This window comes from Lagopus muta, chromosome 2, assembly GCF_023343835.1.
Source record: "Lagopus muta isolate bLagMut1 chromosome 2, bLagMut1 primary, whole genome shotgun sequence".
Taxonomy (NCBI): Eukaryota; Metazoa; Chordata; class Aves; order Galliformes; family Phasianidae; genus Lagopus; species Lagopus muta.
The window spans coordinates 52,643,380-52,758,667 of record NC_064434.1 but is presented as its reverse complement, the minus strand read 5'-3'; the positions used below and the strand labels follow the sequence as shown (position 1 = coordinate 52,758,667).

Genomic DNA, 115,288 nt, shown 5'->3' with positions numbered 1-115,288 from the left:
CTGTTTTATTTTTACTATTCAACTTAATCATATCAACTCACCTGGTTTAACATGCCAACAAAACTCCTTGGGACAAAAACCTGTGACCGAAACAGTCATTAGGAGTTAACTGTAGAAAGCAAAACAAAAAAATGTGCATCGTGAAATGTGTTAAAACCCAATTATTCATCATCGTCTTCATATGATAAATAAAGTGGAGGAGGAGTGCTGTCAGCAGCTAGTAATCACATAATTCAGCAATCCTCGGTGATGCTAAAATAGCAAGTCAAAGATACAGGAGGCGATATGCACAGCTCAGTGCTGCAACCCCACTCTCAGCTCCTAAAATAAGTTGGCAAAACAGGGGCAAAGATGATTTGCGGGAGATCTCCAGACCGCACACTGCTCAGGCAGCTTTGTATTTCACATGTCCCTTGCTGCCCATCCATGCAGAATGAGGAGCACAGTCATGCCCAAGCTCTTCAAAGCTTCCAGGCCCAAGGTCAGGGTGCTGCAAGCCTGTCCACACCCAACCATCCTCAGCAGGCTCTACAGGTTGTTTCCTGATGCCCTGCCCTCTTTGTTTGGGACAGACAAAAGCCCCAAGATTTTACCTTGTGTGTTGCACCCAACACACGAACAAAAATGAGAGATGCACCAGACTTACTCAGACCTGTTTTCCTGTGTCTTAAACACAGACTCTTTCAAAGAGCCGACAAGCTTTGAGCATTCTGTCAATTCATAAAGTGCAGCAATCTTTAGGTTTCCCAGTTATGTAATGGTTACCTGAAAGGGACCTTTGGGCAAGATGTCACTGACCGTATACTGACTGCGCACAGCCATCTGTCTTTACCAGTGACTGCAATTCACTCATTTTCAAGGAGTTCTCATTTGTCTTTACTGTAACTTTCACCCCTTCTCTGTCTTCTGATTCATGCAGCTGATCAAAAACATCAGGAGAGCTCAAAAACTTCACTGAGGTTCATGTCACTCACAACTTGGGATGATGGCCTAATTTTATAAATCGATATTTCATTAAAACAGACACTTCAATTGCTATAATGCATTTTTTACCTATACAACTTCTAAGTGAATCTAAGGATACACCACTTATTTTCACCCATCTGTTGTGGGAGTTAGAGGGACTGATCCATCTGAAAGCCATCCATATAAGAATACACATATATTTTCAGCCTGAACTTCCGATTGCATGAGCCTGTGAACAACTGCAAAGAAGAGACAGGATTATGACAGCTGTCAATTAGATTTCTTTGGAATTCTGTTGCAAGGTATATATGTCAGAAGTCTCTGCGCTGCTCAGGGATAGATGGTGAAGTCCTTTGCGAAGACAAGCAGTGACACCATCGAAAGTACTGGTGGTCCTGGGGAGAAATTCATACTTCTACTCTGAGGAAAAAGAAGTCAGTGTGATTTCTTTTACAAGAATAAATGACTTTTTTCTTTATCTTTTCAAAGCAGTTCCTGTATTGTTCTGAGTACCTTCAGTCCAATCACATTTTCTGTGATATATGAGATTTCATTTTTGAGGTTTATGAATTTTTAACAATTACTTGATCTTTTCTTGTTCTCAATATGCAGTAACCTTGTATTTTAATTTGGTAAGGTTTTTTTTTTTTTTAAGTTGAAAAAGATGGATCTTATGTTACAGTGCCTTTATTTGCAGAAGTTGCATGCATAAAAAATAAAATATTTTTGTTTTATGGCTTGTGCAGTGCTGCCAGCAATAGATTGGACAGAGTCTCGTCTGTAGAGTATTAAATCACCTTAAAACAAGTCGAGTTAACTTTCTTTTATTGCTTTCAAATTGCCAAATAACTTGCACAGGTCTAACAGAGAGAACTTGGTACTTGAGTTGAAGTGTGACATTTTTCCAGTAACACCATAGATAGCATAGATAAAATTACTTTTAAAGATCATCTAGTGCAAATGTGGATAGCAGAAGCTTCATATTTAATCAGAAGCAAGTACGATAAGGAGAGAGTTGGTTTTTAAATATTTTTTTCAGAACTAATTCCTACAGCAGAGGATTTTGTCAGCTCAGTTGACAGACAAGTCCAGTAATCTTTGTGTTCTTTTTAGCTCTGATCAGGGTTTAGAAGTGTTGTCTGGCTTTTACCCCTTCATCTGCATCTGCATTATGGTTGTGCAAATTTTCTTCCAAGAACTTCTCAAACAGGTGTATTGTGAATTGATGCAGATTTTCTGTTGTGTCTGCTCTTAAGTTTGTGTTGCAGCTACCTATCCTACAGTAGAGCATGGGAAAGAGAACAGAAGTGTGCACTTTGAGATTTATTCCTGCACTGATACTTGAATTTTCTTTCCCTTCTCTCACATCGCTTCATTTAATTGTTTCTGTAAGAATTCAGATGGATGCTTTGTGCTAGCATGTACCTGATAACCATCAGCAATAAACTGTTGCTATTTTCCTAGTTGTTGGGAGAGTTGCAGAGGTGCTCCTCATAGAGTATTTCCCTTTATACTATTAAAAGGGTCAGTGGATAACTGATGTCCTGCTAACTTACCACATTTCCATGTACTGTATCCAAGATTAGACATTCTGCTTTCCATATTGTAGCTTGGATTTAATTATATTAAATGGCTGTAGTAGTTTGAGAATAAGTGGAAGGAAAACAATACATCTCTGTAATGCATACAAAGATAAAAATGACTTGAGATAGAATTCAAAAATACACACAGGGAACACTTTAGTTTTATTCATGATATGCATCAACTCCTAAACTTTACACTTGCAATGCTGAGATCTGACTGTGCAAAATTTGTCACATATTTGTGACATATAGGAGTGCACACATCACATTCCTCACTCTTGTCCTAAAATGCACTAAAACTTTCATTGTGACCTCATTGACAGTCATGTAGAGGTCTGTTAAGGATTAATGTATCTGTAGTCTGCAGTGCCATAGATTCTTTCTCACAAGCAAATGCTGATGGAAGACTAGAGTGCTATTTTCCCAGCTCCTGTGCCTGGAATATTTGCTAGGAATTGAGCAAGCACTTTTGAAACACATTTTGAAGTTTGTGTGTATTGACCCTTAATATTAAGTTCTTTAAATAAACTTCTAAACTGTCAGCACTTTATTCCCCCTAAAGTGCACAACCTACAATACATTTCCATGTGCAAATGGACATTGTGCTGTAGAGTTGGTCACATAGTGATAAAAGTATATGTGGCTTTGCATGGCTGTTGTTTGCTTGACACTTTTTGGAATGTTAACATCTCCATGTCTGCTTTAGCAAGAAATGTTCCAGGATGCAAACCTTCTTCTAGAGTGGAGCAATGACCTTTCCACCATTTTAATGTATCTCTTTACTTTTTTTACTGGTTAGTAAGGCAAGTACAATTCTGCTTTGCATTAGGTTTTATATTTCAAGATTTGTTTGGGTTTTTTTGTTGTTGTTGTGTTTTTTTTTTTTTTTTGAGACTTTTTGAGTCCTATTCTTTGCAATGAAGTAAAAAGTGTGACAAGAAGGTGTGATTTTTAATTTACACCTGAGTTCTCAGCAAATAATGACTTTTCACACCCTGTTACACCAGGCTGCTTAGCCTGGGGGAGGAGTTGTATGGCTACTGTTGTCATATCAAATTAAATCCACTTGTGTAATTCAGCAAGACATTCCCCTTAAACTTAACCCTATAAAGTCGCTGAAGTGTACCAGCATAATCTGAATGTGTCTGTCTTGGGGATCTCTGCTGTTGAAGGGAAATGATGCTGTGCTACTAATTTTTTTCTTGGTAGTTCAATGGAGTAGGTCCCGCTGAGGTTTGCAAGGGTTTACAAATGTTGCTCTGACAGCAGGTCCAGGGTGTGCGCAGACATAGAATCATAGAATCCTTCGAGTTTGAAGAGACCTCTGAGAGCCACCTAATCCAACTCCTCTGCAATGCACAGAGGCACCACAGCTAGATCAGATCCCCCAGGGCCTGATCCAGCCTCACCTTGAAAGTCTCCGGGATGGGGCACCAACCACAACACTAGGTAACCTAGGAGCTGGTAAACCAGGTTGTGTTTTGAGCATGAACACGTTTTGAGCAAGGAAGTACTTGGCTGACAATTTCAGACAGGCATGTTCACATCTGAAAAATCTTGCCTGTATGATTTGCTGTTGCCTGAGGAATGAGACCAGAGGCTGCCAGTAGGAGCTGTTCCCTCCCCGCTCCGTCAACTTTAGTTCTTCTAATTGTCGTTAATTGGCCGTTAAGTGTTTGCCTGGCTACCTATTGGTTGTGCAGAGGGGCTTAATGTGCCTGATGTTCTATAAGCGCACAAGCGACAGACTTTTATCCGATGTTTTTGGTTGTCTTTGTGTCTGTGTGTGTCTTTCTTTAAGATGTCAACCGTTTCCCGATGAGCGTGATGGTGGTGAATTTCACACCTTTTTTTTTTCCTCTCTGTATGGAAACCTGGGTGTTAATGGTGCTGGAGCGGGTCGTGTTTTATAAGGAATGAGGCTGTCTCTGGGAGCAGAGGGAAAGCAGCGAAAGGAGAGGAGGTGAAGAGAGATTCAAGGAAGCTGCCATTCGCGACAGGCATTAGTTGGATTATCCTCACTTTTTTTTTTTTTCTTTTTTTTCTTTCTTTTTTTTTTTTTCAGAGCATGTAAACATAAATGCATTTGCAAAGTACTTTTTTTTTTTTCTTTTTTTTTTTCTAGTTCAGCATGAAAATTGTTTTCTCTTTTCGCTTCCCAGTGAAACTTGACTGTGCAGCACCTAAAGATGGAAAGTTGGTCTGTGGAGCAAGTCTGCAACTGGCTGACACAGAGCAATTTAGGAGAACTAGTTCCTAAGTTTCGCGGTAGGCATTCTTGCTGTTCCTGTGTCTTTTATCTTTTTAGATGTTTTCAATTGTCTGCTTAGCTTGTTTTGGGGCTGGCATCCGTGTAATACATCTAAAATAACTGCAAGTTCGTTATGAGGTCTGCGAGGAGCGCAGGGGGAAAAGTCTAAGGCTGTTTGTAAAGAGTAGCACTTTCTCTCGAGAAACAGCTGGCAGTGCAACAAGCTTTACAGGACCTATTTTATACTGCTACAGTTGCGTTATTTCAGAGGGTGCATGCTCTAAAAGTGTTTGTGTGCATAAACCCTATAATAGCACAGGGGAAACTGTTAGAAAACATTTTGTGTGCTGTGTGCTCCTTGCACTTCTTCATTATGAAAATGGAAAAAACAAACAAACAAACAATCTGCTACCGTCAAAATAAGGTCTGATTTTAAGCAGTGTAATACTAATTGCATTTCAGACATAGCATTCTCTTACTGGAAGGTAAGAGAACACTGGACGCTGACTTGAGCTTCCGGCATTGGAAAGGACAGTACCTAAAAGACATCATTTCTTTAAAGCAGTTGAAGAAACACACCGTTATTAGAAAGTATCTTTGACTCTGACCTAAAACACCATCAAGTTCTTAGGCATGTGGGATGTCTCTGTAGCTCCAAAATTACCTCACAGTGATTGTAATCCCCTTCAATCTGCAGAAGAAGAAGTAAGTGGAGCAGCTCTCTTGGCTCTGAATGATCGTATGGTGCAGCAGCTGGTGAAGAAGATCGGGCACCAAGCAGTACTAATGGACCTGATTAATAAATACAAGCAACAAAAACATGGGCTACAATCCTTTGCATATGCCTGCAAAGCAGATTTGCCAACTCTTCCAGAGATCAGTGTGTGAGTACATGCAGAAAACATCGGTCTGATTGAAATTATTCTTTCTGTGGTATTTTAGATCTGATATTTACTAGCTCTACAGCTGTAACTTAAAAAAAGAAATCAGTATTATCAATGTAGACTCTGAATGATCTCTAACAGCATGTCAAATGTGAACAGTTATTACCACATGAGCATCAACATTGCTGAACACTACCATTAGTTTAACCAGTTCTGGCCCTAGAACCCAGTTTTAACTTGCACAAAGTGTTATTGAACTCCTGAACTTTGACTTTAGCTGAAACTTTCTGTATTTTCTGTATTAAGTTTTTGAGGCAGTTATTTCCAAACATTCTTTGAACAAAGTCCAGTAAGAATGGCCTCATTTAAGGACTTCTGACTGGAACACTATGTAGGAAATGTTTTGTTGTAATTTCTTTACTATAAGAGTGGTGAGGTGCTGGAACAGGCTGCTCAGAGAGGTTGTAGATGCTCTATCCCTGGAGATGTTCAAGGCCAAGCTGGGTGGGGCCCTGGGCAGCCGGGTCTAGTATTAAATGTGGAGGTTGGTGGCCCTGCATGTGGGAGGGGGGTTGGAGATTTATGATCCTTGAGGTCCCTTCCAACCCGGGCCATTCTGTGATTCTGTGATAACATAATAATTTCACTCTCTCTGCACAAGAAACAGAAATTCATAGACCCACAGCATTCATTAGATTGCATTTTGTGTTGCTTCGTGATGTAAGGCTGAATTTCAATTTTTACTGGATGAGCACTGTTGCCACATGAATGTTTCCTGCTAGTATCACCTATGGTGTCTATGAGTCTGCAGTCCCACAGTGACAGTGGGGCCTGAGTCCACATGAAAATAAACTACCTTGTCCGTCCTGCTGCTGATCTTTCCAAGAGCTGTCAGCTGTATTTCCCTGACATTTTTTTCGTAAATACTATCCTAGTGCGTGAGGGTGCACTACCGCTTGCCCACTTCTTCATCCTGTCCTCAGTGCATCTTCCATCTGTGTATGAATTGAGTTTAGTTCAATTCCTTTCCTAGGAACAAAATCAAAGCTGTTAACAGGACATAGTTCCAAGTGCAGTTAGTGAATGCTTTCTGTATAGTAGTAATGGTCTTGTAAAGAATTACTGAGCCTGGTTTGCATTTCCAGCAGTTTGGATTAGGACAATTAGGAGATCAGGATCTTGTGTCCATCACTGGAAAGGTGAGAAACTTCTGAGTCAAACAGAAGCTGTTTATGTATGTATGAGAAGCTCATACAGAGACATTACCAAGTAATTGTAAAAAAATGCCTTCGACCTCCAAGTGTGACTGAAAGTAGAAGCCACTGAAGGATTGTATTGGATTTCTCTGATTTTTAACTGGATGACTGGAAACATGCATGACTTAGAGATGCATTGATTCATGAAAAAGGGAAACTCCAACAGCAATGTCTCTTACAGCAACAGCATTTCATGTGAGTGTAGTTGAGTCTGGAACAGTTTACAGAGCATTCTTGTAGCTCAGAGTTTCTGAAGAGTCATAGAAAGACTTCTTCCCAAAAGAAAAGTGTCATAATTTGTGGAAGATCCAGTGTATCAGTAGAGTTTTACTCTTTCCCTAAGACAAGTTCTAGTGATTCTCAGAGAGGCTTTAGCAGCAGCGCTTAAAGTAGTGAAACTGGTAATAATGTTGCATTGGTGGCTTCATCCAGAAAATTTTGTATGTGATTCAGTTAATGACTGGAGAATAACTCGTGAATTTCATAGTAGAGTGAATCTGTTGATGGACATCTTGTTGTACATAATGCACAGTTGATGAAGAACATCTGTTACCCTGTCTCCTGCTTCTACGTAGCTTCAACTTTGATGAGGCAAATTATGGTGAAAATAAAAAATCCAGGGAAGTGGGGTGCCTATAGGTAGCATCTACCTAACAAAGTCACCAACTTCTTCTGGTCTATAACTCAAAAAAAACAAAACAAAACAAAAAAAAAAAAACAGCTCTAAGTTGTCATTATGCTGACAGCATTACAACAGCCCCTGTATTAGAGGATAAAACTGTCAAATGTTGCTTCCTATCAGCACAACAAGAAGAAATAACAGCAAAGTGAGGAGGGGAGAGAGGACGATGCAAAGGTGGAATTGAAGATAAATGGTTCGGAGTAGGGATTTCCAGCATGTAGTGAAGCAGGTATCAGAAGTTTTTGGAGCAAGTGACTAGCTGAAGTTGGGGCGAACAACCAGGAACAGACAGATGTGAGACTGGGTAGTGTTCACAGAGGTGTTAGGATGGTTGGAGTAATATAAAACTGATTCAAAGGTTCAAGATGGGCTTAGCCTTCAAGAAAAGAGAAAAAAGAGGTTCCAAAGTTCTAGCTGAATACAAATTGCTACTGAATACTCTGTAATTCCCTTTCTCTTCCCTCTCCCCGTGTACAGTATTTGCCAGTTTTGCTTAGTGACTGGAAAATGCCAGGCAACGAAGGTGGCAGTTATCCTGCAAGCCAGAGGTTTATTTTCTTGGATTTTGTTACTGTATAGTAATTAGAATATTGTTAGGCAGTATTATTGTTTAGTTTTCCTTTCATCTTTTCAGAGTTGGGTAATTGAGCTGAGTTTGATTGAGGGATGGTATCAGCATCATGTATATTCAGAAAAGAGCAGAAGCTGAACTGCAGTAGAATTGATGAGTGAAAAGGTCAGATTAGTCTTTTTCTGTCTTCTATCCTCTGTGCTTGCTCACTAATTTACAGTTACCTTGTGCCAGCAGCACAGTGTGGGTTTGTTTTTATTGATTAGTTTTAGAAATTCTCTTTTCTCCATATCTTTCAGTAATAATCTTGCAAACTCAAATTCATTACTGAGTGGAATATGGTTATAAGAAAATTCCATGTATTCAAGGTGCTTTAAATACAGTGCTTGGGAAGATAGTCATGCCCATTTCATTTGCAGCCTTATTTTGCTTGTATCAAAATGAGCCTCTTTATAAAATCCGGAAGCAAAGATCAGGATTTGTTTTTCTCCTGTGAGATGCTCAGCTACTACGGGAGAAAAATCCGGTTTCTCTTTCATAGCAACTGGTTTCTTGTCTGGGAGGCTCTGGCTGCTCACCCCCTTTTGCCCCCCAGCTATCATTTCTCACCCATCTGTCATTCTCCCCCATACACACTGCTGATAGCTTCACCATTCCAATACAAGTGGTCCTTCCACAGAAGTGTCTATTTTGTCACTTAAAATAATAAAAAAGAAGTAAGGATAAAACTGTCTGGGAACAGAGAAGGGGGCATAGTGAATCACACAGTCAATGCTTTTAAAATAAAATCTTACTATGACCTTCAAGAGAATAAAACTTCAACAAAAAATCCAATCACAAAGATCCTGCCAATGCAGTTATTAGAGAAACAAGTCCAAATCATTTAAATCCATGGAACAACAAACAAAACACCAATATTTCTTGCAGTGATGATTTTTGTCCTCTGCTTCTAAAGGATGCTTATTTTTAATTAATGATGAGTAATTTGCCTTGTGTTGTTCAAAGAGTTTACAGTGCGCTGTCTGAATCAGCCTCACCCAGAATAGGCTGGCTCTGGGAAATGTTCTCAGAGCTGTATTTTCAAATATTCTCAGTACAAAGATTTCAAATGCCCATAATGCTCCCTTAAGAGAAAGGGACCGCAAAAGAGCAATGCAAATTCACCTTGAGGCAAAGAAGCACAAGAGAAGGACAGAAAAGCAGCTGTAAATGGAAGTGCCCCTCCTGGTGAAGTGACAGAAAATCAGTGGAGCTATGATGATTTATAATCTTGAAGACCCAGGCAAATCGTATGAGGGTTTCTCTTAAAGGTCAGATGAGTAGCTGGCAAATGTCTTCCTCCTAAACAGCTGTTTTAATGAAGTGATTAGGTCTGCAGATGGAATTGAACATCCCTGGCATCTAATAACTGCTGCACTAGCTTATCCCCAGTTAAATGCTATTTTTGGAGGTGAATGCTGCTGTTTAGGTATGCCTATAACTTGACCACTGATTAATGTGCTATTTTAGAGTTCTTTTCCCACTCCCAGTACTCCTTCATTGCATGTTCAACTACTGATGGAAAATTTCATGTTTTATATTCTTGAGGAAGTAATGCTGGTTATGAACGGGTTGTGAAGAGTTGAACAAGGTGTTTGCTTTAGAAATTTGATTAAGGGAACAGAAAAGGTTGGTTTGACCATAAGGATGAGTTCTCAGTCTAAGGTATAAATGTAATTCCTGCTTTATTCAGCTAATATATATACTCTGGAAACTGATTTTCCATGCATTCTCTCTTACACCCAGTCTATGGGTTTACATGCCACGGTAATAGCAGTTTTCTTCATCAGAATAATTAAACCTATTTTTTGCATTTTGGTATATAATATTAATCTGGTATTTGTTAGATTAACTAGTGGGTTTTCCTTTCTTTTTTTTTCTCCTTCTCCCCCTCCTCCCATATTGTTTTAAATTTGATATTTTAAAGTCTGTGCATTGCTTGTTTGTCTGGTTTTCCCAATCCACCCCTATCCTCTTCTCTCATCTTAACTAATGGGGAGAGGGAAACTGTGGTGACTGTACTAATGACTCTGTATTGTCTTCTTCCGAAAAGGAAGGGGGATATATACTCATTTCTCACCAGTCTGGCTAGATTTTGAAGAGCAGCTAGGAGCAATTAAAACTTCCACTCCTCTTTCATGGGCTCTCCCACTTCCACCATTAATCTGGTGGCAGAGCAGTTCATATGAGCAACCCTTCAGTCAGTTCTGGCAGGGGTTAAGTTAGTTCAGCAATGGTGGTTTAAAAATTCAGTTTGATTGACTTGTAGCTTCTGTCTCCTTTCTCCAACCTGAATGTTGTTCTTGTTCTTTTTTTTTTTTTTTTTTTTTTTTTTTAAGAAAAAAAAAAAAAGAACTGTGAAGTTATAGCTTCAGTGTGGTTTGCTTTAAATGAAATATGTCCTTTTATGTATTATTAATGCTGGTGAGTTGGCTTAAAATTTACCTGTATCTTACCTCCGTAGGTAGTTCTAACAACTGTTAAATTATCTTCTGCGTTACTAAGTAGGAGAGCAGAGAAGACTGTTTAAATACAAAACCACAGCAAGTGGCTGCAGCAATTGTATGGCTTTATCTTTCTTGCAGAATAGCTTTTTGTTAACACACACAGAAATACAACAGGCAGTCTTTTTGTTGAGCTCCAGAGAGGAGAACTTCTTGTTCCCTTGTCGTTGTCTGTTAAGACTACAATATAGCATGCAGAGGGCAACTCAACAAATACATTTCCTCAATACCTGCTCTTCTCTATCAGAGCGCTAGCAGTCTCATGGCTCCTGGCAGCCTCATGTTTATCTTGTTGCTAAGACAGAGGCTGTCATTGCTTGTAAATGCCTGACACTGCTGTGAAAACCAGCATTTATTGGTTGGTTTCTGTCCTCTCTGCCTTTTCTCAGGGTACTTGTTTATCAGAGGATACACATAACACATCACTTCTTTTTGCTGTTTCCAGTGTGATGGTCCAGATGTTTGCTTTAAGTGATGCCCTAGTACAGCTTTATTTGTACATTTGTTCTTCCTATAAAAATGTGCTCTGTGGCTTTCAAATGCAGTACAACAGCTTCACAGTCTGAATGCCTTCAAGTCATTTATGCAGAGCAGGTTTGAGAGCACAAACAAGATAACAGACCCATCTAGCCTTGTCTGCCTTTGGACTTCTCATTTGCTGCAGATTTGGAAGACATGATTATTATCCAACAGCTTGGGCCTACAAGGTGTTAATACATGAACAAATCGGAATATTTATTTTAAATTCAGCTTCATTTACTTTTAATAATTTATATTTTTAATAACTTTTAAAGAATTTATTTAAAATTGTCACTGTGGGCCTACAGAATTGCAAGATGACATTATCCCTACATCAGCATTGCTGGTCTGTATTTAGTGTTTTAAGCATGCACATACGAAACAATAGTTCTTAAGAGATGTCTGACATTGGAAAGTTCCCACGTTTATGTACCTTAATAGTTTCTTTGTTTCAATGCAGAAACTGTATTGTTGAGATAGTGAGAACTATTTCCAGTGGATATGATATTTTTTTCCAGCTGGTTCATATGAGCATGAAGAACAACCTTTTAAAAAACAAGCAGATGTGCAAAGTCTCTGAAAAAGGTCAGAAGCAGAAGGAAAGAAGTACCTCATAATTTGTTTGGAAGTGCAGATATCAACTGCTTCCTCTGATTACACCTTTCAAAAAACTGATGCTTAGAGATTCCAGAAACATAAGTTGCATTTGGCCCATTATTTAGAACATTGATTAAGTCTTTCTTACTTGCATTTATTCTAATACTTCTGAATCCACAATTTTTTTTTTTTAAATAGTAGATTCTACATATCATGCTATAATTCATTTTATTTGGTTGATTTTAACAGTTCATCATAAATTCAGTTGTTATTTGATTTTCATAGAAACTTGGGTTGTGCTGTGTTTGGTTTGTACGGGATTTAGGAACAAACGTCTAAATTTGGGATTTGGATTTGAGGTTGCAAGAATTTCTGCTGCTTCACTTTTTTCTCAGTCTTCTTTATGTGAGAATTCAATTTCCCTGTCATTGCAGACAGAGGCTTAAGAATACGAACTTAAACTAAAACACACAAACAAAAATATCTCAATATTTCCCATTTGCTGCCTTAATATTTGCCTTAATATGAAGTCATGACAACTGATCTCATAGTTTTTGAACACTTGAGGTCAGCAGTTCTGGATATACACATATGATGATGTGAGTTTTACACACACACACACACACACGAGTGGAAAAAAAAGGAAGAAGATTTTGTTAATTGTCTTCCATACTAGAAATAAGCCCAGACTTGAAGGCAATAGTAACTACTAGCTGCACTGCATTGTAAAGATCTAGCAAAGTCACAGAAACAAATACAAAATTATTTGGATATTGTAAAAAACAGGTGAGTGAAGACAAATAAACACATTTTTATCTTTAAAAAATCCTGATTTAGATGGCAGTTCTGCCTGTCAGATTCCCCAAGGAGCATTTCTTCTTCCCTTGTCTGTAACCTGCAACTGTTGTAGTAGCAGGAAACCAAAGCTCAGAGTTTTCACTTCTGTAATAGAACTCTTAAGAATGTAAGCCATTAAAAAATCTTGGTTCTCTAGAAGAAGCCTGTGTTTGTATTCTGTAAACTTTCTTTAAGCTGATTAATTTTGTCTGTAACTTCATGCTCGTGCTGACTCTGATGAATTTTGTAGGAAGGATTTGCAGGAAAAGCTGGAATATGGAAAATAGATAGCTGTCTTGTGTTGTTTTTCAGCTCCTGCTAGTTTGCTGAAGCATAATGTTGCTACAAGTAACTTGTTCAGTCTACCTGCCCCCATGTTTATCTGTGTTAGCTGTGATGTCCTCTAAGATGCTAGGACCCAAGATGATGGAACAGGCAGCAATGAATACCATAGATTTGTGGACTTGAACCGTCTGGAAACTTATCTGAATGGTTGGAGTCCATCACTGTGGATGTAAGAACTTTTGTCTCTTTTGCAATGAAGGAAGATACCCTCAGGGTTTTGGAGTCCCAGAGGTTACATAATACATGTAGATCTGGGTTCTGTTTATTTATTTAATTTTATTTTTTCTGTTCTGTTCTATGGCTTCTTGAAATAACTTGATGCAAAGCAACAGGATTCCCTGTACTAGTAAGGAAAAGGACCTGTGACAGCAAGGGGATAACGGAGACTGCAACAGTTATTGGGCTGACTTAATTGCAATGTCAAATATCTCACAAATTGAGAGGAAAGACAGCAGTGTACCTTTTGGGATCTTAATTTTATCTTTGTGTCTCAAGTTGGAAGCAGGCCACATTTTTGTACTTAAATCTAACTGTAATTCTGTTCTTTGCTAACAAGTTCTCAGCTATATGCATAAATCAACGTGCATGTGCTGTTCATGGTAACTGAACTGTTCAAGGTAAACAAATTTGCCAGTGATTGTTTCTGGGAACAACATTTAGAGTGGAGTTGTCATTTTCCAAACAAGCTTGCATTTCATTTAAAAATATTACTGTACACACGTAACATGACTGCCCTACCGCAATGATTTTTTTGGAAAAGCTAATAAAATGTCAAATATTTTGCACCATGGAGATTAAAGAAATTTTCTGATCTTGTTTAGAGAGTTTGGAGATTCTCTATTGGGTAAGAGCAAAGAGAAATTTGGAGCATGAGATGGAGTTTGGAGAACTTTTTTGTACTGACAGATGCAGAGGTCCTGGTGGAGGAGAGCATTGCCATGGAATCAAGGCACCTTAACAACATTATATTTTTTTGTGACTATAATTATTTGGAAAACTGACTTGTAGCTGAGGTGGTAGAGGAAAACTGGAATGTCCTGTGTCATCTAAATTCCAGGAAGAAAACTCTTTAACTTCAATGTGGTATTAGAAAGTGGCATTCCTTTATTCCTCAGATACATACGACGTGACTTGACAAATCAAGCATGCTTCCTCAGAGTTAGTAATCTAAGGTTTATTATATATAGAAGTCCAAGTCTCATCCAATCTACTCTTAGCATACTTGCTCAGTTTTCTATCAGGAGCTTAGGATGAACATCGGGCTCAAGTTTGCCCTAGTAATTGCTGTTTTACATAGTGGTACTGAGTTTGAGTGTCCTTGGACTCAAGTAAGTCACCCCCTGCATTTCTGAGTGGAGTTTGTCAATGTAAATTATTCAGTCATTAATTCTGGGTAACCTTGCCTGCAGCAGGGGAGTTGGAACTACATGATCGTTGAAGTCACTTTCAACCCATGCCATTTTATTATTTACATGACAGTTTGTTGAAAATAATATTTAGTTACTGGCAGCCTGTCTGCCTGTCCTCAGTGGAGCTGGTGAAAGCGCAGGATTCAAACCTGTAGGCTCTAAGTTTCCTATCTGATGCTACACTGAACATATGAACTCTGTTTGCATAGTGAGGATTTCCAAGTAATTTCAAAATTGCTTTTTCATTTTTGTAATTATTTGTAACCAAAAAAGAACATTAGAATGTCTGCAGGGATGTGTCTGTAATTTTTTTTTTCTGTGTGGTGTGACGGCAAAGTGCTTATGCAAGTTTGCTACAGTTTTCATCTACTGTTAACTATCTGTGTCCCACAAAAGCTGCTGAACTTGGAGATGCTGCATCCCTGACCATTTTGTACCAATTCTGGATTGGTAACCAATAATGCTGTGAATACTACTAGCTACTGTGATCAATATTATGAGGATCAGGTGACAGTATCTAAATTTTTCTTTTTAAGTTTTGCATCAGTTTTCAGTAGTGCTGAAAGTGGTACAGTTGTATAATGTCTGTAGAGCTTTCATAAGCCTTATTATAAATTAAAACTTATATTAAAAGACACCAAGATGTGGTAGTACAGAAAGGTTACCAAGGTAGGGAGTTACTGACTAATTTAATCAGTAAGATAGTGAGGCCATAAGTATGGCTGTATTGGCCCAAAATGAGCTGCCTCCCAGAAGAATAGTATTTCAAAGTGCTATAAATTAAGCTACCACAGATGCTTGTCCATTGGTATGGCAGTTAACACCCTGAAGATGTTGGCTGCCGTGGGTTTTTCTTTACTTTCTTCCTTGAAAGAAACTAGACAGGAAAACCTCCCAGTGAAGACTGCAGACGTTGTTTAGAAGCTACCAATGAGAGTTTTAGGGGTTAAATACTGTCTTGACTGAAGTATAGCAGTGTGTTCTTCTGTGCCATGGTTTTGTCTGGGATACAGTTAATTTTCTTTGCAGGGTCTCGTAGGATGGGAGCTTTCTCTTACGAAGTGGTGGTTGACTAACTTCAGGTGTATAAAGCGTAGATTTCAATAACTGTGATGACTGTTTTAATTTCCTTAAAAATGACTGGAGAGAAATAGATGAGAATATCTGGTCTGATTTTAGACGTCTTTCAGTTATTCCATCATTTATCAATGTTTCCTCCCTGAATATAAAGGGAGTCCAGATCATTAGATCAGATGTAGATATTTGTACATTAATGTTGTGTGAGCAGATACTTTTATCATCTGTAATGATAGCATTTTTAAAGATTATTATTAATTATTATCACAGAATGGTTGAGGTGGGAAGGAACATCTGCAGGCCATCTACTCCAAGAGTAGGTTGCTCAAGAGAATGTTTGAATGCCAGAAACTGTTGTTTCTATAAGCTTGTTAGTTGCTTCCAAATCACTCTCTGCAATTTAAATTAAAGCAAACATAGATTGCAGAGCTATAGGCATAACAGTAGTTTTAGCTATTTTTGGTGCCTCCCATTTTGAAATTCCTTTATTGGCTCTGGGCTGCCAGTACTGGGAAGCTGTCTGAGGATGCCAGGACCATCTTTTAGATGCTTCAAGCTCAATTATCCTCTATTTTTTCATGTTCTTCCAGCGTCAGTTTGCCACTTGTGTAGAGAGCACTCCTTATAGCTAGAGGGGATTTCCTGTCACAGGCTTTCACCAGCTAAGGTGTGGTATTTGCACATAGTGCTGATGGCTCTTCTTAGAGTTGTAGGTGTGGCTGACACACAGGCTACTTGTGCTCTGTTTCTAGTCTTTACACTGATTAACTGTCCTCATCCTGTTCTTTGCTCTCTCCTTTGGGAGGACAATCTCGGCTAATATATTGCATAATAATTTATTATATTAATCTGTTCATTTTACAATCACTAGTTAATTAGAAGGACTGTAGGAAGTGCACTATAAAAGAAGGTAGGTGATGGTTATCTTGCAGTGGTAGTCCCCAGTGATTACTTCCGCTGTGCCTTCTGCTTTCATTTAGTGAACACTTAGTGGCAATTTGTGTAATGTGGATTCAAACATTTCATGTTTGACGTCCTACTTTAGCACCACGTGTTTTAATTGCAGCTTTTGTGAGTGCTACATAAAATGTAGAAATGAAGACAGTAAGCCTTGAATATGTATAGTGATAACTTTGTGTTGAATTTTTGATTATTTTTCCTTCATACTTGTTTGCCTTATCAAAGAAGTGCTCATGATTATATAATCTTTTTCAGTGGAGATCTGAAATTATGTTCTGCAAGATGTAGGACATGTTCTTATACTTTACCAAATTTTCCTTACGATGTCAAGATGGTACTAGGAGAAAAAAAATACCCTGACCACAGTATGAGAATAAGGATGGTTGACTGTTTGCAAGCAGACATGACAAAGTACCTAGCAGGATCGCTGTAAGTAAACATTGTTAGGTTTATTTTGGGTCATTACTAACTGGGTGCAGAATTAAATGTTCAGATGAATGTAAAGATATTCTTAATGTGCTTTCTTACATGGAGGAAGCTTAAGTCTGGAAACCTGTTGAAGCTGATAGTAAGACTTGCGTGAAATCTTCAAGATGTTCTCTTTGTTATTTAGAGGGGAACTGATAGTCTTAGAAATACTTCGGGAACATTTTGTCAGTTTAATACGCATCAGTATGGCCTTCAGACAGTGTCAAATACCATTTAGAGCACCAATTCCTTCTTTGACCTTGTTTCTGCAGGTATCCAAACAGCCAGCAGTACAACATTGTTGTCGGGGCTTTGATGCAGGCATACCCTTTCCTGAATGAAGATGGGAGTGGCTTTGTAAGTATTGTAAACAGTAATCTATCGTTAAAATATTGAAATAACTCTTCCTTTTTTTTTTTTTCTTTTCTTCCTAGCATAATCGATCACAAGAAAATAACACTTCAGAGCAAATCAATATCAATTCCTTGTATACTGGATTAATTCAGAGCTGTAAGCTTCATTTTGACATGCCTGCCAAATCACATTCTTATTTCATTACGTTAATCAAAGGTTAATCCAACTATGTGCCACTTCTCAAAGCTACCCTGAGATAATTTCAGGGACACAAAAAACAGTCCCTGGATCCCTCATTGCAAACTGTGTACAGTTTTTTTTTTTCTGATTTGAATTCCCCCAAAGGGTACATTTGAGTAGTGGTGATTTTGTTTTTCTTTTTTAAAATTAAAAAGAAGCCAAGTCTTTAAAAATGAAATAAAATTTTAAAAATCCAATAAAACAGAAACAAACCTTTCTGTATGCTGACAGATGATTTACCCTCTTGCAATGTGTTATAATCGTATGAATGTTAGATATGCACTGACATAATGTTTGAGTTTTAGGTTTGTCAGGAATCTAGGCACAGATTAAAAAAAATAAAAATAGAAAGCTTTTAAACACTGCTTGGGATTTCTGATCTATAACTGAAAGCAATGGAAGAAGAAAACTCAAATTTGAACCACATTTTTTCCCATTCCCTTGTGACTTTAAAATATGTCTATGGTCTCCAAGTACAGCATTCACCTTCTGACTTCTCATCATTGCTTTGCATTGTGATACTTTTATAACTTCTTTTAAAATCTTGTGAGACTCAGAGGAGATTGTTAACTTTCAACATGCATACATACAATATGCATAGTTACTGCAGAAAGCAAATAATTTTGAGGATTTAAAAAGCAAATGATTTTCAAAATTAAAAAAAAAAAAAAAAGTGATGGTTAGATGGTGGATATTCAAGGTCTGGATTCAGCCTCATCTGTAAAATGAGAGGGATGAAAGAAAAAAAACAGCTCATGGAAGGGAGAAATGCAACAGAAGAATGAGCCTCAGATCAGTGTGGCTTCATCCAGAAGATCTCTCTGCATGTCTCAGTGGGAGACCACTGCCCAGTTCTGGGCAATGTCATGGCTCCATTGGGCTGCATGGAGTGCACATCTGGGCTCTTCCAAAGAATTTTTTATAGCCTTAAAAATCTTAAAATAGAAATTCTTAGGATGGGCTCTCAGAGGACTTTCATTACAGGAAAAGAATAGAACATGAAAACTTTTTTGGATTCGTCCATGGCAAGCATGTGTGTGTGTTCGTGCCTTGGGTGCACAGTGGCAGTTGTGCTTTGATGGAGAAAATGAAAATTTCATCCTTTGAGAGATCTCAATCTCTTTGGGAGAACAGTTTTTTTGCTTCTGATCAAGAATACAACATCAAGGTGTAAAGAGCTTGATTCAGTGGAAAACTTCATATTGGGAGTGTTACAACTCCTGTTAAACATTCATGGAAATGAAATATCTCAGGAATTTGAACAGAGGAAAGATCTGCAATGGAGCAACAAATCAAAAATTGCCTAAATTCTCGTGAATAGAACTACATTTTTGTGACAGAAACAAATGTTGTCATATAAAGCATAAAGGTTTTTTTCCCCATAAAACTGGATGCAATTTGTTTTCATCTCCAAACTACTTTAAGTAATGTAAACATTGTGATATGCATAATGTAGAAACTGAGTAATATTATCAACCTCATTCCATTGCAAAGAGACAGGTTTTAGTAAAAGGCTTAATGTTTCAAGTTTTATTTGTAGGTTATTTTATAATTCTATTTTCTTGGTTGTGATTTTCCATGAGAATTTGCAGTAGGGAAAAATATTTTTCTGCGCTATGGTTAATATAACTGGGTAAGTTTTGAAATAAGGTTACTGATAACTTAGTTATGTTCTATAGATTTAAGGCTATTCACCTCAGAAGAGGGAATTACTTAGGATTTCTGATAAATCTTTCATAACATTAAAAAATAAATAAGAGAGAAAACTCACTTAAAAGGTGTGGAGCAGTTGAAATGAAACCAATTTCTCCATCCCCTTTTCAGATTGGCTTTTGGAAAGAAGTGTTTTAAAGTGATTACTGAAAGAGTTTTTCCCATAATAAAGAATAGTGTTACTCCAAATTAACACACTGACATTTAAATATAAATAAATAAATATTTATCTCGATTTCATCATGAGATAAATTATTAAGCTTTTGATCTATGATGTAACAAAAGCATTATTTTCAAATAATTACAGGAAAAATAGGCTTTAATATAAAATGTCCATTTCATAGTCACAGCAGTCAGATTACTGGGGTGATCGTTTCTGACTACCTGCAAGGCATTATTATGTTTTATTCCTCCTATTTCAGGAGTATACAATAAACTGTTTGGAAGGAGTCACTGACTATTTCATGTTGAAAATGGTACACTTATATTTGGAAGGCAGAGGGGGGGTTAGTAAATGCTTAGTTCTGTATAAGCCACTCCTGGAGTTCAGCAGTGCTCTGATCCCAGTGATACCCAGGATCACACTGTTGACATGCTTGATTATGCAACTGCTGCATGCAAAATGATTATTCTCTAGTAAATTACTGCTTTTAATCTGCGTGTAATCCGTTCTCTTCCATGGCAGATACACACAAACTAATCCTTGTACTACTTTATAAGCATGGTAAATGTTCCTGTTGCTATTTTTTTTTTCCAGTACTCATAGAAAATAAAATAATTGGCTCAAAAATGCAACAAAACCATCCTTTTTAGAAGATACACTACCTGCTATGTAAACCACATAAATGTATGTCGTAGCAGTCTTGTTCATGAAAGAGGTATGTAAGAAGGGAGCTGGATGAGATTATGAGAATCCTGTTACAGAAATAGATTTAGTTAAAACTCTTAACTTATTTGAGGACGGGCTAAAACAACGGAATGTTTTGAACTTTGTGAGATATATAAAGCTGTGCATAGGTATCAGTATATTCATCCACATGAAAGAAAAAGCTAAAATATCTCCTAGCTAAATGAAGGCTTTCAAAAGGAAACAAACCGAATCTCCACAAAGAATGTTTAAATGTCAGTTGTTAATATAGTCTGAGATGGTCATCTTTTAAAGTATTTTACCAGAGAAATGTTACATGAGGCTTGATTTTAGCCTTGACAATAAAGATTTTTACAAATACATTGTGCTGGGCATACAACACACTAGGGTATCTGCATCAAACTGTAAATGTATAAGGTCAGAATTAGAAAGGGTGTTAAGGAACATTAGTGGTTCAGGCAGACGAAGTGGGATTTCCAAGGCAAGTGGTCGCCTTGGTTTTGAGAACAGTACTGGGACATAATAAAACTGATGCTGTAAATGCACACGATGAGAAGTCTGTGCTCTTCTTCTCATTACTAAGTGAGGCCAGAATCCTAAGTCAGACCTTTACACACTAGAAACGCAGATGGGTTTGTTTGCTTTCCAGTTCTCAGAAGCTTTAGCACAGCTGCCAGAGAGAGGACACTTCTGTGAGGGCTGCAGGTGGTGGCAGAAAGTGCCCCCCTGGGAGGATGCATCAGTCTTACTCTGCCCCATAAAAGCTGAGGGAAATGCCACAAGGCCCAGAGCCTGTGCATGAGCTGCTGATGAGACTTCTCACCATTAGCGTATCTGTTGCTTTTAAGAAAAGAACCTATTATCAACTGGCACCCTTGGGAGGTGGGAGCAGCAGAAGAAAGACAAGGTCACACTACTGCCTAAGAGATACCCTCCCAGTCACCCCATGGGTGAGAAAGGCTGGCATGTCAGATTCCTGCTGCAAAAGTACAGTACTGCCTAGTGCAAACTTGAGTTCAGTAGAAGTACAGTCGACCTTGCATAATTAAGGACACATTTTTGGAAGGGAGCTTGGAATAATTCTTATGTGTATATTGGTTTTTAGCATCAGTGAGTATAGGCTCAACTTGGACTCCATTTTAGAAAATGAAATAACTATCTGAATCTCTTTTGTCACATCTTGTTACTTGTTTTGTTTGTTTCTTATGACCAGTGAAAATTCCTCAATAACTAAAATAATCAGTTGTTTTGTCAGATCTTCAAAAGCATTTTCACTTCTTGCAATTGCAGGCTCTGCCTGCAGAAATGCATAATAGCCTTTGCTTAGTGGCCTCCCTGAGTGACTGCAGTTGCTGTTATGTTCTGCTGTGAGGCACCCAGCTGGGGACAGGTGGGCTGCTGTCTTACTATAATGTCATGGATATTGCTGTCCACCCAGCTCTCAGAAGTAGTGTGCACCCTGGTTTTTCTTTTCCCAAATGAAAAAGACAAAATGTCACAGAAGAAGGAAGCATATTAGTTCTATCTTTGGCTGCTGAGTGGGGAAGTGTCTTTAAGCTGCAATTTATACCCTCTGAGGCATCTCATGAGCACTAGGACCTGCTTAACTGACCCTCTTCCACAGCAGTAAGTCCAGTTTAATAGCATGTTTGATCCACTGCAACTGCTGGCTCCCTGCAAAAGGGAAATTCTTGCTCAAGTTTTCTGCCCCCTTGTATTAGATCTAATACTCATAGAGCTTCGCAACCAGCCAGGTACTGTTTGAGGCAAAATATTAGGTTTTTGGGGCATCAGTGAACTGATCTGACTTACCACATAGTTTAATTACCTGATGTCATAGAGATAATATCCAAAAGTAAGAGCTAGAAAAGGAAAACAAGATATGGTTTTGCTGACAGCCCTGATGATGTCTATATCTAACTCTACCCTTAGATTCATTGACTGGGGTACCTGGGGAACTGTAGGTGCCAGTAGGCCTTTTGATTAGCAGTCATTGAGGCAGATTATCACATTGTGCACAGGTTGTGCATCCCTCTGTCCTGAAGCCACCACTATGCTAATGCCAAAATATGAGCCTTCTCATCATATTTCTGTTTAGTGGCAAACTATTAAAAAAATAATAAAATTAGATTAAAACTAAGTAACTTGCATTAGGAATGGAGCAAATCCTTACAAGATACTGGTGATGACAGATTTTTGTTTATTTTGTTGTGCAGTTGGTATGGAAACGGGCACTTAAAGATCGTTTCAAATATGTGCGGAGAGCCATCGAAGATGATGAGCAAGTTTTGAAGAACAAATGCAAGTTTGGCCATAGGAAAGGACAGAGCAGGAAATCTTCATCTGTTGAAAACAAATCTAATGATGTCAAAGCACAGAAAGTGGTAAGATTCTGTGATCTCATCCTGTTGACATTTTCCTCAAAGTTTCTTCTGTAGCCAGATTTTGGACTTATTTTTTTTTCCTGGAGAATTGAGCATCAATAGTAGAGCTGAACCCAACATTTAATTGTTTGTACATTTGATATCATTTATAGATGTCTCAGTTGGACAAAAAAATTATTCTATTTTTAATGCAGTGTTCCCATTCTGCCTTTGGTTATACATCTCCAGTTACAGTGAAAAATAGAGGTTTACATCTAAGAGCTGAAATCTGTAAAAATAAGAATGCAAAGTGATGTTTAAGAAGGCATGAAATGGCCATACCCTACTACCATGTCACACTTTGTTATATACTATTTGAATTAATGCATAACATACTTAGGGATGCTTACAAATGTATACATGCAGATGCAGTATTTCCCTTTAGTTAGAGAACTTACAAACAGCTGTTAATGCCCAGTAAGTGTTTGAACCACACTAATTATCCCGTACACTTTCATACATTCCAGTTATGCTTTGGCAACACACCTCAAATTCCTTTCAGTGCTACAATTAAAATATGGTAAAACTTAATTACAAGAACATGATAAAGAAGTTTTCAGTCAATCAGTTTATGTATGTCCGTACTAACTCTTTACCAGGCATATATCTGTCTTTGGGGAAGCAAGAGTGGTTTGCCTGACCCATTTTTGCATAAGTTACACCTTTAGCTGTAGTTTTCTACCTAAAAAGCACATATATTTATTAGAGGCTTCAGTGATTTCTGGATATCTCCTCCTAAGTAATGTGTGCATGAACACATCTTCTTCCTGCCTGCTTTAGTTGGAAGGTTTGCAGCGTTTACGAAACAAGAAACAAAATTTCGGTGCAAAATAATAAACAGCCTTGCATGTGGTAAAAGAGAAGCAATAGGCTTTCAGATGTACATCAAGTCAGCCTTAATTTATCTTGGAAAGAAAGGGCAAGTCTAGGTCTTTATCACACCAGTTACTTGAGTAGTCTCTGCTGCGATCCCATGGGAATGAATGCATGCTCAACTTCTATCTCCTATAGATGAGGTGTAATCACAGTGTGCCATACCTACACTGTAAGCTGGGAATGCTGTTATCTTTGATTGTGCTGCCCAAGGCATCACTGGTCACTCCTGGCTTGCTCTAGAAGTTGAAGAAGGAAGCACAATCCCAGACATTTCCTGCTGGCTGAAGATTTGTAAAAGAGTAAGGGTGAAACTAGAGGGTGCCGGGATGCTGACCTATCCCTGAATATTTTCCCCCATATCCTAAACAACAGGGAGGTATAAAAGAAAAAATTAACACTTGTTAGGCTTAGGAACTAATCCTAAAAGGGATTCATGCCTTAGTTTTAAATGTGTTTCTAAGTAGAAAAAAATAACTTGGGCTCTTAGTGCCAGATATTTGTTATTACAAAAGGTAAAAGTGCACACCTGAACAAGATGTTTTTTTAACATTCTTTCAAACAAATGCATTTCCTATATTTAGCAAAATATATAACAGTAACTTCCTGCTTATCTTTGGCAATAACTATTTTGTGATAAATTTAAAATGCTAAACAGAATATCGTAGCCTCAGAAAATAAATATTTGGTGTAGAAGCCAATACCACAAGCAAAAGATTCAAATTAAGTCAGCCCCCCTGCCTTCATCCCTTTTACAAGCCTGGAGGAATAGGTTGGTGAGCCCATCACGATTATTCAAGGGTGGGAAGTGAATTCCAGGTTAAGGAGACTTTTGGAGAATGATCAATGGAAGATTTCTAACCACTTCGCATCCGCGCTTTCCCCTAGATAGGCAGAATAGGACATTTGGGGCATTATAGGTCAAACGCAGTGGGGAAGCAGTGCAGGTGAAAGTGCACATCTGTTCCCAATGGATAACATAACCACCAGTCACACAGCTGACTTCTATTCAGAAACTAAAGCTCCATATAGTCACAAGGTGCAATTCCATTGAATGCTTGTTGTGTCAGTATAACCTTGAATTGTTAATGGTATGAATGTGATGAAAAGACTCTTTACCCCTGAGGTATTCCTTAGCACAGGTGGTATTTACTTTTACACTAGAAAAAAGAAAAAAGAAAAAAGAAAAAAGAAAGTTTGCTACTCTTGTTAAAGACTAAAGTCTTTGACTGCTCTTCCAATCTCACCAAGCAAATAATAAACAGAATAAACAAACAATTAAAAATTGCTTGCTAGTGATGTTCTGGGAGCCACAGATGATCTCTATCTCTTTGCTTGCTCAAGCCCTGTCACCCACCAGCAGGCATTCCTCCTCCAAACACAACAGGATTGTTACTTGGCCTCCTATTTAGTTAGGGTATTTCTTCCAGATGCAGCACCCAGCTTTATTTTCAAGACTCTAAAATGTGCTACTTCTTAGAAAGCACTATATCCAATGATATGAAAGAGTATACTCCCTTTAGTATCTTTAGTATATTCCTAGCTAGAATCAGAAGAAAAATTTTGAGCAAGTGCAGTGTTGAGGGCCATATAATCATGATGAATATGCAAAAAAGTCATGCTGGATTTACCTGTCACTATAGCCCTGATGGAAGTTTCACTCAGAATGATGCTCCCTAAAAATAGTCATCAGGCTGAATGACTCTCTGTTGGAAAGAATCTTAAAATGGAACCTGACGCAAACCACCTCCAGCCAAATGTAACAGGAGGAGCCCTAGACTTGGAGGGGCTTGAACAGAGAGGAGATCACAATCCCTCTTTTAAGGCCTACAATTTCTTAAGTCTCTGGAAAACTGCTAGTGTGCTCAGCTGGGCTTCTCTGAAACAGTTGTAAAAGATGTAAATTTGGTGTTAGGTGTGAAAAGGAGAAATAAGCACTGATGAGGCGTTAAGATAGGAGTAGATAATTGCAGATACTTCACAGTTACACTCAGCAGAACTGGAAATAAACATAGCGAAAATCATTTATAAAAAGGCATCAGCAGGCCACCTCCTTTTTGTGTTTATGGGATAGAGATGAAATATTTTGACAAGTATTTAAAATGGGAAAAGTAGAAGGATTCTGCAGGAACTTAAGCTCATGCATTTGGACATCAGTCAATATTATTCATGTACAGGAAAGATAAGCAGCAATGTTGAAAGTGGTGAATATGCAAAAATTCTATGGCAGGAGGATCAGATGAAAACTGGAGAAGATGCTTTGGGCCCAGACAGCACCCCAGGTGGAAGCTGAGACGTGATACCGTATGTGATTGTTTTGACACTATTGTGCAATACAAGAAGAATGCAGCTGGTGATAACGTTCTTGCCCTAAGACTGAGACTTCCCGTTCACTGATGAGACTTCAGAGAAAGCTTCCTTCGGAGAAAATGGATGGGCTCCTATCTTTAAATAGAAGGAGGGTTGCAGAAAAGCAGCGTGATGGGCTTTCTGACTTTGGTCGACATCTGTGGGTGGCCAGAGCTAAATTAAATGATGAAGCCTGGAAGCTTTAACCTGCACAAAGAACCTGATTTAGGGAAGATGTAGAAAACAGGTTTTTTACAAGTCAGCATAAGGGAGCTGGTTATTGAAGGACATCAACCTTTTAATGAGGTGAAACAGATGATCTCTGTTGTCTTTTTTGCTTAGGCTCTTAGTCTGTGTAAAATATTTCCACTGTCAGACTGATAATGAAGCTGGGGAGCCTCTGGGGTGGTCTTAGGGCTGACTGCTGGGAGGCAAATGGTGAAGCTGAACCTTTTGTATTCCTCATGGCGCTCCACTGGCTTCCCACTCATTGTGATCAGGAAATTGTCTTTTCTGATGAAAGAAGTAAACATGAACAAGTATCGCCAACTCTGAGCTGGAGTTTCTTTTATCTCAATACAACTTTAGATTTGAAGCCCTTGTAGACATTTCGTAGGAGTATGTTTGTCTTTGAGGTGATTAAAACAAACAGATATCTTGTTCATCAATGAGATTATGCCACTGCAGGATCCCAAAACTTGAAACAAGGTTTCAAGGAATGCAGAGAGTGTGGGCATTGGCAGGAGATCCCAGGGTGCGGGTGGAAAGGGAGAAATGAAGGGGAGAAAAGCCATTAGAAAGTGAAAGAGGAAAGCAAATTAATTAAACAAGTGCAAGATTTTCGAAGTTTTAACTTGATGTGCAGAAGATAGAGAAACTCTTCTCTGAGCCATGTGGTTGAGGGATGCTGTTGGCAGCTACAGAATTAGGTTTAATCTATGCAGTGAATGTTGTACATTGATGAAGCAGGAGTGACAGCCCATTTTCCTCTAAGATTAAAAATCTCAAAATCATGTGTTTGTATGTACGCAAAGCCAAAGTGTGAAACTGAATTTACAAATGATCATTCAATGGTTGTACTGATGTAATGTGGCTTTCCTGCTAAAACATTGATGTGTGCACATAGTGTGTGGCATTGCTTAGTTAATATTTTAAAGCACTCTGATAGTCAGTTGAAAACCTTTGAGCACAAATTGCTAGTGCATACATTACGCTTCGCCCTTTTTCATATCATTCAATATCTCCATTGTTCTGTGAGTTAATGTGAAGGAGTGAAGTATGGGCAGTTCCTTGACAGAGGATAACAGATTTCACACCATTTTGCTTTTGCTGTTCTGTAGTTTGCAAGTTAGAAAGCATTTGTGGTCAGAAATAAAATGAATTATATGGCTTTGAAAGTTTGTAATTAATATTGGCATGCAAGTCTAGCTCTGAAAGTATATGCCTGGCTCAAGAGGGTAATTATGTATAATTAAAGCAGAGCTTGCTTTAATTAAATACGAGTCCGTTTGTATCCTTCAGTAGGCTACACATTCATTTTGCATGAGAGCAGTCTGTCCGTGCTGTTTCCCCAGTCTTTGTGTTCAGCTTTTGGACATGAAGGCTGCCATGACTGTGATGCTTTCTCAGTTCTCTCCCACTTTTTGGGGCAAGAAGGTGGACAATGAGCTGTGCATAATTTATTGCTTATGTTTCAAACTTGCAACAGTCAGATTTTCCTTTTCACTTGATCATTCCTTTCCCAAATAAAAATAACTCAAAAGATATATTTGTATTAAACATCATTACAATGAACTTGAAAGTCACCACAGGGGAAAAAAAAAAAAAAAAAAAAAAAAAAAAAAAAAGGCTGTTTCTTGCAATAGTGGAATTAAAAACTTTTCTATATACTGTTTTTATGAGATACAATGTGTCAGAATGTATTCCAAAAAGAATAGTAAAACCCAGTTTCCAGTACTTGAAGATCAAGACACAAGATTCAGATTATTACGCGAGTAGCTACTATTTCTTATTCTGAAGAGGTTATGAAACCCATTTAGTAGAAAAGATTAGCACAGGCAAGGGTTGCACCACACTCCCAGTGAGCATGCACGTGTTGTATTCTTTGTTTAGGCAAAGAGAAACCACTGAAACTGCTACTGCAGTCTGGTTTGCATCAGTAACTTGAGAATTGGTGCCAACTCTGATGGAAGTAGACTCAACAATCAAGAAGTGTTAAGCAGTAGCAATACTATAAGCAATAACGTAACTTGCAGTGGCACTGAGCAAGGAAATTAGGAATGCCTTTTCAAAGGAAATCTTATTATTAGTTGTTGGGAGCTGGTAAGATAACTGTAAACAGCAAAATGAAAGGCAATGTAACAGCTACACCAGTGTTACCACTGGTCACCAAAACGGTCCCAGTATCAAAGTATGGTGTAAAAGAGGAGCTCCCACACTGGCATAATCAGTCCTGCCTGTGTGATTTTTTTTATTACCATCTAACAGTTTCTGCCTTTTCCAGACAGCAGATTAGTGGAGACCCTCAAAGGAATATTCCCGAGCTGTCCCAGGTGAGACATCTGAATCTGTGGTCTGCAGTGAGTAAACCAGTCATGTGCAGGGCTGTCTACTGGTCCTATCTCAATTCACTCTCTAAAACCAAAGAGTTAGTGGGTTCTGTTGGCATCCTTTGTGAAAGAGATCTTGATCACTGTCATTAGCAACAGCTAGGCTACATTTACTATTCAGGAACTGAGGATACTCTTGTGAGGAGCAAGAGATACTTGCTGTTCTTGCTAGAGGACTTTTCATCGCTCTGTGATTAGTCAGTCATTTTACTTTGGTGTTGACATTAATGACTTCTAGGATTTATGACAGTGGCTTTCAACAGTAACTGAAAGCTTTTATACCTTGGTAATGCACATCATACATAAAAATTCTTCCTTCCCTCAAAGAGAAGTAGCAATTTCTCCACTCTGACTGGGACGCTCATAAAGTGCTACAGGGTACAACTTGGGGCTTTTAACAAGATCCTAACTGCTATTTTTACTAGTATTTCTGGCCATATCTTGTGGGGAAAAAAAAGCACCAAGATTCATGAAATGGACAGTATGGAATTGAGGCTCTGTGTTTAAAAACCTATTTCCTACCAAACTTCTAACTATCCTCATGGTTCAGAAAGTGTGACAGGTGAGGGATTTGGACCATAGTTGTTTAATGCATGTATGCTTCACTGTCTAAAGGTTAGCATCTTAACACAATCTGTTTGCGTGTGGTTCCAGTAAAGCTGTGGATATCCTCTCTGGGAAGTGTGACTGTCAAAAGCCATCTGCAGCACAAGCAGAGTCCTGTGACCTGTGTGGATCCAGTGACTTTAGTCACAGATAATTGACATGGCAAGAAGTTAAGAGTGGTTATGGGCATAAGCACTCAAGGATTTGTCCCCTATAACTGTCATTCTTCACTTATGAAATGGCTTAAGAGTCTTTGTAGGGCCTCAGGCAAGGTCTAGGCTACACTGATGTAAAAGTGCTGAATATATCCTGCTTACCTCATTAACTTCCTTGCTGCATACTTTTGACTTCTTTTTCTACTCTATTCCACAATATTTCTCATCTGCTTGTTGAAAAAAAAAAAAAAAAAAAAAAAAAAAAAAAAAAAAAGCGAAACAAAACAAAAACTTCATTTTTTAAAGGTATCAAAGTAAATTCTCATGTTCCAGAAAGTTTTATTTTTTTTTTAAATCCAACCTCTATTATTTAAAAATAAAGGAATTTCTTCCTATTATTCAGCAAGTATGTATACTGCCATTAAAACAATCCTATGCAGAAAAACATTAAATACCACCAACCAACACTCCTATTACCACTGCAATAGAAATCAATGTTACCAGTGACATGGCTGAAAATCAAGCCATAGGAAGGATTACTTATTTAATTAGACATTGAAAGAGGAGATCTTTAATGTAGATCTGTCTTCAGTCTATATAGGATTGCTTTTCCACAGAGCATTGAAATAACCAAAGTTTAAAGTTACCATCACAATTTTACTGGGATATTGCTGTACTGGATGAGCTTTCTTGCTTTGATGGATAAGGTAGAGAAGATTCTCCCGAAGTTAGAATGTGATGGGATGGAATACCAGTTCAGTAGCCAACTCTCCAAACCCAGTTTGTTCCCATTCACACCCCAAATGTCGAAGATAACTCTAGAAGACTTTACATCTCATTTGAAATTAGTGCAAAATAGGTTGCAAAATGTTGTCCCACTGAGGTAACTTCTTTTTCCCAAAATAAATCCACCTCTCCTTTACCTTTCTACTTACCAAAAAAATCAACCTGTTCACAAATTAAAAACTAAAAGAAAAAAATGAAAATATTCCGAGTCCTACATTTAGGTGTGACTGAGTTAATGTTCAGTTATTACACTTTTCCAGAAAAAAAAAAAAAAGCAAATTAGAAAATAGGAACACAGTTTGAAAATTATGAAAGTTCAGTTATAAGGCAAGTTATGTACTGAACACATCTTGCTGCTAGCATGATAGTCTGTAAGTTTATATGTACATAAAAGACAAAATTTATCTTGCTGTTAGAATCCAATAAATCCTGAGGTTCAAAATTATTTGTGTAAAATTCAAGTGATGTCATACTTTCCTGCTCAATTAACAGCCTTCGGATTGTATTTGAATGGAACCATGCTTAGAAATAATGAACGGTATACATTAGGACACTTTCTCCCTTCATATTTTCAGCTAGCCTACCTGTGTAAACAACTACTCACCCATAAATATTTGAGTTTGCAGTTCTCTAATTCCATGCTGGTTCTGCTAAGGGCAGCCACTGCTATTAGCCTTAATGTACCAGTGAGGTTCACTGCTCTATGCTGTTCCTGACTGATAAACATGCATGCAATGATGCATTAGAAACATGCAATGATGCAGTAATTTTTGCCTCTCAATTACCACCTAATCTGTATTTCTGTAGCTTTGTATACTACAGTATATTGTTTATATTGTGTGTATAATTCCACACTTGGAATGAAATTGTACAGAGACAAAATGAAACAAATTGCTTAGATACAGAAAGCATAGACTTGTCACTGTATGTAGAAGTAGGGCCCAAAATCATAGCAACCTTGGTGTCTAATGCCAACTCCAAAACATTTTCATTACAAGAAACATTTTGCACTCACCACATGTTCTACTTCAGACTTATAATTAAGCATCCTTTATACAAACTTTGGCTTCTACTGCACTTAAACAACCAAGAAATCTCTGAAATACTGAAGGCTACTGAAGCCAGTAGAAAAGTGTCCTTTTCTATCCAAATGGTACTAGTGCAGAGTTCATAGGTTTCTGAAGTTCTGTTATTTGACTGATTGGTTAGATGTATTTCACAGCTGGGTATTTTTATCCATTATACAGATTACTAGTTTAAACAAGGTATATTTACAAGGTATAATGTAGGGCTTTCTTCAGCCTAGGAGTGCAGCTTAAAAAGATGAAAAGATTACAGGTGATGATTGCTCTAGGCAGGCAGAACACTGCAAGAAAATCACTTCTGATCATGTTCCCTGTAATGTAATGGATGATTTACACAACAAAGTTTAGCTTGCCATTACTTTATTTTTCCTAGTGGGTAATGACAGCGTTTCTTTCTTACACCGCTGCTCTATTTTTACAGGTACCTTTCCATTGCTGCTTACAAAAATGTCGTATGGAGTTGTCTAGCTAATTAATAATGTCATTAACCTAACTATTCTAATGTCATTAACCTAACTATTCTTCAGGACTTGGCTGATTACACACAAAGTCCCTCAGCTCTAGCTGCTTGCCTTGCCAAGGCAGATGGAGATATACTGGAACCAAGGTCTCAACTGGCTCACCATAGTGTTTGCTGCTGAGCACCAGAGTCCTAAGAGCAGCAGGACTTGTGCTAAGCAATGTCAGGGTGTGTCTTAAGGGGTCAGTAAAGAAGTTACACAATAAGTCATTCAAATGAGCAGTAGCAAATTCCAAGGAGCAAACATTTTAGATGTGTTTAAGGATAAATCAGCTAAACTTCTAATTGTGATATACCAACTTGGAGGCAGCTAATCTGATGCCAGTTTCCAAAATTTTGGGAATGTGTTGACCAATAAACTTACTATTTTTACTTGCCAAATTAACAAGATTGTAATGCAGAGCTGAAAGATGAATAACTTGGGAAAGAATCAGTGAAGTTTCTGTAAACAGAAGTCATGCTTCATAAAGGTATTAGCTCTCTGAAGTATTCAGCAAGCCCAAGGGCATCAGAAATTCAGCTGATATAGTTCACTTCAGAAGAGATTTCACCACATGCCTTTTGAATGCTCTTAAAAGATATAATCTGAGGGGATAAACAGAAGCTGAGCAGAAATAGTTTGGTTGTACTGTGAAAAAGATTGCTAATGCTTAGTTTATGCAGTTAAATACGTTTCTAAGTGTGGAAAAAGGAGAATAGCTGGCTGACCACATTTGCTGATGCTACTAAAGGTATAAAGACAAAGGTTGTTTTTGAAGAATGGCAGAAGACTTCATGTTACTGAGTTAACAGGGCAGAAAAACAGCTTGTAAAATTCAATGCCAAGAGATGCACAATAAGGTACAAGGAGAAAACCCAGTTCTAATAACATAGACAATCATGGCCTCTAAGCTTATTATTATCATTCACAAATGATATTTTTACATCATGCTTTAAAACATTTGACACAATGCTAAGCAGCTGTTTGAAGAAATACATTGAAAGCTCAGAGTTATTTAAGAAAGAAATAAAAGGGAATGCATTATTCTGCTGTATGCACCTGTGGTATCACAGTATCTCAACTAGTGTTTTAAGCTGTACTGTGCCTCTCTTGTAAAGACTTTAGTGAAATCAGATAAAACACAAAGATAATAATGGGTTTTTGAAAGTATGGAACAACTATTGTACATGGAATGATTAAATAGCTTAGCACAATCTAGTCTGGAAAATAGATAACTGAGGACAGAATATGGTGTAGCTCTACAACTAGAGGTGAACAGTTGGACTTTTATCTTACTGAATGCTGTAAGATCATTAGAAGATGAAGGCATAGCTTTTGGCATCACAACAGTTAAACTGCCAAACATAATGCAGGGTGTTCCAGAAGGAACAATTTTGCCTGGGTAGGAAAAGTGACTGGAAGAAATGATGGAAGAAAAAATTTACTGGAGGCAATGAAATATAACAACATCATTGCTTGAAGTCCATGAGCTCCTCTTCTAATCTGTGACCTCTCTTCCTGGGCTCTGAGGAAGAGGACAGGAATGCCTGGTCTAATCAGTCACACAAAATACAGTGAATACAAAATTCAGTGAAGTCTTTTATGAGAGCAGACTGGGTGATGTAACATTGGCCTAGCAAGGGCTGGGAGTACCTGTGGGTAATTAACTGTCCTGCAGTCAGGGCTGTCTTTCTTCTTTGATAACATTGGTTATTGAAATTCATGGGCATATAGCAGGAGGGAGACAATGTTTTACTGCTATATCTTGTACATGAAAATCTTGGAATTTCACATACACAGTTTAAAAAAGGATGTTAAAATGGAAAATTAAATTGCATACAGAGAGCTCTGCAAAGCAGTCTTGAATGTTGTATTTCTTTCAGCTCTATGTCTTAAATATTCTGGGAAATAAAACAAAGTGTCTCAACTTGCATTGGCTCTGGCCCACAGGCCACTACTGGCAAAGATGACAGCTGCATTAGTAATGATACATTTGGGAAAAGCTGGTTTAAGTGTAGCTTGAGAGTGGTAATGACACTTCCAAAGCATCTGTATGTTTCCTCAGCTTGCTTCAATGGGCAAATTCATTGCTTCCTATGGTAGAAACTAAGCCACAGGCTACAGCCACAGATGTACTGCTTTGGATAGCTACCCCTCTTATTTGTAATTACTGTTTGTGGAGTTACAGCAGAGACAATAATAATAATTTTGAGGAAAATCATTAATTAAATCTTCAAGTATGGAATAACATTGTCTGTCAAGCAACCCAAATAATGCTTTCCATTAAGAGATTTCTTTCTCTTAATTCTTCTGGTTTCCTTCCTGGTAAATACTTCAATTGTATGAATATGGAAGTGTGTTGTCCTGCTTTTAATACCTGAATGAGTAAGAAGAAAATCCTATTTTTTCTTGACAATACAGAGCTAATATTGCTAAAGAGTAACAGTGAGATACTGGATGATCATTATGGTCCTTTTCAACCCAGGCCATTCTATTATTATTAGAACTGCCTGTTAATTAAACAAGCAAACAAACAAACAAACAAACACAACCCACAATTAGGCAAACTAGGCACATGAATTTCATGCATATCCTCTAATGCATAATTTGAGCCTGGGAGACCTAGCTGGTAGCTCTGGAACCACATGAAGACAGATTCTATGTATACAATGGTGTGACAGTACAGTCAATTCACAGAGCCAGTACTCAAGCTGCCCTCTAGGTCCCTTCTGCTAAGCTTAACTACACATTGGTGTAGACTCCAGTGTGAACTGACAAGATATCCCACATCAGATGGAAGGTGATTTCTTACAATTCTGTCCTTGATTTGTTGCTAGGAAGAACCTGCTTATCTTGAAGGTGATGCAATGTACGTACACATTAACTGGCTGAAGCAAGAATATATGAAAACTCTGAGAAACTGGAAAGAAGTGAATAATAAAATGAATGCAACAATACAAATACGAAGGAAGATGATCTGTGACAAGACACCTTTAAAAGACATTCTTAGACTATTTCCTTTCTTAAGATGCCCCTATCAGGTAACACTATACTTAATAATGGCACTGATCCATATTGTAGATGTGACACAACTGTGGGTGTTCATGGATGTTTCTGCAGAAGTATTGATCAACATTGTTCTCTTTAACATTTTTTTTGCATCAGTTCTGTGTTAACCATGCCACATGCAACAACAGTAGGTTATTAGAACTCCTTCGATGATACTTCATGTACTTCTTCCCTGTTTTGAAAAGAAATGAAGCCACAATATCATCCAACTTACAGTCTGTTTTTACTTATCTTACTTGTCTTCAAAGCATGAGCCTCATTTCTTGTGTTCAGTTTGGGCTTTAAGTATTGCAATAACTATTTTATTTTATTTTAGCTTTTTAGGGAGTTCCAGCTTCTCACACACATGGATGTTTATCAGAAAACAGTTAAGATTTTGGAGATTTATTCAGAAAGCATATTATCTTTATGTCTGGTGAAGAATAATCCGATTAACATTATGCTGCAAGAACATCTGAAACAGAACACAGAGGAAAACATTCTAAAATGTCAGTACAAATCTATGCTCTAAATATCTGTACTAGGTCTGGCTGGGATGGAATTAACCTTCTTCAGAGCAGTCGGTATGGTGCTGTGTTTTATATTGTTGACCAAAACAATGCTGAAAACATAATTTTTTAGCTGTTGCTGAGCAGTGTTTGCACAGCCTAAAGGTAGCTTGTTCCTCGTTCTTCTTCCCAGTGAGTAGAACTGGGGGATATGCAGAAGAGACTGGGGGCAGCGGACAACCAGGCAGATGGCCCAAACTAGCCAAAGAGATGTACCATGCCATACAACATGCTCAGCAATAAAAAAGGGGTTTAAGGAGGTTAACATCTTTTCTTTAAGAATTTAGAAGAACACTTGTAAAAAAACACTTTCCCTTAGAAAGAGAAGGACTTTTTAAGCTGCAAGTGAAACAATGTAAGAAGTACTTAATGTTGCCTTTCAAATACCTGTCTCTTCAGGAGTAAATACACTTCAGGAGTGAAAGCACAAACTTGTATAGCATAAAGTCTCTGAAAAGCAGGGATCTGAGTCACACACAGAGGTCTATGTAGTGTTTGGCTTGCTGGCTGTGAGAAGGGAGTAAGAAACTGCTGCCACTCACCTTCTTTCAATCAGAAAACTGAGGTGAGGTTAGTTCTGTATGGACAAAACGTTTGAAGGAGTTACTTGTAAAATTTACTCCTCTTGAACTGCAGCTGTAGATCCTTACACCTGAACTAAAATCTTTGAGAAGTGCTTCTTGAGAGTGTCACTTGTTGTCCAAAAAGGCATAATTAAAATCAATTATAGAATAACCTGAGTTGGAAGGGTCACATAAGCAGTCTAACTTCTGGCTCCACACAGGACCACCCAAAAATCAGACCACATGATCAACAGCATTGTCCACATGCTTCTTGAACTCTAGCAAGCTTGGTGCCAGGACCACTAAAGGATAAGGAAGATATGCATTTCCCAATCGGAACCTTGAGTTTGTGATAGCTTTATGAGTTTGAATACTATGGCCAATTGCCAGATGAGGTACCTAAACTTTTATTGTGGCACAAGCTATTCTTCAAAATGAACTGAGCAGCAGTTCCACTGCTGAGCTGTTAGTTATTTCATAAGCCACAATCTGTTTTTCCACAATGATGCCACAGTGCCAGAATATTTTCATTTGTAATTCAGAAAATCCTTGTCTTTCACAGACATGAAGATGACTGCTGCATGTTTACTTCTGCCAGATGTCTTTGGAGATGACTCCAGTCTGTTTGCTGCACTGAACGAGGAGGTAGGAGACAGCACCAGAGCTGTGGTCTTGCTCCTATGAGCTGCCTGGGCATATCCCTCAGCCTCTTGGTGGCCCAGATTAGTTCCTGGAGAAGGATGACATTTTCTTTCCTTTTGGATGAAAGGCAAATGTTCGCAGAAATGCTGATTAAATTCAAAGCAGTGTTACTAGGCTTACTGAATTTTTTACTGCTACAACTTACAGTTCACCAAATGATGCTGTGATATCATTTGAAATATTCTTTTTCTTAATTTAGGTGAAAGTATTGACACCAGTGTTGGAAGTTAAAAATCCCTTCAATGTGAATTCATGCAAGTTTGCTCTGTACGTAGAAAAACAAGAGGTAACCCAGCTCAGTGACTGCACCACAGCTCTGGCAGCACTGGTGGCTGCATTTCATGTGTTCAATATCCAGTGTCCAAGCAGAATCCAAAGGACGCTGAAATTCCTGGTGTCCCTGATCTTTGAGCTGAACATCCCTCAAGCATTCCTCCCAGGTCAGGTAAAGAGAGAGCTAGAGATGCCTAAACATCCCAGTGTTTGCTAGTGTACTCATCTCAGGAACATCTGGAATTTTGTCAAATCTCCTTGTTGTGAAGATAAATCAGTGCACTCATTCTAGTGAAAGCATCTGTATATTTCTAACAGTTATGTTCAACAATGTCTGCTTTTTAAAAATTGTACTGGCTACTTTTTAAAAAATCTAAAATTGTCTAGAGCAGTCTGGAAGCATTAGAGCAAATAAGATTTTCTAGTTTACTGCATGTGTTATGTATCAGTTTTCCACACAGAGCATTTTACAAATGAAGACAATATTTTTACCATCAGAATTAAAATATATACTCAGAAATTAATGTGAGCACTTAATGTTCTGAATTTACACAAATTAAAGATTTGTTACCTCTCTCACTATATTATCTTCATGTGATCATTGAGAGTGCTTGAATGTATTTCTTTATTTTATAATACTGGGCTTAATTTACAATTTGGAGAATGATGAGTTTTCATGCTTTTTCTGATGCATTAAATGTTTTCTTTTTTCTTTTAACATAAATCCAAAGTTTGCTAAATAAGGATTCTGAGATCAGTTCTCAAAGTAGCAAGAATGACTTTCTGGGATGCTGTCATGTGCATGTGTAACAACAGCTTTTGTGCTGGGAAACAAATGCCTCATTTTCTATCTGGGCTTTTTCCCCATAACAGATCAGCCTTCTCCACATGGTACATGTCCTGTCTGCCCACACAAAATGGAGCCCTTCTCTCTTCTTCCACGGTCTCCTTTTCTCCCTCCCATAGTCCTGTTAACTACTTATGTGCCTTGCACATCTGAAAATCCTGATATAGTGAATGACTCTGGATAAGCTCACAGTGATGAACAATAGCAGCTGCCAGCAAGCTTGACCACTGCGTTAGTTGTATATACAGGATGGTAAATAGCTTTTTTCAAAAAAAAAAAAAAGAAAAAAAAAAAAAAAGATAAAAACCCAACTGCACTACATTCTGCTAAAGAGTTTCATTTCTCACAATTGTTAGAAGTGTTGATGTAGTCCAAGCAGTATCTGCATTCACCAGTATTCTGCACACTCAAACACGTGGCTTGGGAAGCTGCAGGCGTTTTCTTAAGTGCTGATTGCAAAAGGGTGAGTCCAATTCAGAGACTACAGCGGAACAGTGCAGTATGAGGGAAGAATACTGCAATAAATGGCCTGACTCTTGCAGAAAGAAGGCTCAGAATTTTCACTTGCCTCTCATGGAAACTGTGGGATATCCTTAGCTATGTAACTGCTGGGTCACCTCCAACACAATGTTGAAAACCACTGTGATTACCATTTCAAAGATCCACTGTGTTGGAGTAATTTTCATGTCCTACTGCTTTTGTTGGGTGTAGCCTTTGTAACAGAGTTTGCCCTGTTACCTCATCACATGTCATACAAAAGTGAAGAATGTAGTGAAGAATGTAGTGATTATGCTCTCGCTAAATAGAGAGAGCATCATTCAAATGAAGTTTTCTACATCTTGTAAAGAGAATTAACTAAACCATTTCATTAAACCACAGTATGCTATAAGTAGGTATATAAAAATTCAGGTAGTTGCTAATGTTCATAAGTAATTACTGCAGAGCGGCAAAACATAGGTTCTCCCTGAAGGCTCCAGAGCTGGCACATGAGAGAAAAATACACACCGAAAGTGAGAGTTCAAGGAAGTGAACTACATGGAAGGAAAGAAAACTAAAGAATGTAGCATTTTCTGTTCCACGTCAGCTGTGGTCAATGACAAAACTCAAGTTTATGGATCTAGGAAATGTTTTGGGTGAGATGAGCTGGCAGTAGCTGAGTTGCTCTTTCAGATTCATGAACACAATAAAATACAGTGAAGAACTGCTCCACACTCTGAAACATCCAGGTTAATTTGAGAATCCTGGGCATACACGAATGTAACAGACAGGTCCAATTCAGGTTTTATTTGTATTGTAGTACAATAAGAGTGCAATTTGACTGTACAAATATTGAACAAAATGTAAAAATATTATTTATGCAATGCTATGGAAGGAAATTAATAGAGCAATGCAACTTACTTCATACTGACCCTGTTTTACCTCATATTATGGCAGGTACCAGTCACCAGTGTGACCTGGAAGGGGCACAAAGGGTTCTTGAAATCTTAAGGAACTTCAGCCAAAGAACAGCCTAGCAAAATCTGTGGGAAGATTTAAAATTCTCAAAGTTCTGTGCAATGGAAACACTGTTCTTAACTACAGACTAAGCAACTGCCCACCTCAGAACTAAGAAGAGGGCTGCCAAAAGCTTGATTCAACTCTTCTCTCTCTTCTTGTAAAAGCAAAATTCTGATATATTAGTAGCTAGGCTTTCTCCAGTGTAAAGTGCATCCGGTTTACATCTTACGTATATATACCAAGTGCAACAAATTTCCCTGACATAATAAGCCTCCAAGTACCTGCTAGTGGAATCTGCAGCCTTGCTAATGACCTGGTGAAACCCATGCCTTTTACCTAGTTCATGCCTATGCAGGATATGTGTTTAAGTAGCTTTTCCCTCCATGCTTTGGCTTTCCGGCTATGCTTCATTTATAAATCAGATTTTTCAACTAAGAAGTGGTCGGTTAAATAATTCTTCCACCACTAAGAATACAAGCTTATGTTGCATATGAAGCCAGAGTAGCAGTCCTAGCTTTAGCACACTGTTTTTCTCCACTGTTTTGGTAAGTATACTGGAGACTAGCATGTGCAGACGTGAATAAATATACTTTCTTTTTTTGCTAATAGTCTTACCTCAAAATACATGTATTTTCCTTCATGTGTGGAAGGACTGTAAGCAGGCTCCCATGTAAAAGGCTGGGGTTCTATTGTGCAGCATAAATGAATGTCTTCTATGAAGTCAAACTTTATTTTTCAGTTGCAGCCTTCTCGATACTGATCTTTTGGTAAAATACATTAAAGATGCTGGTGGAAAAACTCACATAACATTTTTGTAATCGTGCAAAAGTAAAAACATTCAGTTATCAAAAAAGCATTATAATTTCAACCCCAACAAGGTTTGTTTTGTTACAAGCAAACAGACAGTTTTATAATCTGTAAAGTTATATGCTGTAGCATAAAGTGTCACATATGTAACATTAACTGTTTCATTTTCAAACTATGGCACAAATTTGCATTAGCCATAACAGTCTCATTTGGCTACCCATAGCCCAATTTTTGGCTAATTTTTTTTATTTTGATGGTAAGAAATAATAGCTACCAAAAAGTAAAATGGGTACACGAAGCAGAATTCAGGAATTCTTAGAAAATATTAACGTTCCCTTATATAATACAGCATAAATAATCAATGAAGGTTTTTTCTTGATGACCAGAGAGCATTAGAGATCCTAACCCTCCATGGAGAATTAGCGCCATTAGTTTGGTAAATCAGACTAGCTGACTTGGTTGTTAAAAAGTACCTTCTTAAAAGCGTGAGCACTTCCCAGAAGGATTCAGATGTATACTGGCTCTAGGAGAATATGAATAGTCCACCAGTGCAGAACACACTTTTCTTCCTTTCTGAGAGTCCTTACTCAATAATTCTGGTGAGTCTTTGTGCTTTGAATAAAACATGAGCTCCAGTGGAGGAAACTGGCTTGTACACGTTTTCCATTATCTTCAAAGTTCATTGTGTGAGTTCTTCTCTGCAGCTTTGAACATCAGAATGGAATTAAAGATTTTTAGGGCTGGTCCCAGTTTAATGCTCATTATTTTGACTATGTCTGATTGGGTCATTAGCAGAAATGCTTCTCCATCAATTTGCTTTAAAAGAAAAACACACAAAGCTATTAACAGGTCTGACAGTGAAGCAGTATAGACGTTTCAGAAAACATAAAGAGAAAATTACCCAACAATTTAAAAGAATGGCTGAATACAATTGCTTTCAAACTTCAGGATAGCCTTGCTATAATTTTTTTAGACAAGATTAGCTGGTCCAAAAGAACAGGCTGATGATCCTCTTTCTGCTTGAAAACAACCATCTGGCTAACTTTTAGCTAGCCAGTGTTTATTTTCATACTGACAGTATTGAAAGAAAAGCTACTAAAATGTAAAATAGGTCAATGAAGTAGAATTCAGCAGTAATGCAACACAGTAACTAATTTTGCCATTTTAGCTTTTCCTTGTTTGTATGCAAGCCTTCATAAGCAAGCCTCCAGATTTCACACCCAGCTAAAGAACTCGAATCCCTCTTCAGGCTACTTCTCTCTGTCCATTCAATAGGAAACTAAAATGAATGCCCCAAATGTAAACATGGGTTAGACTAGGTAAAACTGCCTCTGATACAAACGCAACTTTTGAAAAAACTTTATTTTTCTCGTGTTGTTTCTATTTTTTTAAATAAACATTACAAGTGAATATTCTCCTGTAAGCAAATCATTCTGTAACCAGGATTCTAAATCAGAACATGAAGAGCCAAAGCCCTCACATTCCAGAGCAAACTGGGGCAAATATTTATTGGTAAACTTCAGTATCTTTGGTATCTTCGGCAACTTTTCAGTGTAAGCAGGACAGCTAAGCCTAAAAGTCAATTGTGTTTAAACTGGGAGCACTGCTTAGATTTAGAGATACTGACTTGAGATAGAACTAGTGTAATTCATTTGCTGTGAGACCAGAACACAAGCTTTCTGAATCAGACAGGCTGTTAAGACAGAACACTGCAACACTGAAAGCTGAAAGGCACGGCAGTGAGAACAGCACCACATGGTTATCATGGTTACTGTCAACTCATTTTGTTTACAAAACCAAATTGGATGGGTTTAAAACCAGGAGCATTGCAGTGTGGGGGTGCCCAGCTTTTTGCAACTTCATAACATAAGGATAGGGGTTCATCTCCACAGCAGAAGTCTGAATCAACACCTTCCACCTACTGAAAGACCTTCAGTTGTAAGTTTAAAAGGGCATTCCAGAATGAGCATCTTTCATGCCTGTGTGTCAGTTAGAATTAGTAGATGGGGTATGACTTCTCTGTGAACTGCACAGATACCAGCCAGTCCACTCTGGTTGGCATCACTGGCAGATAATGGTCCTGGAGAGACAAATGGAGTTTAACCCTTAGAGGGGGCAACCATTTTCTTACACCTCTGAAAACAAAAGTATTTAGGATTTATCCATCTCTGTGGCACTTCCCATCTGTTGATTCAATCAGCAGTGTACCAGATGTTACTGATTTTTAAACTTCTTGGAAGGTCCTCCTAAGTGACACAAGATGAATTAAGCCTGCATAGCTGCATAGATAGATTTGCATAGATATCTGCATAGATACAATTGTAAAATGCCTAAAACCTAAACAAGAGCAAAATGCCCAGAGATGCAACTTGTCAGTCCTTAGATATGAAACTATAATTAAAATCTATATCACAGCCTGGAAACTTCTGTCACAGGAGAGGATTAGCAGAGCCATGCTCAGGAGGTGCATTTACCTTCTCAAGTTTAAGTACCTTCTCAAGTTTAAGTACCACAGTTATTCTCCACTAGCAAGGGTGGCTGACATGGGATATTACAGTATCACACTTTGCCCATTCATATGGCCTGGTGGGCATAAGCACCTGAACTATTCGCACTGTGATCAATTAGCCTTTTTGGAATGAAGAAGTACTAGGCGTAACAAACCTCTGAGAGGAAACACAAAAGCCAATACAGATTATAAAGGCCTACTGTACTGAAAAGCCCTCGCACTTGCTAATGATAACTATGGTATAACTATCTCAGATTCCAGAAATTCACACCTGGCATGCTCACAAAGTAAGTACACACTCCTTTTAACCTAGTTAGAAGCATTCAAATCACATTCATAAACTGGCTATGTCAGGAGGAAGAGCTTAAGTGTGATCAGATAAGACCTGTTCGACCTAGCTAGTTTATCTTCTTTCTTCTCACCCTACTAGCTGCAAAACAGCCTGACAGTCCATATACTTGCTTCTGATTTCAAACATGAAATTCATCCAAACACTTCTTATGTGTCTTTACTGATAAAATAAAATCAATCTTTCCATTAAGTGTTTTATTCTGTAATTTTTTCAACTAAAATGTACCCACCTCATCTTTAAATACCTTGCCATGCTCTTCACATCCTGGTAAACTCCGTATAAATTCAGAGACCTGCCACAAAGAATAAAATGACAGATTTAGTAAGGCTAGTGTTTTCTCAAAATAATCTTAAATGCTTACAAGCATTAAAGCAATGGTTTTTAGCTGTTTTTGCATCCTCAGTTTAAGTCTTCCACATTCTGTCAATGCATGGAATCACAGAGCTGTACATGTAAGGAGAGGGATTAGCAAGCTGGAGCACACATCACTATTGTGCACAGGACATCTAAGACTGGAATATAGATACTCCCTCAAAATCACTCAGTTATTCTACCAGGAAGATCCAGAATTGTGAGTCTTCTCTTACTGGTTCTCTTTCCACAAACAAAATTAGCTAATGCCTTCTGTCTTCTTCTCTCTTTACAGCAGAAGGATTAGCAAATCCTTGATCAAATTTCAATTTTCTTTTTTCTCTGGTTAGAGGAGACCCAACTGTTTCATCTGCAGAAAGTTGCTTCACTTACAGCCATCTCTGAAAATAAAGCAGGGACTAGACCTTCTCCGCCCAAGCATGACTACACACCTGAACAGTGGCAGGGCTCTGACCATCAAAATACTATCAGTCTTCGCACTACACTCTAACTTTCTAGAACAGTGTGTCATATCCAAACTATGTATAGGGAATAGTCCTCAGTCCAAGCTGACCAGTATACTCTTCCACAAAATGTTTGTGATGCTGCTAGATGTCATCAGTGTAGACCTCGAGCACCTGCTGGGCCATACTTACGTAGCACTTTTCTTTCCCTCTCTAAACTCGGTGAATATACACGTAGATTTACTTGTTTATATATACATACACATTTATCTGTGTATCTCTATGCATGCATACACCTATATCTATACATATACAAAATGAATATTCACTGCTTTCAGGACTAGATGGCAGCTGAATGGGCATTTTGTGGATCTGCTGGTCTAGCTGACTCTAATCTTCAAGTACTAAGTCATCATTTGCAATTTATTAGGTTAATGTGTAGCTCTGAATCAACCAAGAATTTGAAGATGTTGGCAGTGAGACAACAGATACAAGGAAAACCTACCTCGTCTGTACTCCACTTAGAAACTTTACTGGCTGGGATCCCAGCTACACTTGGCAGGAGCTTGCTTTGCTGTTCCCAGCGCAAGGGTAGGCCGGGGATTTGCAGCTTTGATGACACAACAACTGGTTGAGACAGAAACCTCTGGGTATTGGGTTCTTCCACAACTTCAACAAGAGAAAGTAGTAAATAAGCATTAAATCCCTTGATCACTAATGAGATCAGTCACAGTAAAATTGTATTCATTTCTATTAATATATACAGCCCTTCGTAACGAGGCTGTACAGTTTTGCTTACACCAGAATTAGAAAAGTACCATAAGACTTCTTCCAGCATGATTGTGATTATATTTGTTCTATATAAACATAACTATTTTTACAAGGGAAAAAGTTCTTTCAATACAACATAATGCTATGCCAACACAACTGTTGGCCTATCATACCATAGGTCACATAATTTTAAATATTTTGATACAATAAATAACACCCACTTATAACATTTATACAGTACTATTTGAACTAACTTAATGCCAAGGCTGAGCTGTAAAACTTCATCAAAACCAGCACTGCAGTGCTATAAAATTCCAAGTGAATCAGATGAACAGCTCCAGCCCACACATTTATGTCTCATCCACAATAAAAAGTTTTTCAGTCCTCCTGAGGAAAAGCACCCACAAGTGTCTGCAAATTCCCTGCTCCCAGTTTAACTGAATGTTTTATTTAGAAAATAGCATTTAACTGCTCCGTGATTCTATGTTTTTTTTTGCAAGGTCATCTCCCTTTTTATATCACTTATCCATCATGGAAGGAAGGACGATCCCACCCCACTCGCCTCAAAGGTAATGTGCAGGTGGGAGAGTAGCTTCAGCCAAAAACTGCTTGTTGCTGCTGCTGTCTGGAGAGCAGCAGCAGTTGCAGATGTGCGTAGGAGGAAGGAGTGATGTCAAACTACATAAGACATCTATGTTTATTTAGATCCATTGCAAATGCAAAAGCAACATCTGCTATGAACTCAGGACAGAATGCCTCCGAGCTGCTGAATAAAACTGTGGAAAAACTCTGGGATTCATTTCTGAATGAAACAATCAACAACAAATCAATATCTAGTACTCCTTAGTAGCAATCATTCATACAATCAGAAATCTCTATACTATTCTTGTTTGGATTGCTCACTTCTGTTATGGCTCCATTCTATCTCTGTTCCAGGAAGCTGCTCTTATTCACAGATATCTGCATTCTTACTGTTCTAACTTTCATAGATTGGTGGCCAACAGCTAGGACACAAACTGCTATTACAGATTTCTGCCAGCACAGTATGATTGGTTTGGAATATATAATTTATCCCACATAGGAGGTTATTACATTAGTGTTTTAGGTCAGGCTAGGAGCACCTATTTGAAATAAAACTCCCCACCTACTGCTCTTTGGTTATAGCTTGAAACAGGCATTAAACATGTATACAGAAAGAAGACAAAGAATCACTTTGTTAAACAGGGATTAGAGGAAGTGTTCCAGCTTTTACAAATCAAATACAGGACCCTTCACAGAAAAGCATCCTAACTAGTAAGCAAAGCTTGTTGGTGAAATTTTACTCAAACAGTCCTTTCTGACAAAATCAAAATGCTCTATAAAGTTTTATATGTAACTAGAAAATAGGATAACAAAAATCACGTCCATGTTGGAAGAGATCTCTAGAAACCTTATGATGTTCAGTTGAGAACAAACCATTAGACTAGGCTATTAAGGATCTTGCCAAACTAAGTTTTTTTTCTGGGCATCCTATTTCAGTTTTTCTCAGAGTGAGAAATTCTTTCTTATACCCAGACAGAATTTCCTCTGAAGCAACTTATGAGCATGCCTCTTACTCTACCACCATGCACCACCACCTAATGTCTTGGTGGTCCTCAACTGGACAGTCTCCAGTTTTTTAACAAAGTAAAGATCTTAGCCTTCCCTCTTTAACTTACATGAAAAACACCCATTCTGCACGAGTTGCTAGAAAGTCAACTGCACAACAGACTGAGATGGAACTTAATAGGTCACCTAAACACTAAGTTATAATTGCAATGTATAACTCTGCATCTTCAACTTCTTCCCAGTACATTTTTGAAGCAATAAATGAACCATTCAGACTGACTTAATTATCTATTTGTAAAAGTCAGTGAAAGGAAACATTTTATGTCAGCATTCAGTTTGCACTCATCTTTACAACTGCAATAAAGTTCCTAAGAAACCCTCTGATGATTATAAGGTAAACACAACACTGGAAGTGCTACTGTCAAAAAAATAACCAACTGGATACAAATAGCAAATGTAAAAAGTAAGTTGCAATGCAGTTGCATGAAGAATTACAAGAAATGTCACACTTCTTTAGTTCTGCAGATTTTAATATCAAATGAAAGAAGCATTGACAAGTTACCTTTAATTTCATTTGAAATGAGCAGGTTATTTCCTGTCTCTTTTTCTTCACACTCTTTGTTCTTTACAGAGTCCTTTGTCTGCAGTCCTCTGACAAAAATAAGACGTACATTTTTATTAATACATCATAAAAATCACTAAGCATGATGATATTGCTTGCTAACAATGTTAGATCATTACTAACACTGCAAGATTTTCACACAAAGGATGTTGTATCATCATAAAATTAAAAAAGAGGATCTAATTTCTGACTTACACAGATGGCAACACTAATGCCTACTGACATTAATTTTGCAATTAAGGCTCAAGGGTAGTATAAACTAAAATTACATAAACCAGATCAATATATTTTTCTTTATAATTGAAACTGAAAAATTGCTATGCAAATGAAAGTAATAGATGTGCCCACGGCAGAAGATGGATAGACTGAAAGACATATATACAGCTGAATCTCCTATAAAGCCTTACTGGTTATCCAGGCCACTTTCATGAGTTGTCTTAAACATTATCTATTTATTTTTCTCAACTCAACGATCATCTCTGTTCCACCTCCTGTACTGTACTGACATATCACTGTGCAGCTGTTAATGACCCCACTGAAAATATTTTACTTTTTAGTTTTTGCTTTACTTCTTACTGAGTGGTTTTTATAGAATCACTCTTTGCTTGGTAACTCTGGCTGAACCCTCAGCTTTGCCAACCCAAACATTTGCAAAGAGGGACATTTATTGAGAAAAATGGGGCAAGAGAAGTGAAAATAAGAGATTTTTTTTTTTGCGGGGGGGGGGGGGGGGGGGGGAGGGGAGAGGAAGGATATTTTCATTTTAAAGCCACCCATTGAGAAGTTCTTTTTCATACTCTCATGAGATATTTTCAGCCTGGCTTCTTATAGAAATGAAGACTATATGAACATGCTGACAATATGTGTGCATTCCTTCTTTCTTTCAGTAACTTGAGGACACTGGCCAATTCGTGCTAAATCATCACAGATGCAGAGCTCTCAGAGATACCAGGTACATAAGGAACATTTTGTTAAAACAGCCACCAGACTAAAAGTCCTTTAAGACTACAAGAAACCCTCTCATATGAACTCACGCTTTACTAAATAACAGAGAATCAATCAAGAACATCTTCACCAGTGTTCCACTGATAAAAAGCCAAACTAGAGCTAACATCCTGTTAGCCATCAAGATTTGTTAACCTCAAAACACAAAACCACAGAAGAAACAGATCTGTTTATCATAGAATGACAGAATAGCTTGGATTGGAAGGGACTTAATGATCATGCAATTCCAACTCTCTGCTATAGACAGAGTTGCCACACACTACATTAGGCTGCATGATTTAATTCCACTTTAATTCCATTGCTTACATTTATATCTGTTAAAAGCTAAGAGAGAAAGAAAGAGGAACTAGAAATTAGCTGAACATGACTTGGTTTACAGCAAAACAAATCTCATGGTTTGTTGTGTATGTGGTTGGTTCCTCAATCAAATACTTCTATGAAACATGACATTACCTGGAACATAAAGACATATATGATTGTACTGAAGACAAACATAATTAAATCCATACAGTGAGCTCAGGTGCAGAACAGCACAAAAGTAGGCATATCTGTCTTCAATAATGCATATGTACTTTGAATAAACACCTGAAAATATCCTCTGGGTATTGTAATAACCAGATGCTCAATATTTAATAACTCTAGTAGTTCAAATATACCTAAAGCTGTGAATATCATTTCTCATACCTGTTTAAAAGTAAGCTTAGTCAACTTAAAGTTCTCCCTGGCTACGCTGGATATAAAGAATGTGGAAAACTAGATGATAAAATGCAGAGAGTCATCAGTGCATTCAAACACTTCAAACAACTCAAAAAGCCTCTGGGCAGTTCAAACTTGGCACAAAGCTGTTATTTTCTGAATGAAAATCAGAGAACTGATAGCACATGTGTCTGCTATTTTATGGCTTCATAAATACAACACCCTCTAAAAAAAAAAAAAAAAGACCATATACATTGTTCTTCAATTAATTTATAGATATTCAGTAAAGTCAATGGTTATTTCCAGAAGAAAAAGAAAGGAATTTACTATAAATATGATTGAAATGCCGAACAACAACTAACACAAACTACACTGCTGTCATTCTGTCTTTTCTTGCTGTTCAGATTCAATGGAGTTTGACTAACTAAAGCTATTTATTTGTGATAAACTTATATTAACACTGTTCGATGCTCCTAATAGATCTTTTCCCAAAGATGGTAGAAATAATGTGAAGGAATGTTCTCAAGAAAAATTGACAGCAAAGAATAGTAATAAAAGTTTAACCTTGTATTATTGCAGGACCTTTTGTCTTAAAGGAAAGTGTGAATACTAGTTCAGGAAAGAAAAATAAAATAATGTGCTGATGCTGTAACTAAATTATTCCTTAGAAAAGGAATGCTGTTGTCTCACATATTTCCCCAAAGAAGTGTATTAGATTTTCAGTATCAAAGATAGCCTCTCTCTATTTATATATATATATATATAATGACATATAATATCATAAATATTATTTTCCAATGTACTATCTCATGTCATTCTTTGTCAAAAAAAGACTCTAAGCATAAGAGTTAAGAGATTACCTTCAGTAATTTCTCTGACTTGTAGTACTTTTCCTATCCTTTCTGATATGTATTACTTATTTCTTAAATAAATCGTGACACGCCATTCCTTTCTGGTTCTACAAAGACTATTATGCTCTTCCAATATGAAGAACTTTCTTCTTCCTCCCCACTGCTTCCAAGAGTTTCACAGATAAACCTCTGTACTGCATTTACAGTAAGCTGCATTTTAAATAGTCTCTAAACAACCCATACTTTGAAAGGAACTGATAGTTACCCAGGTGGCTTCTTTTCTTTCACATCACATAACTGGGGCTTCTTGCAAGGAGATGCACTTTTTCTGTCTTCCTGCTTAGTTGTTTCTGATACAGTTTTCCCAGATGATCGATTATGAGATACAGATTTTGTGCCTATGTGACCAGGGCTCGGGCATTTTCTGTCACTGTTTAGAATAAGTTAACAAAATGTTTTAAAAAGAAAGAAGTTGAGTTGTTGTTCATTTTATTTTCTTTATGGATAAAGAATCATCAGTGTAATTGAAAAAAATAAGGTTGTGGGGTTTTTGTTTTTGTTTTTAGAAGAATACACAGAAGTTTCTCACTTGCATCAACAGGATAGTAGACGTAGGACTTTCAAAAAAATCACAAAACTTTAAATTACAAAGCATTTCTTATTAAAGGTAAAACTTGCTTACAATTCAACAGCATTACTGTTGAATCTGCCTAATGTTATTTTTGATAATAAACTCTCCATTTCAAATATTTGTAACATAAGAAAAATTCAAAGTATCATATTTTCCTCCTATCCCATCTCTTACAATACACAGCTACGCACTTAGGACCCTACAAATGTTATGCAATCTGTCAGCTGGGACTGTTAAAACAGAAGTGCTGAATGCTGTCCCTGTTACAGAGAAAACTGGTGAAACTGTCAGTGGCTTCACTGGGACCAAATTCAGGCTAGCTGCCAGAAGGTAATGAGGGTTAGTTCAGATTTCTACAATTTTAGACGTTCTAGAACAATTGAACCCAACAGTGCTCAGTGACAGCTGAATATGTTGTTTTTAATGCATGTAGCTGAAACCAACTCCAAGAATCTCATTTGAAATACCATTGAAAATACTTGGTCATAACAGAGGAAAATGGAAGGAATCTTCAGGATAAACATTCACATTTTCACGTTTACTTTAATGTAGCCCTTGAAAAGAATGGAAAGCCTCTCTTGTCCATTCCTTCTTAAACTCTCTGTGCATCTCCCTAACGCAAAATGAGCACAGGAGTTTGTGTTCACAATTTCTGTTAGAAAATTCTCATCTGAAAAGTCTCTTGGCATCACATTCATTTGTGTTTTCACAGTACTCATTCAAGAAGCTTCAGCTATGGAGTTATGCATCATTCTTGCAAAACTCACACCCAGTAATTCGATTCCCCACTCCAACAATAATGGCAGAATTTATAGTGGTTATTCAAAGAGTAACATTAATTTACATCCATGTCAGTAAGGCCACCCCAGCAAATAGAAGAAACCCAAATAAATCATTTTCTTTAACAGGCAAACAACCCATCTTAAATTCCAGCTAACCACCTAGTAGCTTACATAGTTAAACTGAATGTGAAACTGAAATGTTATTAAATCACACATAGTAGAATCAGTATTAGTAGTGATCTTTTCAGTCAGCACTGATGAAACCATTCCTTTCCTATAAATGAAAATGCAGATAAATAGACAGGTTTTCCCGAAACTATCCAGATATTACACAACTACAAATCATGCTACACAACACTGAAATAAAGCACCACAGCTAGTCATAGGCATGGGTCCAATCAGAATTACTTGATTATAGGAGAGGGGGATCTTTCCCTTGCTTCCACTCTTCTGTTTCTGGGGACATGATTGGCTGCAGGCAACTCCCCACTGAGCCGATCAGGTAGGAGGCTTTCTTTGTTCAAGTTCATCTCAGAGTATGGGCAGCTGACTGCACTAGAAGGCAAAAAAGAGAAATGCTTCCTTAATTTCATTCACTTTGCAGACTTCAACTTAGTTCAATTGAAATGACATTTGAGACCAATTTTGTAGAAGCGGATGGAATCAATTTACATAGAGAAGATTAGAAAAAATGCAAGTAGTCAGACATTAAAATATTAATAAATATACTGATTAAAAACGGCAACCTGAATACTTTTCATATTTCATTTCTACAGCAACTTATGGAATACAAATTATATTAATTTATATTACAGCATACATTCTGGAAAATTGCTTGATGAACGTTTAGACTGCTCACAAAGCTTTCATGGCATTTTACACATAATATAGAAGATGCCTCTGACTATATTCTTCTTACTCCAGATAACACAATCACATTTCTACGGCTATGCAAAAGAGTGCAAACATGCACTCTTTGCAAACTATGCAAAACAATGCAAAACACACCAGACTGAACTAAGATTTTATCTACAGAATGTCCAACTGGTTTTCAGTCAACATACTCGCAGGTATAACATCCTAATACATAATATACACTGAGGTATACTTCAGAAACAATATATCAAATTCTGAAAGGTATATATATATATGTCATGACAGTGAACAACAAAAAGCCCAGCCTTCAAATATCTTTAAGATAAACATGCTTTATTTTTGGTTAGCTGGCTAACTATGCTAACTATAAAATTATGCTTTCCTGCCTATCTATTATTGTAAGAACCTCTGTAATGCTAAAATGTAAAAAATACAAAACCTACATTCTAGGTTTTTGCTTATTTTTATCTGAGGGTTGGTGTCTGCCCGACACCTTAAAAAAACTAAAAACAATGAACTAAAGGATGAGGTAGAAAAGAGGAGGACTAGGGAAAGTTGGTCAGTATTCTTAATTCTCTATACTACTGCATGTATTACAATTACATCTTTTTTGACTTTCAAACGAAGTATAAGCTGAAAAATATAGGTTTTTATTTGGCAAACGGTTTTATGGAGCCAATACAAATGGGATTTATATACTATGACAAACCCATACCACTGTGATAATATACAGTTATCAGAAACTTGGGAATATACTGGTCAATCTCAGTTCTGCCACTCTGATAAAATAAAGCATGTAATGTTCTTTCAACTTCCAACATCCCCCACAGGGATGTTTTAAGCATCTTTAAGGAGTATCTCAAGGAACCACTAAACACAAGCACATAGCTATTTAACTTCAGCTACGTATTATTATTATTATTATTACATAGACTTTACATCACAATGAAGTCTGACAGTACAATTTCATTTCTAGTAGATCTTCTGATTGCCAAAATCAGTAGTATGTTTTAAATTAAAAGGTAGCAGGAGTCTTGAAATTCAGTTTTCCATTGGAACTTGCTTGTTTTGCTTTTTTCCCTTAGAATTTTCTTCAAAAACAGAAGCTGAAGAACAATCTCAGTCAACAACAGTTATAATATTAATGAAATTTTACAGCATTAAATTCAGATGAGTTTTTCTTCATAATTAATCATTTGAATTGCTACATCAGGTTAAAAAAAATCCATGACAGTCCTTTGATGTTTCTATTACTTGGAGCAACAAAACAAATGCTCATGATTTCCTCTGTCAGCTTTGTTGCAACAAAACACAGCACGAATGAGCACAGTCAGTATGAACTAGGTGGCTTTAGATCAATCAGTCCTGAATCTCAGTGCCTCCAGCCTTCAGTACAGTTGAGCTTGTATACTACAAAGACTAAAAAATTAATCTTATTATTCACGCATAAAGAAGTATTTGATGTATACATTACTAAGTTCTAGAAACATCTCAAGTGCTCAGAAGTCTTGATCATCAGGTTATTTAAAAATTAAATTAGGATTCTTAACTCTTCCCTCAGTTTGAACATGGATTTTTGCTGCAGCTTTCACTTCATACCTTAACACACTGTTTAGAAAACAGCAGAAGTTCAAAACCCATTTACAATTTGATCAGATATCCTTGACCTATGGATACTGATGTCTTCCAAAAGAACAGACAGCATGGCAAGAAGTGGCAGCTTCATTTCAAATCCCTACTGTATGTTTGATGATGCCAGACATCTTCTATTGCTGCTTTACATCTTTGAAACCATGAAGATAATCTATTATCATCTGAGCTGCTTCAGTAGGCTCAACCCACGTTTCAGTAAATAAATACCCAAATGAACATCCTCCCTGCCCCCCCACAGGAAAGTAATCAGCTACCTTTCAACTCTGGAGGATTAGCACATCACAGCAATTAAGCTATCTGCTGTATATTGCAGAAAGGGAACTACTACTTTGTGAGCACTATATAAATTGAGCAAAAACCTGACATTAAAAAAAAACCTCTCTTCTTGTAGAATCAGGAATGATGAATGACGAAAAAAAAGCAAACAAAGAATGCACTGATTATTAATGAGAAGAAGCATGTATAGTGTGACCAGGTGACTGCCCAAGAAGTACAGAAAGCAGCACAGGACACTTGTGTTCTTACTTCCCACCTGTAGAACCACTATCCAAGTTATGTATCACTAGTATTTTTATGAAATAATAGCAAAACTATTCCTGAATATTGTCTTAGGATTTTATTTTTTTTTTAATCAAAGAAAAAAAATATTTTATAAGCTTTTTTGTTATTATTATTTTTAGTTAGTGATGTTTTTACTTCAGTTGACTTTATGGAAATATTTTTAACTATCCTAGTAACAAATGATACAAATGCTCTCAACAGTTTACAATGTGTTTATCATCAATGCATCCTTTTTTAGCATAAAGTTGCTTCAACAGTATATTATATATAGAGAGAGTCAACAGTAGCTTAAAACCTATTTGTCTGGGGATAACACCCTTAACATAAAAGAAAATGAAACTGGAGACAAAAGTATCAGATGAGATTTAGTTCAACAGATACTGAACAAATAGATGGAACATCCTCGTGAACTGAGGCTTCCAGTGCTTCTGCACCACAGTTTTCTGAGAACGTGGTCTTCATCACGACACATTCAGTTCACTTTCACATAACAGATGATGTCTCCAATAAAATGCTCTCCATGCTTATGTTTTGCTCCTATTGCTTCCTAAACAGTTCAGCATATTGTTTACTTCATGTCATCTTTATTTGACAGTAGGAGCAAACTTCCAGTTAACAGAAAAACTACAGTCACTAGTATGAAAATAATACCCCACAAATTTTAACTTGCGTTCTTCAGCAATGTGCACAATTTTAATTATGAACTACAAACTAATTTTTTTTCTTCTCATTCTAATTGCCTGAAAATCATGCAATTGAGAACTGTTAGCTGAAGCAAACTTGATCTTTACTCACGGAGAGTTAATATAAAACACAAATGACCTGCTTGCAACCAAATGTTTTGCATTACAGCTCAGATTTAATGAATAGATTAAACATTAGAAAGCATACAATATACAACCTAATCATAAATATGCAAGTAATCTGCATCATGCTACTGACATGCACACCAGTCTGTTTCAAGTGCCCAGCAAAACAAAACTAGATCAACTGGTGATAGATAAACAGTCCTTATTAACATCAGCTTTCAAAAAAAATAAATAAATGCTTTAGTCCCATTACATAATTAACCATCTAGGCTTTTATCTGCTTCCTAAGGAAGAAGTTCTCGTGATTTCAGAACTGTTTAGCATTTTAAATTATAATCTCTTCTGCACTCAGAAATTTATGCTGTAGACAGACATACCTCATCATGAAAAAAAAAGAGATAAGCATGGTTAAATACATTTCAGGGTTGCCAAGATAAGAGACCCAGGGTACTTAAACCTGACGTGGATAATTACAACAATTTCAAAATGCCTTTGTTATTTCAGAAGAAAAGTAATAGTACAATTGTAGAATTTTTGGGGTGACTTGGACCCTCAAATTTGCAAACACCAGATAAACAAGAAATTCATTATTTTCTTCATAAACACTCAAGATAAAAAAACCCACAAAAAACATCAACACAGAGAGCAAATTAATAAGATATTTATGATGCTAATTTATTTGCTATGAAAAAGCAAATTTATTTTACAATCAACAAAATTTCTTTGTTTATATTTTTATCTCTTAGAACTATCAGTTCATATGTAAATGACAGGATTGCTAAGACTGTAATAAAAATAAAACACAATAGATTGCCATTTCTCAGTATTCAGGATGAGTAAGTATAATAACTTTAAATAGCGTGGAAAATATAGTTATAAAAGCAAAGAATACATGAACTAACTAAACATACCTCTCTTACTCATCCTTTCCCTGAGAAACATTAGAAGTTTTAATGCCAAAATGTATTTAGAGAGAAGATCACAAATGAAGAACTTTTCTGACACATTCAAGTAAGTTTCGTCCTATTTTTTTATTTTTAAAGTTTCAGCATTGGGCTGAGAATGGTGGTTATGTTCATCTGACTATAAATAATGAGATAGCATATGTTAAGGAAAATATCCTAAATTGGACATTATTGCCTTACAATCGGACATACTAAAAAGGATTCACTCTATCAGTATATGAAACGATTTTCAGTTAAAAAGGAAGATTTTACAGCAAGAAAAAAAAAAGAGCAAGTACCTCTTAAGTACTGATAGATTATTTAAGCAGACACCATGCTAAGATCAACAAAGTCTTTCAAAAGAAAAGGCATAAAACAAACAAACAAAAACCAAACAAACAAAAAAGAAGAAAAAAAGAACATGAACAGAAAAAGACAGAAGGAAAAAAGTGAGAATAATCTGAAGCAGTGCTGATATGCCACCAAAGCCCTGTAGCCTAATTCTCATCAACAGGATACAATTCTGCCACCAAAAACATCAATCTCTTGCACTGTCTCTTGGATCATGAGCATTTGATAATATTCTTGAAAAATATAAACATATTACCAAAGAGAAATCCTCTAGTGACATTAGAGCAGAAAGCACAAAGTGACAAATGTTAGCGGATCCTTTGATTGTTCAATGGAAAGAATTCAAAGAAAAATTTTGGAAACTGATTTGTGAAAAGGCTATTTGATGCTATTTATGATATTCAATTCTCAACATATTACAGTAATTGTATTTTCTTTACTGAAATATTCAAGATTAATCTCATACTATAAAAATTTCAAAAACTGTCAAATTTTGGCTTAGTGAGTATCCCCATGTCCCTGTGTGTTCATGCATCATTCTATTCTCCCACACATCTGCTTTCTCTACGTCAGCTCTCTTACAGGAGAGCCTGAGAGATTCACATTTTTTGTATTACACTTAAGTGCTCAAAAAAATGATCTTTAGAAACACTCAGTATAAACACTCAGGCTGTAATTTGGGAATGTATGAATCAGAATTTTCATTTTGGTATTTTTTTCAAGCCAACAAGCAAATTTTTGCCCCTGCTGAGCAAAACAAAACATTCAAGTGATAAAAAACATTAGTGACCTGGTTTCAAAAGGATCAAAAGTTACTGCTTTATACAAATTTGTCTATAACCTTTTGCAAATCAAACAGCAAGGCACAGAATCTTCATAGGAAAATCTGGATTAGCAGAATCTATCAATAGTGACAAAAATGATGTTTGAGAAATCTCATCTGGTGAAATGAAGTCACAGATTGCTAATGTTTATTTCAGTATGCTTACCATGGCAACTGAAATAATTTCATATTTCATTTTACAAAGTTTAGGGTTTTTTCTCCAGACAGGATACGTTTTCTTGTGAACAACAATTAAAAAAAATGCATGCAGACATTACTAAATTGAAAAAAAAGTCATTTTCACTGAACATACCTATGATGGCCAATATGTCTTGCTCTTTTAACATTCCCAACTCCTTTACATCCTGCTGTGGGACATCCTCCATGCTCCAAAGCTTCCACTAACTCCAAGGGACCTGTATGTCAGAAAAATTACATACAACATACATAATTTTAACGTACTTTTAAATACATTTTGCAAAAGCAAGACGGAGAGTCAAACGATCTCTTCCAATGGAGAAATAAAACTACTCTGAGTAAATCTCTACTGAAGGGCTACATCTATATAAACAATGCAAATCCTAGAGGAACTGTAAGACTTCTAACCTGTCTCCCATTAAATAACTGTAAGTAGACACAAGTAGTTTTGCAAGAGCACATTCAAAATAAGTTACCCTGTTGTTCCTAAAGAAAGAAATCTGTTAATAATGGGTACTGATCTCTGTTTTTAGCTTAAATTTTCCAGTAAACAAAAGGTGAAAACAAGGCTGAAAATAATACTAAAAGTATTATCAATTGTCATCTGAGAAAAGAGACAAAAAACCTCCTCACTGCAGTCTTCCTTCAGGCAGTTGTAGAGAGCTATGAGGTCTGCTCTTGAGCTCATCTTTTTCAGACTAAACAACCCCAATTCCTTCAGTCATTCCTCATAACTCCTGTTTTCTAGACCCTTCACTTGCTTAATTGCTCTTTGCAAACATTCCAGCAACTCAATGCATCTCCTTTAGTGAGGGGCCCAAAACAGAACACAGTATTTGAAGTGTGGTCTCACCAGTGAGAGTGCAAGTGGACAATCACTTCCCAAGTCCTGCTGGCCACACCATATCTGAGGCAGGCCAGGCTACCATTGGCCTCAGGTTCTTCCATGAGAACACATACTAAGTGACCAGTAACAGTTCAGGAGGCAAACAAAATAGAAGGAGTTACAATGAAAATAACTACAGAACAAGACAGGACATCATTATTCTACTTAAATATTGCCTGTTCTTCTGGTCACTTTATCTTAGTACAACAGAACTGAAATCTTTTTGTCTGTTTCGACCTACTCTCAACCCAGGTATGAAATAGCGCTCTTATGAGGAATGACTAAGTTAGGTAGGACACTTCAAATTGGAAACAAATTAGATAAGCAAGAAAATTATGCAAAACTGGGTAGGTTTAGACAACCAAGCTGCTCCACAGGGAGGTGGTTGAGTCACCATCCCTGGATGTGTTTAAAAACTGTTTGGATGCGGTGCTCAAGGACATGATTTAGCAGTGGGGTGTTAGAGTTAGGGTAGTATGGTTTGGTTGCGGTTGGAATTGATGATCTTTCAGGTCTTTTCCAACCTGAGCAATTGTATGATTCTTCTATGATCTACTGATGTTCAAAAGCAATTTATCCATTTCTGTTTGCACATGAATATTGCAGGGAACCTCATCTTCTACAAGGATCTTCTTTAGGATGAGGCCTACCAAGCCAGCCTGTCGCCAGATACTCAAGAAAATTGATCCAGTAACTTGACCACCAAAATACTTCCTCGTACAGTTCAGTATTTCTTCCATATTTCTTCCTAAAACTTCAATGGCAATAAAAAAGTTCTTCCTATAATTCATAAGTAATTCAGTCAGAAAAGATAAAACCTAGGTTAAAGCAAAAAAACCCAAAAAGCTCTGTTTTTGTTGTTTTTTTTAAAAAGAGAATCAGCATGGTATGAACATTTCCTAATTTGCCTCTATCCACTGGTAACATGCACAACCTAGGAAAAGAAAACACGTCCAAAACCACAGAAAAACTTACTGAAATAAATAAAAATATCTAAATATAAAATATTTTCTTCTCTGTTCCGAGGAGTATCTACACTTGTGTAAACCCTTGAATAAGCAGCTCAGTTTCCCCTCAAATAAGTAAAAAAAAGAATTGAATTTTCCAGTAAAGAGTCAGTTAAGCTCAAAAATAAAATAAAATGTAATTGGAAGTATATGCTAGAAGCAAAACAAACCAGTACACTGATGCTATGCTTTTGCACAAACTAGCTCCCTAACAAATGCTTTCCTTTCACATAATAAATTGAAACTCTAACAATGCCATTTTAAAAAGCTGCGTCTGTGTAAGAAAGCTGCTGCGTCACTGTGAAGTGATATTAAAATCAATACCAACACGTGGTTCCTAATTCCCTAACTAGTACCAGAAAGTTCATAATCCATCATGGTGACTTCACTATACCTTAAGATAAAACACTCTGACTCTCATAAAGCTGTTATGATGACTGCTATAGGCTAATATTGGTAGCATAGCACAGCACTCACACAAAGCTCCTGCTATTAAAGACAGATATGTGGACCATACCATTAGACAGGAATGTCTTATTGTACTATTCAGTAATCACACTACTTTAATCGTATTCCTACAGAGAATTAATATTTTTCAATTTAAAGAACAGTTACTTTTCCTTCTGTCATATGGTCCATTTTCCTTCTTCTATCTAAACTTACATAAAAATATCATTACCTCCCATCACACACTAGAAAAAATGAACAGTGGTTCCTACATGAACAAATAGAGGAGATGATGTCCTGTATGTAAAGGTTATTTGCAGTTTTATTTCTTTAAACACCTCCACCAAAATGAAGTTATATATTTTGCACTCCCAGCTAGGTTAAAATATATATATTTTTTCAATCACTGGTAAAAGAAATGTCACAACCTTATTCATTTTTTTTTTTTCTGTATGATATATTTTCTATTTATGTAGCTAAATACTTTTTCCCACTGGACTCATCCTTCATTCAGAACACAGGATGCACATCTCAATTTAAGAAGCAGATATGCAGCATCTTATTTTACTCTCATTATTCACTTTGTGCTTTGCTACTTACGGCATTCTATTCAGATTCTGCTTTGAAGGCAGAACAATTAACTTCCTAACAGGCAGTCATCATTGCACCACTGGAATGCAGAGAAAACTAATGAATATATTCTTATCACAGTCTTGATAGGAAACACTTTTCTTGACATTTCAGAAATGCTGAACTGAAGCACAGAGATTTTCAGGTAACGAATTAACACTTTCTGAGTGTGCCTTATCCCTGTTATTTTGTATAACTTCTCAGAACTTCTCAGAGTTCAGTGTTTTTTATTTTCCAAGCACAGCTTTTTCTGATCTCAGTTATAGCTGTGGAACACTCAGCACTTGTGCAAAGCTCAGAGTTACAAGTCAAGTATTTACAATGCAAGTCTAGAAAAGAGCACTCAGTTCAAAATCATCTGCTCAAAGTTTGGATAAAGTGACTTCAATGTACCTAAAAGCACAGCAGCATGGCAGGGATATCTTTGCCATCAAAATCTCATCTCCCTGTAATCTCTAGTCTCATTTATGACAGATTTCCCACTTCTTCAACAAGTTAAACAAATTCTCAGAGAGGGCAAGCTGATAAAGACAGTTTTATTACTGGTACTATGCTTCTGTTTGATTTATCTCTAATATGGGCAGCATTAAGACTACTTTGTGCAGCTGAAGACAAAAAAGAAGTTAGCTGATTTTGAGGATTTGGCAGCATTTGAAAAGAGCACCTTCTCAGGGCAGTCTGGACTCTATGCTGAAAAGCACAATAGCTTTTAAGAAGATATAGGCATAAGATCTTAAGAATAATATCCTGGCCCTGTAGAAGTACCACAGCAGTTTTATCATTGGCTTCAAGAGGGCCTGGATCTCACACAACAAATCCTTGCTAATACTTCAGGTTTTGACTCTTAATTCTTATGCACACAGATAAATGTATTTTGTTACAGTAAGGGTCATTAAAGCTATCTACGAAAAAGTGATTAATTAGTGACATTTTAAATTATGTTGATTTTGCACTAAATGTCACATTTACATTATTTTGCATATCCTAGTTGCTACCTTTCTTTGGACAACACTGGCAGAGGAAACATCAGCTAGTACACAGGCCTTTAATATCACCACATTATAATGCAATTTCACTCACTCAGTGGAGGCTGAAGAGGGTGTCCAGTTTTTGTACACCAGCCTGCAGGATGGATATCAGGACTATCTACATCTGTCCAATAATCATAAATACTATCCCAGCCATCAAAATGGACCTACATTTACAAAAGAGAAAAATATATTTTAGATTATAAGATTCCCTATTAGAACAGTTTCCCTGAGCAATCACTAGAAATGCTATCTCCATTAGAGAAGTCATTTTAAGAAAACTATGGATGTTACACTGAAAATACATATGTATTAGATTTTCGACCCAAACACACTTTGAATGAAGAAGAGAGGTGTCATTTGGTCATTTACTGTGTCTTACAAAACAGCTCAAATCCCTGCAGCAGAACATGCTTACTTCTCACTTTAATACCTAAGCAAGGAATTAAACAATTTAAGCAGAGTGGTAAGCAAAAAAAAAAAAGGCATTTATCCATTAAAAAAAAAAAAAAGACAAAAAAAGGACAAAAAACAAAACAAGTAATAATTTATTAAAATCAGGTCATACAGGATAAAAAGTTGAAGCTGAAGAGAAATCAAGTTATGTGACATCCCAAAAAAACACCAATTTGTACAACATTGTTTTTTCAAACAAAAGATGAATATTACTTAACCTCTGTAGTTGCAAATGGCTCAGATCTCTCATGTACACATGTGGATTCATGTACACAAATACGTTCAAATGGAGCCCTTTTCAACCTATGCTCTGGAGTCAATTAAACTGCCATTCAAGAAGCTACAAATCCACCATATTAATAAGTTAGACTTGAGAGGATTCTTTCCCCCTCCTTCTTTTTCATGTAACTTAATCTTTAATTGGAAAATGAAATCTGCTGATTCTCTACCTCACTAATTCAGATTCAAAAGGAAATGTCAGCTGCATTTACTGCTTGAAGTACAGGTATGCTGAATAAATCTCTATGAAATGCATTACACAAATATCTTTCATATCCACCTAACTGAATATCTGGCATATGCCAGTCTTCACAGTCAAATGCTCCAGAGAGGAAGCTGCTTTTGTAAAACAAAGCAAAAACAATTCAATCATAAAAGTTCTGGAAAATTGCAGTTAAAAAAAAAAATAATCTGAAATTATTCCAGTCTAAATCCAATATATATTATTATATTACACACAGTCAATTATCACAAACTTCAGAATTGCAGAAGTTTCTGATAAAACACAAGAGATCAGGGTTCTTTTTTCATTTCTCCCTTGTATCTCCCTCCTTTCTTGGACTTTTACAAGGACAGATTCAGTTAAAACAGCACAAATATTTTATAGGGTCCTAACTACTAAATCTTCACTTCTTTCAATAAAATGGTCATATGTTTTGTATCAACGGTTTCCTAAGCAATTTTCATATTCAGTTCTACTAATTACCTATGTCAGCAAATGTAACTTAGAGGACAAGAGAACAACCCCATCCAAAGGAATTATGTGCATATTAATAAGTGAAAAAGGACAAGTAAAAGCTTAGCTGGACACAGCTGAATTCTTGCTTAATTTTACAACTGTAAGATTTTGGATTTACAAGTACTAATTGGGAACTGAAGTGAGGTGGTACAATAAGACAGAGAAACTTACTTTTATTCTATAATCATCAGTATCTACAATAGTTGCTACTCTGATAAATACTGGATTTCTCTTGTCAACCACTTCAAGTTTCATGTTCTTCTGGAAGCCATGAGAAGGTTTCTAGGAAAGAAAAAAACCTATGTGAAACAGAAGAAAAACTCAAACCCGATCTTATAATGTCTAAAATCCATCAAAAACTTCCTTTCTTCTTTTCTCAAATCTGCCCTTCTCCTCCGACAAATACAAATATAAAAAGAAAATTCAAACCAATTTTCTCAAACTCAAACAACTCGGGTTGGAAAGGACATTTCAGCTTTTGGTAATTCACTTCTTAGCAAAGCGTTCAGAATATAGAATTAGTAACCGTAATCTGAAAATCTCAAACAATCCAATTTGAGAGCTCTGAAGCAAGGGGTTAGGGCCTATGGACTATCTGATGTTAGCTCCTACCAGCGAGGTCTTCTGTATTCTCACTGAAAATGCTATCAGGCCACTGCTGACAGGGAAGATAGATGTCACTGAAAGAAAGTAGTATGTTCAAAACCAAAATAAAAGTACAGTCTTCTCAAAAACTTGGGAGCTATCACTGGATTCTGTCCAAATGCCCTATTCACAGGTTTAGAGATGAAAAGGTTTACTAAACATATTAAATACAAACTGTCCCTTGGCTACTGCAAGAGAATGGACTAGATAGGCAACTAGCCTGGCCTCCCATAATCATTCTTACATTCTCACTGTATTTCCTGCACCATTTAAAATGTAGGGGTAGAAATACATAAGTTCAAGTAATGACATGATGATTCAGTAGCTATCTTATTATTTCTAAAAGCGAAGCAGTAATTTCTCATAGCAAATTACATGAATTACTAATATTTTGTTGCATTTAATTCCATTTGAAACAATTAAAATAATAAAGTAATAGCAATTATTATTAATAATTACAGGATTTCTAATAGCGAACTATGAACTTGCACAAAAGTAAGCCTCCTATAAAGCAACAAATTAATTGGATGCACTGGGAAATATAAGAACACCATATATATATTCCCTTATTTAATTAATCATATGCACTTAAAAGCATGATAAAATTGTAAGCATTTTCTCACCACTTTAAAAGCCCTTGCAGGTGCAGGTAATGAGCTGGTTTCTTCCAAATACTTCTCCCAAGAAAAATGCTTAGCATGTGGGTAGTCTGGCACAACAGAAATATTAGCAAAATTAAACATTGCAGTGTAAAAAATTATGCATAATTTACAGAATGCCTAACTTAGCTTTGTAATACTGCTTTGTTCTATGCTTCAGATTCCACTACAGACCCAGAATGTACAGTCCCCTTCTAAGATTTCAGCTTTATCAGCAAGCTGTTGAACAACTTGGTACAACTATAGAGTTGACCAACTTGCATTTTATGGGATAAAACTGCTTCTTAGAGTTGAAAAATGGATTATTATTCTCTTTGAAATTCTTCACAGCTATCAGCATGAAAATACTGATGAGGGCCTTACATGTGAACTTCAGACCCACATATATTTCATCAAAGTCAATGATGCTTTCTTTAATCCATTTCAAACACTAGTTTTATTGTTTTTTCCCTTTTAGGTCTTTTGCCTTAGTACTGCTATAAGCATCCCCCTACTCTTTCAATATTTTCTCTTTTTTTCTTGCATGGGTGCCTATCTTCCAAACTCAAGTTGTGCTTTTAAAACTAATCTACTCCAATTCACTATGAAACTAACAAATAAGCACAAATAAAATAGCTATTTAAAAAGTAGCCAGCATAAGCCACTGTTTCTAAGAGAAACTGTTGCATTTCCCAATCACTCCTTCCTGCTTACTGTAACAGAAGTTGTATTTGAGTGATCCTGGGGTGATTCAGTCATAAAACTGATCTATCTAAAAATTAATACAGGAAGAAAAAACAAACCATGCCAAATTTTTGTTATCAGGCCTACATCTTCTCAAACCTTACTTAAATCATATTAAGCATTTTGGGACAAAACTGTATAAGCCCTAGCATACAAATGTTCTGATTTGGCTTAGGTTAGAGGTTAGGAAGAAATTCTTCATTCAGAGGGTGGTAAGGCACTGGAACAGTTTGCCCAGAGAAGTTGTGGATGTCCCATCCCTAGAGGCATTGAAGGTCAGACTTGATGAGCTCCTGGGAAGTCTGATCTAAAGGCTGGCAACTCTGCCCATGGCAGGGGAGTTGGAACTAGATAATCTTTGAGGTCGCTTTCAACCCAAGCCATTCTATGATTCTATTTTTTTAATATCTTCAATTACTAAAGCAATAGTAAAACAGCCAGCCTAAGCACTGTCACAATGGCACAGGTGCTTTATCACTCTGCCAGGTTCTTGTACTAGGCTATCAAGTCTTTATATTGGTTTCTAAAATCATTTATGTCTGAAAGCTTTACAGGCATGAAAGGCATAAGAGATATAATAAGAGATATGTTAGATAGCATAGTCTTTTATAAAGCTGTGGTCTGTACTACTTCACATACAAGCATCTTCTTTTTCTGTTGACATGGAGGGCTAATCCAGATACACACATCAATACTGAAAAATAGAGGTTTTCTTGTACTTACTAGCAATTAGCACTTTTCCATTCATAATGGTTGACTCTCACTTCTTGAGACCCAAAGAACCTTAACAAGTTTGACCCCTTGATTGCATAAAGCAATTGTCTTATCCCCACATTAACGTGTATATTTAGAATCATAGACTCATAGAATCATTAAGGTGGGAAAAGACCTCTATGATCATCTAGTCCAACCACCAACCCATCCCCACCATGCCCACTAAACCACGTCCCTCAGTACCACATCTATGTTTCTCAAACATCTCCACAGATGGTGACTCCACCACTTCTCAGAGCAGCCCGTTCCGGTGTCTCATCGCTCCTGATATCCAAACAATTTAGTTCACATGAAGATTATTTTTCTTATGTGGGAAATCTCATGCATCTAGAATTTATATTATCAGCACTTTCACAATGTAAGCCTTACAATAAATGAATGTCTTTATTGAAGTAGTAGATATGTATATACTTATTAGCTAATGTCTATTATAACTCTACTCACAATAAATTATGTCCAATAAAAAATAAAAATCAGTAATAGCAATTCTTAATTACAGAGAAAAAAAATCAGAAGAGGTAACAATAAGCTCAGTGTAAGATGTAATTATGCAGCTGGCTATTACTTACATCTTTCAGATATGTAGCATGATACAAACCTGGTGGGGTGATAAGAGTTCTTTTATGTTCTTTACACCACCCAACAGGATGAATATGTGGGCTAGCTGCCTCACACCTGAGAGGAGAAAAAAAGTAATGCAGTTCTTCAGACATCTTATTATACTTAGAAAATAATACATACTAAAAAGATTTATCAAATTCTAAATGGCCTGTGATACACTCAACTTATACTTAAAACTGCAAATATAACCTGAAGATAGGAATACGTTTAACACAGCCTTTGCTTCCACCTATACAAACATAGGACTTTATTAAAATTTAACCAAGAGATCAATAAATCAGGTCTAAGTCAGTAGACCTTTACTGACAAGCTATAATGGTGGATCTGAAAAATTCAGATGTAGAGATTCTTGGAAGAAGCACGTTGCTTGGTTGCAAGAATACATTATCCCATCAGACTGGAGGTTTTTCAATATCAAGACTCAAACCTTACACCAAAAGTTAAAAGACCTTGATTACAGATCTGAGAGCACCTGGAGGCAGATTAGAAAATCATGCACAACTCCAACAGACTGTCAACAACAAGCAAAAATACTAGCTTCTATGGGGTTTGAATGGAGCTATGAACATGTTATTATAGCCCAGCAGAATACAAGAAAAGCAAAAGTCTGCACAAAATTGTCAGAAAAAAAAAAAAACAAAACCAAAAAACCCCAGGATTTTAGACCCCAACTCGCCTGAAAGAATGCAAGACTCATCAGTGAACCATGACTGAAAATTGCCCTAAGAAGGCTGCTCAAACTCTCATTCAGGGGACTAACAACTTCCTATATTTTCTATTATGTGAACCAAATTTTGCAGAAGTGCTATTGCCTATGGTGTACCACAAGAACCACAGAAGTCTAACAGGCAGGGTGAGCTGGAATTGACGTGCTGGCATCTTCTGAAAGAAAGATCACTCTCATTTTACTCATTTGTTTGGTCAAATAATGCTTAGAAGAAAGCTACAAAGTTGGCTACTAAGTTCTGTAAGCAGTGGAAAACAACAATAACAAATGGACTGTAAAAATATAATCAGCAGATGAGAGAAAAATCATTTTAATATTCATTATTAATAATCTATTAAAATATTATTTTTGTGTACTTGTTACATACATTATATACAACATGTAATGTGTATAGCGCATCTACAATATAATGCATATCCTATGTAATATATAGCACATATTATTACTTAATATTACTGATCTACAGGAAAAATAAAAAGCCATGAAAAATAAAAAGCTATGAAACATTCACCATCTCTATGTTTGCAGCAATACTCAGAGATTGTTTTTTTTCAGTTTGATGAACAATCAGCGGTGGCTTTTTATGAAGCAGACAGTATTCAAGTGTTCATGATGACCACCTTGTATGCTTGTCTATGAAAGTTAAAATAGTTAAAGCCTTCATTTCTCATTTCTCAAAAGCAGGATCAAGAAATCAAGCCTAAGCAGACTAGGTAGGAACATCATCTCTCCCTCCTAGCTGAAGGGATGCTTCTTCCCAAACACTCTGCAAATATTTACTGAAAGAAGCTATGCAGAGAGCATCCATGCATGAAGGCATCTACTTTGTACACAACAGTCTTTGCGTAAAATACTGAATCAGTCATAGTGATCCAGTTTCTATTTAATTCTTCTGTGAAGTCAATGTTTCAAACCATAGGCTGGAGATTGACTTCTATTCCTGCCTTTTCCTTCCAGACCAGGAGTTACAAACACAAAATACCTGAACAGTGGGTCTGTTCTCCCCCACTGTTGCAACAGGACCACTATCCATTATCTACTTGGAAAGCATTAGCATGCTGAAAGTTCATACCTATTATCTCCCTTTGTTCGCAGTGCTAATTTATATCATAAAAATGCCACATCTAGATAATCTGTGATATCTAAGAAAGTGCAAAGAACTGAATAAAAGTTGAAGGTAAATTAGCAGGAACTCTAACATCCTAATTTATGGGTCAAAATGCTAGTTCTGCAGACCATGAACACAAGCATGTTTTAGGGATTGCAGGAGACATAGAATAGAAAAGACTGCAGAATGAGCCCTGAGTTACTATCTCATTGCTGCATACAACAAAAAAGGAACATGTGTATTTAGGATACACAAAACACTTTTTAAATCTAAAAAGTAATTTCACTCAACAATGGTTAAAATTCAGCACTGATGTATTTCAACAACTGAAATACAAGATGAATGTCTCAAAACCATTTTTTCACAATAAGCACTTCTCTAGCCTGGTACCCAAAAGGAATATACTAATGCTGAAAAATATTAGCCAACCTACTACAGTTATCTTGTGGGTTTATGTTTAAAAGAGTTGCACTCTTATTTCTTGGTGATAATGCCAAATAAATCCCTTTCTAGTGGATAAAATCTGCTTTCAGTAGATTCTGAAATGGCTCTGACAATAGGCAAGAATTCAGCTCACATCAAGAACACCAACCTTTTGTCCTATGCAATATATAAAGCTATACTGTACATCCATAAGTATTTATAGTATCACATCAAGTACTTTCTAAATAACCAAAATCACTATTAACAAAAGGAATGAATATGACTTTAATAATAATTTTGTATTGATGAAACTCAGTACTCCAACTCCTAGAAACGCTTTGTCCCAAAGAAATTAGAGAAAAGGTGAATGCCTCACTCTCTTTCTTCTTCCTCTCTCTTTACAGTAACTGTGAAGAGAGGCTAGAAGTATGGGGGGCAGCATTCCTCTCTTCTATCTTTCTCGAAAGAAGGGTATTACATAGAAGTCTTTACACAGACTTTCACACAGAAAGGACACACTCCTAGTGTGAAATATTTTCTAGTAAAGTCCAGAAATTGCTTTCAAAATTCACTTGAGTTAAATTTGGGATCAAGACCCATGCTCATGAGCCACTACAGTATGATCAATATTTGCTTACAGTGATGGGCTAAATGTGTAAAAACTCTTGTCAGGACAGATTTCCCGAAAGCATTACTTCTGTTTTGCTTTTGCAAGCACACAGTTTGAACATGTGTATAAAATTCTGAATAGTAAATGCCACTTCACACATTTCTCACTTTGAAAAAAGTATGTCACAATGGATGATGCACTACTGGAAGATGCTCTGACACTGCAGCAATGAGAGTGAATTTGGAATGCGTAGCAATGAATGCTTGACAGAACAGCACTGTAAAACAGCATTATAAAACATTTGCAACATTTTGGTTTGCTTTACAAGAAAGCCTGGTCATTTCAAACAAGCCTGTAAGAGGCTTCTGTAATCACAACAGCCTCATGAAAAAAACAACAGCACTGTTCCAGCAAAACCAGGTCAAACAGTCCATCTTCACACAGTGATTTTACACAGCCTTTCAGCTTCTAACAGTCCATTTAACAATAAAAACTGGAGCTCAGTAATAATAACACACAAGTTAAGTCAAAACTATTACGTCTCAATGTGTTATTTCATGCACACATATACCCAGTTTGGAAGAACAGTTACAGCCTATCAGCCGAAGACCAAGATGCATCAGCTGGAATGCCAAAGGCTATGCTGACTTTTCACAATCAATTTGCAGCATCCCACAGCTTTTTATCTCATTCATTCCCAAACAGATCGCAGAACACCCAGCTCACACGCCTCATAAATCACAATGATCCATGAATTGCAAAGATGCTCACTAGGCCCAAAAGTCTGCCACTATGGGCAGGAACTGCAGAACTTTGTACCTCTACACTTACGAATGTCTGGATTGCAACAGAACACTACCGTTTTCGAACAGGCAGGCTCCATTCACAGAAAAAAGTTGTAATGTTCACACAATTTAATATCACTCACAATCCATTCTTTCAGTCTTTAGAGAGCATTCAGACAGGAAAGGACAACTATTGTTTGTACTGGAAACTGAAGCTAATCCAGGCAGCCAAAGTGGAGCAAAAAGCAGCAGAGAGCCAGCTGAACCACATGGAGGGACAGAACAGCCAGCAGCTCTGCTAACTTATGAACAGCTTAATGACATCCTGCAAAGGATGTCAGTGCAAAAAAGAGCTACGGGATGTAAAAGGTCAGAAAGAAGTTTCACTGTTCACAGCTTCCCACAACAAAAAAAGTTGAGGGCAGCTGGGAATGTGAGCCCTGGCAAGTGCAGCGCTCTACAGGAAAGGAACATGCCTGCAGCTAAACGACTGCTAGCTCACAGCAGGAGAGGACGTCTGAACGGCAGGCATGGCTATGGAAGCAGAATTAGTTCTTTTCTATTGCTAAAATCAGCTGTCTTGTTAATTTTTCCCCCAGATCCATTTCATATAAATAGTTCATACAATTCAGATCAAGACAGACAGATGATAACACTGGTTGTTAGAAAAAAAGAATATTCAATACTTAGAAAAACGCTCCCAAAATGAGTCTGCACCTAAAGATTTGAAGATTTTGATTTACTCATTAGCTTTTATTCTTTAAAATAAGTTGTAAATATTACATTCATTTTCTGTTTTGAGGCAATTTTTGTTTTTCACTTTTGGGGAAACAAACCTTCTGGTATTTTGAATTTCACATTATTAAATTTAGATACAACTTGCAATGAAAACATTAGCTATCCCAAAACACTCATACGTACATGCATTATATTCAGAAATAATATTAACCCCTCAGGAATGCTGCTAATACAACTTCTTGACTGTGACATGTCAGTGCATTTAACTATGTGAAAAAAAAAAAAAAAAAAAAAAAGAAAAGCAAAAAGAAAAACAAAAAGAAGTCAGGAAAAAGGAAAAGGAAAAGAAAAAAATGAAAGAAAGAAAAACATAGAAATCATCCTGCAGCCCCATCTAGTGAATAAGTGAGAATACTTCATCGTTGACAAGAAGGTATTATTTTAGGTTATGACCTCCCAAAATGTGACTCATAAGATATGCATCCAGAGGTGGCCCAGCAAGTCACACTGCCATATTTTGTACTGATTACCTGATGATAAGACAGACACATGGTTATCTGCAGAACATTTTACAGCTTTAGATTCATGCATTAGTCTATTATCCATTCAGGTAGTTAAAAGCATGTACTGTGACCCTCAGTTCTTTAACATTGTTTTATCCTCCTTTTGGCATATTATAATTACTTCAAAAAGAGCATTCCTTTCAAAGAAAGGGTGCAGCAAAATTTATTATCTCAAAAAAAGAAACAACTGGACCATAATTTTTAAAGACTTTGCTATTAGCAAAGTAGCAGATGCTGGTGGAGAGTTGAACTGGCCACTTATTTTGTATCACACAAAAATCCAGCCCATATCTGTGTCCAGTCTTACCTGTGTATCACACAGAGGAGGCAAAAATTCAGATAATCAAAACTGATTTACCTTCACAAGGGGCATTAGAAATTACTTTTCTATGCACGGTGGACAGGAGCAGAACAGTGAATGAAGCATATTTTCCCACACTCTTGGCAAGCTGATCCCAAAATTTGATGTAGCACCTTTTCTGCAGGGGATACTCAGACCAAGTGGATTAGGCAGCCAGAGGCTGGTGAGGCTGGGCTGCAGTGCACTCAACACTACCACCACACAATCTCTCCTGAGGGCAAGCAGCAACAATCTAGCACAACTATTGATAAAGCTCTGACTGCTTCAGTTTTTGCTAGAAAAATAATTAGGAAGCTCAGGCTCTGGAAATCTGCGTGTAAACAGAGCAGATACAAGAGACTGGAGAATTGAAAGCCAGACTGGATCTACTGTTAATTCATGGAGATACCAAAAGACCAATTCCAGATTTATTCCAAGCTTAAAAGCAATTGGAAACTCCATTCCAATGGAACATCTCTGGCTCTCAAAGAAGTATCATTTGTTTCAGCAAAAACTACAGGATAGATGGAAAGGACTGGAAGGCTTGTGGAACAGAGAACAAAATTCTCCATCATGAATGCCCATTTTGTTTATTTTTCTTCCCTCTAAAAGACACTGCCAGAGGGCTATTTAATGGAATTTATAGTACACTGAAAATATCACCACTATGCATTAAAGACTATTAGCAATGACTAGTTCTAGCTAGGGAAGCTTTTTGCTACCCTATTCATGTATTTCCTAACACTCCAGAAAAGTTAGGAAAAGCATCTTCAGGTTGAAAGCTTGAAGCCTAAAATGCTTAGGCCATGTTTCATACTTACTTGTTGTTTCATACTTACTTCATGAAGTTCAGTAAAATTAGTCAACTGTTTCTCATTCATTCAAGAAGAGAAAAGACTTTATAATTAGTGAAAAAGTTCAACTGGCCTAATCTAAATGAAAGATGAAGCTTGTTTGACTATAACCCAAAAAATAAAGTTGTTTGAAAATCCTCAACTACATATACAACATAAACCATTTTTCCTTACTGCAACCATTGTAACTTTGAGATTTAAACTTACATACAGGAGTAGGGAAATTGCAAGGCCTTTACTCTGGGTAATCCCAACAGAACTTTTCATTTTTTGTTAAGACACTGATAGATGAGAAGTTTATGCACTCAAGATTTTTTAAGGCCCCTCTAAGTCTGGTACCAAAATTAAAAAGATAAATGGGGTGCATTTTCATGTTCTCTTTTGGTCAGACATTCCATCACTGTTTTCATTCACTATTCTTTTCTATTTTCTCTCCTTCCTCCTCTATTCACTTCTGTTCTCAATTACAACAGTGCAGAAAGGTAGGCCTGTTGACATGACAACATCACTATGCTTGAAATTCAGTGTATGTCTGCTATACATAGTGCAATGCTTTAGAGAGGCACCTATGCCACCTCTGAACAAACTGCAGGTTATATTACATTGTCTTCATCTGCCATAAAAGCCTTACCTAAATGCTGTTTTCATTATTAATTAATGGCATAACTGTTATTTATGAGCATGTACATACCAGGAATTCAGAATATATTTTACCCCTTTCCAGACTCCAGCTACTTTGTAGAGGAAATGTAGGCTTTGTGTTATTTTGTCATGGAATTAATCACTAATCTTTGAGTAATATGGCCTATCATCTTGTCACTCAGTTCTTTCCTGAAATGCCTGCTCACTACTGATTCAATAAATTAATTCTCCTACAGGTTATTTGTCAGAAATTAATTCTCCCACAGCTTAGCTGTCAGATAGCCCATACAATTATTATTTCAAGTTACTCGCAAAGTTTTGAAGTTCTTCACATCATTCTTAATGACGCAGTGCCCAAGCAGTCACCAAATACAGAAGAGAAAGCTTTCTTCATTTATTTTTACAGGCTCAGCTATAGAATTCAATTACCACTGCAGAAGCATGATGCAGCCTTACAATGACCTACCTGTTCTGTACTAATTCACTCTGAAAAAAAATGTAAGATACACTACTTTGCTCTAAACAATCTACTACAAGAATATGCAATTGTAAATAAAAACCTGTGCTGTAACAGCCAAAATCTGAATTTCTTTGGGGATCTTCATGCTTATATGTCTTTGCTGCTTGCACTGACTTTTCACAAAGCCCCTCCCCTGTACAACAACATAGACGGGTCATCTCCAATACAGGGAAGGATACTAGGGTCCCCATTTTCAGAGAATCATATAATACATAAGAATAAAACCAGCTTTTGCTACCATCCTGATACATTACAGAAAACAGCTAAAGTTCAGGCTGAATTGGACCAAGGGCCTCATGAAAAGATACGGTCTTACTTTCTACTTACAACTATATGTAAATCTAATTCTAAGTCCAGTCACATTGTGATGCTGCACATTCTTCAATAAAATATTAACCTCAATATGTAATTGAAATGAGAAATCAGACCACAGCTTTAGATGTAGCAGCACATACAAACAGTCACTACAATCTCTGAACATTTTTCATGTGTAACCCAACAAGGGAAATTTGAGTCTTCCTGCCTACAATGGAGAGACACTGTGGTGGCCACGATTACAAATCTAGGAAAAGTTGGTATTGCAACTGTATGTACTGTCTGGAAAATATTTTAGAAAGTACTGCTTAAAGCTAACATGTTTCTGATACATCTCACTAGGATACATATCAAAAACAACATACCAATAGTCGTAACTCTCATCCCAGTTGTCAAAATGAACTAGAAAACGATTGTCCACCATGTCTGTTACCGTAGCAACACAAACGAATGTAGGGTTCTTTTTGTCTACGGCTTCCAGCTTCATCCCTACTCGAAATCCCGATGGAATCACTGTCTATATAGAGAAAGACATTTAATTAAAGATAAATACTGTAAATCCAGAAATCTCCCCACTGTTCAAAATCAATATATTCACATCATTTCTAAGTTTCCCAAATAGATGCTCCAACAGTGGCACCAGCCTAATTAGTTGACATGAGAGATGCTCAAGCAGAGAGAGACTCATGATTTATAAAATAAAAAAAGAAGTATTGAACACGATGCTAAAATTAAATATATCAGTTTCAACTCTGTCTCGTGTACTCTCTCTGAAAGACAGTGCTCGTTCCACAACATTGTGATGTGAGACGTAGGAACAACAAACTGTTAGGATTCATTTAATATACAATTCTTGAATGTATCAGGTGTTTAAACAGATTAATAAAAGAAACTACAAGATGAGAATTGCAGAGATGAACCCTGCCATCACTGAAATGTGTAGTAAGTCTAACACATACGTAAGCACACTAACTACTTTCCCAGTACCAGTAACAAATGAACACTTACTGCATTCTGGTTTTCAAATAGAGATTTAGGAGCAGCTTGAGCCTTACACGCCTTTAGATACGAAGGCCAGCTGAATTCTTCTTCTTTATATCCTAAATAAGCACCATAAAAGAAGGGCAAAAATAACACAGGCATGAGACACAAGGTGAATGCAATTGATTTTATCTTAATTGTTGAAATTATTTTTTCTATCCAGTTGTAAAATTCTTCATAGAATTTCAAAACTGAAGAGCTTATCCACTGCTAATAATTTATTCTTATTTCATATAGACTACATAAGAAAAAATATTTCAAAACTACTATTAATTTTACCTTAATATGAACTCAATGAATCTCTGAAGGATAACTATGTTGGATTATTAGAAACTGAAGCTGGACACACTGTAGCTTACAGAATTCAAAAGAAAGCTGATTAAGCTCTTCCATTTATTTATTTTTTCCATATGTGGTATTACAAGGAGGAATCATGTTGTTTGTTTAGGGCAGGATGATCCTCCTTACAAAAATGTCAGGATTTCTTTACACTATCTGAACAAAATACTGCTGAACATTATTAGTTTCCTGTAGATTGCTAGGACTGACATTTAAACTGTTCCTAATCTTCATCTAGAAGAGAAACCATATAAACGATGTGCTAGGCACCAACTCATGAGACTTCAGCTCAGTTTCAGTTTCACCTCCAAAGCAATGCAGGGAGCACTTCTTACAAAACTACTGTTCTGTTCCTGATCTCTGGCCTCTGACCCTGATCTCCGATCTGATCACCAGACACAAAGGTCCTCAGTGTAAAGAACAACATTTAGGGGAAAGCCTAGAAAAATTCTACAAGATATCAAAAATCACAGTAAGGAAGTTTGATATTATAATCTCTCTCACTTTCAACAGAACTCTCCAAGCAGCACAAGCTACAAGCCACCCCTCTTTCTGCAAGAATGCACATCTCACCACCTCTCTCTTCTCTGCCCCACAGCTACCCCCAGTTTTAATGAACTGACTGACACTCAAAACAGATAAGCCCAGAGCAAGTGCTCTCTTGTGACTTTCAGAGTGTGGCTTTGATTTCAGAACCAACAAAGACCCAAAAGCTCAGTCTAACAAAAGAAACTTCCACGCTTCCTACTGACTTTACCTTACTTTACCACTGATTCAGCAAAATCACAAGTGGCTCTAAAACAAGCTCCCTAAGATATATCAAAACAGCTGTTTATACCATCAATGCCACCGATTCCCATATGGACTCATAGGATAAACTGTCCCCTACATGCATTTTCCATATTTTCATTCTATGCACTTAGAAATAAATCTAAAATTCTGTTGATAATTTGCATCTTCTAATATTTTCTTACAGAAAAAGTAAAATAATTCATAATACATTAAACTGCACAAATTGGTCACGTTGAATTGTTTAAATATTTAATCACTTAAAGCAATGATAAAGAGCTGTAAGCACATAGAGCTTTCTTCCTTTATTCACCTGTTGAATATGTTTTAGGCACACTTATTTTAATTCATATGTTATAATCCAGTAAAACACCATCAATTCTGGTAAGTGATTTCCTTATCTACTGAAATGTGTGAAATGTGTCACCTCTTGACTATTTCAAGTGCTGTTCAAATGTCGCAGACTATAATAGCTGTTTAACCTTTGAGAATCCCGTATTTTCAAAGACATCACAGATGTCCTGCTGCAAAACTAAAAAAAAATCTGTAACTGATGAACACTCACTTCTCTTCCATTTCCTTCCAAAGTATGACTCTACAATACCACTTGTTCTTTTCCATTTGTTTTCCATTCCACATGCAAGCTAAGACTGCATTACAACAACAAAGAAGTCTCACAAGGATGAGAGCAGATTTCAGCAATCAAACCTCATAAATAATTGTACAGTTTACTGCTGAGATGAAGCAAAGTAGCTAAGCCATATGTAGGGCAGAATATTTTGCTGGTCTCTGATAAAATACCAGAGAATTATCTTGTTATTCAAAAGTTAAGATTATGTTCTCGATGGTAGTAGGATTACATAGCTGTGCAGGATGACAACCAGATTCCTGACAAGTACCTCCACATTTCTCCCCAGGGCATCTTTCTCAGCTCCTCTGATAGGCTCCATGACTTTCCTGAGTAAAAGAGCTACACTGTTTCAATGTGGTGAAAAAATAAACAAAACACAATCGTATCAAAGACTAGAAAATGAAGAAATTTCATTAAAGTGATTTGGAAGAAAGCTTTCCTCCAATAACAATAATTTGTGATTAATAGAAGATTATGCTTTCTAAATGAGGCATTTAAGACAAAAAAGACGACAAACTCTCACCACAAAAATAAAACGTTTGCATTAGTAACATCAATAACTCTAGAACTCATTTGCTACATATTACTCTTCTGGAGGTCAACTTCCTGAGAAAAAATATGATTTGTGTTCAAGAAATCACTATTTCTATACAGCCAGTTATGCAGAACAAGGCAAGTACGAAAGTGGCAGCATGGAGCAGTCTTGCCCTGAAGTCAATGAGCAGCTTATGAAGAGCTCAGAAGAGCTGCAGCTCATGCCGCTTCATATTCCTACAAAGCTCAACTAAAGAAATGCCACCTTCTCCTCACTGGCAGGCCCTCAGCCCATACCGTTTTGGTGGTTTAATTTTACTTTCTGCATCTGAGCGCTCGCATCCGCAGATTTTAATACTTCATAATACACATCTTTTTCTCTATATTCATCATTTTGCAAATGTTCTAGGGCCTATTATCCTACTCTATTTCAGAACACCCCATTAATTTATTTCATTCTCCTGCACTCAGGGCTTGCTTTCTTTCTCTACACACACTCTCTTCCCTCCCCAGAAAGGAGTCTGTTAGTTCTTCTGTGACAGCGCTGTTTTATAGAGATACACTCCAATACCAAATAAAATAGTTACGTAACCTGAAATGAAATAATTAAACAAGCAAATTCAAAATATTTCAACGCACTTGTGCCATTTACTTAAACTACCTGTAGATTATATTTTCAGGTTGTAAACTTATTTCTCACTCTCAATCTCTTCATTCCTATTTTTGTATCTATTTAAAGCTTACTCTTTAAGGCAAAAGCACAATCTTTATTAGTCTATAACAATGTATGTACACAGTATGTAATAATAAAAATGTCCTGAGACCTTCTACTAAAAGATTCTCACTTGCCAAGATGCTGCTTGTTTACTTGCAAAAATAATTCATTTGGGGTCGACATTTGTTACTTAACTTTCTCTCCTAATGCCTTATGCACTACTTCTCTGGTTCATTTTGTTCCTTGCTTTCTATAAATTTCCACCAAATTAAAAAGGCAAGATTTCAATCTCAAGATTTTAGCAAGACTTAATACACAGTTTAATTTGATATGTTCAAATATTCTGAATAAAAGAACAAAAACATTTCTGCCAAAAACTTTTTTTACATTACAAAGATAGATCCAATCTGAGAAAATGTATTCAACTCAAACTAAATACCTTTTGGTGGATGAAGCTTGTGACCTGTTTTTTCACACCATCCAACAGGATGAATGTCTGAAGAATCAGCATTCACCCAGAAGTCATAACAGTCTGAGTATCCATCAAAGTGGAGTCGTATTCTATAGCCACAAACCTAAAAGCAAGAATGTAGAGCATAAGAGCAGATAGTACTTGGGATTTAAGATCCTCACCCTATGCATACTAACAGCATGCTTTTAGTCAGTCTTTTATCTCTGCTCAAGCTAGAATCGGATAACTTAATAAAAAAGAAAGCGTGATAAAGAAGTAAAGGTATTCTCAATCTGAGTGCTGCCTCTTCAGGTAAAAAACACTAACTAAGAGCTATATACCGCTATTACTGTTTAAAAAATTAAAATTGCTCCAGCACAACATCAGAATAAAACAGAAATCGTACAAAAGACTATGGATAAGCATCTGACAATCACAGAGCAGTGCAGGTAATGATGCTTTGAAGCTATCCTGATTCACCAGTGTGAGAAAGAATACCACTAGAACTCCAAAAATGACTATGTTTAAACATGGTCTCCAGAACTGTCATTAAAGATGAAAAGTCAACTCAGAGATGCCCTAGAGCTTCATTATTCCATTATGTAATAAGATAATAATTGAAGAAGGAAAAAATAGGAGATTCAATCCCTCTCATCCAGACTAAAGTTGCCCACATCTTCCTGAGTGCTGAATACTGTAACTTTTCCTGCAGTCATCAGTGAAATTCTTTTAACATCATAGTCACCCTTTTATATATTTAATTTATACTTTCATTTTGTCACCTCAGAATTACACAGGATTTATGTTACCTCAGAATTTATGGCAGGTCATTCTGCCATAAAAAATGACCTGTCACTTACTGATAAGTATCCAGTACACAAGCAATACTCATCTACTGACATACAGTATCCACAAGAAAGTAGAAGAAATCCACAGAAACAGAATATGACCATGGGCCATTCAGAAGTGGGAATGAAAAAACCTAAGTTATTAAAATATAAACAATGAAATTACAGCTGTTTACCAGTGATGCAGAGCACCTACCTATTTTTGTTTCCACATTTTACTATATAGAACAACTCCTCTTCAAAAAAATGAACCTTACTAAAACTGTAAAAATTAATGTACATTTAATAGACATAAAAATTGTAATTGAGAAATAGGTTCTCATTTACGTTTTTAAAAGCAAAGAAATCTCTCATGAAAAATATTTCTTCATAAGACGGCAAAAGATAAAAACATTTATACTGTATACTAACTCGCAGAAGTTGTCAGTACAGTCAATTTCTGAGTCACTAAACCTGAAAAAAAAATTGTAGCACAATTGCAATGAACCCCGACCCCCCCCCCCCCCCAAAAAAAATTTATTAGTGAATGTACCAACTGAAATACTAATAAACTGCCATAAAATCACTAAAAATCAGTTGTGAAACTTCACATTTTTCTACTTCCAGCAGCTGCTCTTCCAGTGGAGTTTCTTCTGTGACTGCGCACCACGGTTGCTCTTAGCAAACTAACACTTGCCAGGAGATTACCTCAGCCACAGTGAGAACACAATAGATTGACTGGTGCTCAGGATCCACACCCTCCAGCTTCATCCCTACTTTGAATCCGTTTTTGTTGTACGGGAAGGATTGATACTGAAATGGAAAAGAACATTTTCAGTACTTCTAAAAGAATACCTAAGAAAAACAGAATATCTTTACAAGGAAAACAACAGTGATTATTTATTGTGTTTCTGAAGGAATTAGTGCATTATTTTAAAGTAAGTTTTTCATGTTTAAAAACTTAACTGAGGAAAAGAGAAATTGAAAAACAGTGATATTAGAATGAGGTAAAGCTTTTGAGTATTTAGGAAATCTATGAGGAATTGGAAGGAAGTTACACACGGAGAGAACAAAGTTAGCCTTCAACTTTTTTCAATAATTGCCTGTAAAATATTCTAACAATGAAATTATTTATTTTTCTGCCTGTGCAGTGACACTTTCACAACTTTCTGGTGGCAAGCATTTCTATAATAATCACAATGATACTCTGATACTCAATGATACTTTGCCTTTTCTCCATCTCAGACCATCAAAGATGAACTGTAAAGCAGAAATACAAAGTATCATTTCTATACAGGAATTGCCTCTTTAACATCATTTTCTCATTTAGGTGTTGAATCTAGATAACCTCATTTTCCATGAACACTTTTGCATTAGTGGAACATTATTACTCTTTCAGAGGCCTACAGGAAAGCTAGGGAAGGACTTCTTAGAAGGGCATGTCGTTCCAGGATGAAGGGAAATAGCTTTAAACAGGAAGAGGGTAGATTTAGACTAGATATAGGAAGAAATCCTTTAATGTAAGGATGGTGAGACACTGGAACAAGATGTTCAGAGAGGTTGTGGATGCTCCCTCCCTGAAAGCACTCAAGGCTGGGCTGGACGGGGCTTTGAGCAACCTGGTCTAGAGGGAGGTGTCCCTGCCTATAACCAGGGCAGCTGGAACTAGATGATCTTAAAGGTCCCTTTCAATGCAAACCATTCTATGATTCTTATATTATACTACAATGAATCCAGAAAAACACACTAGAAAAAAAAAAAAAGAAGTGAAATGAGTATTTTCAACAGGAAGGTGTCAGCTTCCCTGTATCATGCTCCTTGTTCTTCGTTAAAGAAGGAAGCTACAGATAAAGTTAAATTTAAGAAGGGAAGGGAGAAAAGAAGAAAATCAGAAGAAAAGAAAAGCTGAATAAAATCAGAAAGGGTTTTCCATGAGTTACTAAATTCAGAGTCAGTTTTTTATATCCCAAACAGTTAATGATAAAACACAAGAGAAGTACTACATGTGCTCCCCCTTCCTTTTGTTGCTGTCTTTGATTAGCAAGATATAGCATATTTTTCTTATCCTAAGAGGCAACACTTGTTTATAGAAGAGAATTAGATGCTAACATTATTTTTGCATGCTTCGGATACCAGTACACAGCATGCTTTCATCACAGATTTTCCCTGAACTTAGAATACTAACAAAAAACTTTTATACACGAAGAACATATGCATTACCAAATCAAAATCAAATACAGTTAACATATAATCCATTCACTCAAAATCTTAAGAAGCAAAAGAAGAAATGTAGAGAAATAAGACAGCGAATAAAAACATAGAGCACACATGTGCCAAAACATCCAAAACTCTTCTGGTAAATGATGGTAAATGAATACAGAGAAACACAAACAGAGGATCTGTTTTACCTAGCTTATGCTACCTAAAAATTATACCTGCTATCCAGCCATCTACAGCACCACCGGTCAGAGAAAGATGAGACCTCTGTAGGTCTCTACATGAAAGGATGAGAATCATCTCTTTGATAGTGCTGACTGCAATTTATCTGAATAATATATCCAGGAGAAAAAAATACAGTATGAGGCACAGGGGCAGAAACACACAGTCAAGGGGAAGGGAAATGAAGAACTAGACCAGCTGAAGTCAGCCTAAAGGGGTCGGCTAATAGATGAAGAGTCCTTCTAAAAACAGGTTAGATTTTGAGAGCTCAGTTTGAGAGATCAGAGTGGCTGACTAAAGTACAAGTATTTGAGAAGTTATTTCACCTTAGCAACGCCATGCTTGAGGTTTTTCTTCCCAGTTAAAATTCAAAAAAATTACACTATGTGTATAATTCTGGATACTTCCTCAAGATGAAAGTAAAAACAGTATTAAAAAAAAAAAATCAATAAACTGAAGTTTTTCAAGCTCATCTTGATACAGTGTCTTGCAGCTCCAACAGACTGCATCACAACAAAATATTTTACTGTAACAATGAAATGCTGGAAATAGCAAGAAATTGAGGAACAGTACCCAAAAAGGTAACAGAGATTTTGCAAAAGCAGGCACAAAGAAAAGAAACAATTACGTCTCAGATCTGTTTTTTCCTTCATGGCTATAATATACATTGTAAATTTCAAATTCTACAAAGTATGACAAACAGTATGACACAAATATCACCCAGCTATTTTCTGAAATATGAGACATGAATTATCCGCAATGCTTTCCATTGTCAAATTGAATACTTTTAAGGCAACACACTATTTCCATTACAGAAAAATAACAAGCAACTTTGAGGAGCCTAATAACTTTAATGCTATTTAACAGATTTCAATTTTGTACATTATGCTTATGTCATACAGCACCGGAGGTAAAGTCTGTAACAAACTCAGTTATCATGCATTTCCTTCATAACAAAAATTTAAAGATACATTATTAAGAAAAGAAATAAGAACAAAAGAGTAAATATAAAAGCAGTCTGCAAATGAGAATTAGAAATGTTTTTTTTTGGTGCAAGAACATAGACAAAACCCAGAAGATTGTGTCAGGGGAACTGGAGATGGAAGAAAAACAAAACTCAAGGGTCAGTTAATTTCCTTTTCTCAGAACAATAAGATCTTGTCAGTTGCAGCCTAGAAGTGAGTCTGAGATTTAAGTAACAGATAGTGGGAAGGCTTCTCCATTATGCTAACCATTTAACAAAGAGTACAAAAAATCCTGTTGAATATTATTGCTTCTGAACTGGAGAAAAATACAGTAATTCTCAAAACCCAAACAAGAAACAAGGATTCAAAATTGTTGCTGGGTATGTTTTTCTTTGTTTTTGTTTTAACACTAGTGTTTATGTGGTTTCCATCTGTAAAATGGAGTAATATTACCTGGCCTCTTCCGACTGGTATTAAGAATCTTCTCTCTGCTACAGGGTTAAAAGTACTGTGCACTAAATAAAAAGCTGTGTGCTGCAGCAGCAGCGTTTCGTGGAATTTCAGACAGATAGAGCAGCACTTTTGAAATCTACATTTCAGATAGTGACACTACTTACCAGGATTTTTTGGTCACTTTTTCAACCAGTGAACAGCACAGGGGGATACAATAAATGGTAGTGAGATAACTGTCATTCTTGCACTTAGAAATTTTTGGATTCTCTACACTGCAATATTATTTACTTTTTTAATTAATTTTATATCTCAGCAATGTCTAGGAGAACCAATTAAAGATCAGCCACACACACGTGTAAGCTGAAAAGCTGATCTCTGTGCAAGAGAGATCTATTAGTTGGAGTGTAAAGCAAAGTGAAACAAATGGATGCAAGAAAGAGACTCCAAGTTAAGGATAGAATTATCAAAAAGAAGTATAACTGTTAGAATTATACAGTGGAGAAGTGCAGTAGCTGAGAATGTTCGTATGTTTTGCCAGCTTTTGCAAAAGAGAGCAGCACGAAAGCTTTGCTGATTTGCACACAGAGCTCTCATCTGAGCAAGAGACAGCACAAGCAAAACCACTGAAATGGCAAATGACAAAGTCTACCGTAGCAGGCAAAGGACAAGCAAGAGGTGATGATGTGACATCTAATCAGATGATAGGCAAAATGGGAACAAGGCAAACTAGTATCAGATGTAATAAAAGACATGAGACATCAGCAAGAGCTGCAAAAAGACAGGTAATATAATCAAAGCAACAAGCTGAAAGACGACCTTTGTAACAGCTTTCTAAGCATATTTAAAGGGAATGATATGTCACATAAAAATGAGGATATATATCAGATTTTCAGCCTCAGAAATTACAAAGAAAGACTAGAACTTGCAGACTTTGGAAAAGCAGCTGTTTTCTATGGTCTCAGCTGACAGCATTTAACTAAAACCACACATTTCTTTGAAAAAGCAGAGAAAGATAACTAATTTTACACATATTCTGAATACTTTGATGATTGCTGATGCATTGCCTTAATCACATAGGTTTATCACTAGAGAAGTGTAACATTTTATTATTTTTATTTCAATTGATTTCCCTAGAAGTTTCTTGATCTTCACTAGTTGATGATGATCTCAACTTCAGAAGTCATACCTCTTTAAAAAGCTTAGTAGGTACTGCAATAGCTTTTTCTTCCTCTAGATAGGACGCCCAACACCACAGTTGCTTCCCTTTAGAGGATACAGCTGTAAAGGATAGAATAAAAAAAGATTTCTCTGTTAATTTCTTAACAAAATAAAATAAGCAAAATGTTTATAACATATCTATCTCAAATCTACATTTTATTAAATGCATTCGTGATGTTTCTTGAGACCTATTTCAAGAAAACAGTAGTTGTGTGGGTTTAAGGTACCATGAACATGCAGGTTTGTACAGAATTATTTCCATCAGTTCCAACCTTGATTATTAAGAAGAAAAAGTTCATTCTTGTGATGAGAACAATTTACATAATCTTGCCTTCTGCCTCTTTTCTCTTATTGCTCCTATAAAAGCATTCAGATGTACAATTTACAAACACACTTAAGAAGATCAGATCAAATCATACAAAGTAGGTCTATATTTAAAAAAAATTCTTCAGAAAAAGAAAATTCCAATTCAGTAAAGCAGTTTCAGTTGGATAGCAGTCATGATAAGTTCTTTTTTTAACCTTAGTTGAAGCACTTTATTCTATGACAGTACTCACTACACAGTTTGATGGTTTTGGGCAGAAAGGCAGTGATTTAACAATAATTTTTTCAGACCATCAGAACTTTCACCGGTCCTTTTTTTCCAGCCTCATTTTTTCATTAACATAAAGGAGAAGCTATGTAGTATGGACATCTGCATACACTTGCATATGCATTATTGATTATAGCTCATCTTAAGGAAACAGCACTGAGCAGCAAGCAGGCTTTAGGGCTCCAAAATAAGGCACTAACTGCACTAGCAAAAGCCAGGAACTTCAAAAACAGGTGGTTTGTGAAGCTGGCCATGTATACATCTATTTTAATATACCTCCACTCTGCTCTGCTGCTCACTGTCTAAAATGCCTCTTCCATGCACGTAGCTTAGCAATTCAGATCATAAGCTCATGTCAGCAGGAGAATTTCTCATCAACCACAATGTGATCCTGGTCTGATACTGATTGCAGGCTACTCACAAGAGAAATAAGCCTCTTAAATAATACTTTGGCTAAGTGTTTTCCATTTAAAATGTGAACCATAACAATAGTGATGCCAAACTCTCCCAAAGACATAATTCAACCAAAATATAACAAAATTCACATCCACAGCAACTGTTCAATGCTTTTAAAGCCCATTTTACTTGCGATTAACCCAGTTGTTATCTGTTCTGTTATTTAAGAGATGTGTTGCTTGGCAAAATAATACAGTTATACGCTTGGTTCTGAACACACATTTTGCCTACAAACAAACAAGACAAATCTATACAAATCATTATGTCAGTGGACAGCAGTGTCCAGTCAGAATCAGCTTTGTGCTTGTATCCCATATACTTGATACGGTCCCAGTTCTGGATACAACTGCAGAAATGGTATTTACATTTCAGGAGTAATTCTATCTCAGGAAGAGAATCTTCTGTAACTTTTTTACACATTGCATCCTCAATCAGTGTATCATATACTGTGCAGCACAGCTACTTGGAGCTCTGTGCTAAAGGCAACTTCTGGTAACAGTTCCCAGCATACCAAAAGAAACACCCTGGAGGGCGAACATGTAGCTTTCTGGTGAGTACTGATTTTCTGAATCTTCCAAAAAGTATCTATCATGTTAACAGCTTGAAAAAACAGTGCTCATTTAAAAAATGTTTTATTATGCCACTTCATGCAGTATATTTCCCTTTGGACTGATTATAGCAATTATTCCTAAACAGTTCCATAAATGTGTCTATTTCCAGCCATACCATAGATACAAAATTGATCCCCCAGGAAAGAAAAGGAAACTTTCACTCCTGCTTAATACATGTACTTCAACATCTGGGAACAAAATGGGTCTGATTCCCCTTAATATTGGCACTCTTTAGAGGGATGAAAAAAAATTCAAATTGTGCACAAGCTACATTTACGTTTACTATATAACTCCACGCTGCCAGGCATATATAAACTGGCTCTTTGTAAAAGGCAATCAATCGCCGAGAGTCATTTTATATCCCCAATATTGCCGCTTGGTTCTCAGAGTTCTTCAGTCCTTACAACTTAATTACTACAAATAACACTGACACTGTCTTTTTGCAGATGGGCAAAACTGTATTTAACAGTGGATAAAAATTTGGTGAAACAATGCTGGCAATCCACAGCAAGAGGTAGGTATCACATAAATAAGTGACACTTGAGATTTTGTTTCATAATTTAACTTACTTTGTTTCAAAACTGTTATATCCCCTTTTCTTTTTCTTCTGGCTCTCTGTGAGACTCTCAAAATTCTGCCTTCAGATTTATCCTCCTAAATAAAAAGTATTCAAACGTTAGTTCAGAAGTCTACTAGATAAGAAACAGACATGTGAAGTTTAACTTTGACTTCATTTAAATGGCTTCCAGGTAGATCTCCGTTATCTCAGACAAACCTGTAGATGTCTAATAAAAACAAAGCAAGCAATAAATCACAGCAAACACAGTGGAAATGACAGAATACTCCCAGCACCTGGCTCTCAGCCAGCACAGCTTTGTCTATGCCAGGGACAGATCAGTGAGCCTTCAGTAGGACCAAATTGAGATGGACATAAATAGCTGTACTTTTGATATGTTCATGCTTCCAAAATAATGTGAAGGCAAACCTTTTGCACAACTTTTTCTGCTTTGTTCAGATGTATAATTACTCAACTAAACATAAAATGACACTGATCCTTTTTATTTATTTCACTGCTTGTGTAGTAACAGATTTCCAAGCATCTGAACAGATGAACAAAACAAGTCCTCATTTGGGAGAGCAGACACATGGCAGCAAAGGAGCTGTCCCCAAATTTTTCCTGAGGATACTGTTATACAGAAAGCTGTGGACTCTCTTTCGACACGCATTCTGTCTTTCCACAATTCTGTGACTGCAGTGCTCTCCCCTTCTCCCTCCAAACAGTGCTCCTCTCAGTAACGCCACAGCTATTGAGAGGAAAACAAACACTACGGGAAGCTGCTGCAAATTCTTGTTCTCAGATGAAAAACAACTCCAAAAGGAAAAAAACGAAGGTGCCTCAAAGTGCATTACACTGCAGCATAACACAAACCCAAATCCCAGTCAATTTGTCAATTCCATTTTTACTCCTTCAGGAAATACTCCACAGCCAACCAGAGGAGTGAGAATTTTTGCACGTATGGCCTTTGAGGAACAACACGTGTAAATGTGGAAGCCACCTAGAGCTGACAGTGGACAACCCCTACTGTTAAACCCATCCACTGCTAAAAATAACAAAGTAGACAAGACTGTGTGTGCTGCTTCTTCTGGTGCAGAAAAGTATTTAAAGCACAGATGAAATGTTTCTCCTAAGTTCTAGCATTCAGTTTTAAGTAGCAACTGTCACCACAAGCCAGAATCTCCAGAACAAGCTAGGGCAATGACAGCAAGAGCCACATGAACTTCCTTCTAGTGAGGAAGTCTTGGAGGTTAGATTACTCATCCCTGTAAGTATAATCAGAGCTGGACATGGCTACTTTGTTTGCTTTAGTGTGTTTTTATATCTTTACAATTACTCATGGAGATTATGGTAATCACCACTAACCATAAATCAGAACACCAAAATCAAACGATTGGCATATGCTTCTTCCTGAATCAGAGAAAGTCCTGGTAACCATTGGCTATGCTTTTCTAAAGCTAATTACGTTACAAAATCAAAAGTATACTCTCCTTAACTGTAACAGAACTTTCTTTACAAATAAATTACTAGTCTGTAATTGTTTACTCATGTAAAGTAAACAAGTAACAGGCATTGGGAAATACATTGCTTTGTTTTTCTATACTACAGTACTAACAATTCTGGATTGGCATCAGTTTTCCTTTAAGTTCCTTTTGTTCTGTTCTTAAAAAAAAGGAAGGAAGGAATAGGAAAAAGAAAAAGCAGTTTCTATCCCTTGTCAACAGTTAGAATGTGCTGAAGAGGCACAATTAAATGTGAATCAAGTACTTATTGTGGCTTTGATGGAGTAATGAAGTCACTTCTATTTGCAGAGTGACGAATCTATTGACACTGCAATATAAGGCAAAATTCCTACTAAAATGTTTGCAGAAATGTGTTTATGATGCATACTAACAGTTTCATCGGGATTATCTTTCTTCTCCTCATTATCCTTGGACTCTTCTTTGAGAGGTAATTTTGTTTTTCTTTTCCGAATGACTTTGGATTCATCATCCCCATTGCATTCCATGCTGGGTTTTTCCTCCTTTGGTTCTCTATTTCAGGAGCAACACAATGATAAAAAAATATTATTTCATTTCTCATATTCATAACAGAAGTAAAATGCAAGTAAACTTAAAGGTCAAGTGCTTGTAGGTCCTATGGCATTATGAAAAATATATTCTTAGAAAAACTACTGAAAATTACTGAAAATCTGTCAAAAAATTAAGCTGAAAGACAAACAATAGAACTGCAAAAGGACAGCTGTCAGCCTGCATTGAACAGTTTAGCATGTTTTAAATAGTCTTCTCTCACGTACCACCAGATCTGGCAAAGAAGCAAACTGTGAAATGTTTAGGACTGCAAGGCAGTTTACAGAAAGGAAAGAAAAGGTAATCATTAAGTCTGACAAATCCAATTGGAGAAAGTTGATACATGACTGAACAAATTGCTAAACAAGCAATCAGAATAGAAAATGGCGAAGCAATTAACTAAAAATGGAGGAAATGCACAAAAACATAGATGTTAAAGATTGCTGTAATGCAGAATGTAACATGGAATGGACCCACTAACTGAAGGCTTCATTTATGATGAGATGAACTGCAGTAGCTCAAAGAAAAGGAACCGAGAAACCACAGTATATTCATGTTTTTACTCACTGTCATCTATAATACAGCTCTTGAACTTAATTACAATTAACTTACCACACCAACCATCTAATTACTGATTATCTTAATTCCAGTGATTATGAAACAGGGTGGGAGTTTGACACTGATTCATACATCCCATAGACTGTATCGCTGTTTGCATCTGACAGCAGAACACAGCACTCTCTGAATAAAGACGACCGCCTTCAACATCAGCATTAGACAAAAAGCAAATGTTTCATAACTCACTGAGTTTAAAAACAATGAAAGAACGTTATAAACTGCTGGAGACTCACCAAAACATGGCTGCCACACCATTAATGCTTTATCACACCACTTTTATCTCATGCTGCATTTATGCCAAATTCTTTGCTTCTATGCTTTATTATAGTACCTACTTGTTTTTTACTTGCTGGGCACATTTTTGGCTGCAAAATTTCCCTTCAGGAACAAATTCTTCTACAGTACCATAGTGATAACAGTTTTCACAGAAAACAAGTCCATCCATTTTTGCAGTTTCCTTCAACTTTGAGGAGATCCCTGTCTTTTCTGAAAAGGCTGCACAATGAAAAAATAAATTCACTTAGGTCGAGGTGATACATTTCAATGATGTTTAGCAAGCCTTGTAAGCAAACAGAAAACTGAAGTCATGCCACTTTTGTTAGAATGAAGAACTGAAAACTGATGTCTGTATGGGGTTTATTCCCAACAAGTTTTCATATTAAAACACCAGAAAAAATCTACTGATTTCATTTTCCTGGCATCACTGGCACACTGACACTGCTTGAAGTTGCTACTCATGGAAAGAGTGAATTTTCTGATAGGAACTGTGCTAACTATCTGGAGAGTTGCTGTTGCAGAGTTCATCACCTCATGTTGCACTGACATGACTCATATTTGACATGTAGGGTCATCTGGGGAGAAGTTATCTTTTAATAGTTTATACCTTACTTCTGGAAATAAATCACTAACTACATTTCAGTCTTTTACTACAGCAGCTATTGCTCAACAACCCTGAGGTCTACCAAAAGTGAAAAACAAATAAACAAACAACTAATTTGTAGCAAATAGATTTTAAAACAGTAAATTAGTAATTTACCCTAAACTATGACTTCCCCTTGGGAGGCATGTAGCCTAGGGCAGTATGCTGTTACTTTTGCTCACAGTCAAATATTCAGCACTGAAGTTCTTCAGTTCCTAAAGAAGGCTGTTCACTTTACACTGCCAAAAGGTAAATTTCAAGTCACTATTTATTTTATTGGAATACCAAACTGTCTTTAAAAATTGAGTCAAGTTAACTCTTGTGTGCAGACTATCTCCACTAGAATAGTACATTATTTACGTGATATATTTACTCCCCAGTCATTAGCAGTCCAAATCAATCATTCCCTCACATAACTGAAAATTTTAGCAGGATTATATCTTTGGGGAGCAACGAATTAATCAAAGAATGTGCAAGATATTTGTGATGATTGCTTAATGTTTATGTGCCCAAAATCACACCTGACTTCAGTAGCGAGATTTTTCAGGCTTACTGGACAGTAGGGGATGAAGATATGTTTTTCTGTAGGCAAACTGTAATCTCTCAGTCAAAAGAGAGAATCTGCTGCACTACTACACTATTATGTCACTGTCACTCTCATCACAGATCTGGATCTTGAATATTTTAAAAGTAATCACTGACTTGGAAACCTATAGACCAAAAGCAGTAATGTGAAGATTCAGAACTTCTTGCTGAGATCCAAGCTAATTTCCCATTGATACAAATGTTTCAATTATTTATATAAGTCACATGACAATGGGGCAACAGCAAAAGAATACTTTCATTGACTTTGCTTATTCTGTTTTGTGAAAGGCTACTGACGATTATTAAAATGGAATTTCAAATTCTGTTTCTCAACTTACAGAATGCATATTCAAAAAGAAAATTGATAACATATAATATAAAAAAGAAGGAAAAAAAAAAAAGTAGTTGTAAGCAACCACAAAAACAGCTGTGCTACTCTTTCATGCTGTTCCATCATTGTATCAAAATTTTCAGAATTTTGAACCATGTAAACCAACTTCCCCTGAACACCAGAAGTGTTTTCTCACATCAATACTTTATTTAAAGGACACACTGTATCTTGTTTTGCACCTTGTTATGTAGACAGACACTACAAAATTATTAGAATGTCACCACTCATGATAAATGTAAATGGTTATTACATGCTACTTTTAATGTTGTGATAAAGTATAGTCAGCAGAAGCAAGGAAAAAGTGCAGAGACATAAATTGAGCTTGGTGGTAGCAGTTGAGTAGCAACTAAGGTTACACAAAGGCTGTTTACAGACAGAAATGAACACTGCGGGAGGTCAGTTAAGTCTGTGAGCAGTCTGGAGAACCAGCTTAATAAAAATAACAGCAAAAAAATTCTGAACAATTTAGAATAAGAAGTTGACTGCTTTTGAAATTAAACACAAAAATACTAATTCTAAACTTAAAAAAAAAATACTGTAAGAGAAAACTGTGGCGATAATTCAACTTCAGATGGTTAACAGTGGAATTATTTCCTTTTACCTTAAAATACATTTATTTCATAATTATCAGCATCCAAAGAAACAGGTAGGATCATCAGAGATACTTCTTGCATTAAGCAAATAAGTTTTTCATTTTAATTTTAATTTGGGGGGCAATCTTGTAGAAAAACTGGTTCATTATATAAACTACAGTCTACTACAGAAAACTTCAGTGACTTCTTAGCTGACCTTCTTGAGCAGTTGGAACCATCCAGGTGGTGGTAGCCATGGCTTTTTTAACACTTTCCATCTCATTTTCATCTGTTATCACCTCCAGGGCTCCAAATTCATTCACTCTAAACTGGTAGAAACAAAACAAGTGGTATTAAGTACGGCAAAAATTTACTAGCACTTTCTTACATCATCATTTACACAGTATCCTCACCATATTACCCAATTTCTAAGTGTTTCTGCTTATCCTGCTATAAATAAGCATTGCTTCTGAAAAGCAAAACACAAACTCATTTTGTTATCTAAAATTATAGTTTACTAAAGTATTGATATGGATGCATCCACAGGTAGTTTGCTATTTAGCTAAAATATCAGAAAGCAAAAATCAGCAACAGAAATTTGCAGGAAAATCACCTTAGCTGTATGTCTTTCATCAACAGCAGAACAATGCACTCTAGTCACTGAGTATTTGTGTCAAAGAAAAGGCATATCAAATACAAATGCTTTGCAGAGCACAAAAATTCCAGCATCCTGCAAAACACTGCACTTCTCTGCTATAAAGTGCCCATAAACAAACATCTCAAGGCAGTTTATGAACTGTTTAATTACACACTGAATGTGATATTACTGTCAGCCAGAAGCAAGGCTCAACAATATCCCACATGCTGTGCTTACACAGCATCACTGTGAGTTATACCATCCTGCCGCCAGCAGAAAAGCGTCTTCCAAATGCTGTAATAATTACTGTGCTACCAGACGAAAATAAACCTCCCGCTTCCCAGCCACTACTTGGTTTCCAGGCCCAGCTGGGTGTATGGGTTGAACTAAAGGCAGTATTTTGTCTGTGACAGTCTACTTTAAATAGCAAAGGGGGTATAACTATCTGAGCTCTATCAAATGTCTCTAGAAGTAAGGTGCTGTGATCAAAGAAGATCAACAGAAAAAAATAGGTCCAGGAGAGTCTTTCTAAGCTCCCCTGTACCCACCTGCTGGAATGCCTTTTTAAGGCAGTAGCGCTACGCGTATTTCTGCATCACTAACTAGGCAATTTTACATTCAGTAAATAAGGAGAAAAACTGCCCAGCATTGTGCCTCAGGAAAGTCCTGGCACTGTGCCCCTCTGCGCCTCAGGAGAGTACGGGATGAAGCATGTCCACTTATACTGGGCCCTGCTGTGGTCTGCAAGTGGTTCTGAATGAAAGCCAAGTTTTTTGCTTAAAATCAGCTATGTTTGCAACAGAAATGCAATTGTGGACAAGCTGCCAACAAATCCATCTGGACTGAAAGACCACGAGTTCAGCTTTGAAAGGACACTAAATACCCTAACACCACACGCTCACACTCAAGTTTGCGGACAGAAATTTACGCTGTTCCAACGAAAAGAAACAGTTACCACTTGGAAGAGGATCCCTGTGTCTCACAGCTGACTTCAGCACCCCATCTGGTCCCTACTTCGGCTGAGCTGATTTTTGCTACTTGCACTTTGTCTGCTGCCTCAGAAAATGGTGGATACCAGAGGCAAAACCTTATTGTTTCTACAAGGCACATTGCAGCAGCAGCTGGCTCAGCAGGAAGACACAGGTACAGACCTGAATGCTGTGCTTCACTCCAGTGGCTGACTGGCCATAACAAACATAGACGCGCTTAAGGTGTTTCTGAAGAGTTCAGTTGATATCCAAAGCTTTTCTGTATGGCCTGATCTGTGTTAAGCCCATATACACCACTGGTGCCACTCTGACACTAGCTTGCCCTTTGGACTTCAGGGGGCTGACTGATATGCATCAAATACCTAAAAACAGATGACTGCAGAGAGGCAGCTCCTGGATAGTCTTTTACTTGAGGATGCTCGCAGCAGAAATAGCATAGCATATTAAACCGGGCTTAGGCTTTAGGGCTAAAGCTGAGCATGACCACCGTTCCCTGTCTCAGTGGGCAGGACAGCATGACACTGGTTGTAGGCCACCAGCCAGGTCTGACTCCTATAGTCCTGCTTTTCTCACAGCCTTGTCTCTATGGATGTCAAGGGCCTCCTGCTTAACCCTCACAAGTGTTCAGTCATGAACTTGCAGCAGACAGAACTGCTTTAGCTCTCTGTTTCCCAAACTAAAACCTCTGCACAGTGATCTCTCAACAGCTGACCAGAAATATGCCTCAGATCTAGCAAGTCATGCTCTGGTTTTAGTCAAGGAAGAACAGCAGTGGAAAACTTATGACACAAGTTAATTACTGAAAAACAGTATAGATAGCTGTGCAGAATAACATATTGCACGAAGCCCTCACAGAGCAAGAGCTGCCTGTGTCTATTGTTGAAGGATGACAGAAAAGGATTTATATTAACGGTGATGGTATCTGTGTTCATTCAAAAAAAAATTAATATATATATATATTAAAAAAAAATAGGACAAAAAGAAATAGGAAAAAAGGAAAAAAAATAAGAACAAAGGAAAAGAAAAAAGGAAAAGATTCTTTTACAACATTTTCTCTATTTTGGTGATCCAAGCTGAAATAATACCAAGAGCACCCTTCCTATAATCTTCATTTGTTTCTCCTGTTGTCTTGACAGGATAAAGGTCCAAGTAGGAGACACAGAGCTAACCTCTGGGGAAGTACCAACAGCATTATGAGAAGTGAAAATGTGTTTCTTAGTCACAAAATTCCTCAAGTAAATAAATAAATTTGCATTGGATTAAGGCATTTTCCTGAAATCTGTCTTCAGTAAAGCAAACATGGATGGAAAACATTAAAGTAAAACAGATGGAAACAAAGTCAGACAATTACCAAGTACTTTTAAAATAATCTCATAAAGTAGCTTAATTTTTATCACTTCAGTTTTTAAAAGAACAAGTTAGAAATGTTGCTGGGTATGAATTTAATTCACTTTTGCCAAATGCCTATTTGCAAACATTAAGTAAGCTCTGAACAAGAAAATCAATCCCCAGTTTCCAGTGAAAACAACGGTCTTATAAGAAGGAAAAGAGGAAGAAATCTCAAAAGTTTTGCTGAGCAAACCTACAGTAAAATAAATACAAATAAATGTAACAAATAAGTGGAAAGTTTCACTTTCAGAGCTTCCTACAGATGAGCCACAAAGGCAAAAATGCACTTTTTATACTCATACTGCAGTTCTTTTCATTTAACATGTATTGTAAACTGCGTTGGCAGAATGAGTACAATTGTTAGTGATTAAGTATACAACACAGAACTTACTTAACTGCCCTGTTTAGTAGTTTCCTGCTAAAGGATCAAAAGGAAATTAAACAGTAACTTCCATCCAAGCATTACTACAGATTCCCTCCACTTGATGCTGAGATACATTTTCAGATCCTCAGGAAATGATTTCCTGATATACTAGCACTTCAGCTTACTTGAGTGCCAATTCAACCCCCAGGATTGTTTTAATTTTCATTCAACAAAAGAATACATTCAGGAAAATCGAGGTTTAAACATACAATGATCAAACACTATAAACACTTTCTGAACCATTTCTGACTATTTGTATGTTAGCATTTTCTACAGGATTCACAACTGCTAACTATAAACAATTTTTTAAAAAAATTAAAAATGCGTTGAAATGTCCACAGAATTAGAATATAATATCATTACTGATATTGCAGTTACTTAGTTACTGTAGTTATTGAGTTACTGTAACAAGACCTTTGTTTCCTGCAGGCAACTGTACCAGACAAAGTATTTCATGGATTCTTCAGCTGCAAAGCAGAAGTGTACGCACTTTTTGCAAACTCTAGTGAAATCCCATTTCTTAAATATACTTTCTAAAAAACAGTTTTCTGAAAGCTCTTACTTGAAAAACCTTCCTCTAACTTCCCATTTAAATTTATTCAGTCAGTTTATTCTCTTTTGTTCTTAACCCAACATTATTCTGTTCTTTCTTTTTCCCAGCACTTACTCTCTCGGTATACCTCTGATTTGAGGGATTCTTCACCTCTAGATTTCATTTTACTATGCTAAACACAAGCTGCTTCTGTTCCCCCTGTGAAAATGGTACTCCAGCCCCTTGATCAGCCTTTCGCACCATGCGTTGTGCTCAACTGCAGAAATTCACTTTTTCAGTGAAAATGGACCAGAATCTAACTATGCATAACATCACAGGCAGACTGCCTCTAGCCCTCCTCCGTGGCTTCAGCTCTTTCTTATTTCTAATAAGGGTTCTCTGTTTTGTCATGAAGGTTGGGAGGCATTCTGTAGTTTTATTTAGTTTTATTTAGGGGGAATTATATGTTAAAAGGGCTTTTAGTTATGTTGTTCCTCATCTGGTAAAAATGCTAAGTATATCCATCAATCAATGTGAAATACAAATAAATTTGCAGAAAATGAGGACAGTCTATCACATGACAAATCAGTTCTTAGAAAAGCAAACCTACGGGGAAAAAACCACACACAATTCAGTTTTTAAATTAGTTCCTTGCTGCTATATGTATCTAACCCAGAGCAACAAATATCAGACTATTTCAACCAACTGTTATTTCTGCCCTTTCAGGAGTGCACAAGACCTCATAGAGATCAAATCAGAATAAAGCCTACTATTGCTTTCTACAGGGTAAAAATGATATTTAGGAGAGCAGGCAGAAATAAAAGGGATGAAAAAGGAAGAGCGGGTCAAGTGCAGAAGACAAATTAAAAAAATGCAACTAATGAACAACTTCAAAATAAATTACAAAACATGGCCAACAGTACCATCTACTGGGCAAGATTAGGACAAAGAGCTCATAGAAATATATATAATTGTTACTGCACTCTGAGCATAACTTCAGGAATAAAACTTACCTTGATCACACAGCAGTGTGACAGTAGACTGGCTCAGATGAAACCCTCAAAATTTGTATTATCCAAAACAAATTGAGTATATGTTCATCAGGGCTACAAAGTAACTGAACTTAAGTGAAAGACTTAAAAAGCTGTCTGTGGAGAGGGCACTGGGACACACGGAACTCCAGGCATACAATCCCAGTAACTATACTTGAATCTCTACGTAGCACTTATCGCTGTTCTTGATTTTAATCATAGACATCTCCAGTAGATTCAGCAGGACTGCTCATACAAACTGAGGCGTTCTGGCATCTTACAGCTCCACCTCTCTTCAGAGCAAAGGTATTGCCATAGACAATATATTTCCAACCACATCCCACTACATGCCAAATGATTTTTAAATATTATTTGAGTGATTTAGCAAGTGCCAGAACTTGTCCGCTCAACCACTACCTTTTTCTTAGTGCATATGCTTGATAAAGCCTTCACATATGTGAGCACATACTATTTTCTTCCACAGAATCACTGCCTCAGCCACGAACTGGATAGTAATCAGAAAATGAGGCAGCTGATGGGTATTTTATAGTTTTTCTTCAACCACTGAGGTTACTCTCCATTGTTTGAAAGTAGAATTACTGCTTATTTTTTCTAAAAATAAGCAAACAAACTTGAAATAACAAGGTGCACATATCCCCAAAAGCTTTAGGTACTCTAACAATACCTGTTACAATGCAGTGGGAAATAACTTCTGAAACAAAGCCTCTGTTCACAGCCATGCACCAAATGAAGTAATTTCTATCCCAATGCCCTTACCCAGGTAGGCACAAGCAGGAAACAGTTGAAGGATTTACTTTTCATATTACAACTCACCCTCAACGATAATAGGAACATCATCACTTCTCAACTGAAAGCCTAGGTACCATCAGCAAACATTTACCTCTAGTAAGAGAGATGGACATTTCTCAACCCTCAGTCTTGTCTGGAGTAAACTTCAGCTACTTGATCCTTAGACATCTTCAGTCTCTTTTAATTTTTCCCTCCAGACTACTCAAGAATTATCTTAGCGCCTTAGGACTTCTCAGTGATTGCTCCCACTGCACACTCAGTCTGCCTTATCTCCACTTGATGAGGAAATCGCAACTAAAGAGGCTTTCTTAAGGTAACAGATAAATCTGTGCCAGAGTCAGAAGTCAAGGCTCTGTTGGGTATTTTTATACTCCTGTCTGCCAACACGCTTATTGATCCAGAACTTGACCTGTAAAGCACTCCTGGCTCTGAATTATTTCAGTCAGAGTATTTCTAAGTACCAGATGCTAATATCTCTCAGGGGACCCAAACAAGTGACAAATAGATAATGAATGGCTACCTGCCAAATTTTGGTTTCTGCAAGTTGTTCAGCACCACACAGGAAGGCTGTGGTACCAGCAAACGCAGCACCAAACCTTCCCGTGTGGGACTCACCTGCACCACTCACCAACTATTCCTTATTATTCTTGAAGTCCTTTGCCTGGATATTTACAAGACTCACAGCACCTACAGTAAATGATGCAGAAGTGAATTGCTATTTGCTAAATAACCATGCATGTTTCAATCCTATTTCTTCAGTGCAGTAGACTCTATACACAAAGATCCAAGAGAAACTTAACTCTGTCATTCCTTGATTTTGGAGTTTTAGCAATTTTAATAGTGAAATTTCCTTTCTGGTCCTTCTTTTTAAAGACAAAGGTAAAATTAGCTTTTTCACAAGGCACAGTGTTAGTAAAAAATCCATGGCAATGAGGCACAACATAGGCTAATTAATTACATTAGACTGCAACAGAAGAAAGCCATTTCCATGTGGCAAGAGACCACTAGATCTGCTTGGACTGACTTGTGGCCTAAGGAAGTCTATCATTACTTGCTTTCTCTTCCTTGAGCTATCTCTTCTCAGCTTCCCTGAGGGGGAACCAGCACCTCTCTCAGACAATATCTTCCTGGTGGGACAACTGGCACCCCACAGCTGATGTTTCCTGCAGAAACCTGCACCCTGTGGAAGAACTCACCACCTCGACTCAAAGTGTAGCCCATGACACTGCAGGAAAGCAGAGCTGGCTTTACACAAGGAAAGTGCTGCACTAGTATTTCTGCCATATAATCACATGAGAGAAGAGTAACTTGCTTTCAAAACGTTAATTATCTCAAGTGAGTGTGAGTGGATTTCAGAACAGGCAGGTGAAAAAGTGCAGGCTGCTGCTTTGGGCTGTCTGCACAGTCCAAAACACAACACTCTGAGTCATGGCCACCCTCTTTACCTTGCAGCTCAAAATACCCAGCAGTGTTGCTTAGCTGGCCAGAATTCTTCCATTCCTGTTCTGCTGTTATAGCCAGTTTTCTATGAGACTAGCTGCTCAGATCTATTTACAGGTTAATTTCTTCACCATCAAATTTATTATTGTCTTTTTTTCAGTTCAATCACAATTTGCAAGCTGGAATCAATGACCAAAATTCTTTCCATGCAGCTTGTAGCAGTTCACTTTCAAAACACAAGCACTGTAGAACAAACTCGTTACAAAGTACTTCATAAACTTCTGTCAGTACAGTAGGATGTAATTATAAATTATTACAGCTTTTCCAATTTAATGAGTACATTTAAATCTTGAAGTGATGGTGTTACTGCCTGCACTCGGCACTCAGACTTTAGGAAAAAAATGTAATTCACATTCACACCATGCAGAGTAACTGGTAAGCACTGACATTTTTCAGATGAGCATGTATTACTTAATCTGCCACATGAAGGAATTTTGTGATTTGTGAACTATTTTAAACACTACTGGAATTCAAGTTTTCTGGTTTATTTTTACATCTTGAAAGAACTCCTAACATCTAATGCTAAAATTTTTGTTCTTGGTCCTCAGTGCATCATGTTATAAAATCTTAATTCTCTTTTTCTTGAATAATTTGAAATTCTAGCATTTTCCACAAACACTCACTATTCTGTGATAATCACTATGTGACTACTCTGTCACATGCTCAAAGTAACGTTCAAGAAATATTAACTATTTTAAGACTGTTTGTACTAAGAAGTTTTAAGGAAGTTTGTCATGAGAACGTGTTCGTATAGATTCCTCCAATTACAGCTGACAAAAATCTAACAACTAACACTGCAGAAAAGGAAGAAAACATTTCTAGCATTTTATGAATTTTAAAAGAGATAAGAGACCATGGACTGGCTGAGAATAGAGGGTTGGTGTCTGATGCAGGTGTCTTATGTTCATTAAGCTGGGAACTGACTGCCCCCTGGTGCAGCATTTCTCCATGAAGTTCAGTTAGCGTGAAACTGGCCACAGGACTTTGTAATAAAAAGAAAAAAATAAATTATTACCTATATCTGGTTGCTCTTCATTAGAAAAGTTAAATACGAACAAAGTTTAGAAAATATTGAGAAAAATGATTTGTAAATGTTTTAAGCACTGGCATTATTGGAACGGTTTTTACCTCGTTTCATTCACAGAAGAACTTGTATTTACAAAACTGAAGTGGTTCTAAAAAAGAAGGTTGTTCTTACTACAGCTACATCAGCTACACTTGCCTGATAATTTCAATTGATGAGGTTGGCTGTTAATATGACACGCAAAGAAAGAGTTCTCTTAGAATATCCGTATGGAAAAGTAAGTATGAAACTTCCTCATGCAAGCAATAACGACAGGTAAATGCCCTGTGACTAAAAATGAGTTCAAGTAGCTCTATATTAAAAAGCAGCATTTCAAAAATTGATGTAAGTTTAACCTACAACATTTTTTTCCAATATTTTATAAAGAGAAAAATATACTAGATGTAAGCAACATATAATTCACTGTACAGTTCAGCTACTGCATATTATTTATTACATAAAAAAACAAGAACTCCAACCTTTTACCAATATAGAAAGACACAATATTTGGATTTGTACACACTGCCACTATACTGTTCTCACTGAATTTTTCAATTGTATTTCAGTCTAAATAAATGGCAATCATTTGATATCTTTAATGGAATGAGGTTACTGTAATTTCTGGAAGACACATGCAGGTTTACAAGAAGCAACTGCTACACAAGGCCACTTTCTTGAGGTCCAGAACACAGTACTAAAATAGTCTTTTATCAGTTCAGGAAAAACAATTGAAACAATGCTATTCTATGAATTCCACAAAGAGCATAACGTATTTTTTTATGATCACATTTACAGCTTCATGGGATTAGTCACCCTTTTAACCGTTATTATTTGAAGCAATCCCGAAAGATGAGTTGTTACAGTTGTCTCAGAAGATTAAAATCCTGACTTTTCTAACACCTCTAGCTTTTCTTATCTACATAAATGTCTAGCCTTTCGCTGAGTCTTGATGTTCTCTGGTCCACTTAGTTCCTCAGGGTAATTCTGCCTTGTTAGAAAATATTTTTCCTTCACTCACTTTTAGAATGGTTCCACTTTGATTTCTTTGAGTATCCCCTTCATCTTATGTTATTAAAAAAAAATAGCTACCTGCCCTGTTCTCTCTGAAGAATAATCTTTCATTATTCTGTGTACATTACCACCTCACTTCTCACAGTGTTTTTTTCAATGCCTGGACAAAAGAAAGAGCTTCTATCCAAAAATCAATTATTGGTTTGTGTCTAACAATCAGTTGGCCGTAAGAAAAACCTTAAAATGAAGCCCAGACTTTCCTTCAGAATGTAGTATCTTGCGTAATTTCAAGAAATCATGCTCAAGTACATCTCCCAGCTTTCTTGTTTGCTTCGTATGAAAACTTTCCTATTCCTCTACTAATTAATGAGCCAACTTGTGCTTGTTTTGTTTCTTTTAACACAGGGAAAAAAGAACAAAGCAAGTACTGGTGAATAGTAAGATATAATTCTATTTTCTTGACTTTCACCTTTTTGTGTTTCTTCCTCAAACATTTCAGTATTATGTTTACCTTTCACACAACTTTGCTTATTAAAAAGTAAGGAATTTTAAAATTCTGACATTATTAAAAAAATACAGAACTTGTCAGGGATGTGGAGGCTGATGCCAGCATTCAAAGCAGTGACCATGAGACAGTGAAGTCTGAAGGGACCAAAATGAACCCTGAAATAACAGCACTGAATTTCAGGAGAGCAGATATTGGCTGGCTCAGAGATTTACTTGGCCGGATCATATAGGAGACAGTTCTAAAGGGTAAACAGGCTCAGGAGACTTAGATATCTCCTGGGTCAACCTTTTCACACCACAAGATGCATGCCAATGCACAAGAAGTTAGGCAAACATGGATGAAGGCCAGAAGGAAAGAACTGAGAACTTCTGACTTAGTTTAAATGCAAAGGGAGGAAATATGTAGAAGGTAACACTGAAGAGAAATAGAGAAGATATACAGAGACACTGCCCAAGCATACAATGATGGCATTTGGAAACTGAAAGCTCAGGTGGAGAACAAACTAGCACAGACAATAAGAAAAGTATGTATGTGTATAGGCGGCAAAAGCAAATCACCAAATTGGAGAGAGGGGTTGATACACTGGAGTGCTGGGCTGCTGTTCAGAAAAGCTCTACATGCTGAAAGAATGGACTAACAAGAACTCATGAAGTACTACAGAAGTGAATGAAAGGCCTGCACCTGAGGTGGAATGACTGTGTGCAACACAAAAGCTCAAGGCAGGCTGTGTGAAAGCAGCTTTGCAGAAAAAGGCCTGTGGGTCCCTCAGGCAAGCTGAACACAAGACAGCTACGCATTGTGGCAGCAACGAAAGCCAGAAGCATCCAGGGCTGTTTCAGCAAGAAGGTAGCCTACAGGTCAAAGCATCTGGTTATTCACCTCTACACAGCTCTGGTGAGAGCAGAGAGCAGTCTGCCACGTCCAGTATAGGAAAAACATCAACATGTTCAAGGAACGTTTAGATGTTGTGTTGAGGGACATGGTTTAGTGAAAACTATTGGTGATAGGTGGATGATTGGGCTGGATGATCTTGTAGGTCTTTTCCAAACTTAGGGATTCTCTGATTCTATGATATGGGAGCAAATCCCATAGATGCTGCAACAGATGACAGGTAAGGAGAAGCTGAAAGAACCTGCAATTAAGTATCACTAAAAAGAAACAAACAAACAAACAAACAAACACCACAAGGGCAGTGAAATAGTTGGACAAGTTGCCCAGAGATGGTGGAATCTCCAACCTTGACAATAGTCAAATCTGCCCTGGAAAAGGCCTGGAATAGCCTAATTTTGCTCAGAGTGACGGGTCAAGATGAGGTAGTCCTCAGGTCTTTTCCAAAGAAAATTAATCTGTGATTCTCGTCTACAATTCTGTGTTTTAAAAACAAATAAAAACATAAAAAAAACAATAACGCCTGCAACATATGTATCCTGAATTTCACACATTTTTAGCCTTTCACACACAAGAAATTGTATTAGGCATCAAGGATGTAAAGTGCCTTTAAAAACACACTTTAAAAACAATTTGTGAAACTAAAAATTAGTGAGGTTCAAAAAACAGACTTCTAGAAAACATCATCAATGTTTGTCCAAATGGAATCATAGGAAAATATCCACTATAATCAACACGAAAAAAAGTGCAAGAAGCCTCTAACACCAAAGCTGCACTTTTAGCTAATGCTGACAGGGAAACCTGAAGACGTAGTAAAATGTACCTCTCCCCCCCCCAAAAAAAACAAAATAATGCAATAAATATTAAAACAAAAACAAAAAAAACCCTGCTATAATTTACTTGGGTAAATACATGCAGTGTGAAAAATTTAATTAAAAGTACTATTCCAATGCCATTCAAATCGCTAAACTATACCAGCCTCAGAAGCACTCACTTTATCCATTTTGCTAAGCATCCACATGACAAAACACAGAAAAAATAAAATATTTTTAGAAATGAAAAGAACTAAGAATATGAGACTGTGAAAATCAGTGACAGTACAGGCATTCTTAGTTAGACAGCACTGTAATACTCTAAATGGACTGAATATTCACACTTACATTTTAAATTTCTTGCATTTTGTGCATTTGATTACTTCTGTCTGTATAGTGAGGCAGTGTTAATTTATGCCTTCCTACAGGGATAACTGTTGTCTTTGCCAGCACCAGAAACTGAATCAAGAGACTCCGGAGCTAAAAGCTAACAGGCTACAGTCTCTTAACTCAGAGCTGCAGATTCATGTTTTATTCATAGAAGCAGATACCTACACACCAGCTTGTGAAATACATTCCTCTGGCATATAAAATTTGTATTTTGCTTATCAAAAATTGCAAATCTTACCTTCAGGTCACTTCCTGGCAATGTACCTATGCCATCCTTCCAGTCCATAACACTAAATACATCAAACTCCTGGCCATTTCCGCTGGAGGCAGATTCATTCATGATGCATGTACTGAGGAAAAAAAGGAAAAAGAAAAAAGATTTTAAACTGAAAATGTTAAAAATGCTCATTTCACTGGACATTTCTTTAAACACACTTCATAGATTAGTATTAAACACTTCTTGGCATACTGACAACGTGGACAACTGATGACAATGCTGATAATATAAGCTAATGTAAAAGCAACAAGGAAGGGAAAATCTTCTGAAAACATTTAAAAGTAATTAATCCCTCCTTTATACAGCAGGAGGCTAGTAATGAGGCTGAATTGGAAAGAAATGCAAAATCTCAAACTGCAAACAAATCGGCATAGGGAAAACATACATTAAGCATACCTAAGAAAAAACATTTGTTCTGGGGAATAACACAGAAATATATTAAGAACTATTAAAAAGAGCTTATTAAGTTAAGAAGATATTAGAGTTTTCCTGAATATCTCATAACACGAAGTGAAAGCTTTACCCAAGTTCAAATTAAAATTGCAAAATGAATTTAAAACTATCTTTCATTTTCATTGTCTGACTCAGGAGACCCAGGTATTCCTTGCCTGTCTCCACAGAGTTTCACCACATGTTTGACTCGTATTTGTGAAATTCATTTACATGTAGACACGCACAGGAAAGCATATTCCAGCTTCACAAGACCTTATTTTACCAGATCCCTCTGCTTCAGTACAATGAAAGCAGAGGAGAAAATACTTATCTTTAGAAATAGTGGATTTGGGCATTCTTTCCTGTGGCAAAAGTTTATCTACACAAGCAACACCACCACGTCACACTTGCCACCGGTGCCTGGCTTTGGCCCAGCATTTCTCTCTATCACGAAGTTGACATCAGTTGCACTGAACTGCAAATGGCGATAGTGGCCATTTGTGACTAGCACCAGCTTACTGCTTCTTTACTGACTGCACCTTTCTGCTTCTTACCAATGCAGTGATCTTTAACTTTGTGGCCTGGCACCTCATTTAGTATTTGTTGGATGTGGAATCTGAATCATTGAATCCCTTTCTGAAGGGACTTCTGCATTGTGCCTAGCAATTGAAACAATTTATGGCAAAAATGAGTCATACCTTCAGTTTGTGAACTATTAGCAAAAGCTTATTTCTTTTCAAATTAACAATCCTTGAACTCTTTAACACCTTCTAAGCCTCATTTTCCATCTGCAGACTGACTACAAACTTTCCCTGTAAGTATTAGCATTTGAAATTCAAATAGGCAGGTAGGTTTCTTTGACCTTATTTTTCAAAATCCTAATATTTAACATAGGTCCTACTCTCAAAATTTAGTTTCATCAAATATCCATTAATGCTCAGAAAATCTAGAACATCCATAAAGACTGAGGGTGACATCTGTTTGCTCGCAAACAGAAAAAGGTACAAACCAAGCACAAGTAAATGCAGATCTTTCAGAAGCTTTTGACTGAAAGTGTGAGGAGAAAAACACTTAGCTAATCAACTTTGTGGTGTAAAAAATTTTTAAGCTTACTTTTTTTTTTTTTTCATTAGAAAAATTGTATCGGTCAATGGAACATCACTACCACCAGCCACTACTTCAGCACTGTGTCAACAGTGTGACCTCCCTTGTGTTTCTCCTTGGTTTCCTCCCTGTTTTCAGAAGGACTGTACTTGAGTAATATCTCATTCACTGAGCACTTTCACTGCCATGACTACCATATGACATTAAGAGGATAAAGCTGAACCTCAGCAGTAAGCACTGCTCACAATGAAAGTGCCTACACTCCCCTTTGCTCCATGGGTCAGGTGGGTCTCAGCAATGGGTCAGCAACAATCTGTGCCTACAGAAGGTTCTCTGACTAAAGACCACATATTCCACATGATGCATCTGAAGTAAGAACTAATTCATTTAATTTGTCTTTTCAATCCCTCAGTTTAGTTCTCCTTTGTGAGAAAATATTGAAAAACATATCATCAATGCACAAAAAAAATTAAAATATACCAATAAAATCAAACAAATCCAGTATGAACTATGAAATTCCCTGAATCCCCAGACCTTGTCTTTCAAAAACTCTCCCAGGCAAACTCACCAGCCTACCTCAGGGCAGCTCCCACAGTACAAACTGAACTTGATCTGAGCCCAGAGTACAATGTGTTGTAGATCCCAAGCCTACCATGAAGGCAGTCTTTAGCAAGGCAAGGGAGCAGCTCATGTGCAGTAACACCAAACTCAACAGCAGCATGATGGTAGGAACACCAAAATTCTCACAAAAACACAAGACCCAGGCTGCTAAGAAATAGCTGAAAATTTGATCTACCTAGAAATCCATGAAATAGAATGCAAAATATACTTCTCCAAGCATGCTGGTATGACATGCTCCCCACAACTGGCCTGCATAGGCACAGACAAAGCTGTGCTCTGTATGAACTCAAGTTTCTAAGCCTTTTCAGTGGATGCTCTACTCAACTACTCTGTGGTTTGTTTATTGTGAAAAACACATTCCAAAGGTTCCTGCAGAAGGAATAATGAAAAGTGGGAAGAGGTCTGGATGGTAACGGGGAAGCACTTCCTTGTAGAGGCAGCTGACCTGTGGGCCACACTGCAGCATGTCCTGGCATCTCTGATAGCGCCACTGGTATTACAGATGTGCTTCATAACAAAATCAGTTGGAAAAAAAAGACCACATCCAAGTGAAACCTTTTTAGCAGAAAGGTACATATTTCTCCCAAGAAAACAAACTATTTTTTAAATTAATGACACCTAACAAAGTACCCCAAGTAACAATCAGCAATAAAAATACTTCCATTGCTTGATAACATATTTGATATTGTTTTCCTTTTAAAATTAAGATTAGGGGCACAACCTGTACTTTCATATATTGATCCTCTTCAGCTTTCATAAATGTTGGTGATGTGGATGAAAAGGTCACAGGGCAGTGCAGATAGAAATGAATTTAACAAAGGGAATTACACTTAACAAAATATCTGTTTCCGGCTTCACTGAGCTTGCACAGATGAAAGATTGGTCTACATCTATCTAAAGCTGATAAGAAAGAGGGAGAAAAAGACCAATTACATTATTACAGCGGTGAGGTACTAAAAAAGGATGAAATCCTTTAGAAAGAGAACTACAGAATGTCTTATCTACTCATTTTCATTGTTAAAGCTGCAATGTAGCTCTTTGAATTAGTATAATTTCTTCCATAATAATTTCAGTTGCTATCATTTCTGATGCTACAACACTTCCAGAAAGTTTTTAAAATACTAGATGAATATATGGCCAAGCAACTACAGGGCTGTGCCTGTGTCTGCCACCAAGTGCCATCTGACATGAAGGTAAGGCCATCATAGTAAGAACTTGAAACAGTCATTTTCCAAAATCCACTATTAGGGATGCAACTGCATTTTAGTCTTAGTAGCTGTAAGCCACAAGATCTAGAGGAACGTGCAGTATTTTAATATTTCAATATTGACATTGCTTTAGACATACACACGTGAAAAAAAAAATACAAACCGCAAAAACGTTGAAATAAGCATGCGTGTAAAATAAGATCAAACACATCCTTTAGAAAAAAACTTAGATTTTACCAACTGGTTCAGCAACAAATGAGTACCTCACAGAACAGATACTTAATGAGAATAACAGCATTAAAAATCAGATAGATTCCCCTGGTGAAAGATTCTCTACTTAAAAACTTAAAGCAAAGAAATAGGAGAGAATATGCCAATTAAACATACAAGTATTTTTTGAAATAATTACAGGTTATGTACTGAGTACGTCAGAGAGTAATAATAGAAGGATTTTTTTATTTCAGTCGCTGCTTAAAAGAATTAACCGACACCTACCCAAATGTTGAAAGTCTAAGATGCTACCTGTGAAACACACAAGGAAGCACCACATGTGACTTCTACCACCGGGCTCAATTCAGAATAGGTCACTGGGCAGAAGAAAATCGATCTTTAAAAAGCAAAGCCAATAGTCAGCATTACCAGATTGGCATAACCTATCTGGATCAGTGTGTCCATTCCATTTACTCATTCCTTTGTATTTTTATTTTTACTTTTAAGGAATTCTGAAAGCACAGCGCCAGAACAGTTGAGCAGCTTTGCTCCAGGAGAGGAGAGGCTGATGCCAGCTTCCACCCCAGGCTAATGGCTCTGTCTTGGAGAGGTAAAATTAGACTCAAAGAGCCAGAGGAGGTCTGAACAAAAAAAATATATATATATAGTCATGGCTGTCAGGTCAAGTCTCTGGTGGCTGGAAAAAGGGAAACACCACTCCCATTTTTAAGAAAGGGAGAAAGGAAGACCAGGTGAACTACAGGGTGGTGAGCTTCACATCTGTGCCTGGGAAGGTCATGGAGCAGGTCTTCCTGGAAAAGATAATAAGACACATCATCTCCACTATGGAGATAATGCTAAACAGCCAGCATGGCTTCACCGAGGCCATATCATGTCTGATCAATATGATGGTCTTCTATGAATAAGTGAAGGCATCAGTGGACAAAGGAAGGGCAACTGATATCTCTGATACTTAAACTTGTGCAAGGACTTTGGCATGGTCCTATAACACACCCGTGTCTCTAAACTAGAATTATGGATTTGAAGTTGAACTACTCAGTGGATAAAGAATTGGTTGGATGATCACAGCCAGACAGTTGTGGTCAATGGCTCTGTGGTGGAAGTTGGTCATGAGTACTGTCCCTTGGAGATCCATCAGTGACACAGACTGTGGGATGGAGTGCATCCTCAGCACGTTTGCTGATGATACCAAGCTGAGTGGTGCTGCTGCCAGAACAGAAGGGGGAGACACCATCCAGAGAGACTTGAACAGGCTTGAAAAGCACACCCACATGAACCCAATGAGGATAAACAAGGCCAAGTGCAAAGTGTTGCACTGGGGTTGAAGCAATCCTAGATATGAGGACAGACTGGGAGAAGGATGTATTGAGAGCAGCCCTGTGGACTGAGGGGTCCTGATGGACAAAAAGCTGGACATGAGCCAGCAGTGTGCCACTGCAGCCCAGAAAGCTGATAGTATCCCGGGCTGCATCAAGAGGGGTTGGCAAGCAGGGCAAGCAGGTCCAGAGGAGGGCCACAGAGGGCTGCAGCACTTCTTTTATGAAGAAAGGTTGAGTGAGTAGGGCTTGTTTAGCTTGGAGAAGACTCTGGGGAGACCTCATTGTGGCCTTCTAGCACTTGAAGGCAGCTTATAAGCATGAGAAGGACAAACATTTTTCAGTCTGGTAGTGATAGGACAAGGGGAAATGGCTTTAAAATAAAAGAGGGGAAGTTCAGGTTAAACACGAGGAAGAAATTCTTTACTTGTGGGTGGTGAGGTACCAGAACAGGCTGCCCAGAGAAGCTGTGGATACTCCATCCAACCTGGCCTTGAGCACCTCCCATGCGTAGCAACCCTGCCTCAATTCAGTATAGGTCACTGGGCAGCAGAGAAAGGATCTTTCAGCAGAGAAAGGCAAGGGAATTAAACTGGATGGTCTTTAAGGTTCATTCAAACCCAAGACATTCCATGATTCCATGATTATATGAAGCAGCAGGTGAGGAGGGTGAGGACAAGAGACAAAAAGAGACATCAAAGGAGGTGATACCCTTACAGCCCCTAGCAATGTCCCATGCGCCTTAAAGGCATGCAGGGAGCTGAAAACACCAGTCCTGACAGACATGCAGAAACAAAGGCCCAAGTCTTTTTAGCCAGATACCACAGATGACTATTTTGGCCATCTCCAATGAGGAGACTTTTAGCAGAAAATGTGCAGGCTGGAGGGGTCGTACATAGGGGAAATGAAGCTGATCAGCAGGAGACAATGAGTATCAGAACAGCCTCCTCTTTGGAGATGATCAAAGCAGATAAAGACATCCATGCCCTACTGCCTAGAAGCCAGTGCGGTCGCAGCTCTGGTGCATTTGTCTTTATCTGCTTTATCACATCTGCGTGGGAAAACTACTAGGGCTGAATCATCATAACACTCAGGCCAAACCACCCCCCATAGCAAATCTCCCCTTTTACTGTAGGCAAAGTAGGGCTTAATCTAGCTTTAAAACAACAGTTATAGCGAAGGAAAGTTGCTCACAACTGAGAAACCAGAATTACTTCCTATTCACTGTAAACTAACCAGTGAGAGCCCATTTTTCTTCTCACAATTATCTGCTCAAGCAGGGCACACCACACACTTGTCTCCTCATCCTTCCACTTCTTGCACTTCTTGATTATGTACTTCAACAAAAACAACCCCAACAGGAACAGTGCAGGAAACAATGAAATATTTTGAGGGTACCCACTACATTTTAATATGCACTTCTAAAATATCTGCTTAATGTTTTAATTCTTTTAATGTTCTAATTCTTTTGATGTTGCCTTAAAATAAGTATCTGCAGATTACACATTTCCTTCAAAATCTCATTTTTCATCCTTGAAAAACGACTTTACCAGTTCTACTACTCTACTGTTCTGCGTGTTGAAGGACTGTCAGCGTCAATTCCACTACTTTGCCTGTTGCTCATGAAATTTATTACAAATAAGTTACTTTAAAAATGAGCTATATGTATATAGGAATTATATTCACAGAAGGACCTAAACTTAAAATTCTTTGCTCTCAGCACTCATAAGAGGAATTGGACCAGATTCCCTGTCAATGTTGTCCCCTCACTATTATTTCCTCTTGTTTTATCTCTTGCTACTTCTCTGTCTGCTGTACTCTCCAGGGACACGGTGTATGTTTGGCCTTGCTTCCTAGTAGATAGGCTTAAAATCTGTTTCCTCACAGAAGGAACCTGGCCACAGGCATTACAAACTGCATACCATGTTCTCTGTTAGGAGTGAGCCTGCACCAGCACTAAGAATGGATTTTGAATCTGAATCTGGTCTCTGCCAGCAGCTAACACAGGTACCGATGCAACGGATAACATTTGCAGTTACAGACAGCTTTTGGCTACTGTGTCATTTCCAAACATCCACAGAACACTGTAATATCCAATACTGATACTATTCAATCAACTAATAAAATTCACTGACAACTTCCAACTTGTTTATAGAGAAGCTGTACCTGAGGAGCTCTGAGGAAGGATCTCCTCTACAACACCTCCATGACTTGTTTGTTTTCATCCCACTCTGTGCAGTCCTGAACAGGGGTTTAAGATGCTCAGATACTAAAACTGATATAAAACTCCCAATTTATTTACTCCCATTTGTTAATCTCTTCTATTTCCTTGAATTTGACACAGAATGACAGAAAACTCCCATCTCCTTCCATTTGCAGTGCAGACATCTCAGGAAGAACTGTTATGCACCAAATCTTCACACTGTGCATCACCCGATGTATGTCAAATTGTCACAAAGAGAAGTTAGCACCCACTGAGCCCCTCTGCACACTCACGCCTGGCTCATGCCCTTCTCCTCCGTTCTGCCTGTTCTCAGCAGTCTCCATGGGGTCTGCAATCCTTAAACCATTAATTCACTTTTTTTTCCAGCTCCCAACTACTGGCCGCTGCATTTCTCCTTATCTCCAGTTCACAAAGAGTTCCTATTTCCCATTGTGATGAGTAGCGCTACTACTGAAGCAGTAATAAGCTGTGGCTACATGCACACTATTGCTGTCTTCAGTAAATCCCATCCACGTAATCCGTGGTTCCTCACACCCACCGCTTACATTCCATAATCCTACCTGTCAGCGGTATTAAAATATGAAAGGTAACGGGAATAACCCACAAATGCCAACCCGAGTGATGCCCGACAACACTGAACCAGCAAGAGGGAAAGGGCTCACCGCGCCACCATTTTCTAGAAAAACAGAACTATTAAAAGCAACAGTGGAGAAAAACTCAAGAAATTAATAAGAACCATACACAGCAACAAACAAACCCGAAGTTCGCTACAGTTGCCCGGCTGACAACAAACGCCCTCCAATGAGAGCGCCGCGGCAGCCGCCGTCACTGGCGCGCTGCGTCCATTGGGACCGGCGGAGCGCAGCGGAGCTGCGGGGTCCCGCGGCAAGGGCCGCCCGGGCGGCGCGGCGGCAGCGCACCGGCAGCGCACCGTCCGCAGCTCTCCGCCCGCGCGGATGTTCACCGGAGCTGCTGGGAACGGGACAACTTCTGGGGGCAAGAACCGCTTTCCCGAAGGGGCTTTACGCTGCAGCAGGAAGGTTCTGCTCTGATTCTGAACACGAGCCGTTCCGAAGGCAGCGTGAAGTCGAGCGTTCCCTTCTCGAGTTGTATTTACACTTTCCACCTGATTGTTAGCGCTCGCTGCAGAGCGTTGACTCACGCGCAGAAACAAAAAAGCAAACACGCTCAGCCCAGCGCCTCTCAAAAACGAACGGAACAACAACGAGAAGGCGGCTCTCGCTCCGTGTCAGCTCACGGCTCGCACAGCCCGTCCCGCTGCCCGCAGGTCACCGCACGGCTCCGCGCGTCACGGCCTTCCCCGCCGCATCCCGCGGGGCCGCGTTTCCAGGAAGCGTTACTCAGCGCCTCCGAGCGCTGAGAAGAACGCGGCGGCCGACGGCGGTGCGCGGGGCCGGCCCGGGCCGCTCTGAGCCCCGCACCCCGCCGCGCTCGGCCTGGAGCCGCGCCTCGGAGCGGCCGCCGGAGCGGAGCGGCGCGGGGCCCGCCGGGCGCGGCCGCCGGCTGCCAGCGGCCTACCGCCAGAGGTCCCTCCTTGGCCAGTTTTGCGGCGTGTTTTGCCGCACTTGAAACTTTGGCGGAGAAAACCCGGAGTGCTCAGGTCCGCGTTTCGCCCAGGCTCGGGCAGGAGCGCCGAGACAAAGCGGCCGCCCGCTCCGACGGCCGCGAGCCGGCAGCGCTCGAACGGAGGGAGCGCGCTTCTCCCGCCGCCCCGCGTCGCTCCCCGCTGTTTCCCCCCCCCTCCTCCCGGCCGGAGAGACGGGAGCGCGCGGGAGGAGACGGACCCCCGGTCGGCGCGGGGGCGAGCGCGGTGCGCGCGAGGGTGGGAGAGGAACTGGGTGCCGAGGGTTCCTGAGGAAGTTGCACAACCAGAGAGGGACTCCGCTTGTTTACCGGGTCCTTCCCCACCCCCCCTACCTCCTCCCCCCCCCCCCCCCCCCCCCCCCGAGACGGGGATCCGGGAAAGGGAGGCTGGCTTCGAGTGGAAGGGGAAAATTTTACCTTCTCCTCCCTCCTCCCCTCCCCCAGCGAGGAGGAGGAAGAGGAGGAGGAGGGGGGCGCGCTCTCTTTCCCGAGGGGGCTGCAGGATTTGCTCCTCGGCCGTTCGCAGCCAATCTCGACGCGAAGATCGCCCGACGGAGAGGTGCCCCTTCCCGCGGAGGGCAGCGCCGCGTCGCCCCCCGCCCGCCCGCAGCCCGGCCCCGCGCTCCAACTTTTTCTCTCACGCTCTCGCGTGCGGCCGCTCCGACGAAGCGGCCACAAAATGGGGGCGGCAGCGGCTCCCAGCGCCCCGGCTCCCCCCAGCCTCGCGCTCCGGGCGGCCGCTCCCACCCAAAATAATAATCACAATAATAAATTAAAAAAAAATCCCGTTCCCCCTCCCCCCGTCGCGAAAACGCCGCCTCACACGCACGTTAGCGAGAACAAGTGTGCCTATATCCTGTTGTTAATGCACCGGCTGCGGAGACAGAGCGGTGGGGGGAGACGGGGCCGCACCCCCGGCGGCGCTCCCGCCGAGAGCGCGCAAGTCGGGGCAGAGCCGCGCGCCGGCCGCTCGCCCCCCCCGTCCGGGCGCACACGTGCGCGGGCAGCGCGGAGCCGTCCCGCGGGACCCCCGGCGCCGCCCGCGGGTGACAGCCGCCGGCCCGCAACGGGCAGGGGCCGCCCCGCGCTCGCCCCCCGCCTGCCGCAGCGGCCCGGGAGCGCGCACCGCACGGCAGCGGCGGTCGCGGAGCACTCGAGCTAAAGACTTTTTTTTTTCGCCTCTTGAAAAAAAAAAAAAAAAAAACGCTAGCTTTTTTTTTTTTTTTTTTCGGTATGTGCATGTGTGTGCAAACTTTCCCCAAAATGGCGGAAATTGGGAGATGATTATATTTTAAATATCTCTCGCGCACAGGCACACAAAGTGCGGGAGCGACGGGAACGCCAAACTCTCCGCTGCGCGCTGAGCGCGGCCTTCGCGCACGGGGACCCGCGGCACATTCAACCGGTCCATCCCGGCCGCCGCCTGCCGCTTCCGACCGAAAAAACGGGGCTCTCGCACCGCCCCCCCCTCGGCCGCGCCTCGCCCCCCCGCGCCCGCACCTCGCCCCGTCCTTCGGCGTGCGCGAACAAAGAGCCGGGGCCGGGGGGGAGCGCAGCGCAGGATCCCCCCCGCTGCCCGCCCTCCAGCGCGCAGCCCCCGCGCCCCCCCCCCCCCGGCCCCATCGCGTTTGTCCCCGCGGTGCCCCGCGAGCGGCGTTAAATGGAGCCGAGCGGCGGCTCGGCGGTGGGGCAAGTCCGCAAAATGTCTCTCCCCTTCCCTTCCCCCTCCCTGCGGAGCCCCCTCCCCCCCTAAAAAAGGCCCCCCCGGCGCGTTTCGGCGGCTCCCTCCCCCATACGGAGCTCTATGCACATGCACATACGTGCGTGCCCGTGGCTGCGCCGAGATACGCGGCACGGCTCGATGCGCGTACTCCCGTCATGTGTTTGGGGAGAGAAAAAGAAATAGCAGGCACCTCTCTCTCTCTTTCTTTTGTTCCTCTTTCTCACTCACACACTTGGGGCGCGGGGAGGCACCCCGTGCCCCGGCCGCTCCCCCGCCACTTGCGAGTCACTTGCCCACTTTCCCCGGCGCGAACTTCCATCCCCGCCGCGCGGGTGGGGGGAGAAGCCCCCTCCCTTCCCCGGCGGCGTTTCGTAAGGGAGGGCGATGAGGTGCGCCTCTGCCTTTCTTTCGCTCTTCAACTTTCATCCTCACCTACGGCCGAACCCGACCCCACCGCCGGCCTTCGGCCGCCGACGCCGTTCCCCGGCCGCGGCCGGCGGCTCCGGCTCGCAACCCGCCGTTCCTTACCCCCCCAAATTCTCTCTCTCTCTTTTTCTCCGGCTCTCGAGTAGGTCCTGACAAATATGGTCCAGGGCTGCGGGCACAAGTGAGCATGCGCCCGCCGAGCCAGGGCTGGGGAAAGGGGAAACTGCTGCCGCCGCCGCCGCTCGTTCTTCCTCCCTCGCCTGCGCTGCCGCTGCGCCGGAGCCGCACTCGCGGCAGTGGCAGCGCAGGCGAGGGTGGAAGAGCGAGCGGCGGTGGTTGAAGTCGGCAGTGGCGGAGTGCACGGCGCCCTACGAGGTGCGGCATCCCCAGTTGCATGCCGACGCCGGAGGAATAATAAGAAGGCTTGCGCGGCAGCGCGCTGCTATTTTTGGTCTTTTGGAAAATAACGCGCTGCGCCTTTTTTTCCTTTTTCTCCTAGTCTTCTCGCCGTCTTTTCCCCCATTCTTTCACTAAAAGGCGTGACGGGTCGCTGCCTGCCGTCCGAGCCCGGAGCCGAGCTTCTTGCCTTGGGATGTCACACGGGACCTGGCTGGGGGAGTGCAGCCACGCACACTCCTGCGCTCTGCTACGGCGCTGGGCCTCAGTCCGCTGCAGCCGGTCTGCAAATGGAAAGTAGTTTCACCTGTGCCACCTGCCCTCCATCACTCCCTGTGCTCACAGTGGGAAATATTTTCTGTCACTTGTCATTGTTTAGAAAATGCTACGAACGGAAGGGCCCGTGGTTTTTTGTTGTTGTTGTTTTTGGTGTTTTTTTATGGGGTTGGAGAGGGTGGGGTACCTTCACCTAGATGGAGGGCTGCAAAGCAGCATTAAACAGAATAGAGCTATATGAGGCCTAACTAGATTGGTGAGAGGGAGGGAGGGGGATTGCAATCTGTTGTGTATACGATGCTTGAAAACATTTAGATACATAGATAGGTATAGGTATAGATAGATGTAGATATAGGCAGATATAGATGGATAAGTAGATGAGAGAGGGGGGGGAAGAAGGAGAGACAGAAAGTTTCAGACAAAGTGTAAACCAACATGGAATACAGTCATCATTATACTTACCAGAAATTTTTTATTCAGATCACATGATATCTCTGTAAGATGGCCATGTTCTGAAGGCGAGG

General features: G+C 38.1%; 2 protein-coding genes across 13 annotated transcripts; one reads left to right on the top strand and one right to left on the bottom strand.

Annotated features, from left to right (window-relative positions):
* The first annotated feature begins 4,345 nt into the window (after nucleotides 1-4,345).
* SAMD3 (sterile alpha motif domain containing 3) lies at nucleotides 4,346-37,184 on the top strand. Its single transcript, XM_048938150.1, has 10 exons — nucleotides 4,346-4,512; nucleotides 4,712-4,817; nucleotides 5,498-5,684; nucleotides 16,736-16,909; nucleotides 17,221-17,305; nucleotides 22,340-22,507; nucleotides 34,347-34,550; nucleotides 34,895-35,066; nucleotides 36,252-36,334; nucleotides 36,591-37,184. Exons 2-10 carry the CDS (start codon nucleotides 4,739-4,741, stop codon nucleotides 36,879-36,881), a joined length of 1,443 nt encoding a protein of 480 aa, XP_048794107.1. The 5' UTR covers nucleotides 4,346-4,512; nucleotides 4,712-4,738; the 3' UTR covers nucleotides 36,882-37,184.
* A 1,596-nt stretch (nucleotides 37,185-38,780) lies between these two features.
* On the bottom strand, nucleotides 38,781-114,445 carry L3MBTL3 (L3MBTL histone methyl-lysine binding protein 3). Of its 12 annotated transcripts, none has more exons than XM_048938132.1 (22): nucleotides 114,195-114,445; nucleotides 103,164-103,275; nucleotides 91,159-91,270; nucleotides 88,810-88,969; nucleotides 87,682-87,820; nucleotides 85,801-85,885; nucleotides 83,541-83,632; nucleotides 79,206-79,310; nucleotides 77,659-77,794; nucleotides 74,179-74,270; nucleotides 73,536-73,687; nucleotides 65,523-65,599; nucleotides 63,392-63,477; nucleotides 62,295-62,405; nucleotides 60,702-60,816; nucleotides 56,767-56,869; nucleotides 50,845-50,991; nucleotides 49,289-49,453; nucleotides 46,412-46,500; nucleotides 43,997-44,160; nucleotides 42,906-42,968; nucleotides 38,781-40,631 (listed from the first exon to the last, which is right to left on the bottom strand). In XM_048938132.1, the coding sequence occupies exons 2-22, from the start codon at nucleotides 103,263-103,265 to the stop codon at nucleotides 40,488-40,490; spliced, it is 2,439 nt and encodes an 812-aa protein (XP_048794089.1). In that variant the 5' UTR covers nucleotides 103,266-103,275; nucleotides 114,195-114,445; the 3' UTR covers nucleotides 38,781-40,487. The 12 variants fall into 12 exon arrangements, with proteins under 12 accessions (XP_048794089.1, XP_048794094.1, XP_048794091.1 ...); XM_048938137.1 differs by lacking the exon at nucleotides 114,195-114,445 and adding an exon at nucleotides 114,099-114,174; XM_048938134.1 differs by lacking the exon at nucleotides 114,195-114,445 and adding an exon at nucleotides 113,764-114,034.
* Nucleotides 114,446-115,288: the final 843 nt, after the last annotated feature.

What these genes read in the sequence shown, in the direction of transcription:
- SAMD3 (XM_048938150.1), top strand. Translation starts at nt 4,739, where the DNA reads ATGGAAAGTTGGTCTGTGGAGCAAGTCTGCAACTGGCTGACACAGAGC. An exon ending in TCTTAAGATGCCCCTATCAG is followed by an intron (nt 34,551 to 34,894) that starts GTAACACTATAC and finishes ATTTTATTTTAG; the next exon opens with CTTTTTAGGGAGTTCCAGCT. An exon ending in TTGCTGCACTGAACGAGGAG is followed by an intron (nt 36,335 to 36,590) that starts GTAGGAGACAGC and finishes TTCTTAATTTAG; the next exon opens with GTGAAAGTATTGACACCAGT.
- L3MBTL3 (XM_048938128.1), bottom strand. Translation starts at nt 110,339, where the DNA reads ATGAAAACAAACAAGTCATGGAGGTGTTGTAGAGGAGATCCTTCCTCA. An exon ending in CAAGCTTCATCCACCAAAAG is followed by an intron (nt 74,271 to 77,658) that starts GTATTTAGTTTG and finishes GTGCTTATTTAG; the next exon opens with GATATAAAGAAGAAGAATTC. An exon ending in CTAAGTGGAGTACAGACGAG is followed by an intron (nt 42,969 to 43,996) that starts GTAGGTTTTCCT and finishes TCTTTGTGGCAG; the next exon opens with GTCTCTGAATTTATACGGAG.